Source organism: Uloborus diversus, chromosome 9 (genome assembly GCF_026930045.1).
Source record: "Uloborus diversus isolate 005 chromosome 9, Udiv.v.3.1, whole genome shotgun sequence".
Classification (NCBI taxonomy): Eukaryota; Metazoa; Arthropoda; class Arachnida; order Araneae; family Uloboridae; genus Uloborus; species Uloborus diversus.
Window position 1 is genome coordinate 108,140,877 of NC_072739.1, and position 144,179 is coordinate 108,285,055.

The following is a 144,179-nucleotide window of genomic DNA, read 5'->3' on the forward strand; positions in this document are numbered from 1 at the left end:
ATCTTGTTGTTGTAAACAACATAGATCTCTGTTGTTCAATTTATTTTTTGGTGTTATTGTATCTATAAACTTTATTTAAAACACAAATTTTTCCAGCATTTTCATCCGAAAAAGAAAACATTAGTTTAATTAAGAACTTCAGTCACTAATGGGCTAATCTTCAAAAAGTGCAACTTTGCTGTCACATGCCTTTTACAGTTAAAACTAAGGAATAGTTTATTATTTTTTAATTTCAGCAAAAATTAATCTGCCGACAGTTTTTTTTTTGTAATAATTTTTATTCATTTATTTATTTATTTTTGGGAGTTCGCAGCATGTGAATTCTTACCTCCATGTATTAGAATTTAATTAATTCAAAATAAATGAAGTGATAAAAAAAGGTAAGAAAATGAAAATAAACAAATGAACGACAGATAATGGACATTAGAAATTGCTTGTTTTTGTTTCGGAAAGGCAAGCGTAATAAAGAGTTTTAAATCTAAAAATATTTCCTGTAACCATCTAAAAAGCAATATTACTAATAAAAATGGTTTGGTATTAAAAAAATTGCATGTTTAAGTTTACCCTGTACAATTTTCCGATTTAAATGTGATTAAGTTAAACATTAAATTAAAAATTTGAAAGGTAAATATGCAAAGGAAAATTTGAAAGCTTAATACTAGAAATAGGTAGATGGTTAAAACGAGGTAACCCCTCCCCCCCCCCCAAAAAAAGAAAGAAAAAATACCAAGAACCTCTAAATATTTTAGTGGTTCAGTAGGCACTCTTGGTTAAAATATTAATTTGAATAAAATTTAAAATTATTATTTTAATTTGATGTAGATAGAAATATTCAGAAATAAATTGAGGAGTTGAGGGGGTGTAATTTTAAACATTACTTATTTTCAACTCATATGAATAAGAAACAAATATATCTATTGTTATTTATTTATTTCTCTGCATCATACATCTATTACTTAAATTTTGAACAATATTTTCACATTAAAACAATATTACAAAGAAAAAAACATTCACAGCACCAGTAGAGGACTTGTACTTATTTTCAATTTTCGTGGAAAAGCAATGTTTACATTTAATTTTGACAGATATTTTAAATACAACTTAGCATGAAGAAAACTCATTAATTCCTTCATTAATTAAACTCATTAATTAAAGTCTTCAGGTCATTACCACATAAAAATTACAACCAAAGTCTCTAATGTTCAATTTATTTTTTGGTGTTACATCTGTAAACTTTATTTCAAACACAGAATTTCCAACATTTTTACACCAGGAAAAAAAGAGGAAACAAAGACATTTTTCTCAACTAGACAATCAAACTCAAATTCAGGGTACCGAAACAGGATTTGTAGTTTTTATAGATTTTGGGACAAACTATTATTATCAATAACTGCTTAAGTGACAAAATAAGCAAAGATTAATCTTTGTGTTTTCTGAAATGTAACGTCAAAATATTTAGATGTTCAAAATGTAGTTATTATTACCAAATTTTTAAAAATTCCTTACTCCAAAGTATCATTTCCTAAAATTAATAATTATGGACAAAACATTAGTTTAATCAAAATTTTCAGTCACTTATAAACATAAAGAAAATAAATTTTGTTATAGGCTTTATTCCCATTTACTCAATCAGGGAGTTTCGATTAGACAGGGGACAGGGCAAAATTTACTGATGCTTGTAATTTATTTTCTCTTATACTATTCGTGAAGTGAATTTTTATGAAAAAAACTCCCTTGATTGAAATAAATTGAATTTTTTGTTCAGATTTTTTCATATAGATTGTTATTCCATTCATTACCCCATATCATGGATGGATGAACACGACGTATGTTCTAATATCCTGAAAAATGCTTCCAGAACTCAGTCAGTAACAGAACAGGTGCACTGACAGTCAGAAGTGGACTAAAAGATAACAGTTGCTACCAATCCCTTCCAAAATTGGAGCTATTTGCAGTTATTCAAATTCTGTCCTGTAGTTTAAGTGGGGAGAAAAATCTCTTTTTGAGAGGGGGGGGGGTGTTCTGGATAATTACAGGAACAGAATAAGCAGAAATGAACTGTTCATTTAATGCTGAAATAAGGTATAACATTTAACAAACCTAAATACATCTTTCATAATTTTATGTATACCTAAATTTTTTATCCTTGTCTTAAATACCAAAAAATTTATTATAAATCTGAATTGAAAACAATATTTTTACATGACAAACAAGCATAAATCTAAAGAAAGCACTTGATTTACAAAACAAATTCAAAACTCTAAATTTAGAGAATCAAAACAGAATTCCAGCTACTATTTCAAAATTTCTGTTGCAAAAGTATTGTTTTTTTCACCTCTACATTTCAATATTATTATACAAATAAATGATAATTAATTTGATAATAAGCGTAACAAATCAGAAATACAGCATTGTTCGTATGAAGAAGATCAAAATTTCATTTAATTACACTATTTAGCATTTAAACACAAAATTTTCGTTGGTTTGTATGTCGTTGTTGAAAGTCCAAAGACCATTTCGGTAACAAATTTCCTGAAGTTTTCAACATAACAAACATGAATGGCATATTATGCATGGAAATTTATTATTTTTTTTTAAACAACTTCATTAAAATTAGTTTTGATAAAGCTGTCAAGCTAAGAAAACTTCGAAAATGATTTCTGGACATCCTTGTAAACTTAATACTGGAGATCATTCTATTATACAATTTTTTAAGCAAACAGTACAATATTATCCTGAGTTTTCTAGAACATCTGCATCAAGGCTACAATTCAATTAGTAGTTGAGCTTTCTTTAAGTTGCAGAATATCTGGAAGAAACTTAAAAAACATTAAGGGCAAATAAATTTAAAAGCTGAAGTAAAACTCTTCAAATGTGCTAAATCATCAATACGGCTGATGTTTTGAATTGCCAGGAATGTTTTTTAAAGTAGTTCATAAAATTATAAATGGAAAATAAAGAAACACACTTTAATTGAAATAGAGCTGTATTTCAACTACTTTGCAATAAGTGTGTTGTAAAGTTTAATTTCAAATAACAGGGTGTTCTAAAAACACATGAAAAAGTAAAACACATATTACAGGGAATATTTTAATTCATCAATCTCTTTTGACTGGCATAGATTGTGTTTTTCATTCATTAAAGTACATAATATTATGTACATATTTTTTAGTGTGCATCATCTTTGCTCTTAAGAAGAGAAATCATCAGTTTATGATGACTAAAATAAGTAATGATTGTTTATGATTCCAAATTTTATAGGAACCGTGAAAAAACTTGTTTTTTCTGCACTTCACTTAGGAATATCCACAGCAAAATTGTAGGGGTAGGTGGGGTATGTTGGACAGTGGGGCACATTGTTCAAGTCCCAATTATTTTAATAATATTAATATTTTTTATTTTATTTTCTGACCAACAAATAGCTCCTATGGTCCTACAAATCCTATCACGAAATCACATGGCACAGTTATATTGAACAAATTTTTTTCCAGAAAGTGTTATTTCAGCAGTCCTGAGTAATTTTCAGAAAACTATAAATTAATTTTTTTTATTGGTTTTAGTCAAGATTGAGGAGAAAAAAAATTAAACTCCTGTCTTAAACTTTTACGTGAATGCTATTACCTCATCAAAGAGCTTACTTGTGCTTGTGATTGAAAAAATGTGAGTGCATACTGTAGAAACTATTTATAAACTGTTCTTGTTTGACTTTAACATATAAATTTAAGTGAAGTAAAAATATAGAGAATGCAATATAACTGATGCTTAAATTTAGATTCTTTAAAATAAAGCCACATTTTTCAGTAAATTCATTTATCTATACCTGATATTTCAGCTAGCCACATGAATCAGTTTTGAAAGCCGTATGTTGGGCACCATTGTTTTAGAGCATTTGAATTCCCCTTTATTTCAATGTTCTATTTCCTGACAAAAGTATTGACTTTCTAAAGCCTTTAACAAATTAAGATAATCTCTGATAAATTGAATATTTGTTTATTTATACATTTATTTTTATGAGTGGTTGAAATGAACTCAGATGCAATTGAATTACCTTTTGAGTCAGGGTTGGCAAAAACCCGGGTTTTTTTAAAAAAGTCCATGGACCCAGGGTTTTTTGGGTTTTTTTTAAATAAAACCCCAAAAAAAAAACCCAACTAAAGCTGGGTTTTTTAAAAGAAATGTGGTTTTTTTTGTCTTTTTTTAGGGAAAATGTGGGGTGATTGTAGCATATTGTAGCGTACGTATATGGACAAAGCACAAAAATTGTCTTGGTGTAAAAAAAGCTGGAAACTTCAGCGTTTTCTGAAGAAAAACAAAAAAGACAACTTTGCCAACCCAAGAAAGGTGGAGTTTCAGATTTTTTAGTTTCCATATTACCAACAGTTAGGGCAAAGTTACTTCTCGAGAGATAAAATCTATTGTTCGTTTGTTTGTTTTAAATTACATTTTTTTTTTTTTGCATTTTACTTGATTGTATTTTATTTTGTCATGCAAAGCTATTGTAGAACCTCAAGTAGTTTAAATCCCTTTTTTACTGAATTCCAGCTTAATCAAGACATTTCTTTGAATTTTATGTTGCCTGTTTTTCTATTTCTGTGTATAGAGTGATAAATATTAAATTTTTTCGTCGTAAGATAATGAAAATACTGTACATCCTATTCTGTTTTCTGTCCGACCGTTTGTAAAACCTGTTAATTAAAAAAAAAATACCTTGTTTATTCGAGATTTGTGACGTTTTGGTTTGCAGAAAATAATTCACATGAAAGCCTTTTAGCTAAAGTAGTATCCTTTGTACAATCTGCAAATATTGAGAAAATCAGACGTGACAGGACTTGGTCAAAATAATTTGAGTTATTTATTGACCAGTTAAAGAAAAAAGTTAAATATATTTATTTAAAATCTTTGAAGTATTTTTTTAATGCTGTTAAGAGTTAAGAAATACTATTAAAGTTCAAAATTCATTTTTTATGTCCATTGTCTGTGGTAAGAACAAATAAAAAAGAAGTTTAAATTGTGAAAGTGTTTAAAATAATTAGTTTTTTAAAAACTTCTCAGAAAATTTTAAAAAACCCAAAAGTGGGCAAAATAATGGGTTTTTTTAAATGGGTTTTTTCAAAAAAACCCATTGGGTTCAACCCAATTGGGTCCAATCCGGCCAACCCTGTTTTGAGTGGGTGAGGCAAAATCACGAACATGTAATAAATGAATATAAACAATGAAAGAAACATTACTTTTAAAGTGGATGCATTATAATTATAATAATATAAGGGAAATAAACAACTCTGATTTAAGGAAGCAGTTACTAAAGACTTTATTTTGCATTGATTGAAAACATCGGATAAATATCAAAATATCCAATATATATCAAAATATCGGATATTTTCGAACCCTGATCTTTACGGATAATCTCAAAAATCCATTATGACAGCCTTTATTTTAAAATGCCACACTAGTTAAAATTTAACTCCACATTAATCGAGATAGGATTATTTAAAAATCATTTTTCCACCAAATATCGAAATTTTTACGAAATTGATGTGGGGTGAGAGCTTCATGTACTTTATTTTTCTGCTGATCTAGAAGAGTAGAATTCTTTTAAAGTTTGATTCCAAGAAACGGGTTGTATCATAATGACACACGATAGACGCGAAACATGTTAACTGTTCATCAAACACTTTTGAATAGATTGTATTTCTTATTCATTTTCTTACATAAAATTATATACATGTGTCCACTTATAATGATCATCTTCTTCCTTCTTAAGAAGAGAAATGATCTGTTTACGATAACTAAAGTAAGTAATTACAAATGTACATATTGATCTCCGCGCTGCCTAAACGTAGTACATGCATCCATACAAAATGAGAAAGAAAGCGAGAAGAGCGCAAGGTCTCACTTTCCTCCAATATCTGAAGGCAAGTAAGCCACTATTTTTCTTTTAACCGACATTGCTTATCCCCACCACTTTTCATCACACAAAAAGGTTGGATATAACTTCAAAGCCCTTGCATAAAAAGTTTCACTTAAAAAATCTTTGATTCAGCATTTTATTATAAAAGTATTGACATTTCAACCTGCAAAACTTTAAATATACCTAATTTCTGACAAACAAGAGCTTTGTGGCTGGGAGGACTTTTACAATCTCAAAAACCCATGATAACAGTCCTTACCTCAAAGGTAATTCAAAAGTTGTTAAAACTTAACTATGTATCAATCATGGCATAATTATTTAAAAATCATTTTCTCAATAAAAATAGAAATTTTTACGAACCTGAAGTGGGGTGATAGCATGCACTTGATTCTTCAGGTGATAAAGAAATAGCAGGTAAAGGAAATAACAAGGCAACCTAAAAATTAGCAAACCCTAATTAGAGCATAATAGAATGTACCAACACACTACTTAAACCGAACTTAAAACACCTCAGTTTTCTGTTTATGATGGAACACACAGCGACTGGCATGCTTGTTGAATAAAAAAGAGTAAATTACCAAAATAACCAAAACTACCTACAATTCTTTAAATTTTTAATAAAATAATACATTTTAAATTGGCTCGCTCAACCTAAAAAATCGATAAAAACTGTACTGTGTGTCAAGCAAGTGTTGGCAAATTCATGTGGTCACATTAATTTCATAATCGAACTGACGTTTTTTTTAAACAAATTTTAACTAATCAACATTTAGCAGAATATCATAACAAAACGTTTCCATAAATCAAAATGTTATTAAAAAATACTGCTAGCAAGCACTGAAAGTCCTATAATTTATAAGCATTTCATTTCCTCTGCATCTCCTTTCAAATTTGACACTAAATACTTACGTTGCATAAAGTGAAGATTGCTTGAAGGAACATGAAAAACGATACATTAGTCAATTTTTGTCTAAGAAATGATCAGGAAAAATAAAAACCTTAACATTAAAACATAAGTTAAAATGGGTTTTAATATCAAGTCACATTCATTTAAAATAAAAATTTCCGCAGCATAAAGCATTTATAATACAAACCACAAGTTAAGATCTCTTCACATCACAAGTGTATGTTTTGTTTACTTCCACTCGTCGCCAAGCACGAAATTGATCGCGCCAAATCGAATACAGAGATCTATCGCTAAAAAAATTTAATTTACACAATTTAAACTTTTGCCTTGTCTTAAAGTGTTGTTTTTCAATAACGTTGTGATTGGAATCATCGATTTAACAGAAAAAATAACTATAAAAGACCCAAATAAAGTGTCAGGATGGAATTTTAGCACACCGGAACACATGTTCTTGATTTAATTACGTGATATTTAAAGAAATAGGAATGGACTCACTCAAGTAAAGCTACACACGTATAATTTGAACATTGTAGAACAGTAATATGAGCATTAAAATCCTGGACTCACCTTTAATTTTTCAGATTCTGGGTTTTTCCACAGCACTGTCATACGCTCCATGTTAATCCTACGGGAGAAGAAGAAACCTTGCCTCAGGCGGTCTTCGACCAATAGGAAAATGATACCGCGTTGTCGCAACTCTGAAAACTACGTTTTCATACAGGGACTCTAGTTTTCGCTAGAGAAGCAGCATCGCGAGGTGGCCGGTCGACGATGATACTGCAAAGGGTGCTGGCATGAAAATAAAATGATAGGACCTCAAAACAGTCAAATGAAAGCAATAAGCAATCGTGGTTGCTCAAAAAAAAAAAAAAAAACCCTCTTATTTTGAAAAAATATTCAGAAAACATGATTTTTTTGTACAAAATTATAAAATTTAGGCCTTTTGCGCCATACCTAAATATTTTTGATTTGAGTAAAAACTTTTTTGGTATATGTGGACCAGGAACGGACAACTTTTTATCTGCTTAAAATTTTGAATTTTGAAAAAAAAAAAAAAAAAAGATTTTTTTTTTTTGCTTTAACATTTACGCGAAAAATCGTAGTCGTTAACTCGGAGATAGTTAAAATGGACATGTTTGCCATCCATGCAGTTCTGGGTATGCAATATGCACGTGAGGCGGGCCAAGAGATTACTTATAATATTCATTTGGAGGGGGAGGGGAGTAAATGGAATTTTAGGGCGAAATTTGAGTGAATTTTTTTTCGCGATTGCACTACTTGCTTTACTATATAAAAAGGAGTAAAAATAATCATGTTTCATCTTTTCTCACTAGACCTACACTTGCAGAGCTGGATTTGCCTATAAGGTAAAAAAGCTGTAGCTTATATAGGAACCTTGCAACGGTTGGTTGATCACTGCTTCAATCAACTAATTAATGCTTTAACCGGTAGATCATAGAAAGTTGCGGTTAGTAACCGGTTAGTCACCAACAGAGTTCGTCAAACGCTAGGGACTCTATGTAAAACCACTTTTCAGGTGTAGCTCTCCTTTTAGCCACTGGTTAACCACTGTTAACTCGAACGTCTTTATAGTTCCATTCCTAACAAATTAACTGTGACTGTTCTCCGAAAATTTAACTGTAAACATCAAACATGGCCGTAAGAGCAGCGCAGCGGCGTATAAGTTTTAATAATCGCTTTTATAATAGATATTTCGTAAACAGCTTTGCGAAATTCTCGACGCAGCAAAAAGAAGGAAGTGATGAAGTTGTTGGTAAATATTTTTTGCCTGAATTGTTTTGATTCACCACGATCTCTAAGTTTTCGCAATTGTCATTGTATAAACATTTCGTTCTGGGAAAAAGTAAAAAATAAAAATCAAACATTTGTTGCGAGACTTTATATTAACAAATGCATTTTCTTTTTCTTCTAACATTTTTCACTTTCAGTCATAGCTGTTTGCACAATTCTTGTTTTGTAAAAGTGAAACACTGCATAACAAGTTGTTCAACAAGAAAAAATTGTGGTGGTTTATTTCTCGGTACGAAGCGTCGCCAAGAAACCGATAAATGACGACATATGTCATACATCGTTTTTAACGATGCATTTTTCAGCGCCAACGAGAAAAAATCAGATAAAAAAACTTGATCAAAGCACTTTAGAACACAATATATATAAAAACAACATAAAACCACAACAAAAAACATCACGAATATACGCTTCAAAAATACCAGAAACTAGAAAGGTTTTGTACACAAAGAACAATTACTAGAAAGTATTTAAAATGCTTAAATTGACAAATTACTATAACAGCTCACCAATGAAATATGTACCAATAGAAATAAAAGCTATTTTCCAACATGCATTTCATCAAACAAAAACTTTTCTCATATTCTGCTAAAAAAGAGCAAAGCGATTCAAATCGCGATGTTTAAAGCGGAAAACATCTCCAAAATCCATAACTATTTCAGCCAAAAAAGCGCTTAGTTACTCAAATTTCGATGTATGAAAAGTAGAAATGTCTCAACAAAACATCCTAAACATAAACAATACAAAAATACCATACATTTATTTGCTATACAGACATGCTCTCAACATACCTATTATATTTTACATAAAATAACACCTTTATATTTTTATAAAATGCTGAAGTCAACTTTTTTTTAGAAATTCAGTACCTGAAGGAGGCATGTTAATAGAATATGTCTAAATAATTCGTGGCATCAATAAGAATTAACTTTTAGAACAAAAGAACCGTACTATTTTTGTAAAATTTATTTACATACAGTAAAAATAAAGTTCAAAACTACATGAACCCCTCAAAGATTTGTAAAAAACAAAGAATTTCGGAAGTGAGAGTTTTTTTTTTTGAATTCAAAAATAAAGAACTTATCTTTTTATGGTATAAATCCTCACACTCAGTCCAAAACAAAACATCATATGACAATGGCACGTTACAGATACACACAACGTTGGAGTTAACTTTTAATTAACGTTCAAGTTTGAAGAAACTGGCATTTTCTATTGTTTTTACTTCAAAACACAACTACTGAATTTAAACTAACACAAAATAAGCTTTCCTGTAAGGTATATTGCACGAAACAACAGGCATCTCACCTGCGTGAAACCAAGTAAAAAACCCAAGTAAACAAGTTTGAACAAGATTGTCTTCGCGTTGCCAAACACAGGTTAGTTTCACCAGGAATGCCATGCTTAAAAAATTATCGCCTCATTGGCGAGAAAAATATTTCAATTTTGTGCAAAAAATTGGATGTCGCCAAATGGGGGGGGGGGGGGGGGGGGGGGGGGGTATATCACATCTGTACCAAAAACACTTTATTTAAAATTACTTATTATTTTCAGCTAATACCGGCGATACCAGTATTTTAGCTCGGCAAATACCAGTATTACGAAATTGCAAAAAACTCGGTATACTGGTATTGGAATCACACATCCATGTAAATTTTATAGAGGGTTTACAAATTATTCATTCATTATGCCTAGGTACTTGTAAATTGTAAATAGGAAATTTATTAGAAGTTAAACATTTCAAAAAATATATTTTTTAAATTGTAAATTTTTGTTTTCAAAGCAATACAGCTTTTTTATTGTCTTTCTTACTTTTATTAGATGATGAATTTCGAGTATTAGAATTATATCCTACGAAAAAGGATGTGAAGAGATCTGTTATACGTTTTCAAGATGCACAGGTATTATACATATATATATATATATTAATGGAAATGAAAATTAGCACCATTAAAAGCATAACACTCTCTCACCTTTGTTACTCAAAAGTGCTATATTTACAAATATTTTTATATTTTAAAATGTGACAATTTGAAATAATAATTAGAGTTTATTTTTAATTAATTTGTTCACTTACATTTGCTACAATTTGTCAAAAGTAAAATTTATTTTAAATTTAAAGATATATTTTACCAGTGGCAGACATAGCACCCCTGCAGTGCAAGGGCAGGGTGCAAGAGGTATGAGGGTGCACTCTGAAAAAATAACGTTATGTTAATATTTAAAGTTAAAAATCTTATAGAGGGACGCACTTAAAAATCTTGCTTGGGGTGCACTGAAGTCTATGTACGCTAATGTATTTTACATTTTAAAAATCTAGAAGTTTGTAAGAAGTGCTTATACTATGTTGCAATGAATGTAAACTCTGAAAATTGTTAAAAATAAAGAATTTGTTGTTGTACATTATAAGATTACCAGATGCATGCCAAAAGTTAGATATTTGACATTTTAGTATGATGTTAAGATAATATGTTTTCACAATTACAATTTAAAAGACATTGGTTTCTTCTTTTGTTTTCATTCTGAAATAGGTTGCACCCCCTCGAGAAACAAGAATGCCCATCGATCAAGATTGGCCTAGTGTTTGGCCTACTGCAAAAACATTTAGACCATCTGTAGTGCCTTTGCCTGTTTATCAAGGTTATGACCAGAAGAGAGCACCACCTGGAAAATATGCTAATGCTGAATTGATGAAAATACCAAATTTTCTTCACCTTACACCACCTGCCATAAAAAGACATTGTGCTGCTATAAAGAGTAAATGTTTCTTTATGTGATTTGAGTAATTGTGAATTTTATTGAATCCTGAAAACTTTTTTTTTTTTTGTCTTAGTCAGGGGTAAATCTCTTCCAAAGTTTTCAAAAAATTAGCTTTTCCAAAATTTCAGACAATGACAAAAGAAAAATGTTTTAATAAAAATAAATGCACTTTCTACCACCATATCCAGTGGTGGCATGTGCCTTGAAAAAGTGAGGAGGCAAGATCGTAGGTGCCCCCCCCCCCCCCCCCCCCAGTTTTTAAAAAAACAAAAAAGAAATTTAAAAAAAATTTTAATATTTAAACTTTCTTAAAATAATTATTTGAGTTAAATAACTAAAATGAAATTCATTTTAAACACAGGACAAGCTACAAAATACTTAAACTAATAAGTAAATCACGAAAGATATTACTATCACTTTTATGTCCCTGACTGCCGGCAGGGTGGTGCACTTTCACCCCCTGACTTTCAAAAATAAAATTAAATTAATCAGATAGGGAAAAGCTACAAAACACGTCATAAAAATTATTAATCTCACATTTATCTCCAATACGCTTTCCGGCGCTGCAGTACGTGTCCCTTGCAGAAACTGTAACGGGCTGCAAGGAACACACTTTCACCCCTTAGTTTTTCAAAATAAATAAATAAATTTTTAAAAGTATTATTTTTAAAGATCTTTTAATAACTAATTATTTTCAACGAGTAAAATTAATATTATTTTAAGCAATGCCAAATTACAAAAGTGCAAAAATAGTGTGATTAGAGAAATAATTAAAAATTATAAATTAATTAATTTTAACAAAGATGAAAATACATCTCAGTATTCGCATTAAAATAAATAAAATAAAAATAGATAAACTAAATTTTAAAAAAACTAAAAATAAAGTTAAAAAACTGGGAAAATTTTTTTTTAGCGATTTACATGCGGTTGTACCATTCTGCATATGAATCTGCCGGCGCCCATAGGCCAGATTCAGAATTTTTGTGCAGACAAAGAAAAAAAAAATGTTGAAATATTTTTATTTTCTTCGAATTATTGATAACTTGTCAGATTTTTTTCAACTACATGAGCAGAAATTTAAAACAAGTAATAATTTCTGTGTAACAATGGGACGACATTTTTTGAATTAAAAAAAAAAATTCTAACGATATATGCTCACACGTACAATCGTACGTGCTACACAACACACAACAGTGGCGTAACTAGAAAAATAAATTTACCGGGGAGAGGGGGGTCACAATAGGAAGAAAAAAATCTTATCAATTTGATTGATTTGATCTGCTCATTAAATCCCTCAATTTCGAAACTTTTAGTTTTAAAATCGCAATTTTAGACGGTCTTTGGTGATGTTAGGGGAAAGAATGGTACAGGGGACTCTGCAGAAATTTTTAGAAATTGAAGCCTTAAAACACGGTATAGGCCATATTTATTGACGTTAGAGTAAGACATGGAGCTCCGGGAATCTCGTGGATGTTTTTCTTTCTTGCAGTTAAAAAAACGCAATTGTGGACAAACTTTGGAGGTTTTTACAGGAAGGGGTTCTGGAGCTCTTCCCTGGATTTTTTTTTTTTTTCAAAATTGAAATCCTAAAACCGCCCTGAAGAAAAAAAATCTTCGTTTTATCTGCGGCGGCGTATAATACACTGCAGAAAAATGAAGTTTTGATTTAGCATACAATTTTAACAACAAAGTTAAAAGCGTGAAGAAGTAATAACTTTTAAAGTACATTCAAAACTAATACCAAAAAAAAAAAAGATTCCAAAATATAATCTCTTCTCTAAATTTTCATTACAGTATGCTAACTACTTGAAGACAAAGATTCAAGAAAAGAGCAAACGGTCTAATCTTGTGCAAATGAAGGCTTCTTCCTTTACTGTATGTTATTTATTTTACATAGCCTGAATAAGAACATTCAAACTGTGTAAAAAAACAACATATAGGCCGGGTAAGGGAAAAAAACCGCACACACACATTCACCCACACAGAAATTCACAGAATATTATACGCAGGAATATTCGGTACGATAATTCTTTTTTTTTAATTTCAAGCACGTACGCATGAAAATAAAAATTGTACATAAAAAGTTATAAATTATTGTGTGAAAAAAGTGCCCACAAGCCGCCACTGATCACACCTTAACTGAAAACATATGCCAAAGATATAAAACGCTAATACTATTTTCCACCATTGACAACCAAATTCTTTTCTCTTACTATTTTTCAGAATTTTGTACAGAGTGGCCAAAAGGCTTAGAAACTGAAGAAGATTATGATAAGCATTTTCCTGTTGAAATCATCACAAGTGATTATTGTCATTCTAGTCCAACTATTCGAGATGAACGTTCTCGTATAGTCACTCTCAAGGTATGTATGTGAACTTTAAAGACATTTTAATAATATGCAGGATATGATCAAATTCTATAACATGTGATCTAACTTCATAATAACATTTGACTACATTAAAACCTTTTTAAAAGCTCCTGATGAGGTTCGGTTTTGAACATCCAAAACTGATTTTGGACAAGACAGGTGGTTTTTACCATCTGAAAGTGTCTTAAACTGTCCGAAAGTATGCTAAGGCTAAAGGGGGTCTAATCTAATTAATTCATGTTGACTGCAATGCTTGTAAACAAAATAGACACATAATGAAACTAATCTCATCAGCAGTGTAGGTGCTAAAATGTTTATCGCTAATCATTCATGTGTTGTAGCATAATACAAAACAGTGCCTCCTTTTCAATCGGTATGTATATTAGGTGTGTCTGGTAACATTAGCAAAGAGACTATTTATCTGCAACGAATGTGTTAAAAAGTACAGTAATACAAAGCAAGCTTACTCCTGCAAAGCAAAATACCGACAGCATGGTTGTGATATCCAGAAACTGCAATTTTGTCCTTGTTATGGACTTATCAGTTTGGAATAGTCAAGCTGAGCTGAAGCAGGTCTTCTCTCATTGAAGCTGAGATTACCAAACTAGTATGTTGTGGCCATCACGAAACTTTCTTCTATATCTTTCTTGTGAATTCTGATCAATCCCTATGCTTGAAGAGAATGCAATATTCCCAGCAAAAAAAAAAAAAAAAAAACTGACGGCCGTCCGAATTCCTGAATTCCCACAAAAGCAAAGCAAAGAACGACTTGAAAGTTATTTTAAAAGCCTTGCTTGAATTAATTATATGTTTTATTTGTTAACAAACATAAAATGGCAACAGTTATTAATTTTAAATCATTGCGATAACATTTCCGATTATTTCCCAAAAATTAAAATCACGTGAAATAAGCAGACGACAGTATCACAATTTATCTTTCTTTTTGTTGCATTTATAAAGCTATTTTTATTTACACAAAAAAAAAAATCAGCCCCCCATGGAGCGATTGGCGCCAAAATTGAAACAACGCCTATTTACAAATAGATTCAGATTTATTCCAAATTTCTTCCAGAACGTAGCATTACTTCTTGAGATATGGCACTCACAATGAAAAAAAAGAACATTCGATTGCGCCACCCCCCCTTTTCAGCTTTTGACACCGAAATAAAATCAGCTCTTATACCCACTAAGGGCTACTTGCCGATAAATTTTTCTTTCATTCCGTTCATTATTTCTTGAGATACAGCAGTCACAATTGACGACAAAAAAACGTTCTATAGCTCAACCCCGGTTTGAGTTATTGACACCAAAATTGAATCAGCACCTGTTCCTGTTAATGGCAACATATGGACCAAATTTTGTTTGATTCTGCCAGTTACTTCCTGAGGAATAGCAAGCACGCGTAATTTAAAAAACGTCCCATTGCTCCACCCCCCTTGGAGGAATTCGCGCCAAAAACCAATGGGCACAAGTTCATACAGGGGCACATATGTGTACCAAATTTCGTTCGATTTCATGCGGTAGTTTTTGCTGTAGCGCGGCCACAAAAAACTGGTCACACACAGACGTGACACACACATACATACACACACACAGACAGACAGACATTTTCCAAAAACAGTCGAAATGGACTCAGCACACCTCAAAACGTTCGAATCCGTCAAAATTCGAAATTCGAAAATTTGCACGAATCCAGTACTTTCTTCTATGTATTAGATATAGAAGAAAGTAAAAACTGGTGGAAAAATTAATTTAGCACACCAGCAAGCGTCTGCAGAAATGAAGGTAAAAGCTTAAGTAATAGCAATAAGTTAGTGTGTTTAATTCATTTTAGCTGTCAGTTTGTTGATGATCTCAGCTACAATGATAATGATAGAACATCTTTCTCCAGCTGAGTTATTGACAATTCTAGACTGATGTGTCCATAATTAGGACAAAATTGCAGTCTCTAGATGTCAAAACTGACTATTGATATTTTGCATGTAGTTCTGCCTTCATTAGTCCTAGCTTAAGGGTGGTAACTTATTGATTGCTGATTAATGCCTACAATGCTGGTCATAAATTTGGCAACACACTAAATATCTCAAATACAAGTAGAGATGCAAACAGATAGGGGTTCTGTCTCATTTTTTGTTTACATTTTTTCACCATATTTGTTTATTTATTTACATTGATTTAGCTGTATATATGTATATTACGGGTGAAATGGTGCCAAAATGCCTTTCCAGTACTGCTTTTGTAGAAAAATAAATTCCTAGTTTACATAAAACTGGTAACAACTCAGGAGGATTAAATTATTTCTCATTGGCATTCCAGTACTGGGTAAATCATTATTTACCCTATATATGTGCATGTGTGCGGTTTATTTTATTGTCTCAGATGAAAGGAAAATTTAAAATCTACTTGGAACTTATAATACTGTGTATATTATATTCCTGTATAGAACCTCCTCTTTTTTACAGGTGAAAATGAAGAGCTTAAAACTAGATTACCATGGTCGTGACAAGTTGTTACGTTTAATTGGAAATGACAGATATCATAAAGGAAGTGATATCATCACCATCATTTCAGACAGGTATATCATTATATTCTTGCCTTTTTAAGATACTAACATTTTTACTTTTTCTTTTCAGGTCATTAGACTTATACTTTAGCATTCAAGAAACCAGGGCCATACACAAGGGGGGGGGGTCTTAGGGTTCACCCCCCTGGAAAGTTTGGTTTGACATTTAAATGTTCGTTCATATTTAAAAATTTCCAAAACTCAAATGTCTTTCATATGTATATTAATTGCATAAAATGCTTTCATAATATATAACCCAATGACTTGAACATTAGCACAAATAGCGCAAAACTCCGCACGAAAGTTTTAAAACCCTCCCCCAAAATGATTTTCTGGTTACGGCCCTGCAACAAACTTTATATTATTTCACTTTGATTTTAAGAACTTACATGAGTGAAAAAATGCATGCCTCACTGGCTGAAACCGAATAGTTTTCACTTATCATTTTGTCATTGCAGATGTATGACTTGTCCAAGGGTGCTCATATATGGGGCAAGGGGGCTCAAGCCCCCCCCCCCCCCCTTTGAAATTAGAACTTCCTTGCTTTTACTACTTTTTTCTTTGCAAAAATGTGAAAACATTTCTTCTCCAGCCATTAATGAATAAGTTATTAAAAACATGAAATTTATTTAACTCTAATCTGCTTTAAAATCAGTTTCCATGCGGAAAATATCCTGTTAAACCATGGGGAAAATATCTGAGCCCACTCTTACAATTTTGCATATGGGCGCCCTTGAACTTGTCCCATTTTTTTTTTTTTTTTAAAGGAGATTCAGTATTGGAAATGTGTTGGAGCAAGAATTAAATAATGTTAATGTAACCCTCTGAAGTAGGGGAATGTAGGCTAAAGTGAAATAGCAGAACAAAGTGAAATGGTAAAATATTTTCAATTTGCAGTGCCACCTATCTAACAATATTTTAACCACATTCCTATGATTTCTAGTCAAACAATAAGCTGTTCTAAAGATCAAGGTATATAACTATACAAGTCATTTTCAAAATTTGCGACCCATAGTGTAACGACCCCAGTAATTGGCACTTTAAGAGTTTGTCCTTAAACTTACCTCTGCTTTCATTACTTGGAAAAAAAAAAATTCACTTGCAAATATTTTTGTATCAAAGAATGCACATCTGTGCATCTATTTAGTGCACTAAAATCAAAAATATTTGAATTGATATTTTTATAAAACTAGATGTATATAAAGTTACCAAAATCACCAGTAATTGGCACCTTATACCCTAGTGTATGACACATTGTAATCTAGTAATTGGCACATGTTAATAGAACTGGAAAATAACTTAATTTTTCACTTTAAGTTTTATCATCATAAGAAACATAATTAATGTTAATTAAAAGTAGGTAACTTTACATAAATTAAGGTTAAATCACACATTTTGGCATTTAAGAAGTATTTTAGAGAAATAAAAATAAATTTGGTGTGTTGCATGGAAAAATTATATGGAGATTATTGCTGTTTCATTAGTCGGTATGCAGTTTCGATATTACGAATTATAGCTGTTTCCACAGAAAAAGGAACACTGACAGAATGATTCTAAGGGACCATAAAAAATGAACCGATCCTCTTCAGTCGCAATATCTGACTGATGGCCAAACATTTTTTTTTCCCTCTCTTAAAAATGTAACAGTGTATTCTAAAGGATTCAAATCAGTAGTAGAACTTATGTAAATATAGTTGCTGCAAAAGTATCGGAAATCAAACTAGTGCCAATTACTGGAGACTAGCAAAACTGAAGCGCCACTAAATGGCATACATCATTATTTCAGAAATCCAAAAACGTGAAAAAATATATTTCTACATACTCTAAGTAACACTTTTCAACTGAACAAAACTTTTGACAACAAAAATTTAAAATATATTTTAAGTCTGATTTTAATGAACTAATGTGCATGCTTCTTTTAAGCCAGAGAAGAAGCTCTTGCAACAAAAATGGCTGATTTGACACAAGCCACATTTGTTGCTCTTTCCTACGCACTGCTACCATTTACTAGCATGAATTAAAGAAAATTTTCATTCAGTTAGTATGTAGCCTTCTACTTTCAAAAGATTGGATACGAATCTTATTTTAGGACATTTTTGTTGGATGTGCCAATTACTGGGGGTGTTACCCTATTGTAATATTTAATGATTTATAGTAAACAATTTTTATAATTATAAAATGATAAAGTTTTTGCACTCAAAACTTTATGTACTAATTCAAATCTACTTATTCAGCTAATATCTGTACTTCAAGTTCCACTTTGCCCTACATTCCTGTACCACTTTGTATATTTTTTGAGGTGCTCAGGACGCATTAACCCACCCTCTGGATACAACCTTTCAGATTCAAATGTATATCCTAACTATATCAGTGGTGCCTCCCCCCCCCCCCAAAAAAAAGAAAAATATGTCTCCAAATGACCTCCCTAAATTTTTCAATGCTGCAACCATGACCCCCCCCCCCCCCTCCTCAGGTGGGCACCCCTTGCTATATTATGCATTTTTATTTATTTCATGATGGTTATGCTTGCTTAATGATTGTTTGAAAAATAAAGATTTATATAAATATTTAACATTTTGAAATTAAAAATGCAGGTAACAAAAATTAAAGCACAAAAGTTAAAATGTACTCAAATGTCTATTTTTAGTGTTTTTATCTTTCACAATTAATATTTTTTAATTATATTTTTTCTAAGATTTTCATTAGATACAGTATACTTACATTTAGATTTTTAATTCCCCGCTCCCCCGTCATATATGGTAAACCTGGTTGATATTTTAACTCAAATATCTTACATGTTTTTTTTTCCCTGTAGGTGCCCACTTAGAAAACAGAATTATGATTACTCAATATACCTTCTCACTGCTCTGCATCATGAATCTTGGGTAAGAATTTAATTCTTAATAAATGGAAAAAAGGGGGAAGGGGAAAAAAGAAAAAAAAAAAGGATTACAGGGTGGCGACAGATCAGGGAAATCAGGGAGATCAGGGAAAAGTCAGGGAACTTTATTAATCAGGGAAAAGTCAGGGAAATATCAGGGAATTTTGAAAAAATAACAAAAAATCAGGGAAAATTTATTTTATGAAGAAAAAAAAAATTTTTTTTTTTTGCTTTACAAAATTAAGTACTCTAATTCACTACGCATTTTCCGCCAATTATCTGTTCAAAAAGAAAGTAAAATTAATGACGTGTGATTATACGCTGCCGCATTATTTGTGCATCTTTTTTCCTCAACGTCAAAGTATTGAATCTTACTTATTAACCACAGGATGGACTTCCTAAGATTGGTTCTGTGTCTGTTAGGTTTATTTTCCCTAGCTTGAAATTTCCTTTTACGCTTTCAATGCTACGTAAAATAAACAACCATACATGCAAAGAGGAAGCCTTCATTAATGCATTAGCTTCTTTGCCTTTATTCCATTGTCTTGAAGTAATTAGCGTATTGTAATCACGATCTCAAGAAGAAATCTTTCGTTTTTCAATTAATACTATAAAAGCTTAAAAGTTATCACTTCTTTGCATTTTCAATTTAATTGCTAAAATTGAACTTTGAATTAAAAAAACTTTGTTTTCTGCCATCATACTATTTGCTGTCACCGCAGAATATAAAGGTTTTCTTTTCTTCAGACTTAAGTGATTCTTTAATTCTATAACCAAGTTGTATTCTTTTATATGTTTTGAAATTAACTAATTGCTTTTTTTTCTTGCATTTCAAAGTTGTTTGTTACAAAAGCAATCTAAGATTTTTTTTTCGTTACATACTGAAATAATTTTAAATAGAGTTAACTTGTGTACTTAAGTAAATATTTTTTTTTTTTTTTTTGTTAAAATGCTGTATTTATTCATTAAAACCTATGTTCTTGATTAAAGAAAAGCTCCCTATGAATGGATGTCAAATGGTTTCATCTGTTTTGCATAAATATGTCAATTACTTATATAAGAATAACTACATCACTTCTATTGTTTTACTATTACTTGTGATTCTTACAACAATTATTATACTGTTTGAAAACTTAGTTCAAAATAATTTTAATTACTTTTTAGTTCTTAAATACACATATGTTTTTAAGAGTAATTTTAATAGTTTCTTAAAATTCTTATGCTAAGTGGTTTCTGGAAGTGAAGTAATTTTTTTTTTAAATTTTCTATAATCTTTCCATTTTAGAAAAATTTAATATACTGTTTTGTAGGTCCCCCCCCCAAAATTGACTTGATACTTTTTTTTAACCATTTTATTAAAAAAGTAACATCTTTTGAAAATATATCTTTAGTTCAACAACTTTACACAACTTAAAACGTTAAAAATACTGCATTTTATACAAATATACAATGAATTTCAAGTAGAGCAAAGAAAGAAAACCATTATCATTGGTAACGTAAATCAGGGAAATTTGGTGAACTTAATCAGGGAAATCAGGGAAAAGTCAGGGAACTTTTTTTCACAGTTCCTGTCGACACCCTGGATTAAATAACAATAAAAAAACTGATAGATAAATGTCTGCAGTTTTCAGAAAAAAAAAAGCATTTTTCGGCATAGTTTTTGAAATGGATTACTTTGCTTTCTGTTAAAATCACTTAAATAAAATCACAAACAAAAGCTAATTTCACACAAGCAATCAAGGATTGCTGCAAAACAGTAAACTGTGATATACCTTGTGATTGGTGAGGCCAAAAGAATTACTTAACAAACAGTTAGAATAAACGTTACATGCATGTTTTAAAAATAATAAATAAAGATATGCAGGGGAAAAGGTTTCAAATAAAAAATAATGACTAAGTCTGTAAATTTAACATTCTCATTTGGTGTTTGTATGTGGTTCATACTATATATAAAATATGCATTTGCAGTGTATTAAAAACCATTTTTTATTCAAACTATCGTCTTCCTAAAAAGTGTTACCTTAAAAGATTAGATGCATTTAATTATTGATTATTTATATAACTTTTTAAAATTTAGGTTTGAAAAAGAGATTTCATCAGGAACTTTCAATAGTATCATACTTTTCATTTTAACCTTCCTCAAATGCAACTAATAACAATTTTGAAATGAATTACAATAGTTTTTTTTTTTTTTAAATGTTCTATGTTTTTAAAAATCTATTCTGTTTTCTTCAGGTAACCGAACCATGGGAGCATGAAAAAACTGAAGCAGATATGGAAAAATTCTTTTTTGAAAATAGTAGAATACAAAAGCATATAACAGAAACTGTAATGAAAATAAAGTCAACTTCTAATGAAGAAAAAGTAAGAAAATTCACCATTTGAATTTGTCTATCAAGTACTACTATTGCGAGAAAAAATTAGAAAACATTATACATATCAAATAATTTTAAATTAATTATATTAATATACATTAATTAATTTACTACCAAGTACTGTATATGTTCTTCTGATTTTTTTTCTTAACGTTTCATTTTCCACTGCTTTAAAATGACATCTAAAGAATTTTCCAATAAAAAGTAAATTTAGCATAGTACCACTGTGTGTCTATTATATTTTACTCTTTTTCTTGTTTTAAGAGAGTTTAATGAAATATTAGAGCCTGTTTAAAATTTAATTACTTAAAAATAGCTTTCATGGAATTTATTTATTTAAAATTCATTGTTTTCAAAATTCTAAAAACGGTATGTGTACTAAGTTTGTTCTTTGAGATGCTTTCAACATCTAACCTAGTAGTAAATTAGTTTTTGTTCCTTTTAGTAAATCTAATGTAAAATAGATTTTGATTTATGTCTTAAACATGATTTATATTTTTAACATGTGATTCAATAACCCAAAGTTTAAAATACTTAAATGCATTTTATAATACAATCACAATGTGCACATGCATTTTATTAAAAATATGTTGTTAGCAAAGGTGTTTTTTTCTCTCTCTCCTTTTTCAATTTATCTCTACCAAAAGTTAGTTAAAATTCATCTATTTGTTGCAGTAATACTCTATCTATATGAGAAATTTTAAGATTGCATGATTGTTCATGATTTTCTTGTTTACTACAGCATGACCCAATTTTGGAATCCCAAAATCATGAAGACCCAAAAACCGGAACTTTTTTTACCTTGAATTTCTTTTTAGTCATTTTTTCCCAGTTTTAAAAATTCAAAATTGTTTATGTTCTGTAATTGCTTGTTGAAAACACAGTACTTTCAGTTCAACCTTTTTTTTTCTCTCTGAAGTATGCTATAGAAAACCGATTGACCAAAAGTAAAAAATTATTTTTAGTAAAAATATCATTTATTTATTGTTTTGTTCTCCACATTGCATAGTAATAAAATGCAAAATCTGCGGACTAGACGCGGCTGAAAATTGTCTCCGACTTTTGTTTTAGCATAAGGAACTATACTTTCATTCAGATTGACCAGAAAATAAAAGATTCAGCTCGAACATTAGCGGAACCAGGAAAAATGTGACAAATACCGTACACGAAGAGAGCTTTCCCTATTATTCGTTTCGCCGTCCGAAAAGGTCTTGGTCTTGAGCATTCCAGGTTTGAGGTCCCATACTGTACTAGTTTTTTAAAAAATAATATTTCAAATCAATTTACAAGCTGAACTTATGCTAAATTTAAATTTTAAGTATCATCATAAACTAACTTGGTGCAGAAAAATCTAAAAATAATAATACAACATTTGGCATAGTGTAATAATCAACTTCATTGACAGAGACCAATCCAGGAGTTTTTTCCCACTACCTATTTTTGTGAAAGTATGGCATCAACAATCTATTTTTGTGAATTTTTTTCCTTTTTTTTTATCAACATTTAAAGGAACATTCTAATTTTTGGAAAAGAAAATTAGAGCAACTAAAATTTTTAGTTAAAAAAGTGTAAAAGTCATCTAATTTTTTTTCTAACAGTTTTGTTTTCGGAGGAGGGAGGACACATTAAAAACCTAAAGGGTACGAAAAATGCCACCTAATAGGCTTTGTACAGTTCAGGATGTCAGAAAAACGGCCCCTCCCAAAACAGATGCTGAAAGATTGCGATAAAATTGCGTAAATGTACTTTGGCAATTTTTTTTTTAAATTCAATTCAACAGTTAGAGCAGTCCTACTCGATGACAGCAATACATGGAAGCTAACTAGACAGCAAGAAAAAGAGCTTGATGCCTTTCAAATAAGCCTGAAAAAAATATTAAACATATACTGGCCAAATAAAATAACAAATTCAGACCTGTACAAATAATAACTGCTGATTTTCAAAATAGGTTTTGTGAAGCTGCTGATTTTATTACTTAATTTTTGTGAAGTCACTGAAAAACAATAGTATAATCAGCCTGTATTGGGCCCTGATTCACTTCAAAGAAGAACCCATTAAGAAATTAATATTGCATTGTATTAGCAATTATATATTATTAACTTTCAACATTTTTGCCGTTTGAAAATAATAACCAGAGACAATTATTAATCACACCAAATTACTAAATTATTCACACATCCTATGTTATAAAATACCAACCATCAGTATTTTAGTAAAATATTAAATAAACATCTTTTAAATAAATTCAGTAGTATTTCAGTGGGTTTTTTATCACTTGAATTTATTAAAGGCTCTATATTTTCTTTCAACAGAAATATAATTTTAATTTCAGGCTTTGGCACCAATGGAGATTGAAAAATCTCAAGAAGTAATTGAATATGGAGATGCTGTAACAAAGCTTATAAATGAAGGAGAAGATGAAACCACTATTATGGATTATAAAAAATCTGTACTGAAAGCTTTAGGTTTACAAGCATAATTATACATACATTGATCAAGATTTGTTGTTCAATTACTACTTAGTGTCTGTTATTAAAAACATTATCTATTTGTGTTTATGTATTGATTACATTAATATAATTTTGTGGTTTTTAGTTATTTACACATGGTAAAATTATTTGCTACTTTTGAGAAATAATGTCCTTGACTTATGCATTCATCTTGGTTTTCGGTGCTGCCATTTTCAGACTGCTAATGTTTCATAGAAGAACATTATATTTTGTAAAAAATTCTAAAATCTTTTATTTTTTCTTTCCAAAAACATTGGCCAGTCCTAGTTTGAGTTCCTTCTTGTTTTCTGTTTATTTTTATGCATATGGCACCCAGTTGCTTCCATCTTCAGGTGTCAAATTACCAGTAACTAGCAAAACAATATCAACAATCCACCATATTCCAAATCCTCCTAAGGTTAGCATTTTTCCTACAGCTGTACCGGCATGTCCCAAACAAAATCTGTCCATTCCTAAGAAGCCCAGCAGAACAGAATATAGCAAAGTTGTAAGAAAGTAGTGTCCAGAATATCTAAGGAATAACAATAATAAATAAGTAAATTGAACTAATTATAAATTTTCTTATTTAAAATAACTTCTGGAGGTATACATACTTGATGCAAGGGAATCCATTTTTTAAAAATGTTCTTGGTCCAAAGCACTCAATACCTGGTAACACAGTGCAATTTACTGCTGTAAATTGAACATCTTCATACTTTTGTCCTCCATACTAAATAAAAGTCATTAAATACATTATGATTGTAATGGTTTTAGGCTTTAAAACAACTGTTGAAAATTGTCCGATACAAACAGAAAATCATGCATATTCCTTTTAATAAAAGCATTTATATGTAATTAGCTAAAGTGAGCAGGGGCAAAGACTTGCTATTTTAATGAAAATTGGCACTAAAGGTTCATCACTTGAAATTTGTTCACATTACACTAATCCAACAACAACATACCGTCGCCTTAAAGCAACAGTATAACAACTAAACAACTTACAGTTGCTTTCAAGATTAGATGTCTTACTGTTGCTCTGAGACGACAATATGTGTAACACAGATGATTTTTTTTTTTAAATACTGAAACCAAGAAGAAGTTGCCAGAATGTCTATAACTAAAGATGTAAAATTTCTGTAAATTTTGAGGAATTGAAAGATTTATTTTATAAATAAAAAAATAGCTTTTTAATATTCATATTTTATTATGAAACATACATAACCTAATTTACTTTTTCCTTAACAGTAATGTATGTAAAAGTTTTATTATTCAAGAGTCCATTAAGATACTCATTGCGCTAATAATGTGGCTCCTTCAAAATACTTTATATTGTAAATGCAGCCACTTCAGAAGATTTCATGTCTTAAAACTATACTTTTCACAAAATTTCATTCTTAAAGACAACTCTTTCATCACTTTTAAGCTGAATTGATTCGTCTGAAAGCAAAACATCAAAAAAAAACCTCCAGCTTCCAAGTCATTCCCTGTGAAGTCCTTTAGACCAAAGAAATTTTAGATTAGATTTGTAATTACTAAACATGCTGGATTGAAAAATGACTGGTTTTATTTCACAAAACATATTTTGTAAAAAAATTTCTCAAGGAAGTGTGGACCTAAAAGTAAAAATCTGCATCAGCTCTTGCTATTAAAAACTTGGTCTTTCTGTTTCCCAACTGCCAGAAGCTTTTCTTGTTCATTTGTCTCCAAATTGGTCAAATCATTATTAATTTCGGGTGTGACATGATTTTTGTAAATTGTTAAAACAAATTTTTTGACAGAAATGTACAGGGCTTTTTTTTTTAAGTTTAATTTTTAAACAGAAAGTTCTGTTCAGTTTTTATTTTATATCAATGTTGCTACATGCTTTTTTACGTATGTAGGTATGTATCCATGAACACACATTATACGAGCACATGTTAAAGTTTCAACTTCTATTGATATAATTCTGTCCTGTATACATTTATAGTTATAGTGAGAAAAGTAGCAAACAGTACCTTGATGTACAGAGGAATAAAATGATCTAACAGCTTGCATTATCACAGTTAGTTTCTACTACACAGTGTAAAACAATATTTAAAGAAAAAACCCCATCAAAATCTAAACATTATAAATATCTGAAAACATTATTTTGTGCTAGAAAATTCAAAATTTTCCGAGAAGAAATAAACTTCTTTGGAAAACCTAAAACACCGAGCCCCCCCCCCCCCAAAACACATTATTTCCAACCATCCCTTTCCTAGATATAAGACCTATCTACAATATATTAATAAAAATACGACAAACCCTTATACACAGGCATTTAAAACTCATTGCATAGATGTTTGATTAATATTGGAATTAAAGTCATATCTTGCTGGTAGTAAAGATTTTCTACCCAATGTTTTTTTATAAGGATGTACATTCTTTTTTCTATTGTTAAATCATTGCATTTTTACAAGGCACCATATAAATATATATAGTTACGAATTCTAAATTTGACAGCTTCTTTTTTTGCTTTAAATTTTTTAAGAATTGGAAAATCACAGAAAAATAATGGTGCTAAAACTAAAACTTCAAGATTTTTCAAAATTTAAATTTTGTAGAAGATTAATTTAATGAAGTTATGACAGTGCATAATTGATGAACTAATTTTATGATTTAATTTAAATACATGAAGTGCTTTTTATACTGTTAGCTATATCAAATTGCAAATTTCGTATAATCTCTGTTATTGTAAAGTAAGATTTTAAAAATGCAGTTTTCACATTTACATCTATGCTGTTTGAATTGTACATAAATAAAAAGAAGTACAGTTGAACTCTCTTAATACGAAATCACACTGAAACAAACATTTTGTTCATTAAGCTTGGTTTGCTATCCAAGCACATCAAAAATTTCACGTGTAATACATACATGAAATTGAAAGTTTCGGTTTAGACAAACAAAACTTCTGACGTCTGTACATAAAATGTTCGTGGTTGAATACTGTAGTTTTCTTTTTTTTAAATTATTCATCATTTTGTTATGTAGTAGAAGTCCCATTACATAAAGAGTAGAAAATATTAAATATTTTACATAGAAAATAAAGCTTGAACATCTGTTTACCTGTGGACATTTCAATTTACTCGAACATAAAACTGTTCATCTTCCATTGTGGATTACAACCTATTCCACGATTGTCGATTATCATTTTCCTTTTTCAATATTTTCCAAAAACATAGAAGACATTTTTTTCTGAATGTACTAACAGGTAGTATATGATGTGTATTAGTAGTAATGTTTTTTAACTACATGATAAGCATTTCTTCGTTTTTTCACAGTATCAATCATTCACGGTTGTTCATATAACAGCTAATATGAACAAATCCATGGTTTTTGACATTTCGTATTAACCGAGTTTATCTGTATGTATACATACTTTTTTATTTTATAAACTAACATGAGATATTTTAAAACTAATACCTCACATTAACTGAGTTCAAATGAATGCCCCAATACAATTTCACTATCAAGATTTTTTAAAAGATATTTGACAAATATTTATGCTCAAGATGAGAACTAAAATAAGAGATGAAATATTGTCTTGACAATGCAAAATTAAACTTACTCTTGTACAACCATAACCAAGCTCTTCTCTTTCACTTTCATTTCCTTTCAAATCTATAGGATCTGAACAGATCAGAAATTCCAGATCTCTGTTTCAAACAAATTAGCAATAAATTAATTAACCATGTTCAATGTCCACACAATATAAATTTTAGTTTGATTTGTAGAAAACATCACAAAAAGAATTACGTTCAACAGCAATTTCTATAATTTTCATGATTTATATTACAATAGCTGCATTGCCCGGGTTTGCACGATCTACCTCGAAAATAAAAGTTATGTTAAGTGACGCATGTTCAACAATCAGGCTTCAATTAGGGAGGGGGGGGGGATAAAATTTCCTGTCTAGACAATCATTCTTAAAGAAAACGTCAAATCAAAAATTCCTGAACAAATTAAATGCAACTTTCCTGATTATCTTCTGCTGGCGATACAAAAAAAAAAAGAAAGAAGATAAATTGCCAAATAATAATCAAAAGAAGAAATTTTACCTTAAAACAAAGTTTTATTTTGTTGCAGTCGAGAAAAAAACAGTGGCGACCTTCTGAAATTTGATTTACGCTAGTTTAAAATGAGATCACACAAAGTTTAATTTTCCTGATAAAAAATTTCTGTTTCATTAGGCTTCAAAATGCTTATAAATTTTTCCTTGGTGATTTTAGTCTTTTTTTTTTTAATTCAAAGGAAGTGAATATACTCTGGGTGTTTTTCGCCGGCTTTCAAATGGGACCTGAATGAAAGAAATCAGATAACTATTTAGGGTAGAAAGAGCCATTTTTGGGTGCTAAAACGTAAATTCAAATGGCTCGCTTCTTTTTTGCCATTTGAAGTCCCCCCCCCCCCCCCCGTTCCTCCTCCAGTACCCAAATACCTACCTGCCAAATTTAGTCCAGATCTGACAAAAACTGGATTTGTATAGGGAACATACAAACATACACACACATATATTATTTGTTTTATGCATATAAAGGGTTTTTTTTAGTGGTAGAGAAATTTAGGTTCAAATAAAACACTTAAATGTTGTTAATTGCCATGAATGTTGCTTTATTTGAAAGATGATTCTTTGCCATTTTTATTTAAATATGATTTCTGGCATATGGCCACCTGGGCTGGCTCAGAGAAAGTCCAATCGGTAAGTCCAATTTTCTTACTTTTTGCAGCAATGAAGGCCGTATGTCAGACATAAGGTGGCCAATGTTCTCTTCCAAAGCGTCAATTGTCTGTAACTTATCGGTGTAGACCAGAGACTCAACATAGGCCCACAAAAAGTAGCCCAGCGGTGTTAAATCGCATGATCTTGCAGGCGAATTCACGGGTCCATTACGCGAAATTATTCGTTCACCGAACATTTCTTTCAATAAATTAATTGTGACCCGCGCTGTGTGGCATGTTGCACCGCCTTGTTGTCTATTCATAATGAAATGGCAAACCGAACTCAACACAAAACAAGTGACAGCTATCAAAATGACACACATATCAAACAGTGTTGCCAACTTAAAGTTCAATACCTCTTAAAAAAACACCCTTTAGATAAAACACTAATTAAATACAGTGAAAATGTTATAACATTAAACCAAGGGGACTAAAAAGTTTTTCATTGTAAAATATTTGTATTACAATGTGCAATATACTATCTGAACTGCTATATCTCTTGAGTTCCATATTTCACTGTATTTTGTGTAAAGAAATTTATTATGTAATTAGCACATAAAATTATTTTAATGTATATTAATATATTTTGTAAGTACTAAATTAATGTTTTCTAAATACCAACATGATGGCATGGAGCTTCTCAGTTAAAAGAATTATGTGAACATTACATTTTGCAATAGCAGATATGTCCTGAGGAATGAAAAAAATCAGGGTATTATTTAAGGGGGCAGGGAAGCAATTCCAACCTAAATGGGAATTTTATTGCTTGACTGTTTCCACAGTTCAATTAAAAATCCGTATGCATGTTTGGAATATGAAAATACAATAGTGAGAAGATATTAGTTGTAAATAAAATTTACATAGTATAATTTTATGGACTGCAAAGGAGATGAAAGTTAAAATCATTTGAGAAAAACACGGCTGGTAAAAAAAAAAAATCGTTGTCAGTTTTTGTGTTATTGTGTGGCTCTGATAAGTTGAGGCTTGACCTTGGCAATGTTTATTCTTTTGTTGTGATAATAGGGAAGGAGAACGGGCACTGAGTTGAGTTGGGTTAACTTTGTTGTAGTTTTGTGAAGGTATTCCAACTCATATCTGCGCGAACTTTTCTCTTTCACTGAATTCTCCAAAAAAGAGGTAAACATTGTCAAGGTCAAGCTTCAACTTATCTGAGCCATACTACAGAAATAAAATAATGCTAAGCTTATTTTGCGACCAAAAATTTGATTTAACACCCAGATTTCCAATCTGAGATTCATTTGTTTTGATGATCCAAATTTTGGGTTGCATGAAACATTTTCTTCTTTTGATCACAAACGTCAATTAACATGAACAAATAAAAAAGACATTTCTTCAATTTTGACACTTTAGAACTATGTGCATGCATTATTTCTCATTAATGTATATATATTTTTTGTAATGTTATTCATATTAAATTTATCCTTAAAGGCACCTAGATTTTTTTTCACCCCTGGAAAACTTATTCCTGGCATCATTGTGATGCATAGATTTCAATCCTTATTCCTAACGTGTAGCATAAGTTTTAATTCTCAACAACTGCAATGAAAGGTGAGTTTTCTGTTCAGTGTGTAAATTTAAGATAGAACAAGACATAAGTTAGAAAATACTGAATAATCTGAACAAATTAAATCAAAGAAAATTTCTGATGAACAAGCTTTTTTTTTAATTTAGATGACATGATCACATAAAAGGAAAAAACTGCTGCCTGTAACCTAATAATGAAAAAGAAAAAAAAATTCTTAACAATTAAATGAGATAATTTACTATAATGTTGTTTTTCTTAAGACTGTTATCCAAATTCTTCTATGGGTTAATAATTTTCTAGTTTAAACACTTTTTGTGGAAAAGAAGTTTATATTTTAAATGTATAACATTCTGTATTCAAATATTTTATTTACCTAATTTCTAAATTTTGGATTAGACTTCCTCTTTATTTGAAAATTAAAATAATTGCTCATGGATAAAGGCCTAGGCAAAACATAATTCAGCCAAAATACTCAAATACAAAAAGGTGAATGTTTGGCATTCATTTCAGGTATTTAATGTCTGTCAGCACTTTATGAATGACAGGTAAAGGGCATTGTATTTGCAGAAATGAGTTTTTGACATAGTTGAAGAAACGTCTTTTGGATTCAATACTAGCAGTACGGAAATGTTGGGATTAGACAGGTTTGTTCAGCCGAAACCAAAAAAAAATATTACAATATATCTAACGTAAAAATAGATGGACAAAAATGTTTTTTTTTTTTTTTTTTGCAGTTGCAGCCTTTTAACTGTCTATGGCAGAAGTAACAGGACTATATAATTGTTTAGGTATAGGTTTTTGCACACACACAAGTGCACTTTTTTCCCACTGCCTCTTGGAAGTTCAATGGAAATTCAAGCAGAAAATTTTCTGTCCACTTTTTGAATGAATATACTATAAGTTAGGTGTATACGTTATCAGTAACATGATTAAATTTTAAATTTTAATTACCTGATAAACAAGAAATTTTTAACAAATTTATGTAGTACCGGTAGAAATTAAGATATACCTAGGTTCTGATTTCAGATATCCTCACTTGCAACAAAAAAGCTAATTTTTGCTTTTAAAACGCTTTTTTTTTTCCTCAGAAAAACGATCATGAAAGTGAGTGGTTGCTGTGGTGCCATTTACCTGTAGATGGGTTTTCTCTAATACTATGTTTTAAAACGAATTTTATCGTTGACTTGAAACAAATAATTGGTTCGTATAACATTTCACGATTTGAAAAAAAAAGGGACCTTTTTCAAATATCTACTTGGGGTGAGTTCGTGAGCAATCACAAAAGAAATAATGAGGTTGTTGATTAAAATTGGCAAATTACAATTATTTAAGCATCAAATTTATGAAGAAAAGTCCCCAAAATGCATTTTAGGCTATATTTGGTCAATTAAGGGAGGGGGGATCATGACCCATCTCTAGATACAGGCTTGGTGGAAAAAAACTACTTAATTGAAAATAAACTAATTTGAAATGGTAAAACTTATGCTGACTAAAACAAAAAGTAATATCTTTTCGTCTGAGAAGCAATGATTGATGACCACTATTTGTTCATCAAGAAATAGTTTCTGAACAAAAATATAAATAAAAGCAGGTATTAATGTTCTTGACTTAATACACTTCAAATACACAGCTGGGTAAAATAATTTGGTGATTAATTAAAAGTTTTAGTTTAGAACTGATATGTAACAATTCATAAATATTTTCTACATTCGTAACAAATTACGAATCAAGTAAACATTTTTACCATTATTTTTATGTACCCATGAGTGTATTCAACCAAAATATTAGCTTTATACATTCAAAGGGAAAAAAGAAAAAAAAAAAACAAGTCAAACGATGGTCATTTTTCTTACTAACAACTTACTCGACCAATTATGACATATATTACTGTTTTAAGTTTATTGATCATATAAAGTGGGCAAAAATATTGGATGGATAAAGGTCTTTGGCATGGAAACTTGGAAGTCTGGCCCTGCATTTGTTTTAGAAAAAAAATTAACATATCACGCGTGTTGAAGCATAAATTTGTGCAAGATTTGTGCGTTATCATGCTAAATTTGTTGCAATAAGTAGTCAGTGCAAAGGGTAACAATATTTCTGGGCTCAAATAATACGATTTAAAAATGCTAAGTTGGAATAAATACTTACAGCAAACTGCAATTAACTAGTGGGGAATGCGGCAATGGAGCATTATCAGCACATTCTTCTAACGAACATTGATTTGAAAGTCGATTAACAGCCTCCCCAGAGTACGGAAAAAATAAGTAAATTACAAACAATGTTAAAAATAGACATTTACGATACAAATAAACACAGAACATTGTCAAACATAACGTTATGTGAGTTAAGAACCATTAGAAACTCATGACTTTCATCACTGGAAATCGCAATATCCTAAAATTACAGCAATGAGATTTCATTAACTAAGAAAATTAAAGTAAGTAAGTTACTACATCACGAAAAAAATTACTAATTGTATTTGCTTTTGCTATGTATATACGTGTTTGTGTTTGTTTACAACTTGGCCATCCATAGAGCATAGGATACAGTTACAATACACGGAAAACTTTTTCAGATTGCAATTAGAAATATTAATGAAAGACACTAATATAAAGTCAGGAAAACTTTATTTCTCGATAAAATATCGAATAATTTTTTATTGATATTTTCTTACAGCATGGCTAACGGAATCAATTGATGGAATCGAGTAGAGCCTTTTGACTTCCTTAGTAATGTGATTGATAAATGGCAACACAACAAAAGCAGAAAAAATAAAAGCGCGGTAAAGCGTGTTTCCTATCAAAACTCGATGCAGCAATTTATTAGTTTTTTTTCCCTTCAAATGATAAATATTAGGTTGTAAGAAAAATTCCTTTTTATGAGGATAAAATGGTTGTCATTAAAGAAGAATCGACTGAATTCCGATGGATAGGAAATAGTTATCGCAAGGATTCCTACGAACATTACAGGTTCAAAAATTTATGACATAATTAAAAAAATTACACTGTCAATTTATTTAACTAAGAACTTTGTCCTGTTTAACTGAAGTCTCACAATTACATAAACATGCTGATGTACTGTAAACCGCACTAAAGATGGTTTTACTTTTTTCTTACTACTAATGCGCTGTCTATTTTGTGTTTACTAACACCTTTATATTTACCCTTAAAACCATATGTTTTGCAAAGGCAAGTAATTAAAAATTTATTACAATTTAATATATCTTATTTTATGAGTCATTGATTCAAATTAAAGTGTTTGTAATCAAATTAGGCAGACTATATTAAAGGAGCCTGATCTTTTCTTTCATAATGCAGTCACTGAATAAATTTTTACACTTGTTTGAAACTTTTGAATGCTTTTAGCTGGAACTCTGCTATTGTGATTACAGTCTTTGCCCTAAATTAATGCCGCCCTCCTCCCCTTCTCCCTCAAGTAATCTATAAAAACATTTTTCACTGATATTTTTTCATGTACTCACTATCAGCCCTGTCGCTTATCCAGTGTAACTGTTACTGAAACGGTTTAAAGTTTCTTATATTTACATAGATTATACACTAATTAGGGGAAGGGGATTTTTCTTGTTTCTGCGGAGAGGTGTGCCATTGCTCTTTATTTATAGACTAATAACTAAAAAATCAGCTTGTATCTATATACAGATTTTGAAATTTTTAAAAATAGTTTTTTAATTTGAACTCTGAAAGTATAAGCAAGTGCCTCATTCTTAGTTTATTTATATTTATTTTTACTATGATTTATAATATTTAGCTGTGAGTCATCTATTACATTAATTCTATTTTTTAAATGTCTATTTCTGATTTATTCTTGAATTCTATGATTAATTTTATTGTCGAATTATGGTATATTTTATAGGTCTTTTTACTTGGGTGAAGAAATATTTCAAGTTGGGGACTTCGTTATTGTACGTAATGATCTTGCTCTTGATCCTGAAGATGTGTCTCAATGCTACGTGGCTCAAGTGAAAGATTTATATGAAACAGGTAAATTTCAATTTTCAATTATTTTTGAATTTTTAGTTAGAAATTTCTTCTGTTATTATTATGCATGATTAAAATATTCTTCTGGTCACCTGTGGCCGAAAGAAGGAAATTTATTTGTTATCACTCACTCTTTGTTTCCAGTCGCTACTTTTTTTGCAAAGCAAAAGAGGGGAACAACAAACTTGTTTTTTAATTTCTAGACACTTATTGTATTTTATTTATTTTCCTTAAACAGAAAAAGTGAGGGAGGTGATAATGTTACAGATTCAATTTGCCATCAGGGGTAGGAGTTGTTCTAAAAATCCTAAAATTCCCAAAATTTTCATTTTACATGCAGAAAAATAAAGTTTAACCCAAAAAATGAAACTTTTCATGTTGATATGCCTATATTTTAGGATAAAATAAACTTTGTAGTCCCTAAGAAGTTTTCTCTGGAAAACAAAAACAAAAACCTATGCTGCTGCTGCTTTTTTTCTGAAGAAGGGGAGCGGTGTGTGTGTGTGGGGGGGGGGGGGAATCAGTTAATCAAAGCACATGCTCTCAATATAAAGCTGTTTCTTTTATTTATACCTCAGTACAAAGAGTCAGTTTGCTTTGTGTTTCTGTTCACTGAAGTTGGATTATTTCTTGCTCATTTAATTTTTTAATTTCGTCACTAACGTTTTGCTTTAAAAATTTAAATAGTAATTTGTTTTATTACTGTAATAATAATAGTGCTATATAAAACTTTGATAAGACTGTTGTCCTGTATGAGAGTGAATGCTGGGCTCTGAACAGGGCAAAAGAATACCTTTTGTAGATTTTGGAAAGAAAAATTTTATGAAATTTTTGGATCAATAGTGCAACATAATTGTTTGAGAATAGCTTATAACCATGGAAATTACAAGAAGTATGGTGAACCATACATCTTAAGGGTTATAAAGGCATCTCCCATTAGGTGGCTGGGCCACATATTTGGATATGCATATGCGTTCTCCACCAAAAGAGTCGTCTTTTTCCAGCATTGAAGGAAAATGTTGAAGAGGGAGACCTCCAGTCAGATAGCTGGATGGGGTAAAAAAGGATTTAAAAGTAGTTGGAGTGTACAGATAGAGGGCCATTGCACAAGGTAGGGTTAGGTGCAACAGGCTCTAGTACCTGCAAAGAAGAAGAATTTGTTTTATTAACCTATTGAATGCAACAGATACATGTCCCAACTTTATCTTAAGAACAGCGAAAGTTTAGGAATTCAACCCCCTTCCCTTGAAACAGGTGCAAGGCCAAGGCCCCCTATGGCTAAAAGCTGCTTTCCCCCCCACATTGCAACCAAAAGGGTTGCAACCATCAGTATTGTTTAGGACTGACCAGGAAGGGATGCCATTTAGACAGCCATTCTTATCAGCCTGCTCATTATGCTTCGCTGGACATTGCTAATCCTTCAAAGAATGTCTGCAAACTTCCCCACATAAGCAACCTGCCGAAAGGGGGAAAGAACTATCCTTGTACAGCTGCTGTACTGAAGCTGTAGTATGGTGCAAATTATTTTACGGTACACATGCTGTACCACAGTATTTAAAAGGTTAAAATGTCACGGAAAACAAAATTTTCTTCCTTGCGGATGGAAAAAGTAGATAGAAATGGATGCAGGATCAGCATATGGTGCATTGCGGAAAAGGATGAATTTAAAACATTTTGTTCTTGCTTGTACATTATCTTTCCATTATTGATAATCAAGAATTTTCACAGATATTGTCTCATGCTGTGGCAAGACATAAGAGGGTGATAAGAAACTTGAAAACTCAAGCTGTATTTTTAATTCCATGTTCTTCGTCTTCTACTGAAAACGAATTTATTATGATGAAGCCATCCAAAGTTTTTGTTCCAAATTCACTCCAAGATAAAATTTTGAAAACGGAGGTTTTCTTGGTTTTAGTTGCCATAAAAAAAATTATACATTTGTATCTTAAATGATTTATCTGTTATTTACTAGAATATTTTTGATAATTCTGAGATAGCAAAAATTATTGAATTATCTGGTAAAAGTTAAGCACATAATAAATTTTGTATTTCCACCTTTTTACTTTAAATCTCTCCTTATTAAGGATATTTTTTCATCATTCTTTGTAATTCACTTTGATGAAACAACTGGTCAAGTAAAAAAGCAGTTGGGCATATATTTGTCCTACTGGTATGTGGTATATATTTCTACTTCAAAATGTGTCATGTGTTTGAAGAATAAAAGATTGACTGCTTTTTATTGTAGTTTTCAAGATTGGATTTGAATCGTTTTATCATTCACTGTAACACTCAAGCTCATAAATTACATTTAAAATAAAAAATCTTGATTTTTATTCTCTTGATTGTCCTAAAAATGTCCTAAAATTTTATCAAAATTGTGTACCAAAATTTTTGAAATCGCCACCCTGACCCCTGTTGGGCATGAAAAAATTTTAAGAGGCTTAATAAGGATAGTTTTTTGAAATTTCTACATTTTTGAAACCAATAACTTTTCTGTATTTTTTAGCCTTATAAGTTTTTTTCTTGTTGATCCAGTGATTAGATTTTGCTACCAAACTTGGAAATTTAAAAATCAGCAGAGTTATATTGTTCGGAAAAAATCTTTCCTGTTTGAGTTACTATACAATAAAAACTGATGCAGTATATGTTGCAAACCCTTCAACGTAATTGGTACATATGTATATATTTCATATTAAAGAGTTTTCATTGAAATATGATCCTCCTCCTACATTTTTCAATCGTGTTCATATGTGCCCCAGGCTTGTTCACATGTGCCCTTCTATAGGGGCACATGTGAACAGTTGAAAACATTTTTTAAAAATTCCCATCAAGTAAAAATATAATTGAAAAAGTAATCTGAACAAAGTCTAGGGCACTAATAAAAAGTTATTCAGTCTTGAGGACACTTTTGCTTTGAGACATTGATGGTATTTTTTGAGACAGTATGAAATGGAAAAAAATATTCATATGTGCCCCCTTAAATCCCCGTGTTTTAAGTGTAGTTTAAATCAGTATTTTAATATTGCCAATACATTATTTAAAAAATAAAGTGTTAAGCTTTAGAATTAAGAATATATTGTTAGTATCTTTTAAATTGTCCATTTGTATTAGAATGATCATGTTTTGAAATGCATTATTTTTATAATCTTTTAACAGGTATTGAACCAATGCCTCATGTTGCTAAAGTTCAGTGGTATTCTCGACTGTTTGAAATTCCAGTAAGGTTTCTGAAAGAGTTTGGAAAAGTTGACTCTCAATATGAAATTGTAGAAGAAGGCAGAAAATCTATGTACCCTAATACTATTGATGCTGAAACCATCTTTAGCAGATGTCAAGTAAGTGAAGTTTTCATTTTTATGAAACAAAATTCTTTGAATCATTAGCAACTTTGCAATTCTTTTCCTTTTTCTTATTTGTAGAGTCCGACAAAACCAGGGCAAGGGGTCGCTCGAATAACTAAAAAATATCTTGGCCACTAGTTCTTTCAGAACAAGAATCTTTCAGATGCTTTGTTACATTGAATCTTCTTATAAATTCTTAGAAATAGTTTGCTTGGTTCTTAAGATTATACAATTTTTGTCGGTCTCTGCGTGTTTGTTTTAACTAATCAAATTTGGCATTGTATCCATTTATATCATCATTATTTAGTCTCAATTAATTAATTCACTGTAGGGTGCAGATCTGTCCTGAATGTATCCAACATTCCTTACTTTTTGCAGTTCTTCTCTATTTGGTGCCTAAAATCTTCACAATTCCATCCCTTCAACCACACCTTGATCTTTTCTAGTCCATTCTTATCTTGTGGTATCCAAAATAGCACGCAGGGGTCTGTCCAGGATTTTTCACAGGGTCCGTTTTTTGTGAAAAATCAAACAATTTTGTGAAAAATGAATTAATTTTGTGAAAAATCAAATAATTTTGCAAAAAAAAAAAAAAATTTGTTTAAACGAAATTTTAGAATTTAGAGATGACACAAACTGCATCATTTAAACTTAAAGTTGAGTGTTTTCCTCTTCTATACTGAGAATATCATTCTGGAGTGTTTTTCTAATGTTTGGCGGGGGGGGGGGGGGCATCGCTCTCTCAAGTATCAAATATTTATCTACCATTCTACGTTATGTCAAATTATGCTAGAAATATTTCTGTACAGTATTTAAAATAATTGTAACCAAAAAAAAAAAATAATAATAATAATAAATAAATAAATAAAATAAAATTCAGACAAGGGTTCAGCATTTAACTTTTTGACCCAAGACATTCTTAACAAAGCGTACTAAACATCTAAAATTCGAAAAATCGGATTCCCATAGCGGATGCAAAGAGATCGCAATTCTCAAAGTGAAGGCATCAAAAGTATAAAAACGGCTTGTAAAAGAAATACTTTTGATAAAATTATTTTAAAATTACATTTTAGAGTCCTATGATAAACATTTCATGAATATCTGTGGACACAATTGAAGCAAAAAAATAAATAAATAAAATATACCATCTATTCAGCATTTTAATTTTTGACTCATAAAAGAGAATGGAATTTTGCTTTAAAAACTTGAAATGAGAGTTCTAACAAAAATAAAGAGACTTTTCATTTATGTGCATCCTAATAAAGCGAAGTTAGCTTGAAATAAGAACGAAATATGATTATCATATTGGATGTTAAAAGATTGCATTTTTCAAAATGTAGACATCTAAAGAAAAAAAAAAGGTAATTAAAAGAGTTTATTTAAAGTTAATCATCCTTGTTATCGAAAAATCAAAACCCATATAATTTTCTCTCAAAATAACAGTTAAACATTGCACCGTACCATGCAACGTAAAAACGCAAATTTTGACAAGCTGGTAAAATGATGAGAATATTTTCTAATCAAGTCATTATAAAAATTCAATGCCAGAGGCTAAGTGGTGATAATTTTGAAGTTGTTAACCCTATCTGAAGCAATCATATTTTCTTCCCCACCCTTACTATCCCTTTGCAGTTCTAAGTTCATTTCGCAGATATATATTATTATTATTGTTTATTAAATCATGAGTGGGGAGAAACATGCTACACCTTTTCAGAAAAGTTTACAACAACACCGCTGATAATTAGCTGTGATAAAACAAACAAACAAAAAAAATTATTTAAGACCAAACTTATTTTCAGCTGTTAATTTCTTTCCAAGAAACAAACAACAAGCATTATATTTATTTGGCAGTAGCAATTATTTTTCGCTTGCAGGAGCAGCATCGCAAGAGTGCCGATTTTTTTTTTCTTTTGCTAATTAGCAGATTTTGTATAAGCTGATCCCTCTAATTTGATTTCAAAAAAGGTTCCAAAAATTATTGGTTTATATACAGGAAAATATGCATTATTTTGCTTTCAGGTTTGCTCTTTTTTATCAGAATTTTGTGAAGGGTCCGTTTTGGTTGATCAGGATTTTGTGAAAGGTCCATTTTGGTTGATTGAATTTTTGTGAAGGGTCTGTTAATGGACCCAAATATCCTCTGGCCAGACCCCTGTCTTTGGTGTTCCATCTATCATTTTTTCTTCTGAAAAGTGCCTAACCTAGTTTTAAATTTTGCTTTCTTACATTTTTCTAACATATGAGGGCGAAAAAATGCTCCCAAAAATTCGGATATTTTATCCCATAGATAGTGATGTAAAATACCCGGGTATTTATTTTAGGGGTAAATACCCATTGTTGGGGTAAATATACCCGGGTAAATACCCAAAATGGGTAAATACCCGGGTATTTATTTCAAAAATTTATATTCAACTAAAATACTTTTCTGTATGTATTCCATTATGTATATATACAACCAATCATATACAAAATTAATTTTTGCCCAAAAATTGTATTTTGATCACATATTTAAAGAATTATTGTGTGAAACAGCTTAGCAATCTAATATGATATTCACATTAAATGTGTTGGATATGCCTAATCAACATTGATAGCCAAATTTCAGATATAAAAAGCCATTCTACAAAAAAGAAAAAAAGCTTAATTGGTTACAAAAAAAAAAAAAAAAAGCAAACATCAATTTTTTAAGGTCCTAGTCTTTTATAACCCAGTAATATATCCCTGCATGACATCAAAATGTAACGAAATGTCGCTCAATTTATTATTACTTTTACAGTCAACATATCGAAATTTTCTATACATCGAAATCCCAGCACATTTCTATGTTCATTACATAGAAAAATTGTTTCTATATATCGAAAAAATCTCTATATATCGAATTTTTTTCCGAGACATTCGTAGATTTTTTTCTTTTTTAGACTGTTTGTCTTATGAAAAATTAAGGTTAGGTGAGAAAATTATGTTCACTAAAGGTTGCTACGAAACTCGTAAGGAATCTGGGGTTGAAGGGTGTGTAAGTAGGTCGTCGTTTTGTTCTAGAATTCTTAAATTCCCTCAAGTTTATTTCAGATATCTTAGTTGTGACCAGTAACATTGTGAAATCAGTTTCAAGTCATCCCTTTTGTCTGTTGATTATCGTTCCTAGTCGTTTTAGCTGCAGTAAAAATCATTCAAGTTAAGAAGATTAAATTTTTTACTTTTCTCTCAATTACATTGTCAAAACGAAAGTCTCTTAATGTTGCGGATCAAGTTGAATTGCCGAAGAATGAAGATGTATAAAAGCGCAAAAATGTAATTTCTGTTATTTTTTTAATTATTAACTTTTATTTTATCCAATGTTCGTATAAATTAGAAATTAGGTTTCATACACGAAAATTAGCTTTGATTTTAATGTTTTAGGAGATTTTTAGGATAAAATAAGATAATTTCCATATATCGAAATTTCTATATATCGAATTTTTTTCCGGCAATTTGCTACTTCGATATATGGAGGTCAACTGTATTTACCTATATCTTATGCAGAAATTTCCTCCAAACTTAGTTCAATTGTTCAGGTGTAGTCCGTATCACACACACACATATATATATACACACACACATAATATACATAAACATTTAAAATTTTTAATCTTTTATTTTGGGGTTTATGTTTAAAAAAGAAAATAGTCACCTTTTAATACTACCTAAAAATTTTTTGCAAAATGCGCAATTACTAGGGGATTTACCCTGCCTTCGGATAAATACCCAAAAAAATATTTACCTTCCCACAGTACAGGGGAACAAATGCAAATGAGCAAAGCAACAGAAAAGAAAATTTTGCTTTTTTTTTTTTTTTTTTGCTTATTAATGTGAAAACTGTTTCTATATTTTCCATGTTATCACTTAAATATCAATAAAAAAATAACACCATAGTGTCTTAATAACTTCTCAGTTTATTCTTCCAAACATCCCTCATGCTTCCTTTTTTTCATTTTGGATATGACTAACCTAGATTGCAATTTTGAAATCCTGAAGTTCATAATGAATTGCTTATACTTCTCCAATTATGACATTGAAAAGAAAGATTCTTTGGTTCACGATATGTTTCTTTCATGATTTCATCAAGTCTTTCAATAAAAAATATTATAAACTGTGTAATACATATGTATATATCAGTTTTACCAATTATTTCATATTTAGATTTTTAAAAAAAATTCTCATTCACTTTTTTGCATTTTTTATAAAATACCCAGTTTTTGGGTATTTACCCAGGCCTTGGGTAAATACCCGGGTAAATACCCAAAAAATATTTACCTACCCGCTGGGTATTTACCCGATCCACATCACTATCCATAGAAACCCCTGATTTTCTACATCAGATAAAAATTTTCTTATGTTCCAAGGTAAATAGAACGTGAATTATTCTTTTTATCAAATTTCATGCTAAAATGTAGGTAAGCCTTCAATTAGAAATTCATTGTTGTGTAAAACTTAAGAGCTTTTATTCAATAACAACGTAAACATAAAAAAAACGTTACATCACTTAATCATCAAACGTAAATCTCTTTCTCAAACCCGATAATTCCGAAAACATCCAACGTCTTACAAAAATCGTAATTCCAATCCCCATCGTTGCCATTCTCAATAACCCAAGTTCTTGCTTACAATCGGCCATCCTACGATCTAGTCGTCCACGACCTAGAGTATATAGTCTTGCAAGTGAATAGGCAACTTCTTGGCTCTTTGCTTACGGAATGTATATACTTCGTCGTTCATATGCTGTGTAGTCTCATCAGTCTCGGGAAACGGGGAGATGAGTTCGCTCGACGGTAACGGTTCGCTAGCTTGTAATTCATCATCTGAATAGCTGCACGTCACATTGTCTAGTGTGCTATCTTCTTCGTTCACAATGTGAAATAGTTTGATTTGTGAAGCGTGTGCAGTAGTCGTATGTGGCCGCCTTTTTCGCCCTTGCCCTTGTGTTCGGAAATCCGCAACTTGATTCACATCTGATGGTAGGACTTTAGTTATTGCAAAAGGACCTCGGTACTTGACTTGAGTTTTAGTGCTACTTCCAGTACATTCTGGCGCTCGTTTTATCACAACCACATCGCCAACTGAATACTTATAAGCTTCGCAATGACGTTTGTCAAAACCATGTTTCATTTTCTTCTGAGCTTTCAAAATGTTTTCCCGGGCTTCTTCTCGGAGTGATTCAGGTGGTGAGTATTCATCGGAATCAGGCAACAAATCTTTTGGAAAATCTCCAAGCTTCACTGGTTTAAAACCGTATAACAGTTCAAAGGGTGGTTTACCTGTCGATTTGCTTGGGGTCCAATTTATACACCGTTGAACATCAGATAGCGTTTTATCCCAATCTTTGTGAGAATCCTTTCGAACAGCTGACGATATCATTGGGATAAGAACACGATTTATTCTCTCGACTTGACCGTTTGCTTGTGGTCTTTGACTGCAATTCAATGTATGTTTTATACCATACTTTGAACAAAACTCTTCAAAACTATCTGACTTGAAACATTGTGCACGATCTGTTACCACACGATTAGGACTTCCAAAATCATTTATAAATTCTTCAAAGTGTTTTAAAACACATTTAGATGAGCAGCTGGAACAAGGACGTAAACGTACAAATTTTGTCAAGTAATCAACAAATACCAAGAGTTCGTTATTGCGATTTGAACTTAGAACAAAAGGACCCAGAAAATCTAAATGAATTATGTCAAATGGTCGTTTTCCTGGTGGGATAGGGTTTAGTTTTCCTTGAACTTTTCCTGATGGAATTTTCGCAAAGGCACATGTTACGCATTGTCGTATATGTTGTCTAATGTAGCTGATCATCAGGGGAAACCAAAACTGTTGAGATATTAAAGAGACAACTTTATCTACTCCAAAATGTCCAGTAAAATCATGAAATCGTACAGCAAGATACTTTCGCATCGACTTGGGCATTACGAATTGTTTTCTTTTCTTCCCATCTACAACTGGCACATGGTATAAAATGCCGTTGATAAGTTCAAATTTGGCATCAAGATTCTTCTGCTTGTTCAGTTTAGGGTTTTTCAACATTTCAATAATAGCTTGCAGTTCCTCATCTTGTGACTGTATCAGGGCTACTTTGTCCTCTTCCGTAGCAATGTATAACACTATAGGCTCCGACTGATTATCTTTTCCCTTGTCTTGCCTACACTGATTTTCATCATCAGCGTTTTCAATTGGAGCACGACTTAGGGCATCCACATGCAGCATTTGAGATCCAGGTCTTTGTTTTACTTCGTAGTCAAATTCGCTCAATTGCTCAGCCCACCTGGCAATTTGTGGTTTTATATTTCTTTGACTGTTCAAATAAGCTACTGCAGAACAATCCGTAACTAGTGTGAATCTGAGACCAAGAAGCAAGGGTCGAAGTCTATTAACGGACCAAACTACAGCTAATAATTCTAATCTGCTTGAGTGATACTTTTCTTCATCTGTGGTTGTTCTCCGACTAACACAGTAAACAAGATGTAACAAATTATTTTCATCCCGTTGAAGTAACATACCCGCCAATCCCAAAGAACTTGCATCAGTGTGAAGTTCAGTTTCATGACGTGGATCAAATAATTTCAAAACTGGCTTTGACGTTAATATTCTACGAAGCCTCTCAAATGCTTCTTGGTGCCTATAATTCCAGAGAAACGATTGGCCACTCTTCAATAATAGAGTAAGTGGAGTAGCAATGGAGGCATATCTTTTAATGAATCGTCGAAAGAATCCTGTCAGTCCTAAGAATCGGCGTACTTCTTCCTTAGACTTTGGTACAGGAAATTCAGAAATTGCAGAGAGTTTTCTCGGTCCAGGTCGAATACCTTCTCTGGTCACAACAAATCCCAAGTACTCAACTTCAGACATTCCAAACTCACATTTTGATAATTTCAGAGTTAATCCTGCATTACTTAAACGTTTAAGCACTTCTCGCAGTTTAATCATCATGGTTTCAAAATCTAAGCATCCAAAAAAAAAAATATCATCCACGAAACACGATACACCATTCCACAATAAATCTCCCAAAGCTAGCGACATACACCGTTGAACCACGGAAGGACCATTCGCTAAGCCGAAAAACATACGTGTTGGTTCAAAATGCCCATCGGGAGTCTTAAATGCTGCTTTTCGAGAGGATTCATTGTCCATTGGGATCTGGTTAAAACCTTGGCAAGCGTCAAGTATGCAAGACAAATTATAACCAGATAGTTGGTCGAGCAAATCATCAAGGCATGGTAAGGGGAATTTATCTTTGACTGTTTGAGAATTTAATTGCCTGTAATCGATTACCATCCGATATTCCCCCGTTTTTTTCTTTACTAGCAAAACTGGACTACTATATTCGGAAGAGCTGTCTCTAACTATTCCTTGTTCTTTTAATTCTTTAATTATATGGCGTAACACTTCCCGTTCATGATGAGAAGCACGATAAGGTGAGCGAGCTACAGGTGAGCTATCTGGTTTTTCAGAAATACACATCAATGTATTATTGACGCATCCAAGTTCATCCGGTTTTAGTGCTATGCATGCTCTGTATTCATTCAATAAATTGCAAATTTCCTGTTGTTGTCGAATGTCTATACAAGGGCCGACTTTAATGTCTTCACGTGTTGGCGCAGTTCATTTTCATGTTGGCGCTGTTCATTTTCATGTTGGTGCTTTTCACGTTCTTCTTCACTGAGTCGTTCGACATCTAAGCTCGAAATGATGCCCTTAACTATTTCTTCTTCATAATTGTCATTACTTAAGATAACTTTGATCAAACGTATAACTGTTAGGTTTTTAACATCATCTTCTCCTAACTCAGTGGCAATATATTGCAAATCTCTCTTCCTGACTCTTGATAAATAGGACATTGCTTCAAAAAAAATTTTTATTATCCCACTTCTGAAGTGTAAAACTTAAGAGCTTTTATTCAATAACAACGTAAACATAAAAAAAACGTTACATCACTTAATCATCAAACGTAAATCTCTTTCTCAAACTCGATAATTCCGAAAACATCCAACGTCTTACAAAAATCGTAATTCCAATCCCCATCGTTGCCATTCTCAATAACCCAAGTTCTTGCTTACAGTTGATTACTGTTATTGAACAACACTTTTATTAAAACTTGTAACATGAAGAATATCATTGAGAAAAAAGATGTTGCCATTTTTTTTTCTCAAATATAAACATAAAATTCTGAATTTTGTTTTGAGGCTTTTCCTGTAATCAGTGCATTTAAAATTTTCCTTTTTGGTTATTTTTTTGCAATTTGTCGGAAAATAGTACTTTTTTTTTTGTTCAAGCTTGATTGAACGCGTCTCACTTCACATAACTTTTATTTTCAAGGTAGACTGTGCAAAGCTGGGCAACGCAGCTCATCTTTGCACAGTCTACCTTGAAAATAAAAGTTAGAAATAAAATTGGCTTCTGTAGAGGTGTAGACTGGTATTTTTCTTTGGTAGCCAGTGGCGACCAACACCAAAAACTTTGGTAGCCAGTTGAAATTTTTGGTAGCCATTTATTTTAGGATAAAATTAAATTGATTAAAATAAAGCTTGTAAAAATAAATATATGAACAGGATTTATTACTTTTTAGTTATTAAAATATAACTTTCAATTATCAAAACTTCTGAAGTATTTAAAAAATGCAAAAAGATTAGCAAAACTAGTGTGCAATGTCGGCACGTTTCTCGAAAATAATTGCATTTATTATTTATTAAAATAAAACTTAAAATAAGCTGACGACTTCCGACTGTCAAAAAAATTAAAATATGTTGGTACAAGATGCAAAAGGAAATCTAAAGCACAAGATGCAATTATCCTCAAAGTGCGATTCCCTAGTTAGCATGGCTCCAAAAATAAATTCTTTTATTAAAATGGAACATGAAACAAGCTAATCTAAGGTAGCACACATCAAAATAACTTTTGCTTATCAAAAATATGAAGACAATTGTACAAGATGCAAAAAGATTTAAAATTCAACCACGAGGTGCAGCTCCCCGCGAAGTGCAGTTACAAAGGAAGCATGGCTTCAAAAATAAAACTAATATAAGGTTGCATTCGTCTAAATAACTTTCGTCTGTCAAAAATATTAAGATATGTATAAGATGCAAATGGATTTAAAACTCAACCACGTGGTTATAGTTATCCGCGAAGTACCATTACAAAGAAAGCACGATTCCAAAATTAAATCAAGTCTTTAAAATAAACATAAAAATAAGCTAAATTTAAGGCAGCCTGTGCCAAAATAACTTCCGATTATCAAAAATATTAAAATCTGTACAAGATCCAAAGGGATTGAAAACTCAAACACGAGGTGCAATTCCCCGCAAAGTACGATTACAAAGGAAGCGTGGCTTCAAAAATTAATACTTTTATTAAAATGGAACATAGACCAAGCTAATCTAAGGTAGTATACGTCAAAATAACTTTCATTTGTCAAAAATATTAAGAAATGAACAAGATGCAAAACTATTGAAAACTCAACCACGAGGTGCAGTTCCCCGCGAAGTACGATTACAAAGGAAGCATGGATCCAAAAATAAATCCATTCATTAAAATCAAACACGAAATAAGCTAATTAAATTTAGCCTGCACAAAATAACTTCCGATTTTAAAAAATATTTTTAATATTTACAAGGTGTAAAAGGATTGAAATCTAAATCACGAAGTGCAATTTTTCGCACGAAGTACGATTTCAAATTTAATATGGCTCCCTAAATAAAAAGTCATGAAAATTAAACATTAAATAAGCTAATTTAACGCTGCATCTGTCAAAATATTTTCAGATTGAAAAAAAATTATATTATATTAAAATATTCGCAAGATGTAAAAGGAACAAGGGAAGCAGATTTTCGCGAAGCAAGTCGTGAAAAGTTTCATGACACCGGTGTAAGTCGGCCACTTTAAAGTAATTTGGTACTTCTAAAAATTGATTTTTAAATCGATAGCGTATTATACAGCAGAAAAATAATGTATTTGGTGCCATGTTTAGTTTGTCACACACGTTACAGTAATCTTTCCAAAAAAAAAAAAAAAAAATTTCTATAATAATGAAAAATGAACTGACTTGATGCTGGTTGTCTTCGTTTTGAAGAACTGAAATAAAGTCTTGGAAGATGTATCCAATTTTATTCTCTTTGAGCTACCTCTACTCGTCATTTTCAACCTTTTAAAAAGTCATCAGAATTAGCTACGCCGCCGTATTTACGTTTCCCCTCCTCAGGCACTGCAGATGCTGCGGTGTTGACCTTGATTGGGTTCGGGATCATGTCTGCTGGACCGCGGGGGCAGTTTTCACCTCCCCTTCCCGAACAATGCTCTAAGCCCCGAACGCAGTGTAGGTGTAGCAAACGGGAAGTGGTCAACGAATCAGCAAGGAGAGGGGCAACATTTCAACTTTTCTTGAAGGTCAGTAAGTGATGTCGCGTATAGACGAGTTACTACCACAGCATGAAAAACTGGATCCGAAAGCACAGTGCAATCGATAACTTCAACTTGGGGGGGGGGGATTTTTTTTCCCCTTTGGTCACCCGGTGGCGATCGGCGCTGAAATCTTTGGTAGCCATTGAAAATTTTTGGTCGCCAATTGGCGACCTCTAATCTGCACCTCTAGGCTTCTGGTCAATATATACAGTCTGTATAAAACAATGATTTCTTTCATTGTTTTACATGATCTTTCTCATGTGAATCTAATCTAAAATATGTAATATTTATGAGTAAATTTGCAATTAAAAATAAGACACCAAACTGCACATTGGCGAGATTTTATTTTTTGATTCTGGTACTGATGACTAAAACCATGGCTAAAAACTCCATACTGAAGAAGCTTTGCTCTATTATGCAGTTTTGAACAGTAATGGCAGTTTCAATCATGTTCCAAATTATCCATGAAATGCAAACATGCTTGGAGTTGCATTTTCACTATCATTACCTTTCAAATTCCTGTTAATGCCTAATACTTACAGAAATTCCTAATGAATCTGAAATTTCATAGATGCTAATGTATGTTCAAAAGTTTGTCATAAATTGTTGGTTCCAGTATCAGTGACTGGTTGTTTTAAACAAGTTCTCTGAGGAATTTTAAGTTTTAGTTTCATTTCTGTGATATTTAAGATGTATCTACGACAGTATTACAGTGTATCACCATGCTCTAGTATGGATAAAAGCATTTCTTGTAACTGAAACAAACATTTTTTTTTTTAAATTTAATTTGTTCAGTATATAACTTTTACTGTACTTTTTAAGAAATTTACTCTTTATATACACTCAAATTTTACGCTGATAACTTTTGAACACTTTTATGTCTAGCTGTTTATTTTATTTATTGCTACAGAATTATAAAAATGTTGTGCATCTTTTATTTTCTGACTTTAAATTCAAATAAAAACTTTCCATTGCACATTTTAAGCATTACTAATTGTTTTTCAGGTTCTCTTTTTGCCTGCTGATACAAATTTTGAACTGTTGACTCCTAAGTTTGAGAACAGCGATGTTCCTACTTTCTACTGTCGATATAAGTTTGCAGGCAAAAAAGTTATTCCTCTGATGAATTTAGAAGCAGGCTGCATTAGTGAACCCGAAAATGTATATTCTGAATCTAGAAATGTAAAAGAGTCAAGGCCTATTATTGAAAAAGTTAAGCCAGTAAATGGATGGAAATCAGTGGATAGTAAGTTCTATCTCCTATTATTTGAAAATTTTGCTGCTAATGTTTCGCCCTGTAGATCTATGACTACTTTTGGGTGTTTACATGCCAGAAATAATAATTAAATTAAGGATTGATCTCCAACTAACATGCTAAAATGCTTCTGAGTTTTCCGTTCAAAGAAGGTTGATAAATGTTCCCACTAGTAAGGGAGAACTTGGAATGTCAGCGAATTATTTTGATCAAAAAAGTCAGGGAAAATCATTGGTTTTGTCAAAAACCTGGAGGGGGGGTCGCTAAAGTAGACCTGGAAAAGAATTAACTTTTGCATAATAAACTGTTGCAGCAAATAAGTTATTATATTCTTAAGCCACTGTGTTGAAACCAGAATGAATGTATATTTTCATATGTGAAATGATTATTTACCTAAGTACAGTCGGATCACGACTTACTCGAGAGATGCGTTCCAAGACCCCACGCGCAAGTCGGAATTTCGCGTTGTGGAACAACGTATGTTTAGAATGTTTTTATAAGCATATCCAATTATTTCAGACATGTGTTAACACCCCTCAAATTGTTTCAAACCATTTCTTAACTATATATTACCGTATGTTTTATAAAGATCCGACTTTTTACTGTATTTTAGAAAAAGCGTTACTATTTAACATGATTAGTCTTTTATGAAGCACAAAATCAATGATCAATAAGATACATGTACTTAAACAGTAGGGTACTTACAGAAAGAACATTACTGCATTATAATAGCACTGAACAGTAGATATCGTAATTTTAATTTTAATTTTAAAAATTATGAAGCTTATGCAGTGTGGGAACACCACTATTTCTGGCCTGGCTTCCATTTTCATGTTGTTTGTATTTTGCTCAGACATTACTCTTCGTTATTAAAACTAAGTTCTGAACTTTTGCAGATTTCCTTTTCTTGAACTTTAATTGTACGTATCGAAGATTAACTCATACCGTACGTGTTGAAGATTAATTCATACCGTACATATCGAAGATTTAACTCATACCCTACGTATAGAAGATTAGCTCATACATAACTCTTGTGTTACCTTCAAGGCACTTTATAATTCTTCAAGCATCGATAATCTTTACCTTTCCTTGCATTGTCAGAAACTTTCTGTTTTTCTTTCCACTTTTGCTAACTTTAGATGGAAGTCCTTGTTTGGGAACCATTCTGTTTTATCAACGTTCATAAGAAGGGAAAAACCCGTTAAGAATCAGAGCGGTAATTTGTATAAACTAAAGCAAAGCGTTGTTTGGACTAATACAGTGTGTGAACTTCCGCTGTCAGTGATGCTAAAGGGATGAAAGTCCATTCACTAAACCAATATTTAGTGTCAATGAAGCCTATTCTAATGCTTTGCCACTCCTTTCCAAAAAATTTCATGTTGCAAGCGAGTAATTTGCGTCAGCAATAAAAAATTCATTACTCATGAAAAACTCGCTTTATAGCCATTTCGCACAAGTCAGATCGCTTTGTAGCAGGATCCGACTGTACTTACTGTATCGGCAAAAAGAAACTATTAAAAAATGAATATTAAAGTTATAGTATTAAAATACTTAATAGGTTGTTTTTTTTTTTTTTTTGCTGATGTTTCAAAGGTAAACAACCTTTTTAGAAGGCTACAAATTTAATAATCGATGCTGAAATTTCATGGAATTTTGTCTAGAAAAACTGGAAAAGTCGGGGAATTTCATTTTTCAAAGTGATTGGATGGGAATGTGTTGATATTGGGGGCAGATTACAAGGGGATCCCCATCCCCACAATTTTATTGATTCACATTGTGTTCAAATAGTTCATGAATGTGCCCTAACAGTCAAAAAAAATTTCATATCCAAAACCCTATATACTTCAGTCCATGCCTCTCCCCCCCCCCTCTCCGCCGTTCCCAATGGTATTCCGCATCCATCCCTAGTTAATTACATATGCAGATTTCAGTTATTTGCTCAATTTTTCTCTGAAAACTGAAGTTGTTAACTTATATGCAAATATATATGAGAAGCAAAGAGATGAAAGTGGACATTTTCAAGTTTTGAGTGAAACACGTTTAAAGATTAGCTCCTAGGTAGGCTTTCATTGAAATTTTTTTCTAAATCATGCTGTACAGGGTGCGGCAAAAAATGGCAACCTTTTTGTATCAGTCTTTACGCGGACATGTTTAAATGCAGCTACATGATTCTTTTACTATTAAATTCTCATTATTTTTCTGTGCCAGTCATTTGCCATGTTTCCATCAATTAATTGACATGCTTTTCTATGCAAAATGTCAAACAAACGTGTTGCAATTTTGGCGCTGTTTCGACAAGAAAACCGTCAATGTGAAATTGTGCGTTTGCTCGGTGTTGGAAAGGACGTAGTGTCTAAAGCAATTAAACAATACAAGGAGCTTGGCAACGATGGCCGCCGTCCAGGAAGTGGCAGAAAGCGGACTGTCAACACGTCTGCTAACCGCTAAATCATCAAGAAGAGAGTTCAACAAAATCCGAGGGTCTCCATGAGAAAAATCGCTCGTGAGACCGGCATAAGCGATCGGTCAGTCCGCCGAATGGCGAAAGAGGAGCTCAACCTCAAGGCCTACAAGCTTCAGAAAGTTCAGCTTCTAACCGACGACAACAAACGCGTACGACTGCAAAGATGCCGCCAACTCAAGCGTCGGGCCGCTGCTCAATGATGGGAGCGTATCCTTTTCACAGACGAGAAACTGTTCACCGTCGAGCAAGCGCACAACCACCAAAACGACCGAATATGGTCCGTAGAAGCTCCAAGTACCTCAGCAGTCGTTGAGCATCGTCAAAATCCCGCTTTGGTGATGGTTTGGGGCGGGATCTGCGCCTGCGGTAAGACCCCACTCGTTCTTGTGGATCAAGGGGTGAAAATTAACCAAGAAGTCTAGCGCCGCGACATTCTTGAGGCTGTTGTGCTTCCCTGGGCTCAGCAGCACTTCGGCAATGCAAATTGGACGTTTTAACAGGACTCGGCGCCTGCTCACAAGGCAAAATGACGCAAGACTGGTGCAGGACCCATTTTCCAGATTTAATCTCCTCGGCGGAATGGCCGCCCTACTCGCCGGACCTCAGTTCAATGGATTACAGCGTGTGGTCAATTTTAGAGGCTAAGGTCTGTGCTAAGCCCCACAAAAATTTGGAGGCGTTGAAGCAATCCTTGCGCCGGGAATGGGCTCGATTGTTGCCGGAGGACCTGTGGCCCATCGCTGAAAATTTCAGGTCACGTCTGGACCTGTGTATCGCCGCCGGAGGAGGCCACTTTGAAACAGGCTGAATATGTTATGACCATAGGTCCATGCTATTGTTATTAATTGTTACATTTGTTAAAAAAATGTTTTTGATAAAATTATACAAAAAAATAAAGTTGCCATTTTTTGCGGCACCCTGTATAGCAGCAACTACCAGGGCTACTAGTACCATCTCTTGCCCCAAGACAGAGGAGATGTTCACCTACCATGTGTACTGGTTATCTCCAAATTTTTAATTTTGCCACTTACCCCCCCCCCTTAAAACCCTGAGCGTGAGAAATCCCCAAGTGACTAAACACCCAACAAGTCAATCACGTGTTTCGCCCATTGGCGGACGTGACGTCAGGCCTCAAGAGTTGAGGATCTTTCTGCTGGTAGCAGTCAAGAAAGTAAATTTAAGAAATAGCAACAGTTAAAGGATTAACTGTGAGTTGCTTTCAGATGCAAGAGATGTAAATTTTGATGATGTCACGTCATTGCGTCGCGGTAACAGAGATGGTTTAAATAGAAAGTCAATCAATCAATCGATCTCTTATAATTTGCTTCCGTTCTGCAGACGGTGTGTTTTGATTTGAGCGTGTGTGCTCAATAAGATTGATTTATCCACGCAGAGGACGTGGAGGTTTTCAGATATGTAGTAACAAGATTCAATAGCCTGCTAACAGTGCAGGATGTTCTAAGACAGTGCCCTACAAGTAACAAAGGTGTTTTTTTAAGGAATATAAATTTGAAGAGTTGATGTTTTTTTAAGTATTAGGCCTAACAGAGCCGGAAGGTTCGTCTCATATACTCTATTACGGAGCAAGTCGGACTGGATTGAATCCACTATATGGTGAGGTAGCCTCTGCTAGTGGAAGGTTCTTATTTTGCTTGAAGCTGGGCAAATAATTTCCTGTGCTGCTGTTTCTGTGGCATGGGTGTGCCTGGGATTGATTGACCATGGATTTTGGTCTGCCGTCCACGAGTGGACATTTTCAACTCGTCTGAACATCCGACAGATGGATGTTGCCTTCGATGTTATGTGTGCCAAGTTTAAAGTATGGACTTCCAGTGGTATGATTATTTAAAATAGTTTTCTGGACAGCTACCATCGTTGTGGCATGGCGTAGGGTAAAATTTTTAAAAATATTAGGAACGTTTTAGAACTGTTGATAGTTTTTTAAGTAATTGAATCTTGTGATATTTCTCTGTGATATTTGTTTGTTGGGGGGGGGGGGGGGGTTATTATATTTGAATTGTTAATAGGGGATGTGCTTTTTTATAAATGTTTGATTGTTTTTGCCTATTTACATTTTACACATGTTTTGAATAAAATGTTATTTAAATTGAAATTCAGTTTCCATTGCTTCATTTCTCCCGAACTTACCATTCCACATCCGTTGGTCTACCTTTTAAAGGCCAACATTTTTTTTTTTTTTTTTGCAAATTCGCACAAAAGGGAGGCAACTTTGGAGACAGAAAACCCAAAAAAGAAGAACCAGAAAAAAAATTGGGGAAAATGCTGAAGATCTATTTAGTAATTGCTTTTAAGCTTCAATGACCAGGAGAATTCAACAGAAAGGAATTAAAACGACCCTATCTCTTTATCAGCTGTTCTCAAACACCTCTATTGTTGACCAGTCAATTGAGTTTTAGTATAAGACTGGAATTTACAGTGACATCCTGGGCAGAGTTCAGGGGGCAAAATATCTCAGGTTCATAAGTATCCCATTGTACTGTATTCTAAGAATTAGCTGCCTCTCAGCTTTTATCTTATGGAGATTCTTGAAAACAGCAATAAATGCTAAAAGTAATAGTGGTTTCAATTGCTATCTTCAGAATCAATACAAGGCAACTATACAGTAAAAGCATATTTATTTTGCATTCATGTAACCAGAATTACTTTTGAAAATCATTATTTTGCATCCCCAATAAAAGGATGGGAGAAACAAAAATGGCGAACATTTTCCTGATCGCACTAAACACAAAGTTTTGAACTTCACACATTTTTTTTGTTAAATTGCTTATGAATACTTGAATTTTATACAAAAGCACTTTAACCTTGTTCTTTTTCTAGTAGTTCATCAGTTTCTGATGGGCTATTTTTGTTTGTACTTGCAAAAGTCAGGTATTAATCGATTGCACCAATTTGAAAATAGCATGAAAGCCAAAACAGATATTTTGAAAAGATTCAAAATAAAGTCAAATAGGGTTAGTTGGGGTAAGTGGGTCACCCCCCTGAAACTGAAATATGGATAAAGTTTTCATTTTTTTTTTGCACTGATCATGTTAAATTTCATCACAGTGATTGGTTTTGCATATATTTGGGCTTTGTGGATTTTTTTTTTTTTTTTTTTTTGATCATAGCACTTAGTCATAATTATTTTTTCACATGTAGTTTAACTTAAATTAAATTCCTACTTGGACATCATACAGCAACAAGAATTTTTGCATAAAATATTATTAATAAGTGTTTAAGAGAACTTACCCGTAAATTTTTGCTTCAAAATCAAAAGCAACTCTGTTTAAATGTTTGTATTAGTGAAATACAGGACGACTATGATGACCTAGTAGGAATTGATAGTTCAGCTACAAAAACTGCTAAAGCTAGTGATTATGTGTTTGTTAAGTTTACATCAAAATAAACTATAAAGTAGAGCTAATGTTAGAAGTTGATGATACAAATTTAAAAATACTGTTGAATTTACATTTTTCAAGAATGAATAGAAATAGTGACACTTTTTATTGGCATGGTGTAGATGATGTTGGAGTAATAATGGTTCTTCCTTAGCCAACTTTACATAGACGCAGTCATTTAGTATTTCCAATTTCCTTTTCAACTTATAGTTTTGGCTAATTTACCAAAATTGATCTTACTCAACTGTATTACGTCCATTAAACACACCTTTATATGTAAAAGTAAAATATGTACCTATGGGCTTTTAATAAATTTTACAAATGAAATTGTTTTGTTTTTTGTTTTAAAATTTTCCGTGATACAGATTTAAAAGAAAGTAAATATATTACAAATGGATGCATTTACATATAAATAATTCACACTAAAAATTTACATACTTTATCATGTAAGACCTTCTTACTCCCTTTTTAGATATGCTTCATTTGAATTCAAATAAAAGAGGGGTGACCCACTTACTCCTTACTGTGGGGTAAGTGGGACACGCATCCGATTTTAAAAAATATATAATTATTAAGAATAGTTGAAGCATTATTTTAGAAAATAATAATAAACTTTTGTTTATTAATGATGTCTGAAATAAAGTAAGACAATAAGTTTAATTTTTTTTTGTTTCAAAAGTTTTATATAACATTTCAAAAACGAACCATGCTCAGAAGGGGTCCCATATACCCCAACCAACCCTATACTAATTTAAGACGAAAAACACTCATGTGAGAGTGGTTCATTTTGCGATCGCAATTTTTGCGTTGGGTGCATTCACTTGCAATTTTTTTCTTCTATTTCTACGTAATTGCTAATGATAGTTGATCATTCATGGGGGGGGGGGGTATTTTCACCTAGAAAAAATTCTAGGAAAACAAAGGAGTGCTTTCTGCTTGATCAATCAGAGGCACTCGTTTGGTATTTCATGGTAGAATCCAACTTATATAAAAGTAAATTTTGAGTGTTATAATCTCAGTGTAACTGACCAAATAGTTTCTCAAATAACTAAGTCTTGAAGGTATTATTTGAAAATAATTTTACAATGATAATCACAAAAAAGGGGGCAAAAATAACCAATTTAGTTTTTTCCCCAAGTATAATACTTTTATATTATTCATTTATACAGTAAGATTTTCTGTTTAAAATTTATGGGACTCATTTTCTGCACCAAAGGACCCAAATCTGTTTCATAGATGGGTCCCTCGGACCCAGGTTATGGATAGTTGAGCGCAAACATTGACACTAATGTTGCGTTGAGTAACTACACTGACAAACTTTTTATGTAGGATAATCTAAAAATGGTAAGAAGCAACATACATTTTAAGCAAAATTTTAAACATGTTTTTTTTTAAACAAAAATATTTGCTTATATTTCTTTAGGTACACCTATGAAAGAAAAAGAGCTATACTGTGCTACTCCATCGGGTACACCAATGCATCCTAAAGTCTTAATTAGGAGATTAGACAAAAGAGTTCTTGAAAACAAACATAATGGTGCAAGAATACTAATTGCTGGTTCAAAAACTGAATCTGTGGAAGCTATAACTGCCAAATTCCGGAATGGCATTTCTTTGAATTCTCATCTTAATGAACAGAATCATACGGAGAAACTTTGTAGGGACCATGCTATAAACAACTGTTTTAATACACCAAGTAGACTGCCGAAAATAAATGGTATTATTTCTACTCCAAACTCTAAGAGGGAAAAATTAGAAACACCATTGAGTAAAAGGCAAGCAAGATCAAGGAGAAAAACAATATCATATAGTAAAGACTGTGTAGAACCTGTAGAGGAATCTGGTAAATTATATACACCAAAGAAGGAGAGGAAACCTAATGGCACGTGTTCCAGTAAGTTATGTACGCCGAAAAAAGAATTAAAAACAGTTGAAAAGCCTTCTAGCAAATTATGTACACCAAATAAAAAAAAGAAAGAAGAAAAGTCACCAGGCCCCTCTCCTAAAAAGTTATTTAAACCTTCAATGAATGATTTTGATGATGCTTTTTCCGATAGGGAATATAGTGTCACACGATCTGGTAGAAAAGTGAAATCTATCAACTATTATGAAGAGAAAAGGTAAGAAATGAGTTATTATTTTAATTGCCTTTTTTTTTATAAGTATAATTTTTTGTTTGTTCTCTGAGATATCAAGTAAATTTGAAGTTGCTTTAAAAAATAATAAATAAATAAATTTGAATTTAATTTAAATTGCAGTGCTTATGAAAAATTTTGCCTTCTCCATATCGTTGTCTCAGAGCAACAGTAGGATATCTTAGTGTTATTCCTGGGATTAGATGTCTTAGTGTTGCTCTGAGGCGACGATATATGCTGCGTCTGTAAGTGAATGGAATAAGCAAAAAGAGGACTCTAATTTCTGTGTAGTTACTTTATTATTTTTTCACCGAACATTGCTTGATTTTTAGCAAAAAATATGTGAGAAATCTAGTCTTCAGTACTTATTTTTATACCCGAATATTCTAACTTTCTCTGATTTGTTAAATTTTACTTAAAATTGTATAGAAGGCAATGTCGCTAATCTTTCCTTAGTGTTTATTAACTATGGATATGACATCAACAACAACTACAGTAATTTCAGTAAGTTACTGCACTATAGCCAGGGCTAAGGCAGAAATGCGTGAAATACCACCTTCGGGCTGATGAGTGCTAATAAGGACGAAACTGCAGTCCTCGGCTGGAATTGATTGAGCTGGCGGTGTATTTCACGTAACAGTACAGTATTTGAGCTCTCACACAAGTTAAGCCTTGGATGTAAGAGAACTCCTTTAGCCCTGGAACTATTAATTTTTCAATCATGACCAGGAACACAAGTTATGTTCACATAGTGCTACTTGTGGAGTGATGACTAACCAGAGCATTCTTATTGAGCTACTGGTTAACTGGTTGTTTCCGAAGTCGTTCTAATAACTTCACATTTAGATCCACTTTGGACTGCAATTTAAGCTGGTTGATTTAACCACATGAAATTTTTGACAAATAATAAGTATTTTTCACCTGTGCGTTATTTTTTTGTGCGAGGTAAAACCACATATCAACTGAAAGTGTTAGATGAAGCATGGGTTGGGGAACAGCAGTGGTTGGAATAACCGCTGACGTCGTTAGCTATTGTGTGATCAACTGACTGGGGTTCGACCAGTAGCACTACCCAAAAGAAACCAGTGTCGGGCTGATTTTGGATTAAACGAGTTGTAGACTTCAAAATGCTAGGAGACATTCTATCTCTAAGTTTGCAGCTCTGATGAGAGAAGTTTCATTGTTGGGCACTCCCTTGAAGTGGTTGGCACCTAAAAATAATCGAAATTGGTGCTTTTTAGATTCTTTAGCAGTTTTCATTTGAATTCTTGTTATGGAACTTGGGGCAAAATTAAGTGCTTAACTTGACTTTTTCAAAATGAACAAATCTGAAATTTGTTTTGAAAATTAATGTACATAAAAAAGGAACAATGAGTTTACAATAAAACATGCATTAAAATACTATTTTATATTTTTGACTATAAATTTGTACCTTCAAGAAAGTAAAAAAAATTTCCTTTTTTTTTTTTTTGTCATGGGTCAAATTGTAAAACAGATCATTTTTGTAATAAAATGTTTTCTATTTGATTATTGAAAATATTTTTGATCATATGAATGTGTTAATAAAAGAATGAATGGATAATGAAACAATAAATTATTAAGTAAAATAATTAATGTATTAGAAAAAAAAAGTAAATAAGATAGTTAATAAAAAGGAAAATTAGTGAATGAATAAATGAATTATTAAATGAAGAAATGTAAATGAATTGATTGATAAATAAATGCGTCAGTAATTTAATAAATGATTGAATAAGTAAATCAAACAAACTATAACACATTGCCTCCACAATGCACTTGAGTTATTGTAAAAAACATTCAAAGTAAGAATAAGCCTAATATGAAATAGATAAATACTTCACCAATATTAATGGCTCTCAATTAATATTTAAAATGTTAATAACAAGAACATAATTATTTTATGTTTTCAGAACTAATTTTTGACATGCAAAACAATTTCGCAACATGAATATCAAATTTAGAAAATTGCTTTTATTGTCATATGCTTGATCTTTACAAATAATGTTTTCCTGACTGAAATAGACTACACGTGTCTCTATGTAGTTAAATTATCACCAGATATCAGGCACTAAATAGTAAAAACTTCACCATTTCACTTTACCCCTCATTCCCCTACTACTTCTTGTCCCATGCCCTTAACAGGAAAATAACCGATTAAATAATTGGCTCCAAAAGCTGATTAGCACCTTTTCCTATCATGACCGGTCAGTTGTTGTCACCAGCCTTTGTTTGAATATCTTAGCATTATTCTTTGAGGTACAAAAATCACATTTAACAAGGAAATGTTTATAACTTGACAACATGGAGCATTTGGTACTAAACTTTAAACAGCACCTGTTCTTATCAGGAGCCCTTTGTGTATAGTCTTTTATTTGACTCCTTTCATTAAGTTTAAGCTCTGCCAGAAAAGAAAAAGTTAAATAAAATAATCCTACGAGTAGTTTATGTGTTTGGTTTTTGAATGGTTTAATAATTAATGTTGTCCATGTTTTTTTGAAATCAATAGCAAAACATTTGATTCCATTTATTTTTGTTTCAGGGAATATAGTGCTTTTGCAAGCCCAAAACTTAGTGATAAGTTTTCAAAACTACTATCATTAAATGATTCAGATAGTGATGAGAGTGATTTTCACTCGATCGACTCTTCTTCATCAGATGATTCAATCACCGACTCTGTGCCACTAGATAAGAAAAAGTCCAGATCAAGACAAAGTGTCAAGAGGCCTTCTTCTGTTGTAAATATATTTTTAACTTATAGGGTTGGTTGGGGTAAGCCCCTTTGCGAATAGTTCGTTTTTGATTATAAGGGGACCTACTTAGCCCTTATAGCAAAAGTGGAACCCCTCTTCTTAAACACTTATTAATAATATTTTATACAAAAACTCTTGTTGCTGTGAACTTTAAGTTAAACTATACATGAAAAATTAATTATCATAAAAATAATAAAAACTAACCTGGAATTTTTCTTTGAAAAATGTTGCTTGAACTCGCAAAAAAAAATGTTTTTAGATTTTTTTTTTTACTTAAGTACTATGACCTAGAAAAAAATTCCACAAAACCCAAATATGTGCAAAACCAATCACTGTGATGAAATTTAACCTGATCAGTGCAAAAAAGTGTGAAAACTTTATCCATATTTCAGTTTTAGGAGGGTGACCCACTTACCCCAATCAATACTGTATCAAATTTTATTAAAAAATTTTTATTTTAAATTCTAAAATCAGTTTTAGAAATCACTGATTTTACAAAATAAAACCGTTAGAAATTTAATTATTTTTTAATTTTTTTTTTCTGCTTGAATTGGATGCTAAATATATAATTCTGTTTTGAGCCTGTATATTTTGGTAATATTATATGATATTGTGTATGATGATAAGTTGGATTTACTGAAGGAAATGAGATAGCAATTTGATATTTTAAATGGAATTTCAACAAACTTATTTTATAGTATTGTCCTTAGTACAGACATGATAGCAATAGCATTATATTTTGCAATGCAAATTGTACCAAGTAGTGATTGTCTGGCTAACATGTTGGTCAGTTTTTTTTTTTTTTTAACCAAAAAAAAGGGGGGGGGGATCTTGTTTTCACATGTTACCATGTTTTCCAAAAATGTCATAATCCCATTTGTTCTAAAAGTTTTAGTTAATTTTAATATTGGGCATTATTGGTGTCTTAAAATGTTAACTATGTTCTCTCCCTTTCTCTTTCAATACACAAAACAAAAATGCTTTTGTTGCATGTTTTTTCATTCATCAGTTCACATGTTTTGCATTTAAAAAAAAAGGACTGCATAGTATCCTCAACACACATAGTCTACAGATGTTATTGCTATTTCCTGCTTGTGACATTGATTTTGTGTGTGTGTGTGGTTTCTGATAACTAAAATTAAGTATTCAGCTTGTTGCTGCGTACTAGTTGAAAGAAAAGTCTAACTGCTAGCATGATCTTAGCGGAACCTTTTCCTTCTCCAGGCAGTTTTTAAAGGCAAAGGTTTCATTGTTGAATGTTTCTGCTTAATGTTTTACTTTATACAAGTTAAAAACAAAAATTTTTAATTGGAAAATGTAAGTTTAATTTTTTACCTGTTCAGAGTAGGAGTAGGAAGTTATGGTTTCTTAGTAGTTATTTTGTTTATTAATTATTGCAACTATATAGTCATGACATGTAGATAACTATTTTGTGCATCATGGGTAAAATTCTATGTTATCTTATTTAATAGAGGAAAAAAGACAGAAATTTGAACATACCTGAAAGAAAGACTCCTCTAAAAACTCCTCAAAATGTTCTGGAAGAATCTCGTCAGAGGTAAGTGCATCTTTTTTACTGCTCTGAATTAGCAAAAAGGTAACAAAACTAGGAAGGCTACCAGAGAACTAGGTATTGTGTAAGCGAGCTATTTTATGAAAAGCCAAAACATGCATCATTGAATTTTGTTGAGCTCTTTAAATCAGACTTCTCTAATCATTTATGATTAAAGGAATACTGATATTATATGAGTTCTAAGTCCACAAATCTTTGGTCATGGAAAGCATTTATGCTTTAGCTGTCACATAAGTCACAGTTATAGACACTGAACTCTCTAACAAGCACAAAATAAAAATTTGAATTCCTTCACTGTGCTCGTGGACTAGGATTTCATCATGAATAAATATGGCAGCTAACATTTTAAATAGCTTGTTTTTGTTGTAATAAATTTACACTATGTTAGTTTTTACTAGAATTAAAATTATACAAGAAAAGGCTAGCTGATGCATTAGTTTATGGTTTTATAGTGTTTTCTGAAGTACATGGTGTTATTTAGTGACTTTTGAAAATCCTTCATTTGTTTTAAGCAAATTATTCCTATTTCAAGCATTTTCTACCTCTTATAAGATTAACTCAGAGTTTAACAGTATTCATAGATAAACTATATGAGCAAAAATATTGGGACACTTTGAAAAATTCATATTTTTACAGATTATGAGAATTAACAGACCAATTGCTCTGTAATATTTTTCAGATAAAAGGTATACTCCAGCTTTCATTTTACAATAAAAATTGAATTCACTATTCATTTAGGGGACCAAAAACAAATTGGGAAAACAAAAATAGGTTTTTGATCATCCTTCATTGTAAATAGCTTTGAATAAGCTATAAATTTCAGAAACAAGTTTACGAACTATCTAGAATTTATTTTTACAATTTCGTGAAAGTATCTGTTATAACCACGGAGAGTTTATTGGATTTATTTCAAAAAGACAAATTTTATTTAAAGGTTTTTGGCTCATAACATGCAGGGTTTTTCGTTAAATGTTACTAAACTTTCAAAATATTTGACAGCATACAAGAGAAACATAATGATAAAATTTGAAAATTAAAGATTAAAAATTTAATGAAATATGAACGTTTAAAGCAATTATTTTTTCGCTGCACGTGCTCGAAAGATAGCAATTTATAACCTTCATAATCCAAAGCCCAAATAGATCCTGAAACTCATTAAAAAATTCTACCTCAATATCTTAAAAATTTTAAACATTATCAATGATCTAATGAACCGAATTTCAATCATTCCTGGATAGGTGACGAATCGTGGTGGATAGTTCGCAAATAATCCATTTTTATCATGGAGCACTCTGCACGATAACAGGAAAGTGTTGCCTTTTTGCAAAGGACCCCTTACCATTCGTCACCTATCCAAGAAATATTGAAATCTGGCTCATTAGCTCACTGATATTTTTTTTAATTTCGAAGATATCAAGGTGGATTTTTTTTAATGAGTTGCAAGATCTATCTGGGCTTTGGATTATGAATATTATAAATTGCTATCTTTCACACATGCACAGTAAAAAAATAATTGCTTTAAACGTTCATATTTCATCAAATTTTCAATATTTTAATTTCAAATTTTATTATTATGTTTATCTTGTATACTGTGAAATATTCTGAAAATTTAGTAATGTGTTATGGAAAACTCTGCGTTTTATAAGCTGAAAACCTTCAACAAAAATTTGTATTTTTGAAAGAAATGTTTATATCTTCGTGGTTATAAGCGATACTTTCATGAAAATATAAAAATAAATTCTATGTAGTTCATTAACTTATTTCTGAAAATTATAGCTTATTCCCAGCTGTTTACAATGAAAGATGATCAAAAATCTTGTTTTGTGTCCTCAATTTGTTGCTGGTCACCTAAATGAATAGTAGACTTAATTTTTATTGGAATATGACAGCTGGAGTTTTTAAAAATTACAGAGCAATTGGTCTTTTGTTTCTTGAGAAATCCGTAAAAACCTGAATTTTTGAAAGTGTCCTAATACGGTCATATAGTGGATATATTTGGATTTTTTTTTTGCCTCGTAGATAGGTGAAAATCGCAAAGATTTGATATTGTCGGTTCCAATCGTTCAATAAATTGTGACAAAATATCTTTCTTGGATTTTGTCCCTAAAGTTAGTTTACTTAAATTAGGACCAAATTATTGTAATCAAATCATTGGCAAAACTGCAGTTTTCAGGAACCATTGAAAACACTTAGTTTCAGAAATTCTCCTGTGCTGACATGTACTTTGAATTGTGCTATGATTCTCTACAATAAAATCAGGCATTCAATGTGCTTTGTTCTTCGTATTTCGTAATAGAAAACTAGATTTTTAAAAAAAATATATGATTGTTTTCTTTTATAGGCTTCACGTATCTGCTGTGCCAAAGTCTTTGCCCTGTCGGGAAGAAGAATACTCTGATATTTATACATTTGTTAAAGGATGTTTGTGTGCTCAAACTGGAGGGTAAAATATATTGACATTCATAGTCAATTTCTAGTGAATCTTTTATTTTGTGTGTAGTTTTCAAATAGAGGAGCCATGTTCTTGTCTGTACATTGTTTCTGATAACAAGCTCAAAATAGAGGGGGGGGGGGCAGACCCTTTATTTGGGCGATTAGGGAAGTCGATTCCTCCTCCTCCAGTTCTTGAAGCTTTGTTATTATGCATTGTGTTGTTTTTCTCTATAAAATGCATTGTATTGAGTGTATATGGGATCAGCTGCCCCCTCCCTCCCTATACGCCCATGCTGATAACATTTTACTATGTGTGACTCTTCTTAAACTTACCTATCTTACTTTTTTTTGTGAGAATGAGATTTTAAATTGAGACTTGATTGACTTTCTTTATTACACAAACAATTTAAAGTGACCTTGCTCTGTTATTTGAAAAAAGAGAGAAGCCAAAATTTAGATGTTGGCAATAGGAAAAGCTTTGTTAGACGAATAAATGTTGTAGACTATTTTGGAAATCTATACAATGAGACAATGATCTACCATTCCTATATCTATCCTTTATTTCTATGGTCTATTTCCATTTCTGCGGTTCTTTTATTTCTATCGCAGAAATTTTATTTTAAAGATTCTATGAGCAGCACTTCTCAAAAAATGCATACTCTGACATTTTTAGTATATATTTAACATTACTACACATTAGTCATTACTCACACATTGACATTACTATATTATATTATATACAAGTCCTATTATTAGGTGGACAGCTTTCAAGCAGCATAACAAAATCTTGGACTCATGGCTCCTGAACAACAAAACACAGCTCGCTTGTCAAAATGCTTCCAAACATAAAATTTCCTTTCTTTTTTTCTCTCTGGGAGTTGAGGTTCCACTATCTTTATGCTATTTTCTTATCTAACATTAACAAAATCCTTGTCTGTTGTTCTCCAAAAAGTCATGTTTTTGAAGAACAAGAGACAAGAATTTTGTTTTAATTTGTTTGAATTCAAGTTATTTTATTTGTTTGAATTCAACCCGGGTAGCAGAAACTGCGAGACGTGCGTCGCAGATTTTCGGCCGCCTGCAGATAATTTTACCGAAGAACAAAAAGAAAGAAAGAAAAAAATAATAATAAAAGAAAGAAAAAAAAAAGAAATACAACTTGGAAAAGATCGTTTGGAGATCGCTTTTTGAGCGATGGATGGTTCAGCATTTCAGCTAGAAACAAAGTCGTCATATTTGGTCATTCACAAAATCGAAGTAGAAAAGTGCAAAAGTTTTCAAAAACAAAGATGAATTGGATGTTTTATTTTTCTGCCAAGAAATGAAAATAACTTAAAATGTACAGCAAATCATTTTTTTATTTTTATTTTTTAAAATAATTTTCTTGAGGAATGAAAAGTTTTATGTTAAAATTACACCTTATCCTCATTGTTTTGGACGCAAAAGTGCTAAAGCTTCCACTAAGGTTTAGTCTCGTGAGGATTTTTATTTTGAAAATATTTTTTTGCAACAAATTCAGAAATTTATATCTTAATTTTTAGCGTAGACGCCATGTTTGGTCATTTGCAAGATGGAAATAAACGATACTATTACTTACCTAAGTTTCCAAAAACAGAATTGGATGTTTACCTCAACACAAACTATTGAAGATAACATAAAGTGTTCAATAAATCATGTTTTTTTTTTCTTTTTATAAAATATTTTTTTGAAAAATACGAATTATTATCTGCACAGTTGTGTTTGATCCTCATTGATTTGAAGGCTTTGCTATAAGATAAATATTTCGTCTAAAATGCAGTTTCCTGCAAACTTCTCATTTACTAATTTCAAAAATTTAAAAACCTATTTCAATGCAAATTTTCCATATTAAAATTAATATATCTTGAATAATTGGTTTTCATAGTGTGTAAAGCTCTATTTATTTTTATGAAAGTAGTGAAAGCTGCTGTCCCCCCCCCCCCTTATTGCTTTAAAACTCAACGACAGTGGTGGCCACTAAGTTTTTCGGGTCTAGTGGCCACTGGCCAGTTGGAAAATTGTCTAAGTCTTGGCCTTCACATAGGACTTGTGTATTTTATGAAAACTTAAAATAAAACTAATAATAATGCTGCAGATTATTTTTAACTACCGAAAATAGTGTCGCAGACTGGCTACAAATTTTCTGCTACTGGGAATTCAACGAATACCCCATGAAAGTATTGAAAGATCTAGTTGACTTTTTTTCCTCATTTGGTGGCTCTTTAACAAAAAAACAGGGCTTTAGTGGTACTTTAACTTAAAAGTGGGACATTTAGTAACACATTGCGCCAGCTCTCCCGTTGAAATCAAGATGTGTGGACGCATTACAGTAAAGTCACACAAAGATATTTTGCTTCTAATGATTAAAACTAGTTTGCATTATTACTAGACTTAAATTAGTTAGTACCTGAGCTACCAGCAATAAGTTGAGCAAGAATCTATCATTTGCTGCTGACTCATTATCAGTAAATAAAATATTTTTCATTGTTGGTAATTAGATGCTTGTCTGTATCAGCACTTTTAATTAATTATTTTTTTCCTACTTGTATAGATTAAGCATTTTACTGTTATTAAATAATTATGAGGTTTTTATGATCATCTTCAAATAATAAATGTCCACTCCAGGCCTTTTGAGGCTCAGTGAATGTTCCATACTTGCCAACTGTTACCCACAATCATTGGATTTTTATTATACATCAGTCCCAATTTTTTACACATTTCAAAATCCAATTCCATCCACCTCTGTAAAAGTCTCCTGTTTTAGTTTGCTGTGTGATTCTACCACATGGACATTACTAATTTTATGCGTACCATAATTTTATTCATTTCTTATACAGTAAAACCTCTCTAAGTCGTCACTCAATGGACCAAAAGATTTTGACCACTTATGTTTAGTGCTAAAATAAGGAAGAAAAAAAGATGCCTCACAAATACTCTGATGAATAGCTGTAGAATTCAGTGTGAAAAACAATAACTTATGTAATCAATGTCTATAAATTAGTGCAAACTTAAAAATGAATTAAAAGGGCAAAAAAAAAAATTCGTTATAGTTGGCTTGTTTTATTTTCACTTACTTATACATAAGTTAATGATTATAACAACTTATTTTAATCTACTTAAGGTACATTAAAACAATCTATCAATGTTGACTGATAAAGTTGTTGCTTACTTTTAAATAACTCTCTTCTAACATATTTCAAGCTTTAAATTCTGCATATGTTGTACCTTGAACGGATATTAAATACTGACACACTTTCTCCAGATAGAATAGCTTTTGTCTTTCTTGCTCGATGGAGTATGATTCTCTGCACTAGGCAGAGTCGCAGCAAGAAGTATGCTTTGAGTGACCAGAAGTGAGGAGCAAGATTTCAAGGAAAAATGGCTATCACAATGCATTTCAACTCAGTCCAATGCTTTTTTCTAAGATCTGATAAGAAAAGGAAATTTTTAGAAAAAAATTTTTGAATGACTAGTTAACTGGGGTAAATTAAATTTGGTAACCATTAAAGGAGGAGCATCTTACATTGCTGTGAATGTGGCCTTGTCGGGACTAAAGGAAAACAACGACTTAAACCGAGTGACCACTTAACCGGTTGGCTACTATTGAGGTTTTGCTGTATTTCATGTTCCTTAGCGGAGGACTTGCATGATCTCCATTTTGCCACAACCTTTTGGGAATTTCAATCCATTTACATCCTAGTTGAATCAAGCTAGATTATTCCTTTTTTTTAAAACTTAATTAAAGCGGTGTTGGATGGCAATTCGAATAGCAAAATGATTGAAATTAAATGGGAAAAGTTGGAAAATGTTACAAGTTACTTAAATTCAGGATTTTTTTTATTTTTTTTTTCATTACTTTTCACTTAAAATTTTGGTGATCATATCAGTTAATTTAAATGTTAAATATATTAGCTAATTAACCCTTTTCACTCATATTTTTATATCATTTTTAATTTTGTTCATTCTTAATTAAATTTGAGCAAATACTTACTTGAATGAAGTAGTAGTGGGCATAAAAAAGTTTTACTGATGCTCATATCCTAAAGTTGGCAACAATGAAGTTTTAACTTTTCCATAACTGTTGTTTTTAGATAAAGCTAGTTATTAGCATACTACTTACCAAATTATTTACTAATTTATATCTCATTTCCTAGGTGCATGTACATATCAGGTGTACCTGGAACTGGAAAAACTGCTACTGTTCATGAAGTGGTGAGAAATCTTGAGGAAGAGAAAGAAACTGGAGAAATTCCAGTGTTTTCATTTGTAGAAGTCAATGGGATGTGGATGACTGATCCTTATCAATGTTATGTACATATATTTAAGGTACAGATCACTTTCCTGTGTTTTTTTTCTGTTTCTTGAACTGTCATCATTCTTTACTAAAAAAATCACATTGTGCAAGTGCCATCCTATATCAAGTGGACAGATGATTCTCCCTTAATCGTGATCAGTCTTGCCTAACTTTGCTAATATTTTGGTCCCCAAATACTAATCTGAAGTCGTAAGTATCAACATAAGCTTCGAACTACGAATCAAGGAAGCTATGTGTTGATGTCTGTGAATTGCAAAAAATTAAAACATCTTGCATTTTCTTTTGTTTTCTTTTTTATTTTTTCTTTAGCTTGCCGAGACAACATTTTGCTCAGTAGACCTACAAAATTTGAAAGTTCACAAACTTAAACTCTTCATAAAGTAAGAGTTGAATGAATATCTTTGTGCTTAAGTACTTTTTCTTTATTGCTTTTATGTGCTTTAGTAAAATACAGTTCTTTTTAATATACCTACTACATATACTTTCAGTTTGTATTGAGTTTTATGTACAATTTTTTTTCCGCCAAGCCATTTTTAATCTTTTTTGCCCTACATTTTAAATATTTTATCGGATTATCCACAACCTGTGCCACCCAATTCCGAGGATAATCAGGAGTAGGTTTGGGCATTTTGCCGGCACAGTGGGAAACTGGAAAAAAACAAACCGGCAACATTGGCATAAAATGGCAAAAACTAGGTACATTAGCTAGACTTCAAGAACTTCAAGAAATGTACTTAAAAACAAAATTATTTTGTACATAATACAATGGAGACTTCAAATCAGAATATTAATTTCAAATTTCATTAATATGAATTTTGGTACTTAAAACTTTAAAATGTTTTTTGAGGATAGTCAATTAAAATATGTGAGACATGTGACCTAAATAGGATGCAAAATACTGAAATTGCATGATTGTGTGAACAATCACAGTTTTTTTTTTTTTTTTTTTTTTAACTACACTTGCAAGTTAATCTATAGATTTTTGTGTCTGTACACTGTATATCCAATCATTTTAATTGGATGCACAAAATTAACAGACATGTTGAATTCATCTAGCAACCCCCCCCTCCCCCCCTTTTTTTTGTCTCTGCATACAGTACTTTAATTTTTCAAAAATTATTGAATTCATTAAAAGTTCTGAAAATCACATGTCTGATAAAAAACCTAATCTGCTTTGCAAATAAATTTATATACTGAAGAGGGATCCATGAAATAAAAGCTTATTTTTCAATCTCCCAATTTGGTAAAGTTAGTCATGTTGTCTTTTACAGCAATATGGTGTACTGAATATTGCTGTAAAAGACAACAACTAAGTGGGTCCAGTAATTAGACACTTATATGTAGGCACTAAAAACATGTAAACCTACAGTTGAACATTCAAGCAGCTAATAAATACTTCAAAAACAATATGACTACATTTAAAAAATGCGAAGTCAATCTGCATTTCATCATTTTTTAAATACTATTTCTTATGTTTATTTTTTTTTTATTGGAAAAAAAACCCACCAATGAACAAGATATTTTTCCCCATAAGAGATGGTTCAGTAGTTTTAATTAATAATTTAATGTTATAATTCCTTCCAACTTAATTGTACATTTTCAAACATGCTCCTCAAGTAGTGCAGCAGTAGAGCGAATTTTCTTATTTTTCAGTTGTTCATTTAAAATCTAGAAATTGATTTGGAATAGAAAGAGTTTCAAAACTTGCTTTTTGTTATGCTATATTGGAAAAACAAAATATATGTTCTGAAATAAAAATTTAAGTGAGTATGAACAAATTTAATTATTTTAAGTCATTTTATTAATTGTCATTATTCAGCTATTGGTAAGTAAAGATTGTTACATTCCTTCGAAAAAAAATAATTTCCATTTTTACTGCTGTGGCACAAAGGTATCTTTAAGGGAACGGTTTTTTCCGCGTTTTTTTTCTACCTATGGCGAAAACGTGCCTGCCCTAATCAGGAATGTACTGTATATTAGTTTGAGTGTTTGAGAAAATGTTTTTTCAAATGCATTTTCTTAGTCTCCTAAATGTAACATTTCATCCTGAACAAATATTCTTTTATGGCTGCATGTTTTTGTAATTTGTCTTTGAACTTACGCTCTACATAAAATATTCAATATGAATATGCATTTTTAATTTAAGGTTGAATACTAATTACATCCATATTTTCCTCTTAATTATCGCAAAAAATTAGTTTAAGCTAAGAAGCTTTAAAAGGTGTATTGCTGCTCTTTACGCTGATTATGCAGATTAAATTAGTTTTAGTCACTTTCTGTTTTTAAAGCAAAACCATACCTAATTGTAGCTATGGAGAGTAGATTTAAAATAAGTGGTTGAACTTACTTTTGAAGATTCACTGCTTTCTCCTCCTTTTTTACCTCTTCAGTTTTATTATTTTATTGCAGTTTAACATATAAATCATATATTTATGTTGTAAATTATTATTTATAGTTTGAACTTCATGCATACTGTACTTTAACATCTGCGGAAGAAACTAGATGATTAAAATTCATTATGTATTATCTTTGATTTATTAGTTATCTTGTATTTTTCAGTCTTTGACTGGGAAAACTATTGCCCCACAGCAAGCAGCCAGTCTTCTTGAGAAACATTTTACTGAACCAGGACCTAAAAAAGATGCAGTTGTGCTACTTGTGGATGAGTTAGATCGCTTATGGACCAGGAAGCAGACTGTTATGTACAACATTTTTGATTGGCCAACAAAGAAGCATTCTAAACTTATAGTCCTTGCCATAGCCAATACCATGGATCTGCCTGAGCGTATGATGATGAACCGTATTGCTAGCAGATTGGTAATTATGTTATTTTAAACTTAGTTTGTGAAAGTTATTTTTTAAATTATCTTATTTAAATATTTTTAGTTGTGACTGAGTCGGTGGTTTCCAATCTGTGGAGCCGACCTCCCTAGGAAGGGGGATTGTAAATTAATTTGAAAGGGGCATCCAACTATTACCAACTTATCATTCTTAATACACACATACACACACAAAATCAAATCAGCCTTAGAAGTAAGAAGCAGCAATATATCATTGATACAGCGTTTGGGTTTGCGCACCCACTCTCTTAGACTATCAAAAAAAAATTTAAAGACACCAGAGTTTGAGAAAATTTGTGCTTAAAAGCAAGCCCACTCATTTCATTAACATTGTATATTTAATATTTCACTTATGCAGTATTGCAAATAACTTTTTTCCATAATTTTGTATGAGTTGTTAAATGTAGTATAATTATCAGTATTTATTTTACAGTATGCGATAAAATAAATAAATCATTGTTTTTCTAACCGATTGAATAAATTGTAAATTTATATTTATCAAAGGGAGGGGGGAGGGCAATTTCTTTAACAAAAAGAAAGGGAACAGATATAAAAGATTAGGAAATCACTGATCTAAGTACTTCTTTTTATACGAAATAATTTGTGCTCTCTATTTCATAGTAAATTTTATAGATTGTATGCTTCAATTTATATCTTCATCATAAAATACATATGCATTAAGTGTTTCTTTTTCATGTTTAGGGGCTTACTAGAAAGACTTTTCAACCTTATAACTTCAGGCAGCTTCAAGAAATTATAATGACTCGTATCCAAGAGCTGAAAGTATTTGATCCTGATGCAGTGCAGTTAGTGGCTAGAAAAGTAAACTTTGCCATTTTTGCTTCAATGTGATAATAGTTTTTATTTTAAAATTTAATTTGTTTATTTTCAAGAATAATTTTCAAGTTGTAGAAAGTGCAAATCATCTATTAATCCTTGTTTTTTCTGACATTACAGAATTGAAATTTGATAAGATTTTTGTTCTCTTAGCTGATTGAGATTTTTTCATATTTATAATGGTAAATTATGCATTTAGTCACTTCTTTAGTTGTTTAAAGTGACTTATAATGAACCTGCTAAAAGAACTTGTTGTTCAGCTGAAAGTGCTTTTGATAAATTGCTAACGTTAACAGTGTTAATAAAATATCAGAAATTTCTCTTTTATTATGCTGTAAAATTAAGTACCATGTTAAGTATTTCTTCCCCATGTAGCATTTTCTTACTGATCAAATGAATTTAAAGGTATTTAATGATAATGATGTGTTAAATTTGACGTGGGCTTGTTTGAAATTATAATTGAGCTATATTCTGTTATTTGTTACTTCATTCTAAGATGTACTATAGACATCAGAATTCAGCTATAGATTTCATGTTAAGGATAAGATTGAATTCCCATGATAATAATTTCACTAACTGGTATTGACAATGTTAATTATTTTTGCTCTTCATAATTAAATTGTGGATAATTTGATGTGGCCAACATGTTTATTTCGTAGTTTTTAAAACTGTTGTACATGAAATATATGAATACTTTTAAGGGCCTTCTTGTTTTCGGTAGAATGTAATATTTAAGCTTGTATCTCACCCAATACTAGAAGCAATATCATGAAATGATTAGCCTACTTATACCTTTTTCTTGTTTCCTGAAATTTTCAAATTTTGGCCCATTTTTTTTTTGTTCTGCGTATTTTTATATGTTGACCTTATGATCTATTCCGATTTAAACCACCTCCTATTTGTTTGGAAATAAATCAAGGAGTATCATTAGTTGAGGACCCTATCTTATGTTCTGATTGCCAGTGTATTATGCTAAAAACTGTCATGTTAAAGATTACTGACTTACAATCATTGTTTCTTCTTTAGAAATTTACAATCATTGTTTCTTCTTTAGAAATTTTTACTTTTTAATCTTTGTTCAAACTAGTTGTATAATGTTAAGTTACATAACCATACTATCATATAAACTTAATAGATGGTAATCAAGTATTCATAACACTTTATCATAATGCATTTTAAGGTAGCTGCTGTATCAGGAGATGCTAGGAGAGCTTTAGATATTTGTAGATTTGCCACAGAGGTAACCAAAGTTAAAGTTTCAAAATCACCGAAGAAAGGTCAAAAAAGTCTTGTTGGAATGCAAGATGTTGATATTGCTTTGCAACAAATGTTTTCCTCACCTCTTATTTCTGCTATAAAGTAAGTTAATTTTTATACATAGTTCAATGTGAAAGGAAAATGCTCATAGAGTTCTGATTGTGCTTTGTTATTTTGCAAAATCTTTTTATTTGAATGTTAATTTCTAAAAGGTAACTTATTTTGTTGCCAGACAGTTATTTCTTTTTTTTTTTTTTTTCACTATTTAATATGCAAATATGAAGCTGCCATTTTAGAAAGACATCCAGAGTCAGCAGTTCTCTTTTTAGGTGCTCTGCATACACTCAAATGCATCATCAAAAATACAATAGGGCTTTAAAAAAATCATATTTTGAGTTAACGGAAAAATTTAAGTTGGTTAATTGGGATGAAATTAGTAACAGCTCAATTATTAAAGACTGTCAATACATTAACATTACACTTTGGAATTTTTTTTAAGTTGTATTTAAGGGATAATTTAATTATATTAAGGGATAATTTTTATAAGTTGTATTAAGGGCCTTGACACATTCAGACACTCATTTCTTTAGCTAAAACAAAATGGATGAAGAACACAAAATGTTGCCAGTTTTTATGTACAAGTATAACTTTAATATAATTATCAGGTTTCAAATCTCTACTTGATGATTTTGGTACATTTTTCGCTATGGGATCATGTATCCCCAGTCTCCTCTAATTTTTCAGGTTTTTGCAGAGTCAGCAATCAGTTTAAATTTCAAAATATCAACCTATTAGGATTAAGTGTTGTATGAAACAACCAGTGGGGTTAGCACGAAAAACATTCATATTCATGTATTAATTACAAAGTATTCTAAATGTAAACTGTGTAAATGTTAACAAATGTGAACAAAAGGCTGACTTGTAAGGGGTTGGTTCTACTAGTCAGCCTGTCTCCAAATTTGTATAATATTTACACAATTTGTAATTAGAATACGGCCATACAAAGCACAAAAGTGGAATCTGCAATTGAGCTCAAACTGAGATATTGCGTTTTAAAGTTTGGCTCATCCATATAATTGATTCATATGTCTTTTTTTTTTTTTCAGATTTAAAAAATATATATTTTTTTCGATCAAATACACTAAAAAAAATTATTAAGTAAAATAGTAAACAGAGAACAACTTTGTTATAATAACTCAATTTTGTTCAAAAGGGGAGGCTTGACTACTTTTACTGCTGTACTTAACACGGCCGTATAGTTAACTGAAATTCCAGTTTGAGTTTTGGTTCAGCTCTAGATACCATTACACAGTTTTGGTTTGGGATTTCTGTTGGAAAGATAAAGAAAAACCAATTTGGTTTTGATTTGGACTTAGACTGGGGTGGAAAAAATCACAACTTAAAAGCTTTCATTTTCAGACAGTAAATTTACATAGCAAGGAAGGGAAATCATACATATTTTTCTTTCAAACAATATCAGTCATGTTTGAAAATCAATAGTTACTATTATTATTTCAAGTTTCAAAAACAATCTAAAATAGAAAATGTAATTCTTATGATTAGACACACCTTACCTAATATTATTAGTTGAACCACAATTTTATTTATTTCTGGTGTTTGACCAAGAAAGCTCTTAGTTATAAAACAAATAGGCTATTTTTTTCTAATTAAATTTAGCTTTATGTGTAGCAGAAAAAAGAGGATGTATGAATTGCATATATTTTTTTATGCTTAACCCTTTATATGCTGCAAGAAAAACATATATTAAGGAACCCTTTTTTTATTCATAAAAAGTTCAAATTTTCCATTTTTTTCCAATTTTTCCAGAAAAAACCCAGAAAAAAAACGGTTTTTTTTTCCACCACTTCAAAATTTCCAGGAATTTTACATCTCTAGGCAAGCCACAATCTAGGCATGCTGTTTGATTACCATTTGTATGTGTGCCATGCCACATACAAACCACTCATTGAAATACACAAACAATTTTAAATTTTGATAAATTAATCTTTAAATTCAAGTACATAACATGAACCTAATTTTATGACTATTTTAAAATTTGCTTCAAAAGCATGTTGTTCTTTTTTGGATACCTTGTTAACTGCTTAGTGCTACATAGCCCATTGAGGCTCTTGTATTACACCTGATGAATATATCATTAAACTGAAAGTGCCCTTAGCTTGCTTTGATTATATTATCACTTGTCACACACATACACACTGACATGCAAAGTATACAAAATAATACAATAGATCCTCAATTCATTCTTCCAGCATCATTTATTCTTCCGTATGTATTGTATAGTTTTTACTGTTCCATCACAAACACTATCCTAGATAATGTTAATTTTCCCCACTTTAATTGTTTCTGAAACTAATAGATTCCTGCATCTATCTTTCAAAATTTAAAACAGACCCTTGCACTAATTTATTTAATTATTTATTTTTTATTATTATTTTTTTTTTTTTTTTCTAGTTTGAACAATACTGCTTGAATTTGAAGCAGCTGCTAGTTTGTAGTGGTCTTGGAAAATAAGCTGATGAGGAAACAACTTGAGAAAAATTGCACTCCAACCCCCCCTCCTTAAATAGAAAAACTGCTCTAGAGTTAATGTGTAAAGGCTGGGAAATTCATTGGCATGACTCTTGTCAAGTATGAGGATTGCAAATTCCAATCAATAAAACAGGTCTGTGGGAAATTCCCAAGAGGCATTTTTTTTTTTTTTTTTCAGATTTGATTCCCAAGAGGCTTTAAAAAAAAATAATGGAAATTAAAATGTCAAGTACTGAAAATTTCACAGCGTCAAAAGGATGGATTTCATAGTTCAAAGATCAGCATAGATCATTTTTTTAACAGTGCTTAAAGAGCAACTGTGAATTCCTTAACCCATTCTTTGCCCCGGCCGATACAGGATCGGCCGCGCAGTTTGTGTTAATACTGCCCCGGCCGATTCAGGCACGTATAATGCTTCAAATAATCAGGCATTATATTTTTATCTTTTCGTGGAAGCTTTGTTTCTTAGCATTCTGGCATTTAAACTCCTGATGAACAAGTGTGAAAATATTTCCTTACACATTTAACAATATTTCTATGCCTGAGTAAAGCAAATAAACAGATTTTTTTTTCTTGTTATCAAAAATCCTTCTTCTTACACAAGCAACCTTCACTAAATAGTTCAAAATCCTCAAATTTTATAATTTATTTTACACAGCATTTTTTTTAAATTATCTTACACATCTTAATTTTGTACGAGTATGTTTTTTTTAAATTATAATGAGTTTACTACGCTTTTTATTTATTTGTATACTATTATTATTTTTTATTATTTATTTATTTTTACATCGTGATATTTTCAAACTTAAATTTTAACTTTTTATATTCCTTTCATCCTTTGATGGATTTTTAGTGATACAGTTTTGAATATTTTTAATTTCACAAACAAAAATTATGACGACCGCATTGATTATACGTAATAATTGACCATGCAAAACATAAAATATATACTACAGTACAAATGAAATTATAATATCTTGAGTTCTTTTCGCTTTACTCATACAAAACAAAACATTCCTTTTTTCCCTTTCTTTTTCAGATTTTATTTATTGTTTTAAAATAGCTCCAATGTTTTAATTGCACCTTCTTTTATGAGATTTTAAAAATAGAAATAAAATATTTGGTTTCTTTTCAATAATCAAGTTGCCTTAATTAGTAAATAATCCCATCAAACTAACTAAAATTTATCCAAATAGGTTTTAAAATAAGAAAAACAATCCGACTCGATTTCAAGCAAGATTTTCTTCTTTTTTCTTCTGAAGACATGTTCTCAAATACAAGCAGTAAAACTTGCTTTGAAATTCCTTTCTGATTCAAACTGTTTTGTTGTAAGAAAATAATGTAGAAGGGTTGACTGCAAGACACCAAGGGGGACATCTCCTTAGGGAATCGGCCCAGGCAGTCTCTGTTATTCCTCTTTCAGCTGGGGGCTTTTAGTTGCATGCACAAAAGTATCCTTTGGGGAAATAGGGGATTAGCCGCAAGTTTTGATCTTTTGTATTCATTTATCTTTAAAATACTTCCCACGCTTGAGCAGCTGATATCTGGACGCTCAGAAGGGATTTAAAGGTCATCGCAATTACGATAAAAGAACCGAAAAGCAAAGAGATGTCTCTGTGTTTATTGGTCGTTTTGAAGGGTCACAATGTATCAAAAGGCACCGAAGAATACTTTGTATCCGCTCAGAAAATCATTCCCACAGTTAAAGCGTTTTTGTCCATTCAAATCCCTTTCTCACAGGTTGGATCGATCAGTCAATTGTTTGAAGAATATTTTGTTGAGCCCTTTTGAAAGGTAGATCATCTTACATTTAATAGTTTTGATTTCTTAAGTGTATAAAAAGAAAAGAATGATATACTGAGATAAAAGCAAAAAGAAAAATAAATCAATAAAATAATTAGTGTTACAAAAATAATTGCTTTTCGTCCTATCCTCTATTGTTTATTATTTTCCCGTTATGTACTGTGTAAATTTAATGAATATTTCAATACATATTAGCAACCTTGTATTATATTGCACTATTTAATTCAGTGCCAAAAAACTAATAAAGCGAAGCGATTTTCGAATGCAAGCTGAACAGCAAAAACAACATTAAAATCCCGAGAGCAAAATGGGGAGAAAAGCGCTATTACAACGTAGCAAAAAGCAACTCCGTTCGTTATCTGCGGCATGCGCGTTAAGGGGTTTCGGGCTGATTATGGAATGGGTTAAGATAGTTTTCCATTTTTTGTAAACTCATGTCTTCTCAAACTCTCTGGCACTAAATGCGAGGATTGTCATTTAAATTAAAGTCTAATGAGTGACTGAGTGTTACTGTGCACAAAAATAGGAAAAAACTTATTTCAATTATTCTATTCTTATTGGCCTTTTAAATTTTTCATTTGTATTGAATGGAGCAATTAATTTTTGTAAGAGCTGCTAACCTCTTTTTTTTTTTTAATTCTTAAAATCAATTACTTTTTATTACTACATTAAGTTTTAATGTATGCAATGTTTATTGCTGGATGAAAGTGAGTTTAACATTTTGTCCTCAAACCTCAAACAAAATAAAATTTATGTGAAGCATTATGGAAAGTATTTATGTAAATTTTTAGCTTTAAGGTTTTTTTAATTTCCAAAGTTTTTCTTTTCAATGTTTTTTTTTTAATTGCAGATCATCATCTGTAATGGCAAAGATATTTTTCCGGTGTATTTTATCAGAATTCTCAAGGACTGGTTCAGAAGAAACAACGCTTTTGAAAGTTTATCAGCAAATGACTGCTACTTGTAGGTTTGAAGGTAAAGTAATTTTCTTTTAGTCCAAATATAAGAAAGTGTCATGGAAATAGTATGCTACAATTAAAAGAACATCTTGCAAATTTCAAATCAGTAGTTAATGAGTTTAAAATAAATTGAAGACAATGATACTCAACCGTTTTCTTCCTCAAGGGCGGATACAAAGGGAGGGTTATGGAGGTCGTAACCCCCCCCCCCCCCTTCCCCAAACTATCGACAATAGTATCCGTCCACATCATGCTCAAACACTTAATGAATAAAATGTAAACCATTTCTGTTTTCTTTGCAGTTCATTAATTATTTTGAAAAATAAATATTTGAAATACTATATTTTTCCATTGCTTATGAAGTTAATTTGTAAGGTTTATGCCCTATTGGAAGCATCATTCTTGGCCAATTTGGCCCCTTTTCACTGACACGTTAGCAGTTTCAGATGTTTTTCGTACCCAAAACCAGTTCCTGTACAAAAATAAGTGCATAATAACTACTTGTGTTTTTTTGACTGTTTCAATGAACACAAGAACTTTATATGTGGTCAACAGTTGTAAGAGCAACTGTTCTAGATCTTTTTTTTTTTTCGTCAAATGTTGGCTCTTATTAGGAAAACCAAACTTGGAAAAACATATCTTCTGAGCTGAGTTCTAAAGAATAAAAATCTCCAATACTTTGCTGAAAATTTGATGCTTGAATTGATATTGTGAATATGATGGTTTATAACATTAACTATTTTAAGGGCTATTGCATACTTGCAATGTATACATGATCAGTTAATTAGATTACATTGAAAAAATGCAGGAAAAGTTTTTAATATTGCTTAATATTAGTTTCTGTTGTAAATCCATTTTTCTCCCTTCTGTTTTAAGGTTTAACAGCCCCTACCTCTTCTGAAGTATCCAGCATCTGTGGCCAGCTTGCTGCATCTCATCTAATTTTAGTGGACAATTTTCGCAATGATCTTCACTTAAAAATTCGTCTGAATGTTAGTTCTGATGATGTTAATTATGCATTAACAGGAAGATGATAAAGAAAAATTTTAAATAATCATCAATAAAGTATCCAGAAGATACTTGTCCAACATTTTTAGGAATAACTTGAAGCATAATTTATGAGCACTTGTTTTTAAACATGAAACATTTATGAGCTTTTAAAACCAAAATTGAGGTTATAAATTGCTAATTGTCTAAACCTGATGCTGGCCTCAAAGGTGTATGGCATTTATGCATGAAAGTTGTACTTCGAGTGCTTTTTTATAAATTGAGTGATATTTTTGACGATTAAATGAGTATTTCTATATTCTACCAGTGATACAATCATACAAATGCTGTTTATATGCTTTTAAGAATTGTTTTGCATGTCAAAATAAAATCAGTTTTTAGCCTTTTTGCATTTTGTATTTTTAATGCCTTGCATATTTGTTATTCAGGAGGGTTTATTTGCTAAACGTTTACAGTGCTGTAGTGAGGAGAAGTAATATTGAAGATAAACAAATCAATGCAATACTGTTGCCTTTGTGGTGTTGAGGGAAGTGAAAAAGCTCTACTTTGAATGGCTTTTTAGTAAGACAAAAATGTCTCGACTTCTGCAATTTCTTTTTGAAATTGTATTAAAAATCCTTAATTAAAGTCATAATTTTAAAAAATGGCATCCTTTGAGGGAAAAGTGAACTTTCTTTTGTGTAAATGTCTTGTATGTTAGAATGGCTGAAGTGCAATCAAATTTTAAAGAAATAGAAAACTCGGCAAACTTGTTTTCGTTTGGGAAAAAAGAAAGGAATTGCAAATAACCTAAGTGTCACAAATGTTGGTGGAAAAAAATACCTTTTTTGTTTACCACCACTAAGTTCTCATTTGACAGATTATTTATTTATTTAAAAAATATTGCACACTACAGAAAAAATCCACTTACAGTGTTAAATAACATAAGAATAACAATTCTTACAAATTATACATTTAAAATATTAAAACATTATAAAATGACATGTTGAAAATATCTAAATCGCGACAATGAATCTTAAAAAGTTTGTAAAATTTTTAAAAGACAAAAATTATCAACGTAGTTGCATTTGGTTAAAATGTTTTTAAAACATGAATGACTCCTAAGATTCTTATTTGAGATAGCAAATTGGATGGAATCAACTATATCATAGCAGTCAACTAAATTATTTAGTACCTTATTGAAAAAAGAAGACAAAAAATTTCACAGCATGGCTGGTAACATAACTATTATACAAATAAGAGTAAGAATAAATCAATAGTGATTATCAATTCTGTGACCCAAGTAATAAATAAATTTGGATTGAATCTGCTCGAGAATTTAAGCTTTATTATTGTAGTAAGGATCCCAAATAAGACTACGGTTCTTGAGGTTGGAGCAGCCAGTAATTGCATTTTAAGCAATTACTCATTAGAAAAATCCCTAGTCTTACGTTTAAAAAAAATGATGTTGTTAATGTGTTGTGTAAAATTAGCTTAGTACTAAAAGTGATGTTCAAATCTGTAATAAAGTCAAAACCGGCATATATATTGTTGTATGAAGTATGAAACTCCAATAAGACCAGTTAAGTTCACCTCCGTTGTAAGCTGAACGTTTTTGTCAGATCCATAATTACTCCTATATCATACCTATATCACACACTGGTATGCAAAAATTAAGGCCGAGACAGTTTTTTCAATATAACTTTTTACAAAAGCTTTCCAAATCAACACATTTAATACCGTAAGATCCTCAATACGTAAGGACATGTGTAATGTAAGCAACACTTACTAAAAGAGAAATCAGAGGGATAAAAAGAAGCTTTATTGAAAAAGTAGCATGGAGCGCAATGCGACTGAAAGCCAAAACATCCCTGTGATGGGTGTCCAACATTCGGAAAGAAACATTCGGTCTTTAGTAGGGGATATGATCTCCCCCGACTGCTAGGCAGGTTTCACAGCGTCTGGCCATGCTGAGAATGAGGGTGTCAATGAGTTGTTGAGGCATTGCTGCCCATTCGTCTTGCAGCGCCAATCGAAGCTCCCGAATCGTTACTGGTGTAAAGGTACGAGCTGCCAAGCGTCTAACCTAGAAAATCCCATACATGCTCGATTGGGATTGAGATCCGGAGATCGTGCCGGCCAATCCATACGTTCAATATCCTCACTCTCTAAGAGCTGTTCGGCAGCTACTGTGCGATGACATGGTGCATTGTCGTCCATGAAAAGGAACTGCGGACCCATAGCGCCTCTAAAAAGACGCACATATGGAAGAAGAATCTCGTTACAATAACGGGTCCCGTTGACTGAACCTGCGTCGAAGATGTGAAGGTCTGTACGACTACCAAGCATGATGCCTCCCCAAACGAGAACACCGCGACCTCCATACCTGTCCATTTCAATGATGTTCGAGGGATGATTGCGGCTTCCCCGCTCTCTCCAGATGAGTATGCGATGAGAATCGCTACTCAGACTGAATCTGCTCTCATCTGTAAAGAGTACTCATCCCCATTCATTGTCTCTCCAATTCCGGTGTTCCCGGCACCACAGAGAACGCCTTCTCCGATGGGCAGGCGTTAGAGGTACACACCGTATAGGGCGTCGTGCAAACAGACCACCACCGTGCAGTCTTCTGGCCACGGTAAAACGCGATATGGGTCGTCCAGTCGCCTGTGTCGTGTGTCTAGCGATCTCCCGCTGTTTCTTCTGGCCTGTAAGACAATATACCGGTCATCTGCGGGTGTGGTTCCTCGTGGACGACCACTACTGAATCCCCGGATAGCTGTTCCTGTAGTTTGAAATTGTCTCCAAAGTCGTGAAATGATGCTGTGAGCAATTCCGAACTCTGCAGTCACACTTGTCACACTGCGGCCTTCCTCCAACTTCCCAATGATTCGACCTCGGGTAAAAGCATCCAGATGTCGTCTAACAGATTGATTATTCGCCATTTCTCGCTGAGGCAGCAACTCTGTGTGATTTTAACTGCTATACGGCGTGCAATCTCTTTGCCAGAAATACTGATCTTACACCGACAATATGCTTTATACTACTCAGACACTCCCCCATTACGTCTGCCTGCATATCTGCGCATGTGCTACTGTACATCACCTTACTTAATCTCCTGATTGGTCTTTCTGTCCGCTCTGCCTCTTCGTTCAGCTGATATGCTAATTTTTCGACTTCGTCCTTAATTTTTGCACACCAGTGTATGTATCGACTTCTATAATTGGATCACTGAAGTCCTTCTGAAATGAAACTTGCTTTCTCTCTGGATGTTGTAAGACTCACAGATTTTGATTTGAAAATGGTGCATTGAATAAAAATTTAAATAATACTTAAAATTTCAAGGGTATTAAGCTCTTCCAGAAGAATTTTCTTGAAATCTTTAAACATCCTCAGCTTCCCCACTTCTAATAAACCTGCTCTTCAGTTGTAAAACACTACACATATAGAGGTATATTTCTATTTCTGTTTTTAACCATCTTTCTAAATTAAATGTCCCAATAGTTTCAACCGTTCAAAACACTCAAAATATATTTATGAAAGTGAAAACATTGCTTAGTTGAAACAGGCACCGCGGACCTCCTATTTTTTCATATTTTTTTTTTTAATTTTTTGAAAAAAAATTTTTTTTCCCTTATTTCTTTATTTTTTAATGGATGATTTTGCTTCCTCCATTTTACAATGTTTACCTGCATATTCGCAGATAATTTGTTATAAAAGTGCAAAATTAATGATGCACGGATCATTTGTGTGTGTGTGTGTTTTTTTTTTTTTCTCGTCAATGTTGAAACTATCAAACCTCAACACTAGGATTCATTTTTAAAAAAAGACTGCTACTGCTGATACGTTGCGAGTGTAGGCTCTAATGATAAAAATAAAGATTTTAAATTTAGCCTGAATCTTTATGATTTGTGAGAAAAGCTAAGTCTGAAAAGAGAGAGAGAGAGAAAGGACGAGAAAAGAGTGAAGAATTTTAAAACGGAAATAATTTTCTGATCTATTTTTTCTCAGGGTGCGTGACCCGTAGCATTTGCCACTTCTGCTCTATGGCAAATCCGGCCTTGCTAAATGACTATTTTTGGATCATAGTTCAGTTGCAGCCCTTGGTTTACAGTTTAGATAGTGATGTTGAGGAACTATGCAATGAGTTTTTAACTGAAGGGATTGAGCAAAGAATTAATAATTACTGGCAGGAAGTTCCTCAGTTTAAAAAGTTGCTTACTGGGAATAAGAAATATCATAATCTCTCAAATCTCATGAAAAATTGCCTAATGCTCTATCATAGTAATTCTGATGTGAAACATGGTTTTTCTTTGAAAAATTATATATTGCCCAAGAGCAGGTTAAACCTTGTTGAAGCACCAATGACTGGGCTAAGACATGTTAAATGTGCTATTAAAAAATCATGGAGGTATCCCGGCTGTACCTTTGACACAGAAGTGTTTGGGATCCGAAAATTTGGGGTTGTCTTTTCCAAAAATTTGACTGACTTTCATTCTAAAAAAATTGTTTGAAAAAAAGCTTTTTATTTTATTTATTTATTATTATTATTATTTTCAGTTATTTTTGTATGCATATTTGAAGAGTTTTTACATGAGGCGGGAGGGGTCGAGCTTCCTCATAGTTTCAGAAAAGTTCACATTGTCTTCAGAAAAATTTTACTTTAGTCCTCTATCACCCTTGCTTTGACACCAAAGTTTTTGAATTTGTTTGCAAAAAGTTATGCTGCCGAAAAAGGAAGCAGTAGCTAAAGCCACTCATGAGGAAAAGAAAACTTAAAGAAGAAGAAAAACAAAAAATAGAAGAAGTTAAGGACCAAAAGTTAGAAACTTAAGAAAAAATAAGAGAATTGAATAGAAAAATAAAATTTTCATAAGGAGAACAGAGTTTTCTAATACTTACTTTGCAGAAAATAATGAAAAACTAGCAGCCGAGGTGATTAGATTAAGTGGTGGCCTGTGCCTCGCTGCCTCCGGTGGGTTGTTGTTCAACACTGATACTCCAAAGTTTGGTGCTGTACTTCGTGCCTTCGCTTAGCCAAAGAAATTTACTTGACCTTTTGATATGTGAATTACTATCCTTCTAAAGAAAAGATGAAGAAATATTATCAAAAAAAGTATTGCTTGCATCGGTACATTAACTTATTTGCAGTGCATTAATTTTCAGCTCGACCACTGCAGCTCTTGAATCATTCTATCTCCAGTCCATTGCGCACCTTGTAACTGAATCATTTACTAGAACTGTTCTATAACTCCCGCTTTAAGCAGAAAAAGAGGCCCTGACCGTTGCAAGCTCGTGTAGCCTTGGGAAAAGAAAACTATCATGGCAAAAAGTGCTTTCCTTCGGGCGGTAGAATGTCCATGAGAATAAAAGTTTTAAATTATATCTCCGCTAATTAGAGACGTAGAAAAACGAATCCTTCCTAAACATAAGCCAAAAAAATATGATTCTATTGATACCTGGTTCGATCATCAATTCTCTGGAATTACGAAGAAGTTAGAGTGTCACACATAGATAGATGGATTAAATAGATAGATTAAACAGATAGATAGATAGATACAAAGATACACACAGTTTTTTTTAAAAAAAAGAAAGATTCCTTACAAAAGAAAGGCTATATGAATGTGACACTGTTATCCTGTTATCAGGTCCTGATCTCTTAGTAATCCTGAGAACTTGAACCAGAAATAATCCTCCGTACAAAGATATTTTTTTCTCAAGTTGTGAAAAGATAAAATGAAACAAACTTTACTCATCGACAGTGGTGGATACAGCCGGCGGGCAACCGGGCATTTGCCCGGTGGGCCGGTCATGCTTCGGACCGATCAACTAACAGCAAAATCTTTCGGGCCTGTCTACTAACAGCAAAATGTTAATTTTAAGCGCATGTGTTTAGAATAACGCAAATTCGCAAACCACAGCCTCAGCTCCTCTTTACGCATGGGGTCAGGGCTCTCCAACCTACGGCCCGCGGGTCGGATCCGGCCCGCGAACAGATTTTGTCCGGCCCGCGAGACGTTTACAAACTTTTTTTTTCCGGCAGACAGTCTTGTTGAAAATATAATTGAGATATTATTTTTAATTACAAATAATTACTTAAAATCTTTTCACCATTAATTTAAAGCGTTTTATATTCATTTTTTACCGTCAACTACGTTTGCAGCACCCATCTCTCTTTTTGCTCTTTCCGAGAACAAATCTCATTTCTTCGCGTCACATTCTCTCGTTAGTGGCCTGACATTGGGCTTTTCCTGGCGCCAGGGAAAACGTGCTCCATTTTACAGTTCTGTACCAGAAAAAGATTTTCTTAAAAATTTATGCTAGAGCTATGTTTTCTCATTTTGCATCCACAAGTGTTAACAGACATTTTCAAAATTATGTTGAATCTCAGTATAGATTTTTTTTAACAAACAAACCTTTAAAATCACTCTTAATGATCGGAATTACAAATTTTGTCCCTGAATGGACTGAAATTGTTTGCGGTAAACAAATGCAGTCTTCGCATTAATTTTTTAAATTTTTTTAAAAGCTTTACACGTGTTGTGTTCTTACTTGTTTCGAAATTTTTATTCGTAATTAATTCAATAAAATAGATTTGTAGTACATTGCAATCATTTTGTCTTGTATCACTCACTCATTAGCTTTTTTTTAAAAGAAAAACTTCACTTTATTTTGTGACAAAGAATGCTGAGCTATTCTAAAGTTCCTGAGCTATTCTAAATTTTACAAGGCTCCCTATCATTATATTATTAGAGATTTACGGGCATTTGAAATGTAATTTAATTTAGCTAACAGCAAATATGTGTAAGGAAATATAGAAACTTAGAAGCAAGCCCACAAATCCTTAAAAACCACCACTGAGCGCTAAATTAAAAAAAAATATATTCGCTATGTATGGGTGGAAGAGGGGGGAGGGCTAGTGCTAAATAGACCATCTGAGCTAAAATATTGTTCGACTGGCCCGCCTCGCCTCCAAAAATTGACAATGTGGCCCGCGAGTGAAAAGGGTTGGAGACCCCTGGGCTAAAGCTTGCAGGTGGAGGTAGGCAATGTCGTCACCAAAAGGAGGGAAGGTGAATTTCTGAAATGGGGCTGCCCAGAGCGTTATTACCACACAGGCTGACTAGGCCTAGACCTGGCGCCCCATGTTCCTAAGAGGCCCAACATTTTTTAAAACATTATGCATAGCATTGTAACGATATGAAAAATACATGTATTTAAATATAAAAAAAAGATGATTTATTAATTGGAAAAAAGTTCTTTAAAGGGGAATTTTTAATCATTCTGTGAGTAACGAATTTACTTGGTCAGGATTATGAGGGGGCCCGATGGGGATACATAAATGCACCTAAGTGATTTTATACATAGTTGTGTGATCAGACAAAGAGGCCTCCAAAAGTGCATTCGTGTTTTTAAAATGTAAATCAAACACTGCATAGTCTTCAGGGGGCCTCAAAATTAATGTGGACCTAGGGCCTCACTTTTAGTTAGTCGGGCCCTGGGGCTGCCAATATATTTTTAGTGGTATAATTTAAAAAAAAAAAAAAAAAAAAAACGGAAACCTTATTGTTCGTAGAAAGTTAAAATACTTTTGGTCTCTTTGACGCTTTTATTTATAAACTAGCAGTACGAGCCCGGCGATGCCCGTGCTAAGAATTTAAAGGAATTCCGTTGAGTAAAAAAATCTAAGCCCCCCCCCCCTTTGTAAAATAATCATTTTTCAAAAGAAACATTTTAAAGTCTTTTTGGAATTTAAAACAATTCGTGAAAACATTTTAAAAGATTTACCGAAGCTTTAAAACTCAAAATAATCGTCCAACTGTATAGTTCATCGCTTAACGCGCCAAAGTTCCACATTAACATAACCCTGCTCCTTAGCGAATGAAGCGCTTTTTATCTGCAGTTTGAAATGTTTCAACAAATAACCAAAAAAGACATCAAATAGTATCTTTCAAATGTAAAATAATTCCGCAACTCTATTGTTTGTTGCCAAACTCGGCAAGCGACAACGCTACCGTAACCCAGCTCAATGTGAGCGAAGCAAACTCTGATTGATTACTATCCCATTTGTCTAACGAAAAAAGAAAAAAAAATCCCGTGGGACATTCGAAAATCGTCGTCAGAAAAAAAAATAGAAAAAGTCGTATTTCATTCGATTGAAAACAAACAGAGGTTTTTTTGGAATTCAAAACAATTCGCCAAAACATTGAATCACATTTACAATTGCTTTAAAACTTAAAATAATTTCCCAACTATTGCTATCGCCTAACTCGCCAAACGACCGAGATACCGATACCCAGCATTTTTGCAAGTGAAGCGGATATTTTTTTTTTTTTTTTTTTTTTTTTGCAATCATAAAAGTTTCGCCGAATAAACGAAAAAGGCGTCAAATTACATTAACAGTAGCTTTCAAAAGTAAAAAATTCCACAAATCTATATTTGTCGCCAAACTCGCTAAGTGACCCCGCTGCCATAACCCAACTGATTAGCGAGTGATGCAAACTCCGATCGATTTGCAACATGATCAAAGAAAAAAAGTTCCATGATTAAAAGGAATCCCCCTTCCCCCTCTGATGTAAAATAATCTATTTTACAAAAATGCATAAAGAGCCTTTAAATAGCTGAAAACAATCATTTGCAATTTTAATATTTCGCCAAAGAAACGAAATATGTATCAAAATTACATTAACAGTAGCTTCTAAATTGTGAAAAAAAATCCCGCAATTCTATTGCTTATCGCCAAACTCGTCAACCGACCGCGCTACAGTAACCCACCCAATTAGCGAGCGAAACGAACTCCGGCCGATTAGCGATCCAACGTTTTTTTACGAAAATGTTTAAACGGAAATTACCCAATAGAAAAACAACGTAATTAAAAAACACAGTACATCTACTACGAAATGGAAATCTTGTATCCCGTACTCCGTAAAATGTAAGAAAATTTCAAAAATATGCTTACATCGTCGTCATGTCAGCTCCGTCTTTTCTAATTTCTATTTTAAGATTTTTTTAGAGACTACGCATCCATTAAAATCGTACATGAAAACATCGGCTTGCAAAAACCCAATCAAAAGGGAATATATTTTAAATGCCCTGCTACACACAGACAAAGCCCCGATGCGTTAAAAACCAATTGCAAGAAATTTTACTTTGCTATATAATCCAGTCAATGAACACATTGTAGCGTGCATGGAATATGCGATAATTTTTGATTGCAGAATGCTGTTAGGGGTAGTTAGTAAGTAAACATACTAAAAGTCCCCGACTCTGGGGGGTGTGCTAAAGGTGGGAGGGAGGAAGGAAGAAAATTTTGGGTTTTTCGAGAAAATGTCGGAAACGGTGGAAAAAATGCGATTAAAATAAAAATTCAAGCTAAATAAACTTACTATGAAACTTTTTCTACGCATGTTTGTCAAATTTCCAATAATTTTCCGGGTATATGTTATGAAAAATCGATGATTTTCGGAAAAAATCTCCCTTTTTGTCATGCATTTGCTCCTAGTGCCTCCCAGTACCAGTATACATAAAAATTGTCAATGACAAAGTTGTAGAGCTTTAAATTTCCTCCAATTTTATATGCTATTTTGTTATATCTTATTCTATCAATCAAACGTTACAGAATTTCAGAATTTCAAACACGCACTTTCAAGGCAAAAAATGGAACACTTGCCATTTACAAATTTCAAACTGATTCGAAAGGATCGCGCACTTCCTCTTTCTTCAATGAACTCGACATTCCTGATGAACAATAAAGAAGTATTTGTGGGTTACTACAACACAAATGATGTTTAATGTGTGTGTGGGGGGGGGGGTGAAATTGTGACATTGTGACAAGGGGGAAGGAAAGAGTAAGAAGTGTGACATTAACGTCAGTTAGAAAATTGAAACGACGTCAAACAAGAAGGTTTCTTTCCAACTTTCATAATAACAATAAGCTGACGAATTCGCTAATGATGAAGCTGTTGAAAAACGAGACAAATACGCTCCGAGCTTTAGGTGATGTTGACGTTGATATTGCGAAGACGGATCAGATGACAAAATTCTTCGGTAGCTATCATTTGAGAGGAAGTCCTCCTGGTTGTCCTCTTGATAGCCAAATCCTCAACTGATCACAACATTTTGCCAGAAATCTAAAATCATACACCATGTATCTAAGGTATATATCAACAGTTCCTCTTCCCTTGAATTCATTGAGGCTGCTGGGGTCATATGTATATCTCATGGTATGGTGCTCAAGCCACAGAAAAGTCCCTCAATGAGTCCCTTACAGATCATTTATCGAAGTAGCTGCAAACATTAAGACTGATCTCTAATTCTGCCGTACTACCAAGTTAACCTGTAGTTAGGAACTTAATGGTTAAGTATCGGATTGGAGGTTCGGGAAAGGAGGAATGACCAACTCGTGCTGAAACTCTCGGAATCGGATGTTGCTCCTGACGGAATCTTGAAGATGATTTTGACAGATTAATTTTCTACAAGTGACCAGGAGGTCACTTGTAGAAAATCATCGTTAGATTACTCTGTCGCAAACTTGCATTGCAAGGGCAGTTGCAACAACGGAATCAATATATTTATCCAGGACGAAGGGAACGACGATGACATCAATACATTACCAATTTCTAAGAACAACTTTACCACTGCTGGTGACATGACCCTTCCGCCTCAGAATAGAACCAAGATGTCAGCTTAAAGATGATATTTTCATTTTCTAATTACTATCAGTCCATATTCCATATAAACACTTTCAAAATATGATTAGTAATAATGTAATAAAAACTATAATTATAAAAAGGTGCTCCCGGTCAGCTACATTTACCTTATTTCTATTATTAAAATTTTCATTTTCCTGCTATAGCGTTACATATTCATTTCAATAAGAGTAACGAAATTGAGTACATGCTAGAACTTCATAGTTTTTGATTGCTTGCCAGCTGGGTGTCGCTGTGATTGGGTATAAGCTTCGTATTTCTTTGGTATCAGGTTTGAATCTGCAGTTCAAGTGTTCAGCCGGTGGATCTTCAAGACACAGAAAACTGTCAGGGTCCTTGTCACATACTGCACAAGATCCCTTAAGTGCCTGCTTGGCACAGACACTCCGAGACAAAAAGAACGAGGTAATTTTTTTTTCTAAAAGTATTGATTTTCAAGAACGCGTACCTAAAATAACATTGGAAATGTGACATATATGTATGAAAACAATTTCACAATAAAGTTAGTTAACTTTTACTTTTTTTCGGAACACATTTTTCCTGCTGTTTCAGAGATATAATCGAAAACCACAAAATTTGTCTCCCCCTTCCCACCTTTAATTCCCCCCCCCCCGGGGTCGGGGACTTTCAGTATATTTGCTTATTAATTACTTCTAACAAATTTCTTACTAAGGAAATGCTAGCTTTTCTGCATTTTCTCAGTTCACTTTCGCTAAATACTGCAATAGGTATGGAGCTAATTCATACTGCATATACTACGTAGTTTTGCAAATCTTCGTCCGATTTCTTGGTAAGGGGCTGTCCATAAATGATGTTTTACCTTTTCTCAACATTTTTGACCCCCTCCCTATTTGTTACAAAGTACTTTTCATAAATTAATATTTATAAACATATTCGTATTAAAAAATGCTTGATAACTCACTTATTACCCTTTCCCTCCCCCTTATCACAAAGTCACAATTCTACGACCCCCCCCCCCTCCCAACCCTTAAACATCATTTGCGTTGTAGTAATCCACAAATACTTCTTTATTGTCCATCAGGAATGGCGAATTCATTTAAAAAAGAGGAAATGCGCGATCCTTTCGAGTCAGTTTGAAATTTGTGAATGGCAAGTGTTCCATTTTTTGCCATGAAAGTACGTGTTTGAAATTCTGTATCTTTTGATTGCTTGAATAAAATATAACAAAATAGCATATCAAATTGAAGGAAATTTAAAGCTCTACAACTTTGTCATTGACAGTTTTCATGTATGCTGATACTGGGAGACACTAGGAGCAAATGTATGACAAAAAGAGAGAATTTTTCCGAAAATCATCGATTTTTCATAACATTTACCTGGAAAAATATTGGAAATTTGACAAATATGTGTAGAAACCGTTTCATAGAAAGTTTATTTAGCTTGAATTTTTATTTTAAACGCATTTTTTCCACCGTTTCTGACATTTTTTCGAAAAACCCAAAATTGTCTTTCCCCCTCCCTCCCACCTTTAGCTCACCCCCCAGGGTCGGGGACTTTTAGTATGTTTACTTAGTAACTACCCCTAAAAATATTCTGAAGTCAAAAATTATGCATTTTCCATGCACGCTACACCCCTGTTTTGAGCACTCATTGACTGGACTAATACGCAAGCAAGAAATGGCAACAAATAATATTGTTCAGCTTTTCTACAAGCTAAAATTAATCTCGCGCAAAAAATGGAGGAAGAAATTTCTTTTTGAAATAAATTAATTTTTACTTCAAACGCTTATAACTTTTTTGTAGTCATTTTTCGATATCCGCGGTTCTAGTACTTGCTGATATTTTCGAAATGATTATTTTTTACGGGCTTTCCAGCGGTACAAAAACCGAAAAAATTGGACCATTTTTTGGCATAGTCGTATGTTCAAGTGGACATAAAATTGAGTTTTTAATTAATATCTCCGTTAATTAGCATCCTACGTGGATGAGGATGGAATATTCGTAACCCTCGTAAAATTTCGAATTTTTTAAAACCTGGTTCAACCCTGAACTCGATCCCGTTCTTGAAAATTTTGCATATGAATGCAGAACATTCCCCATCCCGTTTCACCCCCTTGAAATCGAAATTTCGAAAAATCCTTTCTTAGCACGCGCTTACGTTATAAAATTGACCTATGTTCCAAATTTCAGCTTTCTAGCCTCAGTGTGCGTTGATTGTCAGTCAGGACAAGCTACTTTATATATACAGATGACAATTCACAATTGCTATAAAATGCAACTTACAACAAGGGCCGACGTGAAGTCATGTCAGCTTAGTTGAAGAAAAGGGGCCCGGCTAGAAATTCGTGTAAAGGGTAAAATATCCTAATGGTGAAAGGTGTAGAAGGAAGCTTGTGAAAAAATTCATCTTTGTCTTTTTTTTTCCCCGGATCCGCTTTTGCTCTCGGCGACCCTGTTTATAACAATTGGAATAAAAGTGACAAAATATTTTTTTCCGTAAAATTATTTTAAAAAGTGCAATCTTAAAATACCATTGATGAGGATCATGAAAGACTCTACATTTTTAAGATTACCAAATCAAAGACCAAAGGCCGCCGAAATGTGAGTTTCAAATATATTTTGACGAAACATAAGGTATTCTGTACGTTGTACAAATCATAGTTTCGGGCACCTCAGTTTAAAAAGAAAATAAGTTGACAAAAACCAATGTCGAAAGAACTCCGGTGGTCCCCAGAACCTCTTCCTCCCATCTTAATATCATCGAAGATCGTGTAAAATTTAAATTTTTGGGCTTCAGTTTTGAATTACTTCATAAGAGAACAGCCGAATCCACTTCCGCCATAACATGGAATTCCAGTTTCGATTATTTACTGGAGGAAAGTATTCGAACCTCTCCCATTTTTTTAACATTCCCAAAGATGGTCTAAAACTGTTTTTAAATTAACAGTATCAAACATTTTCTGGGAGAGTACCCCGTCCATTCCTCTTCCTCGGCATCATCAATGAAGAACGTTTAAATCTCGTTTTTAGTGCTTTAATTTCGAAAATTTTCCGGGGTGAGCCTTCTGAAAACTCTTTTTCCTAACCTCACTGAAGGTCAGCAAAAATTTCGTTTTTGGAACTTAATTTTCGAGTAACTGCCGGTGCCCTAGTCTTTACCAAAAAAAGGCTTTTAAGACTTCAATTTGAAAATTTTATGGTGGATGGCCTCGGAATCTATTTCGACTTAAAATCACCAAAGATCTTCTAAAACTGTGTTTTCAGAGTTAATATTTTTTTAAAAAGTTCATAGGAGAGCCCCCCGGACTCGCTCTTTATACCATATACTCGAAGATAATTTAAAATTTTGTTTTTGGATTTCCACTTCTAAAAAATTGCAGCAGGAGAAACCCTGGACCTACGCTTCCCTAACATCACCAAATATTGTCTAAAATTGAGTTTTTAAGACTACAATTTCGAAATTTTTCCGGGTTAAAGGCCTCCCAGACCCCCCTATTTCAAACTCAATGTTACTCTTTCCGTTAAGTTTATATTGCTAATACTTTAATGACTCCCAGAAGCCAGAAAGCTAAGTCCACTCTCTTTCTCTCTTTGTATTGATACATGCGTTTGAAAAAAATTAAGGGGCTGTCAAACTCGTACCCGACCCATCCCACCAGGTCTTTGACCTCGCATCGAGTCTGGGGGTCATCAGGGTATCGCAGCATAAAAAAGGGAATGTTTATGACCGGGTCCAGTAATGTATATGTTTGTATCGAGGGACCCATCATTTCCTAAGACGGCCCTAGTCTTTCACCCATGAACATCGGTAGATCAGTTTCATATAACAGGGCAATTAAGTTACTTCTTATGACTGCAGAAAAGGACATACTAGCCAAGCATTGTTATCACTACGGAAATATTCAATCAAGTTCCGAGCATTATAAAAATACTTAAATGGACAATTACAATCACAATTTTTTCCTAAAATAAGGTTTAGCTAATACTGTATCAATTGGTTCACCATTAAAGCGCAGAAGTGTTCCTATGTGTTAAATTTTGTTTAAATGAAACATATTTAGTTCTTAAGAATAATTTCCTCATATTTAAGTGATATCCCCCCAATCGTTAGGTAAAATTTAATATCTATAAGAGCTATGGGGCCGCTACATCTCCTAATGCCAGGGCCGATTTTTTCAATCAATCCGCCACTGCTCATCGAGCAGTTTAGGTGGCCTATGCAAAAAGTACATCTTATTTCTTTATACCTTTTTTTTTTTTGCTGCAATGGAAAACTTGATATGGTCAAAAAAAAAAAAAAAAGTAGTAATAAAAATGCTTGAAAAACTTCTGGACTTGCAAGTCATAGGGTCAACTACTATATGTTTCTCATACACGTAAGCAGAAAATGGCGTGAAATGTGTTCTAGTAATATATGATACATCTTCCACAGAAACTCCATCAGATATCTGTCGGTATATTCATTTTACTTAGTCATACAAAACAAGGCAGATAATTTGAGCACATTACCCATGCTTAGAGATGTAAAATTTCCGGAAATTTTGAAGTGGTAGAAAAAAAACGTTTTTTTCCCTGTTTTTTTCTGGAATAAATGGAAAATTTGATTTTTTTCATGAATAAAAATAGGGTTTCTTAATTTTTCTTGGAACGTATAAAGGGTTAAGCATTAAAAACATACGCAATCCAGGCATCTTCTTTCTCTGCTTGACAGAAATACACATAAAGTTAAGTTTCATTAGAAAAAAATAGCCTTTTTGTTTTATGACCGAGAGCTTTCTTAGTCAAACACGAGAAATAAATCAAATCGTGGTTCAACCAATAATATTGGGTAAGGTGTGTCTTCATAACAATTAGGTTTTCTATTTTAGATTGCCTTTGAATACCTTTGTGCTGAACAGTAAAGTAACAACGTCTAAAAAGCACAAATTCGCAGATTACTGCGAACATATGTTTCGGCGTTTCAGGGAACGCCTTTTTCAATGCAAAACGTAGTGAGCTTATGGATGAAAAGACATCCGACAAAAGAGCGGGAACAACAGGGTTGTTTTTGATAAGTAAGTAATACGAGGCATATCCAAAAAAGAAATAGTGTTAGCATGCAGGGAAAAAAGATTTTATGGCCGATATTCACCAGTACAATTATCATTATTTGCAGCATATAACGTTATGTATTTTTTTCTTATCAATCTTAAATGATGGGAATTAGTAATCTAGAAATTCTGTATTTAGATGAAATGTTTGATGTTTAAGTTCATCTATGTAGGTGTTTTTTTCCCCCCTTTTTTTTAACGTTAAGTTTGCATGAGTTAGCCCTGAAAAAAATATGAATAAAATCAATGATTTGTAACAAAGGTGATGAAAATTTCGCTCTCTAAATAAATATTAAAAACAACCGTAATAATCTGTAACCATGGTATCTGAAAAATCAGATCAGCATCAATTTGGTCACGTGAGGATAAGCAATTCGTGATTGCTCAAAAAATGCAAATGCACTTATGCTTTTGCATCTCATACGGGCGCTAATTTTAACATACCAGTAAGCATAACGCACAAAGCTAGATAATGAAGAAAAAAAGCAATGAAAGAAGAGCCCTTTGAAATGAATTTTCGTTATCTTAAGAGAAATCCATTACTTACACATCGCATACATTTTATCAGGAGAGCACTATGCCACAGCTAAAATAAAAGTTCTGCTCCTCTAGACTGAGCGGTGTAGATCTCAACTAGAACTAATATTAAATTAAAAACTTTCAAACAGTTCAAACCTTAAGAGATACACCTCATATTAAGATGAATCTTACAGACCTGAACACATAGAGTGGCTCCCAAAAGTTCGTACACCTACGACTTTCAATGAAATAGGCCCCTATGCATTGGTTAGGATTAATATTTCGGAATAGGTATTTAATTATAAGATTTATGATCTATTTTTAACAAAACTACATGAAACTTTTTAATAAAACATTAAAACTTAATTTTTTAAAAATCAAAAACCAAAAAGTGCCGGAAATTTTATCTCACAAAAGTCTTTGTACACTTTGAAAAAATGTCAACAAATTAGTAAATAATCTAATAATATTTTACAAAATTATTATTTTGTGAAGATCATGCGGTATCAACAACAGCTTTTAAACGACTGGGAATAGATTTCATTGTTTTTTCTTTCTTTTTTATGCAATTTCTGAATAAGTGTTCAGCCGCCACTTCGAGTCTTACTGTTTCTAGTTCGCTTTTCGTTTCCATGGTGTATTTTCGTAATCTAGCCACCAGATATCTCCAAATATGTTTCATTAAGTTTAAATATTGCGACTGAGAATGTATTTCTAAGTTTAAGGACAATTTTTGAGGCACCAAACGCAAACGTGTACTTCTTATCGTTATCTTTGTTAAAAAACAAAGTTGTTTCCGATTGCCAAATTTTGGGCTGATAGTTTATAATTGTTTTTTGAAATATTTAAATAAACAGCATGATTCATTATTTCATCAAAAAATTACAAATTTCCAAGTCCTGATGCTGTTATGCACCCTCACACAAGAACACCTTCAGCGTCTTGATTAACTGATCCAGCTAAGTTCTTAAGATTTAATTCCTTATTTTTTCTTCTATGGATAATTCTACAACAATCGAACCCAAAATATTAAATATATTTTCATCCACAAGTAAAACGTTGTTCCAAAACGTTTTGAGCTTATTTATCATTGATTTTACGACGGAAAGCGTACTGTTTGACTACGTATTGTATGGAATGACAAACATCTGTTTTACAGCCGGAAATGGACAAATCTATTATTTTTAGCGATGTCAGCTTTTGCAGAAGCAGAGTCTCATTTAAATGAGCGGAATACGCGCATCAAATTTTTACTTCACCCCCTCATTCAGATAGATTCCTCTCATCTGGACGTTTGAAAATTCCATACAATCCGTGGTTGGACAGTATAAGCTTACTGTTTTTCGCACGAACAAGAAAATTTCTGCGGGAAGAGGTCCTTTTTAATTCAGCTAATCAGAGAACTTGGCGAACAATTTTAGGTGAAAATTAAACGAAAAATATTTCATTCAGATCTGCAGAAACTTTTTCAGCGCTCAAATGTGTATTTTTCATAATTTTTTTTTTAATTGTAAACCTCCAATCACGCTTTGTTAACTTTGCCAGTTGACCTTTTCTTTCCTTGTTTTCGATCCGATTCTTGTCTTTAAATCATTTTATCAAGCATTTCACTATAGAATGATATAAATTAACTAATTTAGAGACATTTTAAACCAATTTATGGCTACTGTGAGGGGAAAAAAAATCAAATTTCGATTCGTGTTTGTTGTTTTCTACGCATGCCTGCCATTTTAAAATAAAAAGCAGAATATTAGGGAATAAATAAACAAAAATTTAAAGGCAAATGACTTTATAGTGTCAATACAATGCAAAAATAATAAAAAAAATCACATATGATAATTTTAATCATGAATTTGTTCGAAAATATTTCAGTGTACGATGATTTTAGTGGTGTATTTTTTCTCTGTCTCATCGTTTTTTGACAAATTTCAAAAATAAAATCTGAAAATATTTTGAAAAAAAAAAAAAAAAAACTACTGGGTTTTATTCGGAATGGCATAGGAATGGTGTGAAAAAAAATTGGACTTCATATTCGAATTCAGTTTTGCGTTATTTTGCTTTTACTACAAAATTTCAAGGTGTACGAACACTTTTGGGAGCCACTGTATAAAATTTAAATCTAATCCAAGTTTTCCAGGTAACATAGGAAAAGGCAGAAAAGAAAGTTTTGTTAGTCGTAAAAGCAAAACGAGAAGAAAGTTGAAAACCGTTTTAAAAGTCGTGCTAATGCACTAAAATTCAACTACAAGTATTTTATTTGTTGGCAAACAGGAAATGGCAACAGATGAAAATTTTAAATCCTTGAGCTTTCTCCGACCGTCTACCAAAAGTTACCAACTAGCAATCGTGAGAAAGGCTTAGAATTTTATCTAACGTTTAATGGAAAATGTTATTGTTCTAGTTCTTTATAACTTGGAAGTTCCAAACAAATTTCAACATATGCAGAAAAATTTATTCCTTCGATTGCAGTATTGATATGCAGTAGTTTTGTTTAACTTGAATCTTAGATGATAAAATTTAAGTTAAACAAAAAGAAAGCTACCCAGGGAGCTTTGGCCCAAGTTAACTAGAGAGATTTGATCCAAAAACTAATTTGATGTTTTCGTTTAATTTGATGTTTTTCCAATGAATTTTTGTTTATGAACAGCTAAAAATATTGTGATTTAGGCCCTATGATTTTATTTTATTCAAGCAATAACTCTAATATCGTAAATATGAAGATCATATTTTTTTTACTTAATGAATAACTAAAATATATAGTATTTTGGTCCAATAAATTGTTTTTATTTGACAAATAACTAAAATACTAACAATCTTTAAGCCCAATGATTTGTTACTTAATAAAATAACAAAAATATTGTTTTTGGTCTGATCTGATATAATTTTGAATTTGACTTCTGCTTTTCTGCTGATGTGGAGTAAGATTAATTTAAAAAAAAATAATTTCAATTCTGAAATTTTCAATTCAAATTATATTTTTCGAAATTACGAACTGAGACAGGACCCTACTCATTGGAGTTATTGTTCCTTGAAACGGCTCCTGTCCCCCCCCCCCCCAAGCCTGCCTCTCCTCCTGGGCGGTTACGTGTGCATAGTTGTGTGTGTGCGTAGACCTGTGTGTATGCACGTAAGCGTGTGTGAAGTCGTGTGTGTGTATGTGTGTGAACGTGCCTGTGTGTAGGACATGAACCCCTCCGACCAGGAGAAGCGGATAGCTCAAAACCGGAGCAGCCGCGCCGCCAGCAGAGGACGGTGGGCGGTGGTGCTGCAAAGGCTTCTGGTCCAAGTTGAAAAAGGCACGGACGCCAAAAACGGTCAAATAAGAACAATAAGCAATCGTGATTGCTCAAAAAATGTATAACACTTCACCTAAAGAGTGAACATTTTGTACATTCACTTCAAGTACCACTTATTGAAACAAAAAACACCATCAAACCTGAGTTTTTGATTTCAATATCTATGAGTCTTTTTGAAGGAGGTTATGTGAACCTAAGTGGTTGGTCAAGTCTCCCTACATACAGGGGCTCCCAAAAGTGTTCGTACACCTGAAGTAGGCCCCATGCAGTGGCGGCTCGTGGGAAGGGCCAGAGGGGGCCCGGACCCCCTTACTTTTTTCAGACAATAATTTATAACTTTTTTTTTGTGCGTACGTGCTTGAAATGTAAAAAAAAAATTGTACCTTATTTTCTTGCTTATAATCCGCTGATTATCTGTTAAAAAAAGTGTAAAATTAACGAGGTGTGGATTAGATAAGCTGCCGTGGATTATCTCCCCCCCCCCCAACACCAACGCATTGAACCTCAATATTTACAGCAGGATTCGCCGAGACCGTTACCGCTATGTAAAATAAACAAGATTAGACCGTTTGTCCCTCTTTCTTGATTTTTCTTTTAAAGAAAAACTTTGAATTAAAAATTTTCAATAGTTACAGCTAATTGGTCAGCTACCCCCCCCCCACCCCCGTCCTATTTCTTCCTTCTTTTTACAAGTTCGTCTGAAAATAAAAATGTCTCTACTCCCAATACCCCCCCCCCTTCCTCCAAAAACATTACGAAACATCTCAACTTTCATTTCCAGATCTTCAATGTCGCAAATTTTTCAGGGAAAGTCTACGTTAACCTTACAATATCGCTTAAAACTGTGTTCGGAAATTGCTTAAAATTGCGTTTTCGGAGCTTCAATTTCGAAAGATTGCTGTCCCTAGTGTTACCAAATATGGTTCTACAATCGCTTTTTTATGACTTAATTTTCAGAAAATATGTGGGCAAATGCCCCCGAACCGCTTTTTTTTTAATATCATGAAAAAATAGGTTTTTTAAACAGCCGATTTTAAAAATACTTAAGTGGGATAGTCTCTGAACTCCTCCTTATAATATCATAAAATATCATGCTTAAGTTTTCAGGGCTTCAATTTTGAAAAAATTCCAGAGGAAAGCTCCAGAACCCCTTCCCGTAAAAATCTTCAAATTTTGTCTACAATTGCGTTTTTGAAACTACAATTTTGAAAAATTGGAAGGGGGAGGAGTAATTGATTTCTATCTATTTAAAAAAAAGAAAAAAAAAACAATTTGGGAGATCCCTTACCCTAACGCCAATAAATATGGCCTATAAACCGCTGTTTAAGGCTTCAATTTATAAATTTCCGAGGAGTTCCCTGTACCATTCTTTCCCCTCACATCACCAAAGACCGTCTAAAATTGCGTTTTTAAAACAACAAGTTTCAAAATTGAGGGTATTGATGAGCAAATCAAATAAATAAAATTGATGAGATTTTTTTTCCTATTGTGCCCCCCCCCCCCTCCTTTGAAAATTATTTTCTAGCTGCGCCACTGTTGTGTGTTGTGTTGTAGGATGTACGTATGTGCAATGTGCATACATCGTTACAAGATTATTATTTTTTTATACAAAAAATGTCTTCCCGTTGTTACACAGAAATTATTACTTATTTTAAAGTATACTTCTTATGTAGTTTTAAAGACAATGTGACAAGTTATCAATAATTTGAAGAAAATAAAAAGTTCGATTTTTTTTTCTTTGTCTGCATAAAAATTCTGAATCTGGCCCATGTGCGCCGGCATATTCATATGCAAATGGGTACACTCGCATGGAAATCGCTGAGGTTTTTTTTTCACAAGTTTTTTAATTTATTCATTTTTAGTTTTTTACAATTTAGTTTACCTATTTTTATTTTATTTATTTTAAAGCGAATACTGACATGCATTTTCATCTTTGATAAAGTTAATGAATTTATAATTGTTACATACTTCTCTGATCACTTTATTTTAGCACTTTTGTAATTTGATCTTGCTTAAATTAAAATTTATTTTACTCATTCAAATTTTTTTCTTTTTAAAAGATTAAAAATAATATTACTATTAAAAATATTAGATTAATATTGCTTTTTAAAATTGATTTATTTATTGAACAAACTCTTATTGGCCTTTTGTTGAGAAGCAAAAGGGTGAAAATACCTCCCTTGCGGCCCCTTACCTGAGCTGCAAGGGAGACGTACTGCAGCGCCGGAAAGCGTACTGGATATAAACGTGGGTGAAACGTAATTTTCCTGGTATGTTTTGTCGCTTTTCCATATCTGGTTAATTATATTTTATTTGTAAAAGTCAGGGGGTGAAAAGGCACCACCCTGTCGGCAATCATGGTCATAAACGTGAGATTAATATCTTTCCTGATTTACTCATAGTAGTTTAAGTATTTTGTAGCTTGTCCTGTGTTTAAAATGAATTTAATTTTATTAATTTAAAAAAAAAAGACAAAGTTTTTTTTTTTTCAAAAACTTGGGGGGGGGGGGTGCGCGAATGATCCATAATCTGGCCCCCTCACCTTTTCAAGGCACGAGCCGCCACTGGCTCCATGCATTGGTTAGAATTAATATTTCGGAATAGGTATTTAATTACAAGAAGATCTATGATCTATTTTTAACAAAACTACACGAAATTTTTTAATAAAACATTAAAACTTAATTTTAAAAAAATCAAAAACCAAAAAGTGCCAGAAATTTAATTTTACAAAAGTCTTTGTACACTTTGAAAAAATGTCAAACAAATTCGTAAATAATCTAACTTTTTACAAAATTATTATTTAGTAGAATATCATACAGTATCAACAACAACTTTTAAACGTCTGGGAATAGATTTCATTGCTTTTTCTTTCTTTTTTTATGCAATTTCTGAGTAAGTGTCCAGCCGCTCTTCGAGTCTTATTGTTTCTAGTTCGCTTTTCGCTTCAATGATGTCTTTTCGTAATATAGCCGCCAGATATCTCCAAATACGTTCCATTAAGTTTAAATCTGGTGATTGAGGAGATATTTCTAAGTTTAAGGATAATTTTTGAGGCACCAAACGCAAACGTGTACTTCTTATCATTATATTGATAAAAAACAAAGTTGTTTCCGATTACCAAATTTTGGGCTAATAGTTTAAAATTGTTTTTTTAAATATTTAAATGAACAGCATGATTCATTATTTCTTCTAAAAATTCTAAATTTCCTGAAAAGTCCTGATGCAGTTATGCACCCACACACAAAAACACCTTCACCGTCCTGATTAACTGATCCAACTAAGTTCTTAACGCTATTATTTTTAGCCATAATAAATGTTCAAAATAACAAAATATTTGTAGATATATTTTATTTCGTTTTAACTATTCTAGGAAGAAAATTGAAAATAAAAAAATAAGAATTGGGTCAAATCTCCCTAGTTTTCCCTATTTATAGTTGGTCAAACTAGTCACATAATACTTTTTAATTTCGTTGAACTGCAGGTTCAAAAACGATCACATAACCTTGATTTTTATGCTAAAACTCATCGGCAATGTAGCTCTTTTTTTGACAATTCTTTCCTTTCTCCTGAATTCGAATACAGTGAACTCCTGATTATCCGCTAGCGGATTATCCACGAGTCAATCGATTATCGGGAACATGCATTTTCTCAGGAAAAAGCAAATACAATAGCTATATTTTCTTGAAAAATTGTAAATTTAAACTCAGTTGTTTTTATTTTATTTATTAATTAATTTATTTCGCTTCTTTCATTCTACATACTTGTTCTTTATTGATGTTGAGTTCTGTCGTGCGAAAATACAAAACTCTGTATGTAGAAAGTATTATGCATCAATGCAACTAAGTTTTTGAGGGAGAACAATGGGGTTGTTTCCAAAATTTTAAAAGTATTTTTTTTTTCTGAAAGAGCATGCTTAAAAACATAGGATCTGATCATTTTTCAAATAATTTATTTAAGTTTAATATTTTAAAAAAATTACTTAAATCATTGCGCTTTCATTGTTTACATTTCTTGCCGATGACATCACAAATGATGAAATGCCATTCTGTGTTGCCATTCACAGAGCAAAATATTTAATTCGCATCTTTACTCACGTGTATTGGCAACGATAGGGTTGATAGCAAGCGTAGAGCGCAATTTCAATTGGCTTCTGGATTATCATAACGTGGAAACGTGGTAGAAAGATGCGCGAAAGAGCATCATTTGTGACGTCATCAAGACCACGCCTTGTGTGCAAAATCGGACGTTTTAAAAAATTAATTAAAAAACAACTGTTGGGAAAATGAAAGAATTTTCTGGGTCCATGTTTTTTTTTTGCTTAATCTATCAATTTCAGTGACTAGAAGTACTACTTTTGACTGAAGGAAACAAACCCATTCTTACCGTATTTGTCCCGCATTTTAGTCTCTTTGCTGTTTATCCGCGATTCTTATTATCCGCGGCACTTCTGCCACCCATTTCCGCGGATATTCGGGAGTTTACTCTATATATTTTAAAACTGGTTAGCAGCTTTAAAAAAAAGATTTTTTTTTTCTTTTCGTTTTTGAAGTTAGATAACTAATTCCATGGTCGGATCAGATGAGCAGTGTCGTAACCCGAAATTAGAAAACAGATGTCAGCCAAAAAAAAAGGCTATTTCGGATTTTAAGTGTGAGCTGTAGTATTTTCTCGTAAGAATATTTCAGAAGTTAAGAATGATTTTTTTAGGCGATCTTTGCAAAACGTTAAGCTAGTAGTAATTAACTTCCGCTTTCATTTTAGTCCGATATCTGCCGTTTTTTTTTCTTGTTACTTTTTTTCTTTTCGGCCTCCCATTTATTTGATTTTTACTTCTGCGTTATAATGTATCTTACGCAGAAATCTAAGTAATGTCTCCAAGAAACGTAAATCTCCCTAACTACGATTTAAAAAAATCTAGTTTGCCTTTATCCTTTTTTCCCCCTTTCGGCTGCGTTTGCTGCTTCTTGAAGATTTTGTAAGATCCCGTATGTTACGCAAAAGTGCAGACTGTAATTAGCTTGAAAAACTAATTAAAACCGAGATTGAAACTGTAGTTCAAATGATTATTTTAGCTTCTACAGAAAGTTATTTAAATTTATTTATTTTTTGCTATGTAGTTGAGATAAAAGAAAACAGGTTACAACCAGTATATTATGAGCCAAGTTATATAAAACAAGTTCAATATTGTTCTAACAGAAGTAGGTAGAGCTCTCACGTCTTACATAAGGAGTAAAAATCGTAAATAACGACTTTAGATCGCAGCTACAGGGCTATGGAGTCAGAGTTGGACTGATTTTTGGGAAAGGAGTCGGAGTCGGGAGTCAGAAGAAGTCGGGGTCAGTCATTTTCTTCCGCGTTTGTTTCTCTGCCAGGGCTGCGGTTTCGGAGTCGAGTCTTACTGATTTTGGGGTTAAGAAGTCGAGTTGGATCATGGGTAGAGTTAGACTGTTGCGGCTAGGGAGGCTGAGACCACAGACAAAAAAGTAGTGCACAAATTTAAACATGAAGGTAACTGTTTTGTACGCAGTCAGAGGAATGGCAGAGGAGGGTGGATCAGGGTGTTATCTCCCACGGAAATTTTTTGAAATTGAAGGCTTAAAAATAGTTTTAGTCAATCTTTGATTTCGATAATAAAAAAAATCGATGAATCATTAAGGGCCCTTCCTCGGAAAAATTTTCAATGGTAACTTTAAAAATGGCAGCTTGAAGTCTGTGGCTTCAACGCTCAAGGAGTGGGTCAGTTTCTCTACGACATCACAGCTCTGCAAAATTATTTTCAGAATTAATTATCCAATAAAGAATAAAGAGAATCCACCAATAACAGGGAAAGAAATACTTGTTAGAAGTAAAATGTCTGTTTTGCGTGGCTATATGCCAGTGTTCTTTACTGCTTGTGATTGGTTTAGTTTGTTTGTTGCTGCTGTTGCCATTGGTTGCCTTTTTAATTCGCTTTCTTTATTTTAGATTCCGATATTATTCATGCCAAGGAAATTTCTAACACAATGATAAATGTATGGCAATGATATTATCCTTCTTGTTATTAGAACTGTTACAAAAATCAACTTCATCATTCAAACTAAAATAACTTTGCTCTCGTTTTCTGATTTTGTAGTTGCTTTTTGAATTATGTCACTAATGAAAGATTTATTTCTAAGAATTCCTATGTCCGTGATATTTTATGGTCAGCGTTGGCGTTAATGTTTCAAAAGTCAATCTATGTGTACTATACATATGAGGCAATGAGAAGCTAAGGGATGTAAATGGACATTTTCAAGCTTTAAGTAAAACGCGTGTAAAGATAAGGTCCTAGGTCGACTTTCATTGGAAAGTTTTTCTAAATCATGCTGTATAGCAGCACCTACCAGGGCTACTGGCACTATCTCTTGCCTCAAGACAGAGGAGAGGTTCACCTACCTTTTATATAGGGGAGGGAGGAGGGTGGTCCAATGCGGGTAGGTTTTCGAAGAACGCTCGAAAATTATAGTTTTTGGATTTTTATCGCAACAATTTCGGTTTTATTTTCAAGCAGGGCTCTTGAAGTTCAAAATAAAAGTGTGATTTTTGTATTATTTCAAACCTAATATTTATTTATTATCAAACTTTGCAAACATTTTAAAAACCCGCTTTGCCTTACCAGGGAGCCCTAAGCGAGTAAGCTTAACTAATTGTGATTTGGTACATTTGCCAATAAAATATGAAGTTATAAATGATTAAAATAGTTGACTAGCTATCTGCCATCATAAAAAATATGTATACAAAACAGTTGTACTTATCCAATTCAAAGTCAGCACATTTTTCTTTATTCTTTACTAATAATAAAACTGAAAGTCTGGATCTCTGTCTGTCTGGATCTCTGTACGCGCACATCGCCTAGACTATTCGAGCAATTTTTCATGAAATTTGGCACAAAATTAGTTTGTAGCATGGGGGTGTGCACCTCGAAGCGATTTTTCGAAAATTCGATTTTGTTCTCGTTCTATTCCAATTTTAAGAACATTTTCCCGAGCAAAATTATCATAAGATGGACGAGTAAATTACCAAGTTATCATAACGTGGAACCGTAACATCGGCAAGCCAATTGCCGAGAAATTCACCATACATTATTTGTACATACAGGCGAACCAAAAGACCTTTTAATTTCTACTACGGGCAAAGCCGTGCGGGTACCACTAGTTTGTTTATAAAACATAAAGAACTAACCGATGAAATTAATAGACTAACTGTAATTAATAGATTAATATACCATTCTAAAAATTAACATTTTAAAGTTATACTTATCCTGTTGAAATAGAAAATCTAAGTCAGCACACGAGTCAAGAAATTATAAATAAATATATGATTAAATCCTATACTTTTTTGCCCAACCCGCTTTACCCTAAGGCACGTTTTTCATTTCAGTAATTATAACCTTAAATTTAAAAAAGAAACAAACGAAATGACTATCGTGGTTTGTTGGTGGATGTTGTCAGAATAAAGTAATGTTATTGACAATCAAAAAAATAATCTGGTCTTTAACTAATCACAAGTTACAAAACTTCATTTTTTTTAAATGAAATGTATAATTTTTTTTATTTTAAGATTGGTTGCGCCATGCCGCTTCATTGGTACTGATTAAAACTCGGGGGTGTTCATGTAAACACGACATACGTGTGCATCGCCGCTTACACATGGGGGGGGGGGCACACGAAGGCCTACCCGCTTTGGGTGACCCCGGCTCTATACGAAATGACAGATTTGAAAGTAGACCAATGGAACTGTATATGAATAGATAGATAGATAGAGATATTGCAAGTACAGAAGTAAAAAATGTGCATGTAAACATGCACATTAAAATTTCAGTATATTTTTTTACATGTTCTGAAATAATCATAGAATTTTTTGTATCATAATAAAAGGTGTAACATCCGTTTGTGGAAAGCTACAAACACATTAATTGATTTCGACGCCAAGTTACTAAGAAAATCTAGTATGTTTCTTTCTTCTAAACATTCCCTAAAAACAATTTCGTGGTAAATTCCTTCTTTAGTACACAATTCTCCTTAAGTAAACGAGCATTCTTGCTTTTGGAAACATAATGTGTCACTGCGGTGGACACATATCTCTTGATTCAGTCGAAAATTAAGTTTTACTTTAGTTTGAGCGAATACAATGTAGCAAAGAATTAACACAGAGTGAAAAACTGAAAAACTTTAGACATGAAAATAGTTTTTTCAAAACACTTTCTACAGTTTTTTTTTTTTTTTTTTGCTGAGCGCATATTTTATCCGTTTAAAATCAGTGTTAAAACTGTTTTTGCAATTTACAAAACTTAGTAGCCTGTTACAAACTCAAGCAAATAATGTCACGAAAATTTAATTTCAGGTGGAACCAAATACCGAGGATAATTATCCTGCAGTTTTTTCTGGAATGATGTAATTCCATAAATTGTTTTAAAGGATAAATTGTTTTGATGGATGTGATTTGTACATTTTTTCTCTACTTACTAAAAAGCGAATTTTACAACCAGGAACATGTTTTATACAATAAGTTAAAAGGAATGTGTTTTATAGAAAAGTTAAATTGAAAACATACATTCGTGCATTTATTCATTTTAGTGAAATCAGATATTTTTAGTTACCATATAAGGTAAAACACCAGTAGTGGCCACTTCAAGTTTACTTATATACTTTGAAGAAAGAAATGAACAATAATAATTTGATTTTTTTTGTTGGTACTTAATGTAGGTAACTATCTTATTAAATAACTTTTATTCATCAGTTATTTGAATTTAAAGTAAGTAATGCAAATTCTTTGGATGGAAGAATGCCAGATGGCCACTACTGAAAAGTTCAGATTTTGGACTGGCCACAACTTGATCAAATTTGAGGATTGGGAAAAAAAATGGATAAAAAATTGAACAAATTGAAATCCTGGCATTTTTATAAAATGGGACGATAAAGGAAGAAGCTATAATATTCTCATTGAGTTTCAAGAGAGGTAATTAATATTGTAGAACCACAGTTTAAAAATATACTTCACTGTGGTCACTACTAGTGTGTTTTAAACCTTGAAATGGCCACTACTGAAGCACTGACCACTTATGGTGTTTTACCTTATTTCACTTTAATGATTATCTGCTTTTTAAGGCATGTACTTATTTGAAAATTTATCTGAGAAGATTCTTCTCAGGAATAGATACGATACACCCCTCTACACGATAGTGTAGTAATGAAACAAAATAATTTCTAGCAATTAAAGAGTAGAGTGAAGCACCATTATTTGCCCTTGTGTCTCCGCAATCGAAATATGAAATCTTAAAGTCTGTCAATATTTTTTGAAAACTCTCCATATCAAGTTTCAATGAGTAATGGAAGACATCTTTCACCTTTGCAGATGGATGTCCTCTCACTTGCAGACAGTGAAATCGTGCTGTGCTTTGAATTTCTCGCCAAGTTTTTAGAATCTGGACCTTTTCTTAACATTTAGGCAGACTTTAAAACCTTATATCTCGATAACGGGGCCACGAGGGCAAACACTTTCCGTGTCCAGAAAATGTAGCTTTCGTTTTATACCTATTCAATTTTTTTCATTATTACACTCTTCGTTGGGTTCCCTCGTTAGTTAAGATTGCTTACAATCTTATAATACAAAGTTATTAATATAATCGAGGATGTTTTAGATCCAGAGTTTTCTGAAATTCAACTTCTGTTTTGAAAACCTTCACCAAACTCTGTCAGGTGACATCTTTTGACATAGAAATGCTGTTTATTTATTTATTTTTTTTCGGATAGGAAATAAAGATAATAATTTTAAAAATGTTACGAAACAACTGTTCAAATAGCCTTTATCTTCTTTACTAATAATAAAACTGAAAGTCTGCATGTCTGGATCTCTGTATGTCTGGAAATCTGTTACGCACATAGCGCCTAGACCGTTCGGCCAAATTTCATGAAATTTGGTACAAAATAAATTCGTAGCATGGGGTGAGCACCTCGAAACGTTTTTTTTTTTTTTTTCAAAAATTCGATTTTGTTCTTTCTCTATTCTAATTTTAAGAACATTTTACCGAGCAAATTACCATAGCGTGGACGAACAATTTACCATGACGTGGACGAACAAATTACCATAACGTGAACGGGCAAACTACCAGATGCGACTATTGGGCGAGCAAATGAACATAGCAAATTGGCGAGAAATTCATCATCCATTATTTGTAAACATACAGGCGAACCAAACGACTTTTAATTTTCTACTACGGGCAAAGCCATGCGGGTGCCGCTAGTGGGGAATAAATCATAAGCAGAAACAATATCAAAATGCATAGCATGCGCTATATCTATATAAATAAAACAGAATATATGTGTGTGTGTGTGTGTATTAGGGTGGATAAAAAAAACTTTTTTTCATTTAGAGCCCAGGACATCCCCCCGCCCCCCCTTTTTTTTTTGCACTTACTAATAGTATTATGCTGCAAAAGTTTTAGCTTCTTACTCAAATTTTAAGAAGGTGCTCACTGACCTCTCAATTTAACATTAGCCATAGCATAGAAAATACCAAAACTTTAGAAAAATTTAATTTCCCCAGCGGTTTTTTTTTTGCAAATGATTATTTTATTGCAATGTATATGCATACTATTAGTGTATATTATAATATTTAGCATTGTTTTTTTTCAGTTTAATGTATTTTTTTAGCCTCCCTTCCCATACGTTGGAAGTTTGGGGAGGGGGTTCAGCACCATCTGCCAGTTGAAATAGGAAGCTGAAATTCATCCAGTATATTACTATCCAAAAGTGTAAAAATATTGAGGGGTGTCCTGGTATCTAGGAGAAACTTTTTTTTACGTGTATATTTCCCATACAAATCCACACTTTATGTCGGATCTCGACCAAGTCTAGCAATGAAGTACTTGGGCACCCGAGAAGGAACGTGGGGGCGGGGGGCGGGGGGGGGGGTTCAAAAGCGAAAAAAGAACCGACCCGTTCGAATTTTAATTTTAGGACCCGAAAATTATGTTTTTATATACAAATACAAATGTGACGACCAGCAACAGGCTCTTGGCCCAGCTAGGCTGGTCCTAGTCAATTTATTAGTCCTCAATGAAGATCAATGGTCCTCTTAAAGCTATCCACCCCCTTGCTCATTACCACCTCTTCCAGTAAGCTGTTCTAAGTGCACATAACCCTACTAAAGTAAGTTTTTCCTAATTTTCAGGTTAGCCTGAGATTTGAATATCTTAAAACAATGACCCCTCGTCCTGCTTTCGGCGCAAAAATTTAATCCATTAACATCATTCATTTTATTAAATTGAAACAACTGAATCAAGTACCCTCTGATCCTCCTTTGCTCCGCTATACATATTAAGCCTATTAAAACTGTTGTCATAATCTAAATCTGAAAGTCCCCGTACTAGTCTAGTTACCCGTCTTTAAACCGTTTCCAATACACAAATATCTTTCCTCAGATAAGGTGACCAAAACTGCACAGCATACTCCAAATGAGGTCTTACTAAACTCCTATATAAAGGCAGAAGAACTTTCTTAGATTTGTTTGAAATAGATCTATTGATAAGCCCAAGCATTCTGTTGGCTTTGTTACTTGCAATGCTTTGTTACTTGCACTGTTGACTAAACTTGAAATCCTGATTTATTAAGATACCCAGATCAATAACATTTTCTGCCTGACTAATGATTGAACCCTATAAACGATAACTTGTATGCTTATTTCCATGACCTAAGTGTAACACTTGATATTTCCCTACATTAACTGCCATACCTCACTTATCCGCCCACTTAGTAATATAATCTAAATCCTCTTGAAGCTGTTTTACCTGTTCTTCATTTTCTACAATCCCCATAACTTTTACATCATCAGCAGAACAATTCATGCTTCCAGAAATATTCTCATTGATGTCATTCATAAAAATAATAAACAAGAGAGGCCCTAAAACTGAGCCCTGAGGAACCCCGCTTAAAATATCACTCCATTTAGAATGATTTCAATTCACAACTACTCTTTGTTTCTTTCCAGTCAGTCAATTTCTACCCCAAAGTAGTTTTTCCTCCTCTTCCTATATCAGCTAATTTGCTTAGTTTCTGAAATTGGGCACAAGCATAAAATTTTCAACTTTGTACACTTCAAATTCAATCCAGAACCTAATGCTGTTATGATCACTATCTCCAATATGATACCCTACACACAACCACAGAACAGATCTTGATACGTCACAGAAAACTAGATCCGAAATCACCTCCTCTCGAGTCTCCTGAGTTACAACTTGATCTTAGAATCTATATAATCTAAGAAACTATTTTTATAATAGGAGGGAGAAAAAATGCTCGCAAAAATTAGAATAAAATATCCATAGAAACCGTTGATTTTTCTACATCAGATTAAATTTGTTCCAATGTTCGAAGAGAATTAGAACGTGAATTATAACTATTTTTAACAAACGTCATGACAAAATGTAGGTAAGTCTTCTATTAGAAATTCATTGTTAATCCTGGTCATTGTTGAAAAACGATTTTATTAAAATTTGAAGCTTGAAGAAAATCACGGAGAAGAAATATCTGTTGTCATTTTTTTCTACGAATAATTATGAACGAATAAAATTTTGGCTTTTGTTTTGAGGCTTTTCCTGTAATCGGGGGATTTAAAATTTTCCTTTTTGTTTATTTTCCCGCAATTTGCCGAGAAATGTTACAGATCTTTTTTGTTCAAACCTAAATGTTGAACACACGGCACTTGACATAACTTTTATTTTCGAGGTAGACCGTGCAAAGACGGGCGACGCAGCCAGTGTCTGAATGAACAAAATATTTAGAAATGTGTTCGAATATGTAAAATATAAAATTTATGCTCCTGTTTAAAAAGTCAATTTTTAAATGAAAAAGCAGAAGAAACATGGGCAGCAGCTAGTGACTTAAATCAATAAATTTAACTGAAAGAAAAATTAGTAGTCTTTTTAATCGACTTTTTTATGTATTTTTGAAAAGTTGCACAAAAAAGGTTAACAAACAAATAAATATAATAAAATAAACCTGCATTGAAAAATAAAATTTTGAAAGTAAGGTAATGAGATGAAGAAAAGCGTGTCCGTCAGTCCTCTTCATAATAACTTTTCGTGATTAGGATATTCCTTTTCTTCGTCTGATCTATTAACTTTAAAAAGTTATTGTTCAATATTGAGAAGCTTAAAAGAAAAACCTTTAAATTTTGCTAGAAAATTTGACTTTCCATGTACTATATCCTGATTTAACAGGCGGATTTTTTCAAACATTTTTTTTTATACAGCGAATAATGTAGAAGAGCAATTTTTTTTTTTTTTTTTTGAATTTTATAATTTTAAAGGATGTATTTTGAACAATAAAAATACTTTTAAACAATTATCATCCATTGGGGAGAATTATTAAAGGACATTTTGTAAAAGTAAACCCAATTCTTCTTGCACATCTAGCACTTCAACACAATGAACCACAGCACACAATTTGATTCAAGAAGCTACAAATTTGCAACTGCCGTTCTTTTAAACGTTCTCTGAGTTGTGTCTCACCGCGAAGGATAAAATTTTTCAGAAAGCCTCATGAACATTTTATGAGTATTGGAAAAGTCTGATTTAAGAGTCGCTTCCGTTCTGATGTGACGCTAGGGAAATGAAACTTAAGTGCGAAAGGCCTTAAAAGTTTCGAAACAGTTATGGGCTGGAAAAGCGCACCTACTGCAATGCCATTGCACAACCAAAGTATGAAAGGAAAGAATAAGGTATAAGATTTTGAGTACTTTTATTAAAACGGATACCTTTCACTTACTTATCCATATGTATATATCTGTACACACATATAAACAGATATATATACTGCCATGGGCAGGTTAAAGGCAGTATCTACCGAAATGAGTTTTCGAGATATTTGAAGAAATGTGTGGCGTATTCAATACTAATAATAGGAAAATGTTGGAACTGGACCCTTTTTACGTGCCTTTTTTGAAGCGGAAACTAAATAAGCTAGCTTGTACAATAAAGCTAACGTACAAGAGATGACAAAATTTCAAAGAAAAAAGAAGAAAAATGGACAGTTACTGCCCTTTACCTGGCCACGGCAGTACATGTGTGAAAATACATACATACACACACACACACACACACACACACACACACACACATATATATATATATATATATATATATATATATATATATATATATATATATATATATATATATATATATATATATATATATATATATATATATATACTATTGGTACCCGCACGGCTTTGCCCGTAATAGAAAAATTAAAAGGTCTTTTGGTTCGCCTGTATATTTACAAATAATGTATGGTGAATTTTCTCGCCGATTGGCTTGTGCCCATGTTACAGTTCCACGTTATGATAATTTCGTATCTCGCCAATTGACTTGTGTCCATGCTACGGCTTCACGTTATGATAATTTCGTAATTTACTCATCCATCTTATGGTAATTTTGTTCTTAAAATCGGAATAGAAAAAGAATAACATCGAATTTTTGAAAAATTGCTTCGAGGTGCACACCCCCATGCTACAAAATAACTTTGTGCCAAATTTCATGAAAATTGGAAGAAAGGTTTAGGCGCTATGCGCGTCACAGAGATCCAGACATCCAGACATCCTCCGGACATCCAGACAGAGACTTTCAACTTTATTATTAGTAAAGATGCATATATATACACTGCTTGACAATTGCTAAGGAACAAGTGATTTATGCAAATTTGTTCCTCAACTACCTGGCCAATGGAAATAATTTCAAGTTCAGATGGCGTGGTAGACCAAGGCTTGTTATCTATATAAAAGACAGAGCATGCACGCTCAAGATTCGAACGGAAATTCACGCTGTTTGGTTTTTGACAAAAATAGTGCTGGATGTTAAAAAAGGTTTTTGTCTGAAATTCTGATTGGTTCTTAAAATACTTAAGAGTAAAATGTCAGCAAGACATCATTTGAGTATCTACGATCGTGGACGAGATGTTGAACGACTGGAAGCAGGTCAAAGTGTCACCACTGAGGCTGCTGAAATGGGTGTATCAAAAAGTGGCATATCCCGATTAAAGACGGCCGCTGAAGATGGAAATGTTTTGCAAAAGCATGCCGGGGGTCGTGTAAGGAGCACCACACCTTCAGAGGATCGCTATGTAGCCCTTGTGGCAAAAAGGAACAGAAATTTCACTCTTGCACAGATTGCTGCAAATCTAACAACCGCTACCGGTACGCATGTTTCTGCAAGAACCATCTCACGGCGAGTAAATGACGTTGGTTTGTATACACGGAAGCCCGTACGTTGCATCCAAGTTCAACCACGCCATCGTCGAGAGAGATTACGCTGGTGTAAGGAACATGTTGGGGGGATCATCAAAATTGATCTCGAGTAATGTTCTCGGACGAATCTCGTTTCAGTATGACAAGTTATTCTGGTCACCAACTACTGTGGAGAGAGTATGGAACACGTTATGCACAAAAATTTGTTTGCGAACGTGATCGGTACGGCCCAGGCGTCATGGTGTGGGCAGGCATCATGCACAATGGCAGAACACAGCTTCACATTTTTGAATAGGAAAGCCATACGTCACAAATGTATTGCAGAGGTGTTATGCTGGACCATGTTCGTCTTTTTAGGGGGGAAATAGGTCCAGACTTTCTCTTTACGGACGACGATACACGGCCACACTGGAGCATTGAAGTGTCAGACACACTGCAAAGTGAAAACATTCTCCGTATGAAGTGGCCTGCTTACTTTGCCGACTTAAATCCAATTGAACTTGCCTGGGAGGCTTTTGGCAGACGTGTTGCGCGAAGAACCGTCCCTCCCAGAATAGTACAAGAACTCAAATCCGCCTTAAGAGAGGAGTGGGAAAACATCCCCCAAGCATTCCTCAATAATTAGTGGGGAGTATGGAAAACAGATGTAAATTGTGCATCAGTGTCCCTGGTAATCATACATCATATTAAAGTACTCATGTCTCCATCATTCTGACCTAGATCATTTTTTTGTGGTTGTATGAAAATTATTTAAGTAGGATTATTTTTTTATTTTTAAGTTTTTACTTCATTGATGCAGTAATATCTTTACTATTTTGTACTTATAATAAAGGCACATCCTCCCTACTAACTATATATTTCGTTCTGTTTCTTTAATCATTATCTATTCTTAACTATTCCAAAAAACGTAATTGTTCCTTAGCAATTGTCAAGCAGTGTATATATATATATATATATATGTGTGTGTGTGTGTGTGTGTGTGTATGTGTATGTGTGTGTGTATGTGTGTGTGTGTGTGTACACTCAGTGTCCAAAACTAAGGTCACATACATAAAATCAGCGAAAACTTAAAAACTATTCAATGTGTTGCCACGACATTTGGTACAGAGATGTACTAAAGTAGGAGAAAGAAAATAAAAACATAACAACAAGGAAAAGATTTCAATTGGGAATTAAAACACAGAGTATATCAAAAAGCGTTAAGTTATGAATCAGAGACAAAGCATTTATCTCGGTAAAAGTCTCTAATATGGAGCATTGCTATACAAGCTTTCTAATGATCTTTGATACTGCTTATGATTTATGACAGTGTCAATCAATGGTTGGAACAACATAGCCCATTCTTCAAAAAGCGCGGCTTTTAGCTCTTGGAGGGTATTAGGAGGGGGATTGCGCTGTGCAATGGCTTTTTCCTGACCATTAGGGTGCGTCTTATAATGCACTTTTTGAAAAATTTTTGAATTTCTTATGGGGCACCCTTTTAATTGCTTCCTTTTGATGAAAAAACACTCACTTAAAAGTTTCATAGAATTTGAACAAAATTTAGAAGTTGCTACCAGCGATTAAAATTACATTCATTGTGAAAAAATAGAGTAAAAATGTATTCCCAATTTTCTATTGCAATATTTGACATCAACATGAGTTTGGGTTGGTTAAGGTAGTAACATAACCCAAATACTTATTTCCTATGCATTCAAAAAAATAATAATCACTTCATGGTTGCTATGCTGTGTAACAATGTCAAACAAAAATCATGCAAAAGTTCCACTACACCATTTATATCATTGGTTTACAATTTCATTCTTTTATTTACCAATATTGTAATTTTTTCCCCTTTGTTTCTAGTAATGTGAAATATACAAGCCTTTTTCTGATTGATACTCATCATCCAAACTATTTGATGATATCTCTTCAAAAAAAAAAAACTTGATGAAAAGACCTTAATGGTGAAAAATCTGAATGTTAGTAATGAAATCCTCTATTTTTTTTCTTTTGGTTTTTGTTCAACAACATCTGATGTTTAGTGTTTCATTGGAGGAGTTGTTCTTTTAGGTCTCTTTAAGAAAGAAACCAATTTGGAGTTTGTCTCTTCAGAAATGACACGTAGATGTCAAATAAAATTACTTGAAGCAACAGTTTCTTTCTTGTAAGTGAAAATGCTTTTCAACAACAAAAGATCAAATCTAGATAAACTTTATTGCATATTCTTGTTCTTCAGAATCAATCAAAGTACATTCAGTTACAATAGAGGCAAAAAAATAAATAAATAAATAAATAAAAAAATAATAATAATAATAATTTCACTACAGTTGATTCAGTCTTCATGATTTTCTTTGTTTCAAAATTTCTTCTTTTCACGCAAGTTCTGTTGCCATTTTAAAAGAGATTAATTTGTTACTAATTTCGCCTTGTCCTCCTAGTTTTCTTTCAGTTAGAAGTAATTTCTCGCCTGGAAGTGAAATCTTGCGTAAAGTATCGTCAGCAAGAGCAAGATCAAGCAAATAATCTAATGATGGATTCCAATAATGTTGTTTTTGATTATTGAAATAGAACTCTTTTAATTTTCTTTTTGAGTTCCTAACTGACAAATTGTGTTTCTTTGAGTTGCTAACCAACAGTTAGTAAAGAGGTTGAGAGTTGATTGTAGCTACAGTTAATTAACATGATTTAATAAAATATGAAATAATTTCAAAGTCAGTAACAATCTAATTTATTACTAATTAAAATTAATGACAAAAAGATAACATAAATAAATATTATAATAAAAGATGCAAAAAAAAAAAAAAAACATATTTCAAATTTTGCAGCAATGGTAGCAACCTCTAAATTTTATTCAATTTTTATTTTTATGATATGTGAATTTTTTTTTCATCCAAAGGAACAAAATGAGAGGGTGCCTCATGAAAAAATAACATCTTCAAAAATAAGACGCACCCTACTGACCATCCCACACATGTTCAATTGGATTGATATTCAGTGATCTCGAATCCATACGTCGAATATTCTGTTCCTCAACATGTTTGTGACCTTAATTTTGGACAAGGGTGTTCTGGAATGCGGAGGGGAGTGCCCACAAGTTGCCACCCATGAAGATACCAGTGCTAGGAACATCACACTAAAAATTAATTATTTGTATGAACAAATACCACATTTCTGCGCAAAGAAATTTTTAACAAAATACTGATTTAATTACTTCAGAATCTGTCTATTTACTGTACAACGCTGGTGTCCCTCTGAAGTTATAAAAATCAGTACGAACCAAAAATCTTCTCTGTAGCTTTAAAACCGCTTTGTTTATTCCAAAACTTTAGTTATAATGTCACAAACTGTTGCAATTTTTTTTGTTTCATGAAACGGGAACCATTTTCTTTCACCTAGCTGGGAAAGCAGAACATTATCATAGAGAAAAACGTCATCGGAATTTAATGGTTCAAGCATAATGTGCAACTTGTGAAAAATTTCTCGCAGATAAGTCACATGGGAGGGGAATCTCAATTGCGAAATACTCTTAAAAACGACAAGCGAGACATTTGTAGCTCCATAATGTCACTTTGAAGTAGAAAATCACCAACATTTGGAAGAACTTTGTATTTAATGTTACTGCAGAGAGCATGGAAGACATTTTTCGGCCTACGTGGAGTTTTTTCTTCTTTTTTTAATTTACTAATTCAGTGTGCTTAGTAACACAGTTTATTTATAGTTTAGTAGCGTTTGTAAAATGATATTTTCTGTAAAGTGACGGTAAAAAATGTTTCGTTTTTGGAAATGAAGAGTAAAATGATTGCTATTCGATTGTTTCTAAAATATTTACTTGAAAATTTTAGAAGATAAGTGATTAGACAGAGAAATAAAAAAATGGAACAAAATAAAATTAAATTAAAGTAAAGAATGGGGTAATAGCTACGTTTGTAAATGATATTTTCTTCTAAGTGACTACGTAAAAAATGTTTCATTTTTGAAAATATTGCTATTTGATTGTTTCAAAACGATTTATTAAAAAATTTCGGAAAATAAGTAAATAGATGCAAAATAAATAACAATTAACTAACATAAAATGAAATGAAAGTAAGAAATGAGATAACTAGCTTAATTTATTCTGAAATGCTGTATAATCAAGTATATGGAACTCTGCACGTATTAGTTTTCATTTTAATCCACAGTAGTTTTAATTGTATTTTAATAGTTTTTAAGCGCAACATTAATAGTATCAAGAATGGGAAAAGTGAATAACAGCTATATGATAAAAGAAAATACATGGTTTACTTCCTGGAAACTAGGACAAACTTATATCAACCACTTGAAATAGGATAAGCAAACTATCTTGTCAATAACTACGGGAGAGGTGGGAACGGAGAAAATAAATGGTTTACTTACTGGAAACTAGGACAAACTTATGTCAATCACTTGAAATAGGATAAGCAAACTATAAATGTCAATAAGCACGGGAGGGGTGGGAACGGAAAAATAAATGGTTTACTTACTGGAAACTAGAAAAACAAGGTCAATCACTTGGGATATAACGGAAACTATCTAATCAAAAGTAAAAGAGATGGGAACGGAGAAAATAATTTTTAAAATAAAAAGCACTATTTCATTTTTATTGAAAAAATATTTTTAAAGAATTTTCATCATGACTGTACTGTACATAAGAGGATAACAGAGCAAAATACGTAGCATATGAATCTCTTATTTAAAAGGAAATGAACTCGTTCAAAAAAAAAAAAAAAGACATTTTGAAAGAAACAATGACTAGTAAAAACACTGAATAAAATCCCGTGAAACTGTAGTTGTTTTAGCATCCTCTGTAGGTAAAAGTACTTCGACTAATCCTAAAGAACAAGAATTAACATTAAAATGTGTACCTAGATAAGGTATTATACTTTTGAAAAGCATTTTCCCTTACAAAAAGGAAAATGTCAAAATTTCAACTGATGCTTCAAGTAATCTTATTTGGCATATATTTGTCAGAAGAGAATGCTGCTCTTATTTCCTTGAAGACTATATTTCTGACGAGACAAACGCCAAAATAGTCTTATCTTAAAAAAAAAAAAAAAAAAAAAAAAAAAAAAAAACTGAAAAGAACAACTCTTCCAATGAAACGCTGCACAACAGATGTCGTAGAAATGAAAACCAGGGGAAAAGTGGAGGAATTTGTTACTGAAAATACATTCAGAATTTTCTCGATCAGTGCCCTTTCATCAAGTTTCAGAAGAGATATTAACCAATAGCCTGGATGATGAGTAGCATTCTGCAAAAGGCTTATCTATCTCAAATGCAAATAACTAATGATATTAAAGAACATGATGCAACTGTCGTCGAAGAGTAAAAAGGCTGCATACAAATTATGAAGAACAAAAATAACTCTGTTATTCAATATTCAACAACGCAAACAGAAATGCATAGAGATAAAAGTAACTAAAATTAAAAAATTAAAAAAACTCCGACTGAGTTGCAAATGTAGAATCAAGAGGAAAATATGAAAATAATTTTAAAAGCCTTTTTCTATTAAAAATCAATTGCAAGTATTTTGTTTGTTAACAAATAGAAACTAGCAACAGATGAAAATTTTAAATCATTGCGTTTAATTTCCTTTTCGGTCAACAATGCGCTCGGTTACCAATTGCGTGAATAAAGGTTTAGCCCTATTCGCAACTCCAGTAAACTATAGGGGGTACTGCAGCCACTGTCTAATGGCGGATGTAAAAGGTAAAACAAAAACTCATGCCGTAACTTATAACTTGCTTTGACGTTTAGTGAGTGGCAGTAATTTTTCATCGAGTTTGTAGGAAGCTTTCTTTTCTATTCTTCTGAAATTACATTACACCATAAACTGTCTGAAGCCTGTAATTTACCCCAAAGAAAACACGTAGAACGGAATGTTTTACCTTTTTCTTTAGTATTGTTTATCATCGCAAGGTAGAGTATTCGAACTCTGAAGTTGCGAATTTAAAATCAGCTTAAAAAAAGTGTTATAGTTCGAATTCTATAAAACAGTTTCAAACATATTCTATCAGACGTATGAAAAATTTCTCTTTATTTTGGTTTTTAAATATGTTTTCAGTGCGAAAATCGCGAAAACCCTTTTAGAGTTATTTAATTTATATCTTCCTTAATGTCATACGAAGACGCAACCTATCTAAGAACACTCTTGATCAACTCTCCTTTCGAATAATTTTTTTTTTCAAAATCATTCTATCCGTTTAGACACTTGTGTGTCACAGACAGATACACAGACACACAGATACACGGTCACGTCAAATTTATAACCCCATTCCTTTGTGAGTAGGGGTTAAAAAATGACAATATTGGTGAATTACAAAGATTGCAAGCGTAAACATATGATATTAATCTATTTAACATACGTTATGTATTTAAAAAAAGATGGATGCTTTAAAACCTCGATGTTTTTTTGGTCGATGTATTAATATCATCGATGTTTTAATTCCTAATATCGATGTTTTGAAACATCGATATTTTTCCATAGGCGTCGCACCGCGAACCCATGCTGTCCATTTGCTCTGTTGATATGATGAAATGTTAATTAAAGCCGGGCATTATGATAAAAAAATATACAATTATAAAAATAACGATTTGTAATTTTTATGCTAAACAAACTTTCTCATATTAATGTTATTAATTAAATAATTTCCATCTGTTATTATTATTATTATTATTATTATTTGTTTCACTTTTACTCACCGTTTCTTTAAGCATGCACCATATTCGTTTGAAATAGTTATTCTTCTTTTACAACGATTTAAGATAAAGAATATTTTAAAACTTTTAAGGAGAGTTGTCTTCTTCAGTTCATGTGACCATATGATTAAGTTGGAAGTAAACCTTAATATAAAAAAAGAAACGGAACACTAAACACTTATAATACAAAAGAAACTTCTCCACTATACATTATTCTTAAGATATTTCATGAAACTAATCAAGAAATGAATTTAAAATACTTCTGCTTGAAATGTAATTACCCTGTTTTCCCATAGAGCTTGATTATCATCTGGATTTACAATGAAAGGGCAAGCAAACTTTTAATTAAGTTCTGAAATGGAGACTGAGATTTCCGTGAATTTTTATTCGTTGCATAGAACACTACTGGAACTTTACCAAACAAATTTTTAAAATATTGCATTATCAAGAGTTACGCAATCTATCGTTAAAAATTTTGAATTTTTACTCATAAATAGAGGTAAAAAATAATTGAGTTGAATTTTTCAATTTTAATGTGTATTTTGAAGTACAAAACGGTTTTCTGCTTGTATAAACGTGAGAAATGTAACAAAAACTGTGACTGAACATTCCATACTTAAAAATGAACTTAAGATATGGTTAGGTACAGTGCCTCAAGAAATATGTTTTTGAATGTGTAAAATTTCCAGACACAGTCCCGATTTTTCGCCCCCCCGGCACCATTTTTTTTTTTTTTGTTTGTTTTTCTGCGTTTTTCCCGTAGTGTCCCGAATAATAATAATACTTCGGACTAGTGATACTAATGCTGAAACTAAGCGAGTATTTAATATTTTGGACTATTGTAAAACACACTTTTAAGTGAAAACTTTGGTTGGTAAATTTATCATGAAAATTAATTTTGATGTAAATTGCACTGATTTTGATAAAAATTAAAATGTAAAATGATATTCTAAGGAATATTCATGTTTTAGAGACATATAAGGCTTTTTTATCATTTCTTCATCGTCTCGCATTTTTAACCCCTGCCCCAGTTTTAAACAACTAATTTTTTGCCCCTGAGTTTGTTCCGTGTTTCCCAAAAAATAGCAACACTACTGATTTAGTGATTCTAGTGCTGTCTCTGAGACAGTATTCAGTAGTTTAGACTAGTGATAAGACACTTTTACGTTTAAACTTTGTTGGGTATATTTATCACGAAAATAAAGTTTGATAAAAATTGCACCTAATTTGATAAAGATCAAAATAGAGAAAGATGTTTTGAAGAAAATTCATATTAAAGAGAAAAAAAAGGATATAGATCCCCATTTTATATCTAACTTCTACCTAAGTTTAGTTCAAATTAAGGGTAAAGGATTGATAAAAATGGAAATTACTAGATGTAAAACTTCTCCTTCACTTATTTTACAAAAGTTCTTTTGATAACACAACTTTTGAAATCTTACGAGAATGAAAAAAAAAAAAGTTATTCTATAGAAATACGTGCAATTATATTTAGACAAAACTAAAATTTTAAAAGCATTCACTGCTTTCAAATTGTAAAAATTAGTAAATGTTATCTTGGTCTCTACATTTATTAAAACTTAACTACTGAACTTGAAGAGGGAAACGACAATAAACTAAATATGAATGGATTAGAGTTTGCATGCTTTATATAAACTCTTAACGAACGTACGAACTTTTAGTTATAAGAACCATTAGTAGCTTAATTTGAAATTATGTATAAACTATGGTTTGAGAAAGAAAACATTCAAAACTATTTGTCGTCAGATTGGTGCAGTGAAATTTTATGCTTGTAAATATATCTCCGAAATTTCAGTATTTCGTCTTTTTATAATTTGATGTTGATCTAAGTAGCATCTCAGTTTGATTTACTATTTCAAAGTTTGGAGACATTTCACTCGGCATTTTTGTTCATAGTTTGTTTGAGAATATATGGATTGCAGACTAAAATTTACATTTTTAGTGAATTCATGAAAAGCAGACTAAATTCAAGTAAAAGTAGTGCACCATAAATATCTGTTTTTTTCCCCTAATCATTTTTTCAACTTAATTTTTATCATTTATTGATTAATCAAGATTGCTTATTGCTCTCACATTACCGTTGATTGGCGTTAGCTCCTTTTATTCACTTTGTGATTGGACGATGAGTCACCGCTTGATCCATTACCATTGCGTGACGAATAAAATTCAAGTTAAACTATTCGGAGAAAAAAAATCGCGTGACTGGTAATAAATATTGTCGTCCACTTTTTTTTTTTTTTTTGCGAACAAAATTACAGTGCTTATTTTCTGTTTTATTTATTGGCAATTTCTTGTGGATTGGAAATATGTTATACTTGCCATAATTTCTATAAATTTATTAAATATTACTTACAATTAAATGGAGAACCAATAATAAAAACATATGTTAATTGGTAGTAATTTTTTTTTAAATGGGTAAATGAGTGGGGGTACTTTTAAAAATTCCGAAGTCTTGGACACGATTTGTACAATTTTTTGTGAGAATAACCCTTACATATACCTAACATTATAAAACTGGATTCAAAATAAGTTGCTTTTAATGCATTCATACTTGAAACCACACGAAATGTGTTCAGTTAAAGTTTAAGCAAATTAAACTGTAATTATCTTATAACACATTTAATCTATAAAAATCTTAAAACTTCGAAATGCAATATTTTGCAAGAGGTAATTGTAGTGACTGCAAGATGAAAATTAATCCTCGTAATGAATTTGCAGTTATGAAATTTTCCTCCTGGAATATTTGCTAATTACTCTAAAACGCTTTCAAAAGGCCTTATGATACAACGCTTTTTAAAATTAAATATTGCACTTTATCTTTGTTTTTCTCCTTAAGTTTAAGAGCCAGACAGAAAACTTACATCCTGGAGTATATGCAAGGAAATTGTCAAGCCACTTACAGCTTGATATTCAATTATTTTTGAAAATTTAACTAATCCTCTTCCGTTTAAACTGCATTTGGGATATAATTTTTAAAAAATCATGATTAAAATTTCTTTTGGAGTTTTTAGAATGAGATCTTTTAAGCACAGAAACACCTAAATATAGCGATTTTTTTTTCTTTCTACAATTAACCTTTTTCACTTAACAAATGACTAAACAGTTTTTTTTTTAAATTGAAGCAGTCGAATTTTTTTTTTTTTTTTTTGCAGTGACATTGTTTACGCGAGGGCATCGAAATTCTGATACATAAACAGTATTTAATTAACACTTATCTTGAACTTAGCCTTTTTTAGCCTACTTTCCCAGTAGTCAGGGAAAAGGAAAAAAAATGCATCTAAGAAGTCTTAATGCATCTTAAAAATATCGCGAAAAACAAAAAGAAAAAAAAAATCAAAAATAAATAATATAATTAAATAGGTATCGAAGAATTTAAATCAGAAAGTAGGGTATTGAGATGGGGAAAAATGTCTGTCAGTCTGTCCCCCCCCCCCCCTTCATAACTTTTAAGTGAATACTCCAATTCAAACAATTTTTTTTCTCGAAAGATCTCGACGAGGACTGCTCATTCCCATATTTAATTTTTTGATTTGAACAAGTTTCGTTCGATTTTAAGCAGTTCAAAAACAATTAACATTAACGTCTACGGGGAAATTCAAGGCAAAAATAAATCTAAACAAAATTTGTAGGAAAAAGCTTTTGATGAAGAACGTGTATCGAAAATATCGTTTTAATTTGAACAATTTTCCGTTCAATTTTGAACAGTTCAAATCCCTCAACGTTAGCGCCTACGGAGAAACTGAAAATCAATATAGGTTCCGAACTTAAAGGCGGATTTACTTCAAACAAATTTTGTTGGAAAAAGCTTTTAACGAACAACGCCCGACTCCAACTCCGAGAATTTTGGGGCACTTGACTCCGACTCCTGTGCCCGAAAATTAGTTGTCCTCCGACTCCCCGACTTCGTCTCTGACTACGTAGCTTTGGCAAAAATTTACACACTGAGAAAAAATGACGGACTCCGACTCCGACAGATTTATCCCAAAATTAGCCCAACTCCGACTTCGCAAACATTGGCAGTGTTGCCGACTTTAAGGGAAAATAACGGATTCCAACTTCGAGTCTGAATTAAGAACCTTCGGTTCTCGAATCTGACTCTTTTGTCCCAAAAGAGAATGACTCCTGTGCCATGGTTTTACTGTGAAATAGTTACTGTAAAAATGATTTGTTTTTATTTTCACTCTAAAGTTTTAATTTATGTATTCAGTTTCTGGCGGAGAAATTCGGAGTTCTTTATGTTTCTACATAGCTTGCGTTCGACGAGCTCAACCGGTACCTACCGGTTAACCGATCATGTGACAGCTAATGATCACGTGCTTCAACCAATCAACAGCTTAAAATGGTAACTGGTGCGGTAACCAGTAGATGATAGAACGCTGCAGTTAGTAACCGATTACTCACCGGTCGAACGGTTAGGTTTGTCGAATGATACGCGCAGGCGATTTTTTTTTTTTTTCGACAATGAAAATTATTTCTTTAAGTTGACATTTTATTGTTTTTTTTTTTTTTTTTTGAATGCCCATTAATTTATTTTAAAATTATTTTTTGGCAACCGGGGAAAAAAACAAACACCTTTTTTTTTTTTTTTTTGATATGATGTATTTATTTTAACTAGTGTTCGTCCAGTGGTCGAAACTCGACCATATTCATAAATGAATATTTGAGAAAACTCGTATAAATTTAAATATTTCCAAGATTTTTAATTCTACTCTTACTCATGTTCACTGCATATCTGGAAACATACAATTTTTACATGTACACATAATAACAAATAGTAATAATTTATTACAATTTTGCTTTTTTGACTGTTAATCTCAAAATAAATGAACGAAAGGGGATATTTCGGTAATGAGATCGTTTCTGAAACTTTAAAAGTATTTTTTCCCGAAAGAGGTGTCTCCCTCCCCCCCCCCCCAAAAAAAAAAAAACCTTGAGAAGTCATATACACATGTTGAACAATTTTTTCTCATAAAAACTTTCGTTTGTAGTTGTATCATTTTGTTAGCTAATTAATCTTAAGCAAATAAAAAAAAAAGTCAGGTATTAATCACAAATATTGCATAAAAAAGTTCAATGTGTGCAACGTTTGTGGACACGGGATGAACTTAGCTTTTAGATAAAACTTTTAGATGTGGTTTGAGCAACATACGGTGCACACATTGAACTCTGGTAATGAAAGGTATTGCTTTCTGTTTAATGAAATAATGAAAAAACCTCACATGACATTTGTGTTTCTTACTTTGACGATCCAGCAATTACGCATAATTACTTATTTTTCTTTTCCTTTTTTCCCCCTTTTTACCATGTCATAAAAAATCTTGAACCTGTGAAATATGTATGTAAGTATTATGGTGCAAATGACACATTGAAACGACAATTTGTTGCGTTTCTATAAATTTTTTAAATGTGTCAAGGACTTTTTCGGACACCCTGTATTTCTAGCAATTTCCATTCATGTACACATTATGGCAGGAAACACAATATAGCTCAGGTTTGTCCCGAAAGCAATCAACGAGCATTTACTGTGTCATGCATCAAGCTTTAACCTGACTCTTGACTGGCGAAATAGATACTCGAGTTCTCTTTTTGCCAATTATTGATTGATGATACGGGGTCTACATTCGGGTCTGGTTCTCCGAGAGAGGAAACAGCTGATGTAAGTGGATGTGAGTTCTAACTTGTTTGAAAATGAGACTCTTTTCTTACTTTTGAGTGAGCAATTTATTCTTAGAAATTAATTATTTCATAAACATTTAAGTTAATTAATTGTATAGTTTCTCGAGGGGAAAAAAGAACAACTAATTATTCAGTCATCATGCATACTCATGGGCGTAACCATAGGCGGATAGATAACTGCAACTGCCCCTCTTCACAGGAGAACCTCTGTTCTTCCGCTCCGTTGCAATGTCTGCAAATTTTAATCTATATTTTTAAGGTTTCAATTTCGAAAAATTTCTGCAGAACCTCCTAACTACATTTTCCTCTCTTACTTGAGCAAAACTTGCCGAAAATGGTGTTTCTTGAGACTTGAACGGCAAACAATTTCCGGGGTCGGAACACTTCCACCGCTTCCTCTACGCAACGTCACTAAAGATAACTTCAAAATAATAGTTTACCTTTAGAAGAACTCTGAATCTCCTACCTCTTCCCTTAGAATCATCAAAGATAGTATGAAAATTGTGTTTTTAGAACTTGAATTTGGACAAATTTCCAGAGGAGATCCCTCGAGCCTTCTCTCTTCTCCTAATGTCACCGAAAATATGTATTTGTAGGCTTTCAGTTTGCGACGGAGAACCTCCCCCCCCCCAATTACATTTCAACATACAGCCTAAAATTGAGTCACTGAAATTTCAGAGTTAAAAAATCAGTAATATATCCTGTACTCTAACCATTTTAACGTAATCAAAGCTAAAAACACAAAAATGCTTTTTTAGGATTTCAAATTCTGTAAAATACCTCACGAGAACCCCCGAATCTTTCTCATTCCCTTATCTTCCTCAATCGCCAAGCATAGTCCAGGGATAATCCTGGTTTCAGCAACATAGTGCACGAGTGTCGACGTTTTCAAGAGAATATGTGCATAAAGAAGTTTTACGCATACACTACAGCCATTTCCAGCAAATTTTTAGAGATAATTACCGCTTTATAACAAAGTGAAAGATAAGAGAGACACTTTTTAACACTTGATCTCAGTTAGTACTTTTAAGTACTTTTGTTTGAATAATCAGTGTTCCAATATTCAGAGCTGAATTTAGCTGCCGCCCCCTCCCCAGCTTAAAATTAAAAGGAAATCCCTTGGGTTTAAAATATCTCTTAGAATCTCTTGAAATAGTAATCTCAAAACTTCATAAGCTAAGCTGATAAAAAATTATCAAGTCTAATTACTATGGTCTAAGATTGGTTATGAAAAAGTTTACCTGAAATCATTTTAAACTGCGCATACAATCAGTGGAATGACTAAAATTAACTAAATAAGTTCTACCCTGGTCATCAGTAGATCCTAATAAACACTTAAAATTTTAACTACAAAAACTTGATCTCACTTAATAGTAACAAAACTTAATTTTCACAAACAGCAAAATATTACTCACATAACAGGGTATCAAATTTTAAAAATAACTTATTTTATAATACATCTTTAGATTATAAAATATATATTTATATTGGCCTTTAGAGATATTTATTTTTTGACTGGAGTCAACCCTCATTCTCTGCATTCATTTGTGGCACACTGAATAACTACTTAGTAGAAATTCAGTGGAGTAATAGAAACTTAGTAGAGTAGTCAGTTTTTAAATATATCGCTCTTTTGGAAAAAAAAAAGTGCCATAATACGAAAATTTTCATTTTTTTTTCGTTTAAAGGCTTTCAAAGGACTTAATCATCTTTGGAAAATAATTGCAGAATTTTTTGTTCTAATATTAACCACTGGAGAGCGCAGCAAAATTACTTTTCTCAATGTGAATTGCCTGAAGAGTTCAACTTCAAACGCTTCTCTTGTAAAATTTAATTTTTTCGTACTGTGGCATTCTTCTTCCAAATAAGCGATATAAACAGTCGAACCCGATAAAGGGAATAGCCATTTTGAAACGAAAAAATATTCTAACAAGCGGAATATTCCACTAACAAGGATAAAAATAACACATTTCATTGGTTTTCTACATTGAAAATGTGTTATATTGAGGGATATTCTTTTAACCGATATTCTAACAATCAGGTATCTTCAACTTATGTAATAGTATGTACAGTGCTGGCCAAATTATAACTAAAGATTGTTAACTAAGACTGTTTTAAGACTGACTAAGACTGTTTTAAAAGCAAATTCTTTATTGATTACATAACTATAGACACATCAACGAACAGTGAATTAATTATCTAATATTTAGTATGCATTCCCTTGTTCTTGATGAGCATTTTAAGTCTTTTTGGCATACTTTTCACAAGGTTTACACCATTTCTTAACACTTTTTAAAAAAGATGGTAAAGCATTGTTTATACTCACTATTATATATACTCACACACACATGCTCACTAATTACCTAAAACTAACTTTAAATATAACAGAAAACACTAATAAAAAGAACTAGTGAACTGTTTAAGCTGATTGAGGTTATGTTCCTGGTAGGTAGATAAACAAAGAACATAAACAAAGCAGACAGTGCTGCCCTGCAAACATTAAATTATGCTAAAATAACGTAATAATCAGTGTACAGTATGTACTGTACTTTAACAGTAAAATAAATAGTATTTTAGTACAAATAGTGTATAAAAAACAAAACAAAAAAAAACTCTTTAGTCTAATAATTTGGCCAGCACTGTAGTATCCCTAGAATCGGAAGAAACTTGAATCCACATTTCATATCAATCGTGCATAAGTTACAAAAGTCACTCTACTGATTGTCAGGGCTTTTACGACGCACTAAATTAGAGGCAAATGGATGCATTTCAAGGACTGCGCACCTTGAAACGGATGTATAAAGTTCAGTGTGCACAGAGTCTAGAGTGTAGGGTTTTGCTCATTATATTTCGAACTCATTAACAATCGAGATTGTCAGAAAAGGGAACAATAAACGAATACGGAATGCGTAAAATATATCTGCCCAAATCAAAGTGCCCACAGATGTTTGATCAGAACAAGGAGGGATTTTCAGCATTTAATTTGAACTTGATAAAAGCTTACATTGAATTAAATTCAAAATTGGATTTTCAGAAAACTGTCATACTTATTTACACACGTTTTCCTGGATTTATCAAACTAAATCGATCAAACTCATATGTTTTTTGTTGGTGTAGGGCATGTCTGTTCGGGTGAAATTTTGCAATTCAATTTTCACACACTTCTAGTCCAGGATCTGAAGGGGGTTGAGCATGCATGGAAAGGCTGACGCAATATTATTTCTGATTATTGTTAGAGGCTCGATGGTGATTATGAAACCACATGTCGTCGCCCCCTGGGTGGTCGACAACCCCGGGGGAGGGGGGAAAGCAGTGGGGGAGCCGTTTTCTAAAACACTCATAACTCGCGAACTATTTGAGATAAAACACTGAAAAAAATGGCAATCGACGCAACAAAACAAGGGCTTCATAAAAGCTAAATATGATTATGGACCTATCTTTGTTGGTTTCTGAGTAAAATTCCATTTTTCGCAAACAAGCAAAATTTTTGAATAAAATGCGAAAAACAAACTTTTTTTAACCAAAATAAATTTAAAATCAAAATTGTTTGATTTTTTTAAAAAATAAAGTCCAAAATATCATTATTCAGTTTGTTAAAATCATTTAAGTACTGTTAACGCGTTGAAAAACAAAATGACAGTAGCAAGCTCGAACACGATTTGCATTCTAGTTCAGGATCTGAAGGGGTATTTAGTATTTTGAGCATGCATGGAAGACCTGACGCAAAATGATTTCTGATTAATGTCACAGGCACTATGGTGATTATGAAACCACATGTCTTCGCCCCCCTGGATGGTCGACAACCCCGGGGGAGGGGGGAAAGCAGTGGGGGGAGCCGTTTGCTAAAACACTCATAACTCGCGAACTATTTGAAATAAAACACTGAAAAAAGTGGCAAAAGATGCAACAGAACAAGGGCTTGAAAAATCAAAACATGTTTATGGTCCTATCTTTGTTGGTTTTTAATTAAAACTCCTTTTTTATCAGCCATGAAAAAATTTTGAATAAAATACGAAAAGCTTCTTTTTTTTTTTTTTTGAAAGATAAGTTCTTTTTTTAAATTATGTAACCGTTTAGGGAATCAATAAAACCTGAAACTTCATTATTCAGTTTGTTTAAAACTACTTAATTATTACCAACGTGAGCGTTAAAAAGCGAAATAGAAAATGCAAGCACTTGCCTAAGTTAGCGCATTGAATAAAACGGCAGTATGCTAAGGAGTAAAAAATAGCCTTATTATCCTTATGACGAACTATTCATTCTTCAGTTTACCAACTTATTTTAATTGCAAAGTATTCAACTATGGCTTTAATTTTGTTATATACTGCTTTAAATTTGAGAGGAACTAGGGAACCAGGCTCAGAATAGTTTTAATTCAAATATAATTTTTATTTATTTCTATTAATTTATGTTTTCAATTTGCACAAAAGAATATTGCGGGTATCGTTTTGCGGATACTGCTTTTTATAATTTACTCAACAAAGAACAATGATACAAGAAATAATATGTACTAAATAAATATAAAAAATGAGAAGCTTGAGCTTTTATGAAAACGAATATAAATATAAAATTATACACTAGAGTTCTAAAAAAACTAATTAAATAAAATTAGTAAAATAATGCGTATTAAAAAATAATTGTAGAACATCAATATGCATACATAAAGCATTAATATATCAGAAATTCTGAAAGCTGGATCATACTCTTTTTTGTTGACTTGTAATTGTTCTATTGAATCTCTCCGAGTATTTTGTAGTTTATGGGTTTTTTCTTTAGCCTTAAAAGCACAGTATTTACAGCAAGATGAATTATTAATAAAAAATTACAAGATTATTTACAGTTCTTGCCTGCGCAGGGTGGAATTAAACTCCCTGGTAACATTGGCTGCATCATAAGGTGTGGGGCTTTATTCTTTTATTTTCATTCAAGTGAAACCCAAACTTGGTTACATCTAAAGGCACTGCTAAGGTACAGGGGAATTGATTCAATAGTAGAGTTGAGCAATACTTATTAGCACATGTTGGGAAGAATTGCAGGAGCATGGTAAAGAGCTGATATTATATTTATTTCTGATGGAAATGACAAGAAATTATTGTGTGTGTGTGTGTGTGTGTGTAATGTACTTTCCGGAACTTCTGGTTTTCAAGTTATGAAAACGACAGTGAGATGTACCGATCGTGTTTAAGGTCCACTCTTGTAGCTTGACTACTGGAGAGAAAATTTTATTATTTTTTATTTGGAGACCTGCAAAATCTTTGCTACATTTGAAAGTAGTGTTTGGGATATTATGGACCAGAGTCATTCCATCGATAACTTGAACTTTGTTCTTAAAATAGGGTGCTTCTTCCAGAGTTTTGCTGCAAGAAGTATCATTTTCAATTACATTCACGAAATCGGACCTCGCCCTTTGCTTCAGTGAACCATTCTGATGAATCTAACCTAGCATTGGGCTTATTGTATAGGAATGATTTTTAGATGTACTAACATCACTTTTAAGTTAACGTTTCCCAGGTTAAATGTTTTTTGGTTTTCTTTCGCTGTTTTGCAGTCGCTATTAAAGACATTGCCATTGCAGGACTTCTCTGGATAAGAGACTATTCACATTTTCTTTAACGTTCCACTGAAATTTAGATGCGGTTTATGTGGAAATAGCCTCGCTCACTATGTTTCATAACTCAGGTGTAAAATCTGCAAAAGGGTTATCCTGATCATTTATCCTTTCCGTAATTTCTTCGTACTTGCAAACTTGAATGTTTTAATTTTTAAAAAAGTGCCATTGGGACCCATACTAAACAGCTACAATGCGTTAAAGGTTAAGTAATTACTTAACTGGGACATTGTTTTGATAATATTACGAAATAAAACCGCCAAAACAGGAGAGCCACAAAATTAACTTTAGTTTACGTCGAGTCTTCAAGGTACATTCCGCAAACTTGTGTTTTTTTTTTTTTTTTTTTCCTTTTGTGAATTACCTCAAATGCTTTTTGAGCTTGCTTTTATTTCACTTTTCAGCGCTTTGATAATATTTATGTAATTTTAAACTAACTGGATAATGATATTTCAGATTTTATTGGTTCCCTAAACAGTTAAATAATTTTGATAATTTGAAAAAAAAAAAATGCGTATCTTATTAAAATTTTTTGCTTGTTTGCGAAAAATAGAATTTTACTCAGAAATTAACAAAGATATGATCATAGTCATATTTAGCTTTTATGAAGCCCTTGTTTTGTTGCGTCGATTGCCACTTTTTTCCGTGTTTTATTTCAAATAGTTCGCGAGTTATGAGTGTTTTAGCAAACGGCTCCCCCCCCACTGCTTTCCCCCTCCCCCGGGGTTGTCGACCATCCAGGGGGGCGAAGACATGTGGTTTCATAATCACCATAGTGCCTGTGACATTAATCAGAAATAATTTTGCGTCAGGTCTTCCATGCATGCTCAAAATACCCCTTCAGATCCTGAACTAGAATGCAAATCGTGTTCGAGCTTGCTACTGTCATTTTGTTTTTCAACGCGTTAACAGTACTTAAATGATTTTAACAAACTGAATAATGATATTTTGGACTTTATTTTTAAAAAAAATCAAACAATTTTGATTTAAAATTTATTTTGGTTAAAAAAAGTTTGTTTTTCGCATTTTATTCAAAAATTTTGCTTGTTTGCGAAAAATGGAATTTTACTCAGAAACCAACAAAGATAGGTCCATAATCATATTCAGCTTTTATGAAGCCCTTGTTTTGTTGCGTCGATTGCCACTTTTTTCAGTGTTTTATCTCAAATAGTTTGCGAGTTATGAGTGTTTTAGAAAACGGCTCCCCCACTGCTTTCCCCCCTCCCCCGGGGTTGTCGACCACCCAGGGGGGCGACGACATGTGGTTTCATAATCACCATCGTGCCTCTAACGATAATCAGAAATAATATTGCGTCAGCCTTTCCATGCATGCTCAACCCCCTTCAGATCCCGGTCTATTCCTGTGATCGATTGTTTTTTTTTTTTTTTTTTTTGAAATGTGGCTAGCGACCTTAGACCCGATGACGATATGGAAAATTGATTTTGAATTTTAAAAAAATCTGCAGAGGTCTGAATTTGACCCCTTCAGGCAGAATTATGAAATACTTATCCAAAAATGTTTACATTTGGTACATAGTGTACTATGGTAAAGAGTATCTTATAGACAAAATTTCAAGTTTGTAGGCCAAAGATTGAAAGAGTTATGATACGTTCAATTTTCCGGACACATATTTTCGAAATTAATATTTCAGATATAAAAACTATGAAATATCAAACAAATTTTATTGTAAAATGTTCTCTGGACAATAATAAAACATAATGTAAGTATTTAAAATGATTAACAAAAGATTATATATATTTTTAACAAATCAGAACACAAAACCTCCCTTTTGCAATGAGAATCCATTATTGAAAAAAATAGCCACTCTCTGTCAGAATTCTTATATGTTAGTGTTCTCAATCGCAAAACGAAAAATCCTTTCACAAATGATAATAAGTAGAATGTAAAGAGTCAACTACAAAAAAAAAAAAAAAAATCAAGTAATTTAATCAATTTTTAAATGATTAGCAGCTGTTTAAAGTTCATGTCTGGTATACCGGACGCCAGGTCTGAAGAGGATTTTGAGTCATGAAATTGCCCTTTCTACATGGTAACCGAAAACGGTATGTTATATTTTTTTCTTTTATTTAAGCCTTATTATTGAACGTGCTCCATTTGACACAACTTAAAGGTAGACCGTGCAGTCCCGGGCAACGCAGCTACTTTAAAAAAAAGTATGATTTTGCTACAAAAAAAACTACCCACAGGAAGAGGAATCAGACTCCATGAGAGGCAATCAAAAACTCCACCTTCTTTGCAAAATTTTCAAAAAAAAAAAAAAAAAGTCCACCAACAAAAAAACACCAGCGTTTAAAAATTATGTCAGATGTGTTCATTCTAAGCATTAAAAGATGATAGAAGGCTTTTTATTGACCAAGATTTGAGCTTTTAAATATTGGTGTTTTTGTTTTCCATACTGACTTTTTTATACTAATACAGCAAAACCTGTAAAGTTGACCACCTTTGTAAGTTGGCCACTTGTCTAAGTTGACCGCTTTTGTCAGGAACGGAATTAGTCCTATCTTATATAATGAAGGAAAACCTCTCTAACTTGACCACCTGTTTATCTTGACCGCTAATATACAACAGCTTTGGTTTGGAGTATTGTAAAAAGCCCTTTGTAAGTTGACCAGTAGGCAAAAGCATTAGATTGTACTAAAAGTTTCGTCAGTTATGCCTCAAATAAGTAACCAGACATTTTAGAAAAACCTATATGAGTATTTATGTTTCCATCAAAAAACATTGGGCTAAGTCCCAGAAAATGCGCCAAACTTCAATAAGGATGAGTTATTTTGTTGAAAAGTAGATTACAATGGTTACAAATGTACAAGAAAAAACCAAATGAAAAATTTGAGTCCCTTTTGACTTGTTATGAATTTTTAGGAATTGTTAATATCAAGTAAGTAGTTTTTCATAAGCAATGAAACATTTATTTATTTTTTTGATCGATTCACAGAAATTTTAAATTTGTATGATACTTCACGCGTTATTCTGGTAAATAATCTCTAAAAATATTTAAACAACATTTTTTCTTATTGTTTTAAAATAATTTTTAACAATGAAAGTGAGTTTAAAGTATTCCAATGAGTTAAAAAATGAATGCATGGGACAATAAATGACAAAAAAAAAGAAAAAAAAAAAGAAAAAAAAAGGGTTTTCATTACTACCCTCTATAAATTGACCACTTGTCTAAGTTGACCACCAAAGTGCTGCACCGCAAGTGGTCAACTTACACAGGTTACTTGGTTCTTTATTCTACCTGATTAGAACAATTTTTAATATAGTTTGAATTAATCTTTACTTCCTTAATTACAACTACTATACGTAACACGTTTTCCCCATAGATGAAAAACCATACTTGCGTAAGTAGAGGAATGTGGGGCAAAGTGAAATGGTGAACTATTTACTCTGCTTTTAGCGTCACCTATCTAGTAATATTTTAATTATGTAGTTTAACACATGTAGTTTATTTCAGTCTAGAAAAAAAAATTACCTCTGAAATCATAGAAAGCAATATTCAAGCACTCATACAAGCAATTTTCAAAAATTGATTCTCATATTGTAATATTTTGTTGTAAGTCGAAAATATTTTTTTTATTATTAAATGAAAATAATTTCTCGTCAATAACATCTAAAATATTAATTGAGACTTTCTAATATTCAGTGCAGTATTTATTTAGTTAATAATAAGCTTGCATTTTAAATATTCTGTACATCAGACAAGTACATGCTTGGGTATAGTGGATAGGGCAAAGTGAAATAATTAAGTTCGTTTAATTATTCAATCATTTATTAAATCTCTTACGTATTAAGATAAATAAATACCTTTGTTCTGAACAGTAAAGTAAGACAAAACAACGTTAGAAGAAGCACAAATTTGCAAATTTGTGCTTCTTCTAACGTTGTTTTGTCTTACTTTACTCTTACGTATTCTTTATTAATTACTTTATTAACATACCTTAATTTAGTAATTCACTGATTTATTCATTTATTCACTTATTTTCTTAATCATTCACTCTTTCACTCTCTCATTTATTTTTCCTCTCACATTAATTAATTGATTTATTTAATTACTCGTTTATTTTCAGCATCTTTTCATTTATTCACTCAACCTTTTACTTACTGATTCACTCGATCAAAAATATTTTTTTTATAATCATATAAAAAATGTTTCATTAGAAAAATATTTTTTTTTTTTACTTTGTCCCATGCAAAAAAAAAAAAAAAAAAAAAAGTGAAAAATTTCCACTTTTTTCTTTTGTTTACTGCGAAAAATAGAAAATACTAGCTTCATTATAAAATGCAATGTTCTATATGTAGGGTTTGGTGGGGGAAAGTGGTCAATGGGGTAAATTGGTCATAATTCAAATAAATGGCTATAGATTGGAAATTAATGTTCGAATGAATATGAAAATTTTATTTTAGGGTAGTGCATTTAGAAACTACATTTTGAATACAAAATTTTACAAGTGGCAAAATTTTATTTGGTAAAAAAAAATATTTTGTGTAAATATGAAAATTTTTAAAATCTAAACACCATTTTTAACTTCCTTGGAAAATTTTGTTTGTTAGAATTATGAACAGACTGACTGCGCAGGAAGTTTCCTACATGTTTTAAGAACTCTTACTCATTAGCAGTTAGCTGGATCTTTTTTGAATAATTTTTTAGAACAATTTAAGTAAGATGGGTTAAAGTGGTCATAATATTAGGCTTAACGAATATTGTTCTTCTAAAGTCTTTGAAGTATCTTTGAGTATACAGCAGATATAAATTAAGTATTAATTTTACTTAATATGTATTGTTTTTACAATACACAGGGTTAAATATACGAGTATATGCGTATGCATCCGCATATATTCGTGTAGGCACGTATATATATGTATTCACAAATGCACCAATAAACACGCATTTGGGTCTCTGCAAGTATTTTTTATCTATACAGATATACATTTGACTATACACGTATATACCCGCTTATGCTCGTGTATATACGAACACTTATATACTCAAGGAGACAGATATATAACACGATACACGTACGTACTCGAGTTGACACTTACATACAAGCATGTGATATACATGTATATAGGGTAAGTCTAAACTGTTGGGCAAATTATTGAAAGGTGTTAGACGGGAGGATAAGAAGCAAGAATCGTAAGAAATATATGGACACAAACTCAACGCTGACGCACTACATGCATGCAAAGCCAGAAACTGATGGATGCAAAACGGGTCACAAATTTATTACACAAAGACCATTTTTACACAACATTTTAGGTTTTAAGAAAGTTTTAAAGTGATTGATGAAATTTGCGGCCGGCAGCTCTTATACATGCATCACAATCACTCTGTTGCAATTACGAGACTTTTGAAAAACTTTCATCAGTCGCTGTGCCTTTGTTGCGATGGTTGTATTAGAGCTACTGAATGCCGTAACTTTTAACAACTGCTCTAAATATTTCTTAAAAACTAAAATGTCGGGTAAAATCATCTTTGTGTAACAAATTTGTGACCTGTTTTGCCAACATCAGTTTCTGACCTTGTGTGTATGTAGCTCGTCAGCGACCATAAGTTCCTTATGATTTTTTGTTTCTTATCCTCCGCTTTCACACCACTTAGAATTTGCCCAAGATCTTAAATTTTTTCTGTAAGCATACATGTATATTAGCGGATATACTCGTGGGATATACATGGATACATGTACTGGTGTATACACGTAAATACACGTATGTACGTCTAACAGGTATATAAACGTGTTTACACGTAAACATACGTATATACTCGTGCTTCCATATATATATATATACGTGAGTAGACACGTACCAAACATGCACTGGATATATCCACGAAGTAACTCGTGCATACCCGTATAAGTATGTATGTACACTTATATATGCGTATATACGTCGACTACACACGTATGTACTCAGGTATGCACGTATGTACTCGAGATACAAGTGCAAACATGCATATGATGTTCGTTTATATGCGTATATTCTTGCATATACACATGACACGTATATACTCGTGTAGACATGTATACACCCCTGTAGGTAATCATGTATACATGATTATATACTCGTGTATACACATATATACTTAAGTCGGTACGTGCATGCATGCATCTGATGTATACATGTATTCATATATCAACATGTTTACTCATGTCTAACGCGACGCGTATAGTATACTCATGTACACCCGCATATACTCGTACATATACTTGTAACTGTAAAAATAACCGAAATATACAAAAATGAGGGTTTTTTGTAACGGTTTTGCAGCTATTTTTAACTATGACCACTTTACCCCATGCTATGACCACTTTCCCCCACCCCATGGGGAAAAGTGGTCATAAATACAAAGGGAAAGGAAAGTGTTATAAAACTACTTAAATCGATATTTTTTTTCCTGAAATTCAATGTACCATGTTCTTTAGTAATGCAATGTAAAATAACAACAAAAAAAGTTGAAGTGTTTAAAGAATGCATTGCATTTATTATCCTGCTAAGTTGAAAACCTACGATTTTATGACCACTTTACCCCACCAGACCCTACTGTAATTTTCAAAACAAATTTGAAATTTGTTCATTTTAAAAAAGCTCAGTCATCTTAACTATTTTACTTTGTCCCACATTTCTCAACCTCTTTCAGCAAAAAAAAAAAAAAAACTATCACAAAAGATTTTAGATCACTAACATATACATCATAAGTATTGCTACAAAATTAATATCAATAAAATATTTCTGCAGCGTCTGAAAATTGATGCCAATTTTGTTTTTCAAATATTGTTCTTAAGTAGTTCGTAAAGGAAAGGCAGGACCTTATGAACAAAAGATTTTAAAATTAATTACTTTACGGTGCATTTTAGCTCAATAATCCATTTACGTACAGCGCCGATTGCGTATACAAAGATTAGAAAGCGCGAGCACTTTTCTCCCAAGAAGGCATTTTTGCATCTACCATAATTTATTGCGTTATTGCTCCGCAGATTGTCCTCAAAAATTGGAAGCTGCTTTAGTGCTAAGTTAAATATTGCAATTACGGCTTTAATTAAAATTAGAGCTAAAATTTTGTACTTGATTTAATTTTGTGCTTTCAAAGGCATTAATTAAAATACCGTAAATATATTGAGCAATCATACTTCTTTAAAGAATTTTTAATAAATTCAATTCCAAATTTAAAGTTTTGTAAGGAAACAGAATTAAGCTAAAAGAGAGATTTTTAAAATTATTGTTCTGCGACACATTTTCACTCTGTAATCGTTGCACATAAAACTGTTGTAAAGAAGGTTGTTAAATCGATTAAAACAATTTCACCACCGAACCATTACTGTCTATTACTTGAATATTGTCTGATGTAAAAGTTTTTAAAAAGAAGTGTTTTTTCAGAAAAAGCTTTATCGAAAAATAAAATGATATTAAGAGAACTGCTTCCTGTTTTGTTCTGGTAGAAATATGACCTTTTGTTAGAAAAAAGAAGAAAAACAAATATAACAAAATCTCAAAATGCTAGAAAGCGACTAAAATAACTCCTCAAAATGACTTGAAGTTTAAAATCTCTTTGTAAAAATGAGTTAAGAAAGTGATATATTTATATACTAGGGTATGACTTTAAAAAAATCTTTAGCTCGCAGTAAAAACCATTGAACTTTTTGATACATAAGCAGAAAATAACATATATTTTGTTCAATTGCAAAAAGGAAAACGTTAAAATTAATAACAGTAAAAATTCTTAAACTTTAGTTCTTTCTCCATAGTCAAACTATACTAATAAAAATAAATTTCTCATTGGAATATTTAGGGTTCACCTTTCTCGTATAATTCTGCAGTTAATTTCTAGTACGGCCAAATATTCACCCTTAATAATCCACCCGACAACTAACTTTGTAAGTAGATGAATTCCAGTGGTAGCGGAAGGACAGTTTTACAAAACAATTGATTCATTTTTTTGTCTGTAAGCATATCACAATACATAGTTTTTCAAAAACTGATGCATAGACTTTTATACGCATCATATTAAGTTGCTAAAAAAGCCAAAGCTGATAATTATATGTTAGTAACTTTTTTTAAAATCAAATTAAAAAACGATAACGGAAGGACATTTTATACTAGCATTATAAAATTTTACCCTGTATCAGCTTATAGTTAATTAATTAAAAAATAACTGTTGAGAAAATGAAAGTATTTTCTAAGTTCATGTTACTTTTTGTTTTGCTTATTCTATCAGTTTCAGTGACAAAAAGTACTACTTTTGACTGAAGGAAACAACCCCATTGCAACCACAGGAGATTAAAGAAACATAAAACATTTTTAAGTCATAAACCTAATATACACACGCAATATAATGACACAAATATTCAGCAATGATGAAGTACTTAGTAGAGGATGGGGCAAAGTGAAATAGTGTATAATATTTACTCCATTTTAAGTGCTACTTACCGAATAATAGTTTAACTGTGTAGTAAGTAACACATGTAGTTTATTACAGTCGAGAAAAAAATACCACTGAATATCAAAGCATATGATAATACAGACAATTTTCAAAAATGGATACTCATATTCCGACATTTTGCTGTCAGTTAAATTTTATTTTACTATTATTAAATGACAAATGTTTTTATTTTTAACATTTTAATTTCTTTATTCGTTTATTGGTTCATTATCTATTTATTTATTTATACATCCTCCATTTTATTAATTAATTTTATCAAAAATAGTTTTAATAATTAAATAGAAAATATTTCTTTAGAAAAATATTCTTTTTCATTTTGCCACGTGAAAATTAAGAGTGAAAAATTTTTCCTTCCTTTTTAAAGAGCGATTGACTACCAAAAATATAAAAAAAACATGGTTCAATGCAAAATTTATTACAGAATACATTGTTCTTTCTTCTTTTTTTTTACTGTAAGTTTCAAAATAAAATTCCATTTTTTTTTTCATTTTCAAAAAATAATTTTAATTGTTTCACTTCGGTCCACATTCCCCTACTTATTCATCCTCAGCGTAATGCAAAAGAGATGAAAAACGTTAATGAAAATGAATATCAATTCTAGTAAATAAAATTATCTAAGCTGGTCTAAGTAAAATTATCTAGACTGGTCTAAGTAAAAAATTATCTGAACTGGTCTAAAAAAAGTTATCTAGGCAAGTCTAAATAAAATTATCTGGAGTGGTCTAAATAAAGATATCTACACTAGTCTAAATAAATTTATCTAGACTTGTCTAAATAAAATAATCTAGACTGGTATAAATAAAATTATCTGGAGTGGTCTAAATAAAGATATCTACACTAGTCTAAATAAATTTATCTAGACTTGTCTAAATAAAATAATCTAGACTGGTATAAATAAAATAATCTAGACTGGTCTGAGTAAAATTATCTACTTAAACCTTTTTACAAAAAGTACTTGTTTATTTAAGAGGATTTTTTTGACTTGAGCAATAAAAATATTAGTAGCAAAAAGAGTCAGATGATCCTATAGTGTTACTAAATTAAACGCCGATTTCTTCACTTATCCACGATTTCTATCAGTATTATATTCAATAATTAATTTTATCAAATCACGATCAAATGTTTATGTAATCATTTGAATTTAAATTAGTACATGATACTTTTAAGCAAATGTGTACATTTATATCAAAATAATTTAGGATTTATCATGTAATGTTTTACTGTAACATATGATGGTATTTCAATGTGTTCACCGATACTGAACACGTTCTATTCAATATTCGAGTTCAAATAAACATATTCCAAGATTTTCATGCAAGAATTCTTGCTATATTATCGTAAAACCATTCAAATACTCAGAAGCTTTCAATAACATGAAACGACTTAAATTATCGTTGAGAGGTTATTAAAATGTAGTCTGTTGTCAGAGTTAAAATAAACTGAATGACTGAGAAAGAGAGGGAGAGAGAGAGAGAAAATAAACCAAATATTCCATGAAATGTTGTAAAATATGTGGGTTTTAAAGCTATGAAATATTTAATCAAACCTCCTATTTCCAATAGGTTTGTTAAAATCGATAGTTTGAAGATAAATCATTCGTAGCTTGCGTATTCCATCTGATTTTTAGGTGTAGCGGCAATGGTGTTGGAAAAAAGGAATCAGGTTACCGTATTAACCCGCATTATCCGGCATGCCGCAAAATTCGGGGGTCACCAGATTTTTAATAACACTTGCCAGGTCCTTTCCGCCATGCCGGAAAAATCAAGGTTAGGAAAAAAAAATTAATAATATAAATAATATATGGTCAGTTTAAAAATGAATATAAGTTCTATTCATATCTTATTAGTGTTAATAAATAGTTTAATTTTGTAAAGTATTTACTGACAATGTCATTTCTTACTTTAACAAGAAAAATATTGTTTAATAACGAATAATCTTATAAAAATTTTTAAAAAAAAAAACTAATTAAGAAAACATTTAAGCAGTAAGTTACCACCCCTAAACCAGTGCTAAAGCTTTTATAATAGCTATTCAATAAATAAAAATTAAACTTACCTCTCTTAAAGGAACCTAAAGTAATTTATTTAAAAAAGATATGAACTAATCGCAGTAACGATGATTGCTTCTGATTTGATTTCTTTATTGGCCAAAAATTAAATCCATTAATAATGACCTACCATAAATAACAAGCGCATACTATACTCAATACACATTTTTTTTTTTTTTTTTTTTTTTGAAAGAAGGTTACTTTAAGGATTTATTAATTTTTTTCCTTACAATGGTTTGCTTTTTGATTGGGACTGAATGGGGAAATTTACTTTTGTTTTGTTGCAAAATAAACCTCTAATTTTGCGACATGCCGGAAAACTCGAATTTCTCGGTATGCTGGTCCACCTTGCTTTTTTCCGACATGCCGGATAATGTGTCTGCAGTAATCTGCAACTTTTGCAATTCAACGTTGATATACTCTTTTTTTACTTCGGGAATTCTATACATTCAAAGCTTAATATAACTCTTAAAATGTTCGTTGTGAAACAATGGTTAACGGAAAGAACTTATACTTATTTCATCACTCTTTTCAGATGACTTGACTAAGCCTAATTGCGTCTGTAGTTCTATTTTAGAAAATAAACCTTACTTTGCCACCATTTTTTAGATTTTTTTTTTAAATCGCTGGCGGACTAAATACCGCCAACATTTTCATTTAGAGAGAAGAAAAAAGTCACTTTCTTAAGAACTAAATGAATTTGTTACTTTTCGAAATGTATTCCTTATTTGTTTAGAAGAGAATATCAGTCATTGCCACCGTTATTACAAAAATTAATCAGGTCGAAACTTTTTATGAACTATGCCAGTTCATAGTGCTACGACCATTATTTATTTCTTCTTTAGTACTAAAAATATTGTCATTGCTCGTATTATCAAAACTAATAATGCCGTATTTCTCTTTGCCGCAATTTCTTTAAAAAAGAAATGTTGCTACGGTTTATTTTAAAAACTGTATTTTATACTTTAGCCAGATGAAGCCCATTTAAAGGATTTTTAAATTCGGGGAAAGAATTTGCTATGATTACACTTGAGCTTTTCAGCAGGCAGGGATGATGCAACAGAAAAGAATCCAGGAGAAGGGGGGGGGGGGAGAAAGGCAGTTGAAAATTGATTTTTAGACCGTAG

General features: G+C 32.2%; 4 protein-coding genes across 5 annotated transcripts; 3 read left to right on the plus strand and 1 right to left on the minus strand.

Annotated features, from left to right (window-relative positions):
• Positions 1 to 8,461: 8,461 nt before the first annotated feature.
• Positions 8,462 to 24,126, plus strand: LOC129230606 (28S ribosomal protein S35, mitochondrial-like). Of its 2 annotated transcripts, XM_054865019.1 has the most exons (8): positions 8,462 to 8,589; positions 10,446 to 10,525; positions 11,156 to 11,381; positions 13,608 to 13,747; positions 16,216 to 16,328; positions 19,132 to 19,201; positions 21,433 to 21,561; positions 23,905 to 24,126. In XM_054865019.1, the coding sequence occupies exons 1-8, from the start codon at positions 8,469 to 8,471 to the stop codon at positions 24,049 to 24,051; spliced, it is 1,026 nt and encodes a 341-aa protein (XP_054720994.1). In that variant the 5' UTR covers positions 8,462 to 8,468; the 3' UTR covers positions 24,052 to 24,126. The 2 variants fall into 2 exon arrangements, with proteins under 2 accessions (XP_054720994.1, XP_054720995.1); XM_054865020.1 differs by lacking the exon at positions 10,446 to 10,525 and having other exon boundaries at positions 8,464 to 8,589.
• Positions 24,127 to 24,278: 152 nt separating this feature from the next.
• Positions 24,279 to 32,863, minus strand: LOC129230607 (TM2 domain-containing protein 2-like). The gene is made up of 4 exons (XM_054865022.1): positions 32,493 to 32,863; positions 27,648 to 27,735; positions 24,676 to 24,791; positions 24,279 to 24,593 (listed from the first exon to the last, which is right to left on the minus strand). The coding sequence occupies exons 1-4, from the start codon at positions 32,663 to 32,665 to the stop codon at positions 24,380 to 24,382; spliced, it is 591 nt and encodes a 196-aa protein (XP_054720997.1). The 5' UTR covers positions 32,666 to 32,863; the 3' UTR covers positions 24,279 to 24,379.
• A 294-nt stretch (positions 32,864 to 33,157) lies between these two features.
• LOC129230430 (origin recognition complex subunit 1-like) lies at positions 33,158 to 49,426 on the plus strand. The gene is made up of 5 exons (XM_054864829.1): positions 33,158 to 33,313; positions 34,218 to 34,345; positions 37,499 to 37,677; positions 49,123 to 49,363; positions 49,419 to 49,426. Exons 1-5 carry the CDS (start codon positions 33,234 to 33,236, stop codon positions 49,424 to 49,426), a joined length of 636 nt encoding a protein of 211 aa, XP_054720804.1. The 5' UTR covers positions 33,158 to 33,233.
• A 2,936-nt stretch (positions 49,427 to 52,362) lies between these two features.
• On the plus strand, positions 52,363 to 79,969 carry LOC129230431 (origin recognition complex subunit 1-like). Its single transcript, XM_054864830.1, has 11 exons — positions 52,363 to 52,589; positions 57,292 to 57,354; positions 59,927 to 60,122; positions 61,610 to 61,695; positions 64,052 to 64,153; positions 68,316 to 68,487; positions 71,036 to 71,293; positions 72,019 to 72,138; positions 73,334 to 73,512; positions 78,614 to 78,738; positions 79,599 to 79,969. Exons 1-11 carry the CDS (start codon positions 52,363 to 52,365, stop codon positions 79,754 to 79,756), a joined length of 1,686 nt encoding a protein of 561 aa, XP_054720805.1. The 3' UTR covers positions 79,757 to 79,969.
• Positions 79,970 to 144,179: the final 64,210 nt, after the last annotated feature.

Coding starts and splice junctions, on each gene's coding strand:
- LOC129230606 (XM_054865019.1), top strand. CDS start 8,469: ATGGCCGTAAGAGCAGCGCAGCGGCGTATAAGTTTTAATAATCGCTTT. Junction 11,382..13,607: donor ACATTGTGCTGCTATAAAGA/GTAAATGTTTCT, acceptor ACTATTTTTCAG/AATTTTGTACAGAGTGGCCA. Junction 19,202..21,432: donor CTCTGCATCATGAATCTTGG/GTAAGAATTTAA, acceptor TGTTTTCTTCAG/GTAACCGAACCATGGGAGCA.
- LOC129230607 (XM_054865022.1), bottom strand. CDS start 32,665: ATGTTCTGTGTTTATTTGTATCGTAAATGTCTATTTTTAACATTGTTT. Junction 27,736..32,492: donor CTAGTTAATTGCAGTTTGCT/GTAAGTATTTAT, acceptor TGTTTGAAACAG/AGATCTGGAATTTCTGATCT. Junction 24,594..24,675: donor AATGGATTCCCTTGCATCAA/GTATGTATACCT, acceptor GTTATTCCTTAG/ATATTCTGGACACTACTTTC.
- LOC129230430 (XM_054864829.1), top strand. CDS start 33,234: ATGGTTGTCATTAAAGAAGAATCGACTGAATTCCGATGGATAGGAAAT. Junction 34,346..37,498: donor GAAAGATTTATATGAAACAG/GTAAATTTCAAT, acceptor ATCTTTTAACAG/GTATTGAACCAATGCCTCAT. Junction 37,678..49,122: donor CCATCTTTAGCAGATGTCAA/GTAAGTGAAGTT, acceptor ATTGTTTTTCAG/GTTCTCTTTTTGCCTGCTGA.
- LOC129230431 (XM_054864830.1), top strand. CDS start 52,363: ATGACGCAAGACTGGTGCAGGACCCATTTTCCAGATTTAATCTCCTCG. Junction 61,696..64,051: donor CTGGAAGAATCTCGTCAGAG/GTAAGTGCATCT, acceptor TTTCTTTTATAG/GCTTCACGTATCTGCTGTGC. Junction 64,154..68,315: donor TTGTGTGCTCAAACTGGAGG/GTAAAATATATT, acceptor CTCATTTCCTAG/GTGCATGTACATATCAGGTG.